The 144,179-nt window shown below is 35.7% G+C and overlaps 7 protein-coding genes and 1 long non-coding RNA gene across 8 annotated transcripts; 4 read left to right on the top strand and 4 right to left on the bottom strand.

The window, feature by feature from the left end:
• Window positions 1-68,634: 68,634 nt before the first annotated feature.
• LOC143183115 (uncharacterized) lies at window positions 68,635-85,162 on the top strand. The gene is given in 9 exon segments (XM_076384542.1): window positions 68,635-68,716; window positions 74,340-74,963; window positions 74,966-76,140; window positions 76,551-76,819; window positions 77,127-77,400; window positions 78,685-79,142; window positions 82,075-82,372; window positions 84,756-84,881; window positions 85,004-85,162. Coding segments are annotated over 9 exon segments (3,465 nt in total).
• Window positions 85,163-86,290: 1,128 nt separating this feature from the next.
• On the bottom strand, window positions 86,291-94,758 carry LOC143183296 (uncharacterized). The gene is made up of 7 exons (XM_076384821.1): window positions 94,722-94,758; window positions 93,744-94,045; window positions 91,939-92,992; window positions 91,396-91,601; window positions 89,651-89,836; window positions 88,883-89,096; window positions 86,291-86,450 (listed from the first exon to the last, which is right to left on the bottom strand). The coding sequence occupies exons 1-7, from the start codon at window positions 94,756-94,758 to the stop codon at window positions 86,311-86,313; spliced, it is 2,139 nt and encodes a 712-aa protein (XP_076240936.1). The 3' UTR covers window positions 86,291-86,310.
• Window positions 94,759-96,737: 1,979 nt separating this feature from the next.
• Ir93a (Ionotropic receptor 93a) lies at window positions 96,738-108,558 on the bottom strand. The gene is made up of 15 exons (XM_076386253.1): window positions 108,540-108,558; window positions 108,209-108,367; window positions 107,993-108,088; window positions 106,162-106,311; window positions 105,857-106,080; window positions 105,133-105,297; window positions 104,824-104,991; window positions 104,526-104,759; window positions 103,560-103,739; window positions 103,238-103,459; window positions 101,435-101,582; window positions 99,167-99,518; window positions 98,943-99,074; window positions 97,171-97,331; window positions 96,738-97,091 (listed from the first exon to the last, which is right to left on the bottom strand). Exons 1-15 carry the CDS (start codon window positions 108,541-108,543, stop codon window positions 96,994-96,996), a joined length of 2,493 nt encoding a protein of 830 aa, XP_076242368.1. The 5' UTR covers window positions 108,544-108,558; the 3' UTR covers window positions 96,738-96,993.
• Window positions 108,559-110,325: 1,767 nt separating this feature from the next.
• Window positions 110,326-113,879, top strand: Dok (docking protein homolog). The gene is made up of 3 exons (XM_076386254.1): window positions 110,326-110,758; window positions 111,476-111,649; window positions 111,726-113,879. The coding sequence occupies exons 1-3, from the start codon at window positions 110,687-110,689 to the stop codon at window positions 113,163-113,165; spliced, it is 1,686 nt and encodes a 561-aa protein (XP_076242369.1). The 5' UTR covers window positions 110,326-110,686; the 3' UTR covers window positions 113,166-113,879.
• Window positions 113,880-113,952: 73 nt separating this feature from the next.
• LOC143184202 (uncharacterized) lies at window positions 113,953-115,627 on the bottom strand. Its single transcript, XM_076386257.1, has one exon. It carries the CDS (start codon window positions 115,497-115,499, stop codon window positions 114,915-114,917), a length of 585 nt encoding a protein of 194 aa, XP_076242372.1. The 5' UTR covers window positions 115,500-115,627; the 3' UTR covers window positions 113,953-114,914.
• A 324-nt stretch (window positions 115,628-115,951) lies between these two features.
• On the bottom strand, window positions 115,952-117,056 carry Eca (transmembrane p24 trafficking protein eclair). Its single transcript, XM_076386256.1, has 4 exons — window positions 116,843-117,056; window positions 116,521-116,741; window positions 116,277-116,420; window positions 115,952-116,207 (listed from the first exon to the last, which is right to left on the bottom strand). Exons 1-4 carry the CDS (start codon window positions 116,973-116,975, stop codon window positions 116,058-116,060), a joined length of 648 nt encoding a protein of 215 aa, XP_076242371.1. The 5' UTR covers window positions 116,976-117,056; the 3' UTR covers window positions 115,952-116,057.
• A 61-nt stretch (window positions 117,057-117,117) lies between these two features.
• On the top strand, window positions 117,118-118,493 carry Ddrgk1 (DDRGK domain containing 1). The gene is made up of 2 exons (XM_076386255.1): window positions 117,118-117,247; window positions 117,482-118,493. The coding sequence occupies exons 1-2, from the start codon at window positions 117,163-117,165 to the stop codon at window positions 118,273-118,275; spliced, it is 879 nt and encodes a 292-aa protein (XP_076242370.1). The 5' UTR covers window positions 117,118-117,162; the 3' UTR covers window positions 118,276-118,493.
• A 1,288-nt stretch (window positions 118,494-119,781) lies between these two features.
• Window positions 119,782-121,262, top strand: LOC143184204 (uncharacterized). The gene is made up of 3 exons (XR_013002736.1): window positions 119,782-119,974; window positions 120,313-120,714; window positions 120,824-121,262. It is a non-coding gene; the product is annotated as an uncharacterized LOC143184204 (long non-coding RNA).
• The last annotated feature ends 22,917 nt before the right edge of the window (window positions 121,263-144,179 follow it).

Here is a 144,179-nt window from a genome sequence, read left to right as displayed (position 1 = left end):
ACTACTGTTAAACGTAAACGAAGGAAATGAAACAGATATTTACCTAAGAAGAATTATAATATTTACTCGATATAAATTCTCGAGTTAGTATAAATAGCGAGTTGATATTCAATAAGAAATATCCTTCCGTGGTAAATTTATGTGTTGATAACTCATTTCTATATTAAAATAAATGTCCGAGTACTCGACCATGTCCCAGCATCTAAAGAAATAAATTCTTATATATCTAATAAAAAACAATACCTATAGAACAAAAAAGATATAAAATAGACTATTCAGCTACTGAAATGCAATTCAAGTATCAGGACATGCATTTTTAGGTTGATTACTTATTAGGACATACAAGGTGTTCGTCTATAAATGTCCAGGCAAATATCTCGTAAACGGTTGAAGTTACAAAAAAGTTGAAGTTATAAAATTTACATGGCTTTAAGACAACTACAAGGTGCATAGAAATTATTTTTTTTTATTTGTAACCTTTGGTCAACTATGAAGGTCAACTTAGATTTTGCCAATGAATTCGAATTATTTTTTTTTTAAATACAGAGTTAGTAGAGGTCATTTACAATCAAAATGATGTTTTATTAAAACTTGCTACTATGAATTGTTTAGAAGATAATCCATGATGCCGATTATCTTCTAAACGATGTATAGTAGCAATTTTTAACAAGACATCGTTTTGGTTGTAAATGATCTCTATTAGGTATGTACGTAAAAAAATTGTACATGTCCATTTGAAAAATCTAAGAAAAGGTTACGAATAAGAAAAAATAATTTTCCTAAACATGTTCATTTGAGAAATCTAAGAAAAGAGTACGAATGGAAAGGAATAGTTTTCGTGAACCTTGTGGCTGACTTAAAACCATGTAAATTTCTCTTATCGAGCTTTTCCGTAACTTTAACTATTTACGAGATATTTGCTTGGACATTCATGGAAGGACACCCTGTATACCTTCAGCGTTTGGGTAGTGGGACATTCACCTTCTTAACATTTATCTGCTTAAGTGCTAGAAGAGAAATGGAAGAGTAATTTCCAGAAATAAGGAGAATCCTTGCGAGCTTATACCGAGGAAATATAACATACTATAGTAATTTCCACAAGTACCTAATACTCTGAACACATACGAATAAATCTGAGCCACTGTAACTAACCTAACTGAAACCACACTACAACCCAATTCCGCCAAGACCACAACCACACTGAACCCATTCCAAGTCCAGACCTATCCTATGACTTCCTCGAACGTGTCGCAATGCCGCAGAAGTGTTACGACCCAGTGGGAAAAGTAGAAAGCAAAATTAAGCCAGTATTTCGTGCGAAGGCACTGAGGCAGGTAATAAAAGGCAATCTCGGCGATAGCATCGCGATCAAGATCCTCAATACCGTCTTCACCTCGGCTGGGATCGTACAAGATGCGAACGAGCATCGCCTATTCTCCTTCTGTGAAAAGAATCACGCGAGATGGGATGGGATCGCGGGTATCGCCGTGGAATCATCGCGTGTGTCACTCTTTATCGGAAGCGTGTCATCTATCGCGCGATGCCCGAGGTGGTGGTTCGGCACGTTGGTTCGTTTAGACGCGCGACCACGAGATCGAGGACGATGGACGGAAAAGTCGACGGATCTCTCTTAAGAAGGTCGGCCGGGTGAACGCGCCATGGGCGTTGGTATCCAAAGGGAGAGAGAGAGAGGGGAAGAGGGAAAAACGAAGCGCAGGGAGAAGGAACGGCGAAAAAGGAAGAAACGGAACGAAACGGAAAGAATCGATCGCGGGAGGGAAGAAGAGGAGTGCCGCCTCGGGGCGCGTGCATCGGCTCGTAGGTGGTTTCCGTGACGAAACAGGGGGAAATGTGGAGCGTGTGTACGCCGCGGAGAGACATTGAGATTTGAATCGATGATTGGCAAGGTTAGATCTCGTAAGTGGCGACCGTTTTGTCCTGGTAGAAATCTCGCGTCGCCATTTAAAGCAGCCTGCTCGTACCGGTAAAATTTATGGCGGGCGGTCTATAACTGTTAGAAAGGGTGTTTCTACGATGGACGATGCATTTTAATGGCGACAGGCCGGTTAGCCGACTGTTACGACACGGAGAGAGATATAACCAGCGCATTTTCTCGCGCGTCGCGGACCACTCGCCTCGACCGATTCGTCAACGCGAGTCTTCCTGTCTGACTTGAATTAATTTCTCCCGATCTTTCTACGCGGCAGGGATCCTCGAATAGAAATTCCGGTTTGTATCAACACCAGTGATATTGTGTACCCTTGCAATGACGTTGACGTGTGTCCTCGCATTTGTCAGAGTAGAATATTGGTAGGATAGACCTACGGTGCGAAGTAACTATCTTTTTATACTATTTAAACTTCATTTTTAAGAAAAACCGTTTTGGAAATTCGATCTTGTCTATTACATGGCACTGTATAGATGAAGCATAGATACCTATATGAGGTATCGGTGAAAAGACAAAAACACAACTATATGCATAGTTATGGAAATATAAATTGGAGGGTAGAAATAAAATTGGAAACAGAAATAGAAGTAGGAAGCTGAGTGGATGTATGGAAGGAGTGTGGATGAGATAGGCGTAGTTTTGAATAGACTTAGAAGGGTAAAGTAAGCAAGAAGAGAGAGTCTGTGAGAGCAAAAGGATAATAGCGATGGCAGGCCTTCGTCTAAGATTGAGTCCCGAGAATTTTGAAACAGAAACAGAATTTGAATATGCAAAGTTAAAAGTATCAATTACTGTGTGCTAACCAACCGATCACTGTGCCCCTTCTTTGTTTTCACATACAATAACACGTATGCAGTACTATTAAACTGGAAATATTTGTTTTTGTTTAAATCAAATATCTTCTGTTTAAAATTGCTACAGCTTGTTAAGGTAAATGTTCCAATATTTAAACGCTTAAGATGTTAGATGTCTCTTAGTAAGTGAACAACCTAAAACTGTATGTCCTGATATTTTAACTATGAAGTTTCAGAAACTGTGGACACCGTTTTATGACACTAGTCTTTATTTTTAATTAGGTTACCTAATACATTAGAATTTAAGCCTAAAATTGGATAAAATTAACGTTAGTGTTCAGGTATTGAGACATGATCAACTACTGAGACATTTACCTTATATCTGGACACAGAAGGAAGGACACAGTAATTCGTCAGCACACAGTAATTAGTGTCCTTACCCTATTCAAAGAAAGAAAAGCGAATAAGGGACGGTTATATTACTTAAAACTAACAATAATATAATATTCCAAAGGCGATCAAACATGAATTCAAAAACGTATCATAAAGATGTTTAAAGAAGAGGAGTATTTGAATTTCTACTAATTTACTTGACATAGAATTTGTCTGTAATAAGAACAATATTATAAACAGTCTTTTAATTGATAAAAAAATACAACATCGAAATTTGTTACATTAGTTTAAATCAGTCTGATATGAAAATATTTGTTAGATTTGCGTCTGGCTTGCGACTTATTCTACTGTCAGCGTGTATTAGCCACGTCAGACGTAGTGATACAGTGGAATGGTCCTCAAGTCAGACATATGTATTTCATATGACTTTAGTATTTTATTCAACTAACAACTTGGAAACGAAGCTCCAAACGCAATTTCAACATTCTAAATTTTCTTCTTATTTTGATCTGCAGAAAATATTTTCTTACAATTTCTTAAAATTTTTTAAATTTCTTAACATTTAAAATTCTTAAAATTTCTAACACTTGTTGTTAAACACTTCGTATACATACAATGGCTCACTGCTTCACTGCTAATTATAAAAGCTTCTTTATTTTTTATATTATTTACTTCAATTTGTTAATTCTTAATCTCCTTAAGTGTTTAATATAAACAGAGAAACATTTTAAACCCGTGAATTTAATAATTCTTTATATACTAATTCATGAATATTTGTACATAATTTCCTAATTACAAGTAAAATACACAATCCAAAACTTAAATTAATTGACACAATATTCTTGACGGATCTTATTTACATTTCTTGCAATCACTGAGAAGTACTTAAATCTGCTTGTATCGTAAAAGGTTGTTGCATAATAAACAATTAATGATAAACCTCCGCAAGTAACTCGACTCTTCGATAGGTCATAGGTGATCGAAGCGTGTCACCTTGGGAGAGGCGGAACAAGAGCAGTGGGTACTAAGAACAGTTCGATCAGTATTTTCTTTTCCCTTATACGCGAGGCGGATCGAGGCTGATCCATATGAGGAAGAAATGCATTTCTCTTCCTCGGTCGGACTTCCGCCTGAAAAGGTTTCACGGAGTCGTTGAAATTTTCATTGGCCGCGACGAGAGAACGGCCCATTTTCTCTGGACGAATTCTTCGCGCCCGAAGCAATTACTTTTTTCTTTTGCACCGTGACGGATTAATACATTATTAATAAACAGAGGAGGCAGTTGAACGAGTCGCCTCCACCGCCACAGATTTATCATGTTTTCTCATCGTATCGCGTTCGAGAGCCGTGCATGCGAAATATCATCGCAAAAATATTTGAGCCAGCACGCGAGCTTTCACGGCGTTAAAATAAAACGAGTAGGAATCGCTTAGCCTCTACGTGTCCGTCAAGTATGCGCGGCATCGTGGAAAAAGAGAAATCTGAACCGCGGATGGTTGTACAATTAAAGTAAGACATATATTGCATTTGCATAATGATCCCGTGTGCAAGCGAGTTGCCTCGATCATCGTTGGTCGACATCGATGAACGACGGTGTTGTGTCATTAAGCAAATTAAATGATCCGACAACCCGCGATCGTCGAACGATGATCGAATGGTGAAACGACGTCACGCGACAGAGTGCGGGTTATGGGAGCCATAAGCATGTCCAGAACGCGAGGAAATGTGTTCGAGGCGAGAGAGTGCTTCAAATTGCCCTTTCTTCACCCTAGAAGAAAAACTAGGTCACTTCTGATCTCTACTTTAATTAGAGCCTTTAAAAAATGGCTGTAGCGTGTAGCAGTAGCGCGCAAGGAAGTCTGATCTATTATATTCTGAAGAAAGTTCTTTTCTTGGGGAATGAGGAGAAAATGTACGGGATGATGCTTCAACTTTGCGTGGAATCGCGATTTCTAACGTTTCAATGTGATAAATGTGGGTTCTTTTACTTTTTCACCTTTCACAGTGGTTGGATTACTGTTTCCCCGCGTGAATACTAAATTTCACATGTTTGAAAAATTACAAAAGAGTAACTCAGAACGTAATTTTGCGAGAGAAACGCCTAACTTGTCCTCACTGGATGTCAGCGTCACAAGAATAGAGTATTATAAAATATATAAGATATAGAGTATACAAGATACAATACTAGATGTTAATATTCAATAAATATTCAATAGGTACTTAACAGATACTCGATAGGTCTTAATAATTTTGGGGATATAGACTGTTAATTTTAAATACGTTAATGATTTAAAGAAAATGTAAGCTAGGGCGCTTTTTGTGCTTCAGTAATAGTTATACAAGTATGAAAGTAATAATTCTACACGAGGAAAAGTCAAAACATGTTTTGACCTACCTCTTTTTGATAGAAAATTAAAATTATAAGTTTCAAACTTTCTACTAAATGTGCATGAATGCAAATAGAGCTTTATGTGGTTGACTACATTACATTTTATAATATTATAAAATAATCTGTATAACTGCATAGAGTATTATTTAGAACAGTTTAGAACACTTGCATTCCATATAAATTTTATTCTAATACTTTAATGTATTCTATGTATTATTAACTAGTTTAGTATTTATTTATGCAGGGTGTTCGACAACAGGTGTCAAAAATTAAGATACGCGTAAAATGTGTCTGACTAGGACTTACTCTACTACCAACATACACGCGTCAGGGTAGACACATTTCACACCTAGTTCATGCATTTTGTCAATAATTAATAATTCGAAAACGAAGTTTGAAACATAATTTCATCTATCTTCATTTTCGTCTTATTGTATCTAAAATCTTGCCTTAAAATTTGTGACACTTGTTGAATATTCTATATAGTATATTCTATATAACTTAAACCTATTAATAGTTTATAACAAAGTCAGTGATTATATTCATACCTCTTTATACTCATATTTTATCAAAATTCAAGCTCAATTTGTTCAAAAACGAAGTGGAATTTATTTCTTCATATAAAGTCGCTGCCATTTGGCTTATCCATTATCAGTTCTCGAACACCCTAAGTACGTATACGATACCATTATTGGTTTCACTTTGACAAGACCTCACAACATCTCCTTACCTCATAAGTCGTATCACAAGCTTAACAGAAGCTTATAAAGCTCCTCGTGCTCCATAAAATAGTAACTGAAAACGATTTCAGTTTCATCCCCGAGCAAATTGGATTTCCTTTTCTTATTGCCACGCTTAGAAAAACGTGATAAATCAGTCTTGTCACGTCGATACTTTCACTGATGGATTCGAACAGCCGAGAGGTTCGTACGGTCGTTGGAGGTGAGCAAGCGTGGGCGGAAGTTACATATTAAAGTTACGTCGAAGCGGGACGGACAGGTGCACCGGTACGCGCATTCTCTTTGCATTGTTCGTTGCGACCCGCTGCATCTCCTCGAGCGGTGCTCCGGCAAACGCTGGAACGGGTATGCCTACGCTTATATGCAAATCGAAGGATCGTGTACCGATCCTGCGGCGTATCGGTTAGCCGTGTGTACACTCTTGCGTGGACACGATGTCCTGCGAAGGGATGTAAAGCGGCCTGGACACATTGTCCGAGGAGGAGGAGGAGACACATTTCTCAAACCGATGTGATGACATTTTTCATCCTCGAATCAATTTTCCTCGTCTCACCTGCATATTAAGTGATTGCTTTTTCTTGAGGCAAGAAGCGTGCCTGGTCGTTAATTTTGAACGTGACAACTGGATCGTTTCTTAATAAGAAATGGTTTCTGTATATTTGAAATTTAATGTCTCGAAGGTCTCAGTATATTTAATATGTTGACGTTTCCTATTATAGTGAGTATTAATTCATTCATATTTTGGCATAAAACTGAGTATTTTTCGAATTGTTTTGAATAAATATCTATGTAAAATAATTGTCCAAATAAATTCCTTTTACTTGAATGCTTTATATCGATAATAATTATTCATTATTTATAACAAATTATTTAAATTTTATTTATAGTGTTTTTCTGGTGATTTATCTACAATATATGTTTAATTTCTTACTATTTTCTTATTTTGTTCGTATAGAGTATAATATAATATAAATAAATTCGTATTTAGATAAATATTTAAGTGATCAAACTACTCTTAATCATATGTGATTTTTAGAAGTTGAACGTGTTCACTTTTATAGATACAGTGGTACAATTTCTCTGTCACTTGCACTTGACAAATGTACAATTTTTACACTATTATTTTCTGCTATTAGGGACACGAGGTTTAATCTGATTCTTTTGATTAAAATATAAAATTTGGACAACAAAATCATAATTTATTGAGTCAGGCATTGTCTAGTATCATGCATTTCAGAGACGTTGTTTATATTGAAATTTGTTAAAGACAAGTTGCCACTGTCAAACTCAAGTGGACTTTAGTAAGGAAAAGGAGAGGCCGAGAAGAAAAGACAAGAAGGCCATTATCAAAACGGAGTTCAGAGCAAACAGATGTGTCATTATTCAAAAGTTCAAGGCTTACTATATGTAGATTTCTAGAGTATAGTTCTATTATAGTTCAGTTTATTACGTTCTCATTTAGTTATAATTTTTCGTTAAAAGTTTTTTGGTTTTTCTCATTATTTCTATCAAGTTCTTCAGTGTTTCTTGATTTTTCTATTATACATATGAACGAGTAGTAACAATACATTGTCTAGAAACATTTTCTATAGCAAAACTCAGAAATGTGTCCCACTCGTGTCATAGTACTTTTCAGGATAACCATTCAAGTGCTTCACAATTGTTGTTCGATGGCATTAAAACTGTACTGCTCAATATAGTACAATTATTAAAATTAATTTTTCTTTTATACCTGAAACACTTAAATCATTTCATACATTGTAATCATTACGTACAGCTGCACGTAGATACATCCTAGTTCTATATTTTCTCGTTCTGTATAGATGCTACCATGCTGCCATTACCATATTGAAATGAATACATTCATTCTATTTGCATGTTTCACGCGGTGAATTAGTCTTTCCCAGTTAACAGGTCAAAGATCAACGATCAGGCATACTTCCATCATCCATTAATTAGATTTAGCTTCTCACGAACAGGATGGGCGCCCCGAAGTATTTGAATTAGCTCACGGTTCTCGCTAATACTTCTTACCTAGCCGAGGCAGCCACGAATCACATAAATAAACGCAAGCCCGATTCACTCTCCAATCAACGCGCTCCAGGAAGGAATCGTCGAGTGTTTGCGAAATGACCAAGGTCGTGGTCGTTATCCCTGTCCGTGTACCGCTCGAGCCGGATTAAAATTATTAATCCTTCGCGTGGCGCCTAATTGTTTGGCCGACGAATTTATCACGGCGCGGCGGCAGCCGAGGCGAATTTAATTGCATCTTCTTTCGAGGACTAATTAAAGAAAGGCAGATGCCTCCAGCGTGTGTACGGAGCCGTGGCGTTCGTGTACGTGCCCGATGGCATCAACTAAACGGAACTAACGAGCGAGTTGCTCCTAATACCCGCTCGAAGGAGCACTGTCTGGCATTTTGGCACTAAATACTGGCTTTTCCGAGCGAGCCCAGTCGTCAGGCACGCGTATGAATCGCGAGTGTCCATTCAGCGCCGATAATCGCTGTTACGCCTCCAACTTTCTCCAAATTAGCGGCAGAAGGCCGAGCACGTCAGCTCGCATTAGATAAGGCTGCTGCCACCGTTTCCCTTTTACTTTCGAGCCTATTGTTGGGTGGGATGATCAGCCTGTGGAAAATGGCAGATCGCGTGTCTACAGAAAGGTGCACGGGAAAATCATCCTGGAAAATCAAGCTGCTTTGTGAATGTAGCGCTTATCGTTGGCTCTGCGGAAATTCCTCGGCTGGAAAGCATAAAACCTTGGAAAATTGTGACTGCTTAGTGGATAGATGATAGCTTGAAATTCTACGCTTCTGAGCATTAGAATGCAATTCGAAAGAATTTCTGGATTGAGAAAATTGCAGTATTATTTTAAAAACACTTGTTAGTGAAAGGAATGAACAGAATATTAGTTCAGAATGAAATCTACAGTGATTCGTAAATTTAGTAATTAGTATTGAAAACTATATAGTATAATATATTGTTTTTAATTTGTTTCATTTCTAGTTATTACATTTAACTCTCGTTTACTTCCTTCAATTTCAATGCAAAGAGCATAATATTTCTTGAGTTTAAGTATGTGAATTTAAAGGCATCTATGAAAATATTGAAAAGTCATTTTATGTAAAGTATTTGTAGAGAATTATATTTTTTATTTTTCGTCCATATTATATCTTAGTTAATGATTGCTTTATAACATAATTTGTTAAAAGTAGTCAAATTGATTTTTACGAAAATAACCTAAATAAACTAAAGTAAACTATATAAATTTAAACTCAACTAAACTAAACTAAATTATGCTACTTCTACTAAATGAAAATAATGATAACGAACAAAATATAATGTATAATATTAGTATAGATAATATAATGTCTGTATTAGTATAGATAATATAATGTAATATAATATATGATAATATAATGAAATAGTCATTTTTTACTATAACAAGACAACAATTCATTCCAAATACTAAAATCGTATACCACAGACTGGAGTTTGTTACACGCGTGTACGACGTGCAGGATAACCGACTAAATATTCAGAAGCAAACACGTTCAACTAAAGAACGTGTTAAATGCATTCTCTATCGTTTCACCCCACAGCAAACCATAAAGCTTCTACTTGATGGCAGCTCCACTATATTATTACACGTAATTTCGTGTCGAATACCTATCAAGTTGAAGTCGGTCATGAACACGGTTTTACGTTGTCCCGTAATCATTTCGTCGACAAAAGTTCTAACTTTTGACCTACGGTTTTCCCTCACCGTATATGGAACGATTTTTGGTCATAAAGCATCGATTTTAAATGACCGTAATTATTCCGGAAATCCTGCTATGTATTTAAGGCGAGATTTTTTGGTCTGGTAATAAAATTTCTCAAAAAGCCATCTGGAGAGATAATTGTAGCAGAACTGCTGTGAGAGTCTTTGGAGAAACTCCTAAGTGAAAATTTCACAAAGAACACTTTCGCAAATGCAATGATTACTCGAAAAATGCAACTCGGTATCGGTGATGAAATTTCACTATAATATGTACTATATCTAATGCTTACTTTGTGTAGATTTTTAATAATTTTTGAAATTTTATTCGATTTGTGAAATTTATTCTGAAATTACTGTAGTAAAATTTCTTTCGATCTATTAAGTTTTCTTTATTCATCATTCGATGGTATTTAAAAATTCTATGTAATAAGTATGCCAGAAATGTATTACAAAAACATACAAGTAATTAAAGTTTGAAGCCTGTTTATTTGTTAATCTGCTACCATATGTTCAACAAACACCATGTGTTTCGTTTATTTGCAACAAATAACGAGGATAACGACGAGAGTCCATCTTAATGCAAGGACTACGTGCTCAACAAGGAGACGTTGTACTTCTCGTTCAATCCGCATTGTTGGGAATTATTTAGACATGAATTGTTAGCTCGAAATCGCGACATTTTCACTTCTGTTTTAATGAATTGTCGAGAGTATATTATAGGAGACGATTCTGAAGTCAAATGATGGCTCTCCAGACTCACTTTCTGACTACTTGTCTACTTACTCAAAAGGGAATGCTAGTTCAGTGCAATTTGCAATTTGCAAATTTGAGCTTTGATCGAATTCCATCTTGTTCTACTTCAAGTCGATGATTTGAATATATGATGAAAAGTTTCTTATAATCTGATAACAATTCTATGATTTTTATACACGTGTTTCTACGGAGGTCAATACAGTAAGATTGTTTGACTATAGACATATTACCACAAAAAGCTTAGAATTAATTTTATAAGTCAATGTATACGCTGATGCTCAAATATAAGAATGACAAGAAACAATAGAACATTATAACAAGAAAAAGAATTCAAGATCGAGTATGAAATAATATTGCACTCTCCAAGCGAGCTAAAATAACACTTCACGTGATCAAGCACATTTACAACAAATTGACTTTCCGAAGAAAGGATTCCTCAGATACCTGCGTTTCAGATTCACTCGTCGAGCCTCCAGAGGGATCAATAGTATCATAAGAGAAGGATAAACCGATTTCATCTCGGTAAGCCAAGATTCGAGTGGTCCACGCTTATTAGTAACTCTAACAGACGTCTGAGGCATACAACAATCTGACAATTTTCAGACAGCGCTATTGAATCAACCGAGCAGGCTAAGTTGAGCAGCGGCAGAGGTTAAAGTGCACAATCAGGGTGCATTAAACAGCGATCGTGCACAGAAGAGAGGAAGCAGGAAATGGCATAGAGGTTACTCAAAAGCAATTATCGAATTTCTATATGCGGCCTGGTTGCGAGCTCGCGGCCGCGCCGCCTCTTAAAACGTGAGTTATTAACTCGATGCCAAAGGACGGGGAACTCCAGTAATTGCCCGCTCGCTTGAGAGTTTATCTACCTATCGTCCGTACGGCGTGGACTTTCGTTGGGGATTAGTAAGAGTAAAACGTAATGCTCGGGGACATCGATTAACGGTAACGGTAAATGACTTACTCCGTTGGTATTCCTACCGTGAACGCGCACGAGCTTTCGAAGGCTGCCTCGAGTATCGATTTTCAGCGACGCGCCCCGACCGAAGCGCGCGTAATTAATTATAGAAACGCGCGCGCTCAACGACCGATTAATTAAAATCGAACACGGAAACGAACGTCTGAGCGAGTCGAGGAAAGTCGAAAATAGGAAACCTCGAGACGGATTTAATTCAGACCTAGCTCAACGTGTGCGTAATAAAAGATAGAAAAATTTGTTTGATTAACAGCCCGCTGAAAGACTGATGCTGAAAGATTATGCGGATAAAACTGGATTTAGTGACAATAAAAATTTATGTTAGAGAAATCGTAGGTCGTGTCTATAAATTGTAGATTTAAAGTACTACAAATTGAATGAAGATCTGTTTAAAATCGAGTTCGAGGGATACTTGATGATATGGTACTTCTAGTATTTTCTCGCTATGAGCTCGTTTCTATTTGAACTACTCTCGGGATGACTGTTATTTATACGTAGTATTTTCAAAGTTTATTTCTAACGAGTACACATGATTCGTTGACCCTGTTCATAATACAAGAAATTGTTCAGAAACTTCTGAATAACTTCTTTCATAAAGTATACATATTTATAATTATCAGTTTTCATCAGCTGGTAATTTGTATACGCTTGCAATAACCTATTTTCGTGTCAGGAAGTGATCGAGGGGTAAGGAGAAATTAGAGAGTTTTATTTGAAGTGTACTTTACATTTAATTATACGAATATAATATCTGTATATAATATAAATAGAAATATATACAGGGTGGGGCACCTAAAACAGGTCATCCGAAGAACTTATATGTTTCTGATAGTAGAAAAAAGTGCATCAGACCAAGATTGTTTGCTTTAGAGAGAGGCGTAATCAATAATTCGTTTTATAGGTGATGGCGTAGAGGAGATATCAAGGTCAACTGCATTTTTTAAACGGAATAATATATTTTTTACTTATCTTTTCATAGTGTTTTAAGACGAATACAATAATTATTTTTGCAGATAATTCAAAGTCATACAAGGTTAACTGCAATGGACAATAAATTATTTCAAGACTCTTCAAATACATTCGGCTACACTATATACTGTCAATACAAACCAGTGACTCTTGTTAGTGAATACAAGGACCACAGATACCAAGAACCAGAAGGGAAACGGAAGTATTCGAACAGTCTTCAAATAATTTGTTGTCCAAGGCAGTTGGCCTTGAGTGACCTTGAATAACCTTCAGTGATAGTGGTTGTATTCGTCTTAAAATACTTTATCAAAAGGTAAGTAAAAGAACATGTTCCGTTTAAAAGAATGAAGACGACCTTGATATCTCCTCTATGCCACCACCTGTAAAAAAACGATTATCAGATTATGCCTCTATCTAAGCCAAATGACTCTGCTCTGAGGCACTTTTTACTACCATCAAAAACAAGCCAGTTATTCAGATGGCCTGTTTTAGGTGCCCCACCCTGTATAATAACCTTAGAAATATCTAATTAGTAGACTACGGATGTTTATGCAAATTCCTATTTTCATGCTCATAATTAGAGAATAGTGCTTAATTAAAGACTTGTTTCAAGCTCAAAATATTATTAAGTGTATTTATCTTCCGATAATTTCTACATGTCCCCATATTATATGAATTCTGTACTTTTTGTAACATTGAAATTTCCCATGCCGTAGATGCATGAAATTCTAATAATTCTAATAAAATTCATTTTATCGAACGAAATAAACCTTGTATTTATTTTTGTTTAATTAAAGCTCATCGTAAATGTTTCCGTAGGTTCGGTTTCCTGTGGTTGACTTCAGAAAAGTGAATCTTGCACGCTAGAAATCTATCGCTACTAATGAATAAGACTATAGCGAGTAAAGATTGTGCGTAACTTTGTATGTATGTACTTTGGATTTATACAACATTAATTCTTCATAAATCCAACCTAAATCTAAGATACCGTAACTAAAATCCTCTTGCTAAATTCTCAGTAAGCTTCAAGCAATTTCCGCTCCTCGATCATTAAGAATTCGCCTTGCACGGGTAGTCGTCGTAAAGTTTATCGCTAACTTCGTCGAAGGAATTTCAATTTTAATACTGTCGATCGCCTCAGGGTGAAATCGTCGTTTCTTCGAAGTCTTGATCACGACTTAAATATAGATCGTAATACGATATATCATAGGAGTAGTGATAAAGGCCATACCACAGCGGCGCCGCGTGTATCACTTCTTCCGTAATTAAAGTTCCTCGCCACCACTTCGATAGAGGTGCTGATAAGGTGACGATAAGCTTTGATACAAATGGAATCTTTCTCAGTGATTGCACGCTCTGCTATAGGAATTTACAAATTGATGCAAATTGTCTCGCGAAGCGCGCGCAAATTCAAATTCTTTTTCTTTTTGCCTGAAGTTGCGCAAGTCTGAAGTCAGCTGCTGCGTTTTTTCTTAAACAAATTCTTTTGTAATTCTGAATGGCTATATGTTATATTAATTGTTTACAAACATGTACTGATTTACATTGATTCTAGTTAAATTATGGACTATATTATAATATAATATAATATTATAAATTAAATTAAATTATGAATATAAATATTATATTATAAACTATATTATATTATAAATTATGTTATAAATTATGTTATAAAGTAATTGTGCTCTTATGAACATAAGCTTTTAATTAGTGTATGCAGGCTGTTCGATAAGAGATGTCAGAAATTTTAGATAATTCTACATGTCAAAACAAAACGAAAATCAGGAATGATAAAATTCTGGACCCCAAAGCCAGAGTAGAATAAGTTCACTTGTTTTCTGTGTAATGTGAAGCTTCCTGTCAGAATTATTAATTGTTGCAAAAACGTCTAAAATTTGCGTGAAATGTGTCTGATTTAGGGTTTATTCTACTAACGGCGTTCATTGATTAAGTCAGACACACTGAAACCAGTAGAATAAGTTCCGAGTCAGACACATATCACACGTATTTTATTCTTAGAAATTTCTCATAATTAGTAACTCGAAAATCAAGCCTGCAACGCAATGTTATCTATTTTCATTTTCATCTTATTTTAGCATGTAAATTCATCCCTTAAAATTTCTGACACCGATCATCGAACATCCTGTCAAGTTTACAGTCAACAATGTCTTAACAGAATTCATATAGGAAGTAATATCACCTCATGTTAACTTCTCCCTTCTCCTTTTCTACGTTTAAACAGTGTGCTATTTTAACATTTCGCTCATTTTAAATTAATCAACGTGTTACATCCTCGTGCTGGTCTTACACGGACACTTCTTCTAATGTTTCTCTATTACAACGACTCTTTCGTAAATAAATAAATAAACTTTTATTTGAAATTCAGTATCAAGTGAAGGAGCAGCAGGAAGAGAGAACGATATTTCGAACGCACGTAAATTGGAAAACGCATGAAACACGAAATCTGGGCTAATAAGAGTACTATTCCTTGATTCCTGATGCAAATGGGCGATATCCAGTACGCGTTTCGAATAGAAGCACGCGTAGAGCAGGCAAGTCGGTTCATTCGGCCCAGCCCCATTTCTGATGGGTTGCATTCCGTCAAATCGAGTCGGGCAGATTTACCAGGGTATCATGTAAATCATCCGTCCCCGTGCTATCATCATTCCAGATGGTATTTTCTCGTGGGGACGGAGACGGTCAGCCAGGAGGGGATCGAAAAGTTTAATCGAGAACTAATTTCGAGCGCATTCTCGTTACTCGGCCACTTTCACTCAATTAGGATGTTCTGCCTTGAAGAAGGTCCCCCTTCGTCGGGTGTATACACTTGGGCCAGGAAAAACAAGCGTTGCTGAAGGGGGCCTGGATCCTCCTTAGGTCGTTCGAGAGTAAGATTTAATTCACGATAGGCCCTGGCTTTCGCTACCAGGACCATAATCACTCGGGTACGCTGATGTATCGTGCGCCTTCGGGCCCAATAGCAAGCACGCTGCTTTAATTACGACTCTTGGTTCGAATGGCCTGTACTGAGTCATTGAAATTTGGGCCGAATACCTTTGTCGAGGTCCCTTGCTCTCGGAAAGTAAAACTGGGACTCGATGTGGTAATGATTAACGGGAGGATATTACTTTAACTACACTATGTACTGTTATAGTAAACCCCATGGATAGCTGTAAATGATCATTTTAATTTGAATCTGCGAATCGAATTGTATGTTATCTATAAATAGTTTCAATGTATTTAAGTTTGTAATTATACGGGGTTTTGATTATTTAATATATTAACAGTATATTATATGAAATTCAATATTTGAATTATGATTGAACAATTCGATGCACTTACTGGTTCGATACAAGCTCATAACTTGGAATCAATTAGAATCTTAAAAAATGTAAGGAACTTGTTTCTAATATCAGTTTATACACAAGTAACTTAAATCAGCTGTTTCAAAGGAGAACTTCAGGTAAAGTGAAACAATATTTCTAAGCAAACATGTATAATTAACCAAGGTTCTATAGAGACAATACTGTAGTAAGTCTATAATTAAAAGTTAACGAACGTAGTATTAGTTAAGGATAACTTTTAGTTTATAATTTTGGGTCTCGCGTTAAACTAGTTATTCAACAGCTTGCTGTATGTGTATAGTAATAATTTTGACTAACTTTTAACTTAACAATTCAAGTTTTAATAGAATTCATACAGTACATCATTAACACATTGAATAATCAACATTTCAGGTAATAGAGATTGTGTATAATTGAAGCTCAACTAACACATCGTCGGTCACCGTCACGTATACGTAATTTCGCTAGCCAGTAGTTTCCGGCTGGCGTCACATAAATGTAACTTCGTTTCACCAGCAACACAACATACGTACATAATGTACAATATATTATTCTAATTCATAAAGTGACTATCCAAACGTCACTGGCGAATTAACTGATTTTATTTATCCCAGTTACAATCTTTCTATATTGTTAGTTTCATAGGCATACGTATAGGGTGTCTATGACATTGCCAAGAATGCCTTAAAACGCAAAGGAATCGTACTGAATTCTATTACTTTCACATAGTGTCTTTATTACTCTAATAAAACGTGTTCTGACATAGACGACGATTTTCACTAACATTAATCAACAATTTATACGTATATACAGCTTGTATGTGGTACTAAATTCTCACGATCAGTAAATTTGGGTTGTTCGATACGGAGAAATTTTCACCCAACAGGTTAACTCGACTCCCTCGGTTAATAAGTTGAGAACGCAAGGTCATTCGATATATTTCATAGCACAATGTAGCTCTTTAGCAATGAAAGGAAACATTATTCGTATCGAATGGTCTGATGGTAAGCGATACGCGCTTTCGGGACGCGGAATGTAAGCCACTCGGTTAACCCAGAATATTTCTTGTTATAGCAACGTAGGCGATAATAGCAATTAGTAGTGAATCTTAACGATGCTCGTTACATCAACCACGCCTAGGTCTCGTGAGCAGATTCTGCCACAGATCGCCGAGCTATTGCCCTGGATACAGATCGACTTTTAATCTTCCCAGGCATACACTCACAATGTTTTCAGATTAAAATCAACGATTGTTGCTGACGTATTCTCCGACAAACAGATATTCTAGATGGGAAGAGAGAAGGAAAAAGGGGAACGTCGTAATCAGTCGGTAGGGGAGCTAACACCTTACTTGCGAGTCAGAGAATATGCTGCAATTTGAGTATAGATGTAGAAAGAAAAGACAAAAATTGTACTTCCACTATACATTAGGATGTTTCAATCGGGAAGTTAAAGATGCTATATGAAGAATTAAGTCGAAAATGTAGTATAAAATTGTTCGATATTGAGCTTTGTTTTGGAAAAAATGTGGTTTGAAATTCTACCCGACTCGAGAGTATCAAACTAAAAATTTAGGAAGTTGGGCGATAATTACTGTATGAGGCTACTTTCGTCTTATGCCCGAAAAAACTCTAAAAAGGTGGAAAAATTTTACGTAACAATGTGCCAAAGAGTGGTGAAACCTTATCCAGCGTTACATGAAGTTTTTGTATGAAGAAATTTTCGCTGAAGAACTGAAATTTTTAAGAGTGCTGCTAAATATTATATTTTGAATGTACTTTATTACATAAAATTAAAAAAACTAAATTTGAAAGATTCATTTGATGCGATACGACTAATGATTAGAATACAAAATTAATACTCATGCATATATTATGTATTATGTTTTTCTAAAAATGGAACCGAAAAGAAGGTATCGTACATGATCTTAAATTTCTTAATTACAATGAGAGCTACTCAATATATTGTATGTAGCAGTGTTTAATTTTTGCAAAGATTATACTTCAATGCAAAAATACTACTTAAAATTCGAATTAATTTTATTTTGTACCTGCAATTAATTTTTTCGCCTATACGATCAATTCTAGGACACCCCATATATATTATAAATACATCAGATTAATATTATAGATACGCCGCTACATTAATATTATAGGTGCAGTGCTAATTCAACAAATTACGTATGGTATCCCTTTAATGGATTATCGTGACCGCTGCAGCACTCCGCAAGTTTAAACTAATAATTGTTTAATATGTGTCAATGTAATTATTGAAAAATTTATATAATATTTCATTAGTTCATCATGTTTCAAATGCTGTAAAAGAAAGTTAATTTCCACTCACCAACTTGGTAAAAATCAACATTCAATAAAATAGTTATTAAAAACCAAGGTTGACAGTACATTTAAGAATTTTAATAATTACTACATAAGGCATCCTAGGAACTGAATATACTATTTAATATTAATATTTCTTGTTTTTTATTAGTATCGCTGATTTTTATTGAAATTGTAAATTTAAAATTAAATAAAATTAGCATTAGTGTCCAGGTATTAGAACATCCCAACTTCAATTCAAAATAGTCTTAAAATATGTATTCTTAAAGATGCTTCAAAGGCTCCACACATTAAAGACTACTATAATTAACCTTTTAACTGTGAAATTTTCTTTTAAAAGTGTGTATCTGCTTGTGAAAGTAAAATCAAGCAATAAAGAGTATATTCGTCAAACACAGAGCAAATACATTTACTACGAATTTTAATTAATTGTAATAAAATAACAAGGCCTACAAACAGTATTTTATTTGTTCATGTGACGAGTATACATTACCGTAAAAGTGATCATTTCCTCGTGATGAGTATGGTCGCCAAACACCGTTAAAGAATTAAAATCACTCAATATTATTAAGTTCAAGAGAAATCTCCGTTCCTTTAACTCCATGAAATGAAACCTTAAGCCTTGTCTATCCACTCAACCTTAATACCCTGGCGCATAGTTGATCCTCATCCATCTGCCCGACTTCTCCAAACTAGACCAACGAATCGTTAATAGGAGGGACGGGCGATCATCGATCGTTAAGGATTTCGAAGACAGCGGAGAGATGATGGCAGAGGGATCTCAAAGGATCGTCGGAAGCTCTGAACAAGTTAACAGTAACGCGAGAAGGCGGAAAGATGGACGCTACCGTGTCATTAAATAGTGCTGGCAACGGTAGAGGAGGGATAACATTCCTTGCTCTGTCGATAGATCAATCATCGTATCGCTCTTGCCTCTGTCCTTCTCTATTTCGTTGGTTTTTCCTTCACTTGACTTATCTCGCGTGTTTCAGGGCCTTCCTCGAGTAACGGCCGCGTCCGTTCACAGCCACTCGTCGCTGTGTTGGATCGGCTTCCTCAGTTCAATCTGCCGAACGATTTCGCATTTGTCGATTGTTCATCGAAGTGTTTCGTGTTGAATTGACAACCAGAACTATCGGCGAGTGTGAGAAACGGGCAAAGGAAATGGCACGTTTTGCGCCGCTTAGTGTCCCTACTCCAAAGTCTTCAGAGATTTTCAAGCTACTGCTGACATTTATTATGGAAAAAAGTAATGTTTTTGTGGTCTTCGACTATTTCCCATGAAGAAACGTCTACAGTAGTTCTCTGTTCGAGTCTTTAGTGTTTGTAGGTTTCTCACTTAATGTGCGTTCACTTTGCATACTTTTAAACCTGTGAGTACGGCAGTTCAAATATTCTTCATGCGCTACGCGCGGGAATTCTATAGATCTACCTATTAATTATATTCGACGATGCCCATAGGTGTTCAGTTTGTATAAAATGGTACCTAGACGTCGATAGGTCCTATTATACAGGGTGTAAAAAGTATACGTTTCAATATTTTAAAGAGTGAGAGGATACCCCAATTTGATCACAAAATGTTCTATGGCATAGTGTCCGATCTACCTTCGTTTTGCAGTGATAATGCTTTAAAATTAACATGTCTATGTGAGCTAAACTGATAGTCGGAAGATTTTATAATTTTGCAGATGCATTACACTTAAATACATAAAAGAAAAGAATCTTAATACATTTTGTTGTATCTTTTACAGTTTCAATTTTTTACAGCTTTAAAGATTGGAACGTAAATAATACACTCGGATGAAGTGCAGACCAAAAGACTGCCAGCAGTCAGTTGTTCATGATGATCCAGAAACCGAGAAATCAGGAACCGTTTGCAGTAGAAGTCCCATTGAAGAACTTGCGTCTATGAGAGTCTTAATACACATCTTCCGAAATAAACATAATCTTCTCAAGCAACCGAAAGGGCTAGATCACCAGCCTCTTTCAATGTGTTTCTCTGGCCTATATGAACGAGCTACTCTTTGTCTTAACACGTAGTGCTAATTTTAAGGCATCCTTGCTGCAAAACGAGAACAGATCGGTCACTATGTTACAGAACATTTTGTGCTTCAATCAGGGTACCTTAGCAATCCTTAAAATATTGAAACGTGCACGTGTTACACTCTGTATATGTATGCTAGGCATGTGTGTCCATCGGTGACTGAATAAAACCATGGTCACCAGGGCGAGAGCCAAGTAACAAACAGATCCTCTTGCTCGCATTTCTTCCCGATCTCTTCGTTTTGATCGTGACGTATCTGCGTCACGCGTCGATGCCCATCGAATTAATTAATACAGCTCCGTCGGGCCTGCAAGCAACGAAATAGCCCCTTTTTTTTGTCGCAAAAAGATGCAGCCGGCCTCCCAAAGCGATCCCACTCGCAATCTCATTATGCGAGTCGTCTTTCCGAACGATAACTTTCTCGATAGCTGCATCTGCTTCGTCCCCTTGCTCCCTTTCCTTTTTCTCTGCTCTTGCCTTCGTTTTTCTCCCCTTTCTTCGCCTGTTGCCTCTTTCCACTGCTCCCGTTGCGAACACTACCACGAGGCGTGCCGAACGAGGAAACTCGCGTGCGAACTGGCCTTTACTTCAATGGGCCACGCTGCGAGAGAGTTACCGCTAATCTGCACTCGCGTTCAGCTGGTGTTACTCTGTGGTCGCTGCTAGGAGCAGACCCCAAGATGCTCGCGCGCTGTCTACGAACGCGAGCTAAGTTCCACGTGGATCTCGAATTTCTTTAGCGAAATTGCAGCTCAGCGGAGAATCTTGATCTGGAAGATGCGCTTCATTTCGTCTTATTGGATCGCTATTTTTGTTGAACAGAAATCGTGGTTAAAGATGGGATGAAGTTGTAGCTTAACGTAGTTTATTGCTCGTTAAAGTAGGGAGATTGATTTACAGCTTTTTTGGATTTAATTCTTTTATGACTCCTGCAAGTCAAATTGTTTAAATGGGATTATTAAGAGTATGAAATCAAATATAAGGCGTAAATAATATATGTAGCATGTTTTACAGGGTGGTAGAGGAGCTCAAATGAAGCGTAAAATGTCCTCTGATATAATCTCTGATTTGTTTCCATTTTGCAATAATAATGCCTTAAAGTTAACATACCTACATTTTCACATTACTTCAAATGCACGAAATACAGTTTTAGTCATAGATAAAGATAGTGTTGTATCGTTTATGGTTTAACTTTTACAAATCTTACAAGAACAAGATGTTCGTAGAAGATGAATCTCCGATTTTTAATATTTTATAAAAGTTAAACCTTAAACGAAGTATCTCTATAATGAATTCTGGTTCACTGACAATTTTTATTACCAACTTTTAGCTTTCCGATTCGACTGGTTAAGCTGCAGATTTGGAAAGCCTGTAAAATAGTCGTATATGTAAGCGGTAGGTCATAAGAAGTCAGTCCTCAACTAATAGAAGTGGACTAGAGGTATTCGAAACTCCACTTTGATGAGAAACGTTTCTCGTAATTTTGTATATAGAAACCGATACTTTTGCACGAACGAGACTTTACTCGTACGCCTACATTATTGTTAATAAATTCAACCACTCCAAAACTTCCGTGAATTATTTCTAGTTACCTTTACATAATAAAATATGTAATGGCTGGGAACGCCTCTTAGATATTCCAGAAAAGAAAAATGAAAAAATAAGTCGAACATATAGAATAAAAGTTTTTGAAATTATGTTTGTTTTTCGAGAAAATTGACTGAATTTTAATCGAGAACAGAAGTACAAAAGTATAGTTTTAGGTATTTAAGAGGTAGATAAGAAGAAGAGAATGTTTCCAGTTTACAGTATAACGACAAAAAATGTTATTGTATATTTTGAACTTATTTTTTCATCTAGAATCACCACTTTTTCATTAGTGCCGCCAGTTCTAGAACACCCTGTATACTTTCGAGTAGACTTGAATCCAGACAGGATAAAATCGAACCTTTCAGAAATATGTACATTAAGGAACGTAAGCGGTGCTTTCAGGTATCATCTGAACCAAGTAGATTCGGATCTGTTTTCATTGCTTTAACCCTTTCGCTGAGTACTAAACCATCAAACAGCGATTCAAAATGTTTTCGACACTTTTTATGCTTGAAATGACTTCTATTTGTGATAGGAACCCTAAAAAGATACATGTCTCTTTGTGTCCCTTAAATACAGAAATAATTCTTCTTGTACCTCTTAAACATAGAAAATACTGAGAATAATTTTGGTTCTGCCTCTATGTCATACAAGCTAAAAGCGAAATGGTTAATCATAAGTTTTCTACTCTGTCCAATTCTATGATTTGTTTCTGGAAAAAGTATAATACAATAAATCCACTTATAAAGATTTAAGCATATTTAATTTTTATGTCAATAACCGGTTACCCAGGTAGGCATCCTTTTTCCTATACTCTTTAAATGGCGACAAGTTTTGTTATTGACATAAGGGTTAATGTGAATGAATATAGAATGACGCATGACAGGTACTGATTATAACTATATCATATAGGTATACACCTACTTATTATAAATAAATTAAGATAGGTGAAATACGAAGCTACCTATGCATTTGGAATTGATCGCTATAATGAATAGTTTATTACAGGTTACCTGTAAAAGTTTTCTGTTTACAATATTGAGTTCAAGCGAAATTACAATGTGCGTTGTACGTAATACCTGCAGTATCTTATTCAGTTACTTGTGTAGAATGTACATATAACTACTCGTTCTAGAATTCGAAATTAGATTATTGCAAGTATTATCAATGAAACATTATTTTTCTCAATATCATCGAAACCCAGTTATTAAAATGCACACGAATTTGTGAGTAGTATATTGAACTTGATTCCATTCCTGATCGTGGACTGTACAATCGTTAAAAAATATTTTACACTATTATTACACATAAATGTACTAGTATCCTAACTGGATTTCTAAATAATAGGACCAATTGGTTTAGTACAACCTGTGATTGGTTTTACATATTTCTAACTTTGCATATGTAGTTAGCCCAATTTGTGGTTTATCTGTGATAACAGTGCAGGATATTTCGTGACCAATTGTGCTATAGTTTCCTATACAGTATCTAAGATTTTAATGGGGTATGGTATAATATCTAATAGTGTGCGTGAAACTGAGTAGGAATTGAGTGAACTTAAGTGTTTTCTTAGGTATGTAGTGTATTCTATAGATTATCGTGTTTCAATCTTCATAACGGGTGAAAATTATTGTTTCCTTTTGCAATAGGTGTAATAATTATTGAAATCATTGATACTAAGAGATTCTGTTTTATGATTCTCTTAACAAATTTATATTTCTCTAGCTAGAACACGTGAAACCACTCAACTCATCCAAGTGGAATAAACATTTCAGTGTATTCTTTTTAATTAAAGGATTTTTACTAACGCACTAACTATCAGTGCTGGAATGACTAAACTTTCTCTTATAAGCTGTAGCATTGATTTTATTTATTATTATAATTTTGTAATTCGTTATCTGCAAAGCACATGTATAATGCAAAACATATCTAATTCTGGGGAACAGTTACAGTGCGTGCGTTATTTATATGTATATGGCACTAGAAAAAAATGAGACTGTAACTCGAGGAAGTAGTAAAAAGAGATGGTAAACTAACCATTGGAATATTTGAAAACGTAAATATTTGAATTTTTGAAGACTTAAGAAATTAATGATTTAGAAGTCCGCTGATTCAAAAATCTGAAAGTTAAACATTTAATTTGTAAAAACATAAAAACAAGAAAGTTTGAAAACTCTAAAGAGACTTTCAAATTGACTTTGTAACATAAATAAGTTTGATTATATTCGATATTCTCTTTATTTATTAACAAAGTACAGATTTGCGTTCAATTAATTATATACATAATCTCTATTATTATTTATGATAGTTTCCCATTTTAAAGGTAATTAGTTGATAGTATCAACTTGATATCACCATAATTACATTGTTAGAATTAAAGCATGTTTTTACATGCAACCGAATTTATTTATGTTACAATTGAATAGTTTGATGATAAAACAGACTGACGGTTCGCAGATGGATGGGATGCAAAATGATCCACCGATGCTATTCCTTCACTAGGATGTTGAAGTAAACTCAAGTACTGTAGTGATCGTGAAATCATTTGGATCATTCTTAAGCTATGCTACACTGTAGCAACAACGAGCAACATTTTGTCACTTCTTGTTGCGGCATGTTCCAAAAGGTTTCCAATCAACTGTAAATTATGGAAACTTTTTGTCCACACTGGAGCAACACAATTCAAGGAACATTTGGAGTTTGAAGACTACATTTATTGCCTACAAGTTGCACACACATGTACGTATGTATAAGTGGCTACAAAATCGAACGACAGAACGTACAGACTGAAGAAATATTTATTTGTGTTGCGAATGGAAATAAGCAACAAGCGGAAACATTATCACCAGTAAAGCCTTCCTCAGATTACTCAAGTTACTTGAATTCAAATGGTTTGATTTGGGACAATTTGACCAATGTGAATGTGTTGTTTTAGGTGACTTGAAATATTCCTTCAAGTTTCTATTTTGTCTAGACACGTTCAGATTAGTCAGTTACTTGAATTCAAGTGGCTTGAATGCAAGTGATTCGAGGCAATATGATCAACGTAAACGTATTATATTACTTGACTTGAAATATCCTTTCAAGCTTCAAGTGAAGTTAACATCTTTTCAGCTTTTCCTTGCCTTGAAATACACATTGATTGACGTGTATGCCATGGTGTATATTGCACCATACAGGGCAAATTCCAAGCAAATCGACGAACATATGAACGCCAAAGAAGCTGATAAAACAGCATGTCTTGTTTGAAAAATGCATCACCAAATAACTAAGATGCACCACTTCCTTCAACATCATTTTCATTATTTTTGTCTGCCAGCTTGAATTCAAGTTACTTTTGAATTCATACCACTTGAATCCAAGTAAGTTGACTTGTGTCAACACAAGCTTAACATCGAGCTACTTGAGTACAAGTGGCTTGAATTCAAGTAACTTGACTAATCTGGACAAGGCTTAACAGAAACGTAAAGAAATTACGGCAACAAGTGGCGACTTCTTAAAGAAACATAGAACAGCAACAAAATGCTGCTCGTTACCTCAATATAGCCGCAACTTTACGTATCTATTAGAATCTTTCAATATCGGAAACCGCAAGAAGCAAACTTGCCGAATGATTAAACGCCCACAACAAGGCTGACCAGTGCCACAGATCCTCGGTGACCGGTTCCGTGACGCTCGAGGCGTTCACATTTTCTGCGTTGATTTATTGTTCCAGTTGATCGACCGTTCCTACCCGACGCTGGATAGAGTTTCCACTGGTATGCCACGTACGCGGCGACACGATCGGCGACGAGGATATCGCGAGCATTGCGCGAAGATCAGCGAGTTCTTCACTGTTTTTTCGGGGCCCGACCTCTCCTCGTCCGCCTCGATCGAATCTGGTTTTCCAGGACGGCGCGTTCCCCGCGAGTTTCAGAATTTAAGCCCTGATGGGGGATCGGTAGCGGTACGGCAAATACGTCGAAGCTCGCAGACGCTGGACGTCGAGTTACGAGGCGGCGCGGCGTCGAAAGAATGGTACAGTGACACGATTTCCCTCCTGCGCTTTTAACACGTTGACTGCCATGTCACCCATATGTGGGTGACAATTTTTACATGATTGTGAATAACGGTAAGTTACATAATCATGAATAATAGTAATATACAGAATTTCAGCGACACTTAGTAAAAGAGACAAAACATTTTAAAATAATCATGAAAATGAATTAAAAACAATTTTCTTTAAAGTTGGAATCACAGCCAAAGTGATAGAATTTTTAATGAAGTTAAAGTGGCAGTTAACGTGTTAACCAACGCTGGTAATCCAATCTTCCCACCTCACTGATCTCGATTTTTGCTTTATGACTCCATCAAGATGGAACGTGTAAAACTTATAATATAAAGCTTGGGATAAAATTCCTTCTGGAGTGAATGAAGGATGTTAACAACAATTAAGAAGCGAGTCATTCATTGGCTGAGTAGATAAAAAATATGGCCGAGGTTGGTTTTTTGTTATCTTCAGCCTCTTGGATGTGTGTGAAAAATATGCTGGTTTAATTGTAGCATTTTGTGAGAGAACAGTTGCTTGTAACAATAAGTAGGGTAGATCGTGAAGAAATTTTGGTAATATTAATAGGATCATTTGGTAGGCTAATCGCAAAATTATAGAAGTTGTTAATAATTAGATAATGACTTTTACAGTTTAGATCAAGTTCTTGATACCTAGAAAAGAGTTAGTGATTTCAATACTTGCGTATGCTACACTGTTGTCTGTAAATATGTACTCTTTTCTGTATAAGATAACCCTCTTTTATCTTCAAAGTGTCAGGGTTAAAAATTACATCCTAGACGATGCATCATTTGTTCTTAAAATTATATATAACGTATATCTGCAACTAACTTTGTTATTTCAGGAAAAACCGCTGTAAAAAGCAGTAACCTCTTCGTGACTACTGGGACACAGATACGTCCCACTTATTTTTTTCTGCCGTCGCACCTAGAATGACGTTGGATCCTAGTTAACGAAAAAAGGATAAAAATAAAAGATACCCTAAAACATTCATTCGGTCACGAGAAGGTTAAAGTAAAAACCAAGTTCACAAAGTGCAAAGTGATTCTCTAACACGCGAAATAAAGTTACAAGATGCCAAGTTTACTTTGTTGCTACGGTATCTTTAGAACCTGGCACACTTCGTCGCGTCCAGATTCCAACAGCAGCAAGGCAAAAAATTTTGCATCGTACGGTTCGCAAAGCTTGCTCTGTGCGTCTCGCATCTGAGCACGAAGGACCACGTTAGTCCATGTGCTCGCGATGCCAGAACCGTACACGCGCGTTCCCTGGCAATTAGTGGAAATAATTTCGTCGTTAATTGCGTCACAGGCTGCCGGTCGCGTGTTTTCTCCATTGCGTACGCGCCGTTTCGTTTCTTTCCCACCATCTCCCTCTTCCGTGTTCTCTTGCGCACCCGCAATCCGCTTTCTTTTTGTCCATGTGAGTAGTAAGTAGGCTTTTGTGGGTAATTGTCGAAAAGTTTTCCACATTACAAAATTCCAAGGTGGGTTAATGCTATTTAATACACTTACAAAGAAATGTTCGCATGTGTTTTGTTCACATTGATCACAGTTCTAGGAATCATATGTGCTTAAAAGAAGTTTGGACGATCATTTCTAGCGCTGTGTTCTTTTCATTAGATTGTTGTTGAAGTTTTGGTAAAAAGAATATGTAGAAATTCTTAGTGATGACATATTGTCACCGCCAGAGTACGGTAATTATAAAAGTTTATTAAAATATTTTGTAATTTCATATTTTTATAAACACAGTGAAAGAAATGGAATCTAAATACAAAGGTTAATTTTTCAAATATTATAATTTGCATTTCATTTTTTGTTTTTCATATATTTCTGAATATTATATGCATTATGTAACTTCTTATACATCTCAAGTTTCCACAAGTGCATATAAATCTGCACTTTAGTCATCACCTTTTTTTGTGCTCAATATCTCTAAAAACTTGATGTTGCATATACACTGCTAGTCAAAAGTTAGGAATTAGTTGCTGCTCCTCATTAAAATCCTCATAAAAGAGATACTTACTATTTCACACAGCTGTTTCAACTGGCAGTTAATAATTTTAGTAATGACTACGTATATTGTATTATATTACTTATCGTAACACTATGCAATAAGGAAATACAATTATTTACAGTTACTTAAATTTTTTTTCTTTATTTTCTTTAATTGAGAGATTGATTCCAATCTTTTAGCTAATGAACTAACTACTGAACTAACAGTTAGATACGTATGTAAGAAGTTAACTGCCGAAATTGACAACGTAAATATTATTTCGCTGCTATATGTTAAATGATTTTCTGTACTAGAATATAATGGAACAGTTAGCTTATCTCCTCTATCATACAGGGTATTTAGCAATAGCTGAGGGAAAATTTAAGGACTGATTCTAGACGTTAAAATAAGACGACAGTAAAGAATATCGAAAATAAGTTTCCGTTTTGTCTTCTGATTTTCGTGTCGCTTTGATGTCTAGAATCACCCCTTAAAGAGTAACTCTAAAAATCACCCGTTTTTGATCTCACGATTTTGGAACTGAATTTTGTAGCAAACGTTAGTTTTTGATGAGACATTAATCACCACAAAATTTTTAAATAATTAAATTAATTAATTTCTGGGATATAAGAGGTCAAAATTGATAAAATTCATTGAGGCATTAGTTCAAACGCTTCCATGTCACATTACTAGTAGCTCTCGTGTCCGTTTGATGGTTTAAAAACTTATTTCCATAGGTTTTTCCAAAAGCTTTCAGTGCATATTTGAATACAGATTTTTATTTCATATTTAGCTATTCCAGACTACTGTCAACTATATTTCGTGCTACTTTTAATTACTTTATTTTTCACTCTATACACTACTCGATATTCTTCTAATACTCAACTTTCAGTATTATCTTATTAATTTTAGCTTTCTCAGATTTTGATTCCGAGATTTCCTGCCCAGGTTTAACACTCGCATTGAAAGTGTCAAAAATGTCCTTAATACTGGTCCCGCTGTTGAATAAGATCGCGTCTTCGTCACGTTCTTTCAGGACGTTATAAAGGAAAGAGAATATAGTTTTACGAGGGCACGAGCGCATCTTGTCCCGGTTATCGTCCCATCTGCGCACCCGTCGAGCGGCTGACACACACTCGGTGATTTTGATGGATCATGACGTTAATAATTCTCGCCACTCGGGAAATGCAAACTCCTCCGTAAGACGCGTGCACATCGGGCACAATGAGAATCGTTCGGCCTAGTTCTGGCCAAACTCTATTCGGCACAGTTGGGATTTCCCGTGATATTAACGAAATTTCGCGTGCCCTGGACAAGCGAGTTTCGTTTTTTGATACGTGCGTAGAATTACGATCGGGACAGCACTTTGGTCCAGTCACGTGGGTTGATTCGACTCCGTCGAGCGTGATAGCAATGAGATTATTCCCAAGGTAACCTCTGAACTTAATGAGGAAACAAAGTCTACAAATTTCGTTACAAATTGTTTGACGGCATTTGTGTTTTATTTTTAATTTATAGGTGATGAGGTAAATGTCTCAATACCCGGACGCTTAAGACGTCAAGTGTCTCAGTACGTGTACAATTTAAAAATGCGTGTCCCGAAATTAGAGTTGCATCCCAGTAGCTGAATATACTACTTTTTGTTTTTGTTCGTTAGGTATATTAGAATTTAAACTTAAAATTAAACAAGATTAACGTTAGGGTTGACGTACCGGGACATGGTTAGCTACTGGGGCATTTACCTTATTTCAGGTACTAGGAAGTTTCGAAAGTCTGAAAGTTTCATTATTACGGATTTAATGTTACAAATTATTTAGTTGTAAAAGTAGACCTACTAGATGTGTAAATTAATTCAGTGCCTCTTTCACGAAAATTTGGATCACGCAAATGCAAATAGTATTTCATTTAAGCTGCCATAAGACGAGGAACTATTTGACTTTAAAATAGTTATTAGAAACGGCTAAATTTACAGACATTGAATTAATTTACACATCTAGTTCAATATTTCGGATTGTCTGGAAAGTTCGCGCAAATTTCTAAAATCACTCCAATACATTTATTACTAAAAAATCTGACACAATGCCTTTAGAAAAAGTGGGATTTTTAAATTACTTTACAAATGGTGAAAGATTTGTAAGAAAATATGATGTATACCTGACTGAACAAAAACAAATACATTAAAATACATGTATAAATATAACATATAAGGCTCCTTATTTTACTCAAAAATAGACACGAACTTTCCGGACAAGCCAATATTTTCCGAAACTTTAGAGCCTTAGTACCATCACCGTCAAATTCAATCTAAAAGATTGTCAGTATGCTACAAAAACGCGGCGTAAAAACTATGAATCCTCCGCTAACGTTATAGTCATATGCAAATATGTTTGCCTACAAGATTCACTTAAAAACGCTCCAATTAGTATCGATTTCTAAACTAATAAGTTATTCAACTTAGGCCACAATAAGGCCTTAGGGTTCATGGGACAGTAAATCCACACTCCTGTATCTTCTCCGCTCCCCAGACTTCAGCTTCAGATGTCAATTCATTTTCCCCATTTTATCTGACCAGATACACTGAAATTAATCCACGTACTCTGCGACACGTCAACGCCAGCATGTTCCCCAGTTCAAAGTATCTCTGCTCGAATTAAAGTGCGTGCTCATTCGGTGTTGACACATTTCTCCTTGGATGACCTTGAATGGCCGAAGGCGGCTGTAGGATCCGCACTGGAAGAAGGACGAGTGACGGTGGCGATAGTAGTTAGCGGTAGAAAAGAAGAGGGTGAAAGAGAAGAGAGGACGAGATGGAGAAGGAGAAAGAGGCGCAGGAGAGCACAGCCAGGCGAGAAGGAACGGAGACGAAGAGGGCCGGTGATGGCAGCGATGGTGATGGTAGCGATGGTGATGGTCAGTGGTTGTATACCGGTTAAGCTGTTCAGTGCCAGGCCGGCGTCCGTCACGGTTAAACCTCGACCACTCGCGGCCATCTGACTCGCAGCCTGTCCGAATCGCCCGTGTCATCAGGGTGTCGTCCTTGCACCTGGATCACGCCTTGTTTCATTAACTGTCCACCAACTCATGAGGTGCTTCCTCAGAGAACGCGCTGCTCCTTTTACCAAGTCGGTGACATTCAATTACGAATCGTGTATCATCGATCAGTTCGATAGTCTGTAATGGATCCTTCCTTGTCGATCGACAAATTTTGACAAGTCTCGTTCTCTTTTACAATCAATGTCTTTTCGAGACTCCGGTGAGAAATTTTTCTGTGATTCGCGATTGCTCTATACTACTCTCTTAATGTGACTATTTTAGACATTTCTAACCACAAGTCTGTGGGTAAAGATCAAAAGAAAGGCGTCAAGGATTTATGGATCTTCATACTATGTACTTGTGAGAACTTTTAACTCTATACCACTGAATCAAATAGCCCTCGACAATAAGGAAGTGCTACTCGTTTATATCAATCGAGAATAGCTTTTATCGATTTACTATTCTTGGAGACTCAGCGTCAATTATCCAGTGATCCATAAAACTATACTCAAGCTCCTAGAAGAAGTCTATGCCATCGAGACCTTGTCTTCAATATGAAAGACTGATCAGTCGCAAAGGGTGCGCAGGAGGAAGTGAGGACTGTAAAATTCAGACGTGTCGCGCTAATCAGAATGGCGACTTGTCCGCGTGACGAGAAACTCGCGGACCTTACGTCGTCGGACATTGGGAATCGAAGTAGCCAGCCAGCAGCAGGGTACCAGGATTCGGAGCGAGCACGGATGAAGTAATTACAAGGACTGACCAGTCACGGACCAGTCTGATCCCACGGGAGATCCAGGTACTCCTTCCGCGTGTCTTTCATTCTTCCGTGCTTTCTTCGGGAAATCGTGTTCGTTCCTCGCGCGCTCTGATCGCTCGATCTCGCAATACCGATCTCCCTTTCTCGCCTCGGTACAACTTCATCCTTGGCATTGGCGACGCTAACCACTCGGAATTCGATGAATCAGCCTCGATATTGTACCGTTTCGCGGTGTTACCTGTTATCGGGGGGATGACGAACGGCTGCGTTTCCGAGATATCTACCTGCATCTCTTGTTCCTGCGAGCATAGAGTTGGGGAATCTTGCTTTCTTATAAACGACTAGAGATTCTGGTTTTTGAGGTAATGTGAAAACTGGGTTTCCTTTTTCGGAATTTTGGGAAACTCTAGACATACTTTCTCAGTGGCATACCCTTCGATTTATTACCTGAACGTTGAATATTTTATTTGAAATACAGCTGTTACTAGTTATCGGACAGCAACTCGTTATTAGCAATGAGTCTATACAGTGCAAAAGATAGATATCCGAAATCATCAGAGGTTACTACTAAACACGAAAATAGACACTCTGTCATTTAAAAATATTATAGTGTTTGAAATATAAAATACTATTATATCAAACCTGTCTAATACGTTGTATATTCATATGATAGTACTTTACATTTTAGAAACTACAATATTCTTCTTTTACTTCGTATTTTTGTGTTGGGTCGAAAACTTTGTGCTAGGGGTTATACATATGTGTCATAATATGGAGAAATTAGAGATGGTAGGAATTGTGATAAGCCTATAGTGAGTAAGAAGAGCTTGTATTTAGAGCTTTTAGGTTTTCTTAATAATAATGGAAGGTATAATTTTTGGGAAGATGTTGATGATTTTAGATTCTTATTTACGGAGCAAAGTGGTTCGAGATTTTCTTTCTAAGACTAAGTGTGCAGCTTGCTCTTTGATGAATTAAAAACTTCATTCGTCTCTTCTTAGAGTATGTTTCCTTCTTTTCATGGAATTAGAGCTTTCACGCTTTCTAAGAAATAAGATGCTCCAAATTTCTTTTAGAAATATGAATAATTCCAAATTTCTTTTCAAAATCTCCGATGACTCTAAAATTTTCCTTAAAGAAATATCGAAAACTTAAGAATTCTTTAAAACTGTTAAAGACGTTAAATTCCCTGCCAAGTAATACAAAATTTTTCGGGGGACCCAAAAATACAATGGTTTCTTCTCGAAAGTTTCGAAAAGTCTAATTTCTAAATCTAAAATTTCCTTTAAAGCAGTCAGAGACATCAGGTTGCCTCCAAATAAATTAAAGATTCCACCTGCCGTTTAGAGAAGTCAAAGATACTGCAGAACAGCCAGTGGAATAAAAACCCGGAAGCTTCCCGATGAAGGCTGCAGGTCACTCCTGCTGCAGCCAATGCCTCGAAGAAAAGTAAAAGCAGAGTGTGACACTACGGAGACCGTAGTACTTTGGGTGAGGTCTCGACGTAATCTTTCCGTTTGATCGTGACAGATGAAAGATGAAAAAGTAAAAGGGGATAGAGATATAATCTGGCGAGGGTACGGGGCGAGGGGGAAGGAGGCAATTGTGCGATAAAGCGCAGCAATTCCGCTACCAGTTACGAGTCCCTGATGGCCTATGCTATAATTTCCACGTTACTCGCGGGCCTGCTTGAATACCGTAACGACGCCGAACGTGACTTCGATTGAAAAGCCGACACGATAAGTCCCGTGCTCGCGCGTCCGTGACGTCGTCACTCGTTTCCAGTTATCTATTACCGTTGTCACACTTCCGTAATACTTCTGCATCGGCCGTTAATCGTGCCACGAGCCTTACGTCTGGTCCACACCAATGGATCTTTCCCTGCGATGATAGCGTATTGTGATGGGAGCTTTCGTCTTCGAGCTTTGTTCTCTATGGAGACGATAAATCGAAAAGTTCAATCACACCGGCAGAGATCAAAGAGTGTAACTATGTTGTTCGCGAGCGCTGTTCGAAATTCCTCTTCCGTCTTCTTGTACCTGACTGGCGACAGAACTTGTATTGTGGTTGTTCAGAAGAGTCTTCGATTCGCGAATGTCAGTGACGATTTCACTGTTTAATTTTTAAGTGTACTCACTGCGCGTTGCTACATGGTCTTTTGTGCTCCGTAAAAATAGGTTACATATCTAGAAGGTGAACAAAATGTGGGTTCATAACTTTTAGGGTAGATAGCATTCGTCGAATGTAGCAGAAAAATCCTAATAAACTTGGGTAGAAAAATTAATATTTACAAGGATGTGTACAATTTTTTGTTTCCGTTTCAGTGAGTGACTTCCTCTACAAGAGGTACTGTACCCGTGAAACTAACAATAAGACGTCTAATTAACAGTTCGTTAATAACACGTCTTATCATAATCCTGTGTTATGATACGTGTATCGAATGGATAAACAGATACTTCATTGTTTGCGCATGGTACGATAGTTCTCGAAGGGAGTAAGTGACTCGCTGAAACGGAAACAAAAATGATTTATAATTTTGAAACTATTAGTTTGTCAATTCTTGTTTATTAAAACTTTTCTGCTCCTTTTGATGAGTACTATTTACCATAAAAGTTGTAAACCCTTTTGTTCAGTTCATATGTATATACAAATCATTATTTTAGCAGTAGAATTGCGGAATGGTTTGTTCTTAACTTTTTTTTATTGGTAATCATTAAGAAAGAACTATAAATGTGGGGATATAATCAACATTAGAATTTTACCATTAGGGGCAAAGAAGAAATATTTCTAATATTAAAATTCTATTATCTGTTAACATGGTAAGAAATTTGCAAAATTTTAAAAATTGATGATAATGAAAGAAAATTTCCGAAGAAGAGTATTTCAATTCTTACAGTTTCTGTACTGAAACTGTTCCCACGAGCAAAGGAGAATCAGCTAATACCAGAATTTACTTTAGTAATGCTTCTACAAAAAGCAGAAAATGTAAAAAGAATGCTATTTCAACTAAATACGATAAAAGCCCATTACAGAAAGCATTGACAAATAACGAGAACTGCGAATACCTAATCGTTTTCACTATGACCGTTCATTACGGTTGGACAAATAGTTCATTAATTTTCCAGCTAATTGTCAATGACGAAGAGCGACAGCGAGCGTTCTGTCAGTGTAAAGGGGACATTAAGTTCAGGACTCACGAAAGGCGAAAGAGACGTGCATGCATGTACGTTCACAGATAACGCAGCTGCACGGTAAATTTGCCACTGTTCTGAGCAAACTATCAGTTTCAATTGCTGTGTCGTGTGTATCGTGACCCAGGATTTCTCCTGATTCGTTCCAGTAGTCGGTTATTATTATTATTATCGACGCGTTCAATGTTCCACACCGTTGTTACAACGATCACAACGCGTGCTATTAGTTTAATCGCGTATATTAAATTGCTGCACCGATGGTTTGCTGCCGTTGTCACATTCAATATTTCTGATATGCTTGGCTATTTTGCGATTGAACGGTAATCGACTTTACCGTAATTTGAAATGGAATGTAGTCGTTTCTTCTACTTTTTCAGAGTTGCGATACATGTTTATGTGTGCAGTTTAATTTTGAAGTAGGTAATAGAGAGTGAAGCATGAGTGATTCATAATTGAATATTCATACTATAAGGGGTCAATCTGCACACCATAATAAGTGAAAGGTCATATGAAGAGGTATATTGTTCGTTTGCTGCATTACTCAGAAAATAACTGTTTTTAAGATAATATAAAAAACCCGGTTTTGACATAAAATTAAATTACTGCCTCGTTCTTTAATAAATTATAATGTCTGAGTAATGTTATTGTTGCAGTAGAACAGCAATATGTTCTGCATACCTTAGCTTTCGAATTGTGAATGATTAAAGAAAATGTTTGAAGTGTCCGCTTCGTGCTTTAACATACATTACTGAAAATAGCAAGTACTCGAATAGTTTCATGTCTATTTTGTATCCTTTGTCACAGATTGTGGATATTGTTCACTTGTGTTGAATACACAATGGACTTTAAGTGTTCTCAATTCATGAAGCTGTCTATGAATGGAAGAAAACATTCTACAATCCGGAAATTTGCGTTGTGGAAAGTATTCTTGATATACATACGTATTTCGTGTTCATTTTTAAAGGTGTTTTAAAATTCATTTCAAGGTATATATTTTTTAAACTGAAACATATTTTTTGTTTTGGAGTCCTATTTTGCGTACAAATAGAAACAATTTTTGTCTGAAATAGATCTTTGTACGTCCTTTATTTTATAAAATATTTAGAGAAACAACTACAAAATTATTGATTTTTCAATCATTCTTAATTTGAATTCTATCCATTTCAAAAAAATGGCATGAGATATAAGTTGTTTATTTTTTCTTCTACTTTCTACCTTCTTCTTTTTTTGCTGCTGCATCTTTAAAAATAAAATAACGAATATTCATTGTAAATTAAGTTCATAAAAAATTATGAAAAAATTCTCAGAGCTTTATAAGAAAAAGATAAATAATTTCTATTTTTTGTCATTTTCTTACAAATTGAGAAAATTCAAGTTCAAGATTACTGAAAAATAAATAATTTTGTAAATGTTTCTCTAAATAGATATTTTGAAAAATAGAGAATGTGCAAAGACCTGTTTCACACAAAAATTATTTGTATTATTACGTAGATAGGATCCCGAAATAAAAAATACATGTTTCTATTTAAAAAGTAAAATTTGACCTTGAGACGACTTTGAAAACACTCACATATTAAAAAACTAATAATGCCATGTCAATGGCTCTTAATATCATAGAAGATGTGTTCCAATTTTTTTTGAGTTAATTGGTTGTTTTGTTCACGAGATATTTCGTTATGTCAACTTAAATGGGACACCTACTATATTATACTATATTATATATATTATGTATATCTAGAACAATACTGAACTCGTGAGAGTGAGACATTGATTGCCTGAAATTCTGTTTAATTTATTCATTCAGGTCAAGATGTATCAAAGCATGAAGTGGACGTCTGTTGCATAAAGCGGACACTCCAAAAATTTGTTTCAATCATCCAGGAAATCACCCTGTATAGCTATAGAGGGTGATATCTCTGTATAGCTACTTATTAAACATCAACATTTTGAAGTGTACTATTACGTATCCATGTTTTCAATATTTCAGACACTATACTACACAAATATCATTGAATTCAATCTTGTTTACTTGGACATAGGTTTTGTGTTGTACATACATATCAAACACATATCATTTATAAACGTATTTGAATGTTTATGTTATGTACGTAAATTAGAAATTTTAATTGAGAAATAAATAGGTAATTTTGCTCCAAGACTTATTAACGTCGAAGTGCTAAAAACGATTTTCAATGATGAGTAGGATACGAAGCACCGGTTGTATAGTCTGAACAAGTTTAATTAGTCACATAAGGCTACTACTCAGAACGTAACTAGAAGCTGGCAAGAATTAAATATATATATGTATCTAAACCTTCTTTTCTAAAACAGAGTGTCAAAATATGAAGCATTTCTACTCGTTTAATGAGTGGTCTGAACCAATTAAGTCTTAACTACTGACAGGGAGTCTGGTAAACTTATAATTATGATACATTTTGTAATTACTATTTCACCACAAACTGTTCTCTGTAGATTGTCACGAAATGCATTTTAATAAGTACTTGTAATGGACTTTTTGTCTTTCTTCTAAAGAGAGTATCCCCTTTTTTCCGTGCAAATTTTGCCGATATGTTTTATAGGCAGAAATAAGAGTACTGTATCACGTAATGAGTTCGTGAACGCTTTAAAGAAGTTGTAACAAAAATATTAAACGGTTTACTCCTGGTAAACCTGGTACCTGTGGTTTTGTTTTGAAGTGTTTTGAAGTGCTTTATCAATGCAAGCTTGATATCGATGCATTGCAGTAATGCACGCTTAAATTCCAATAGAGCTGTTTCACTCAGATTCCAATGACTCAGCCCCGCTACTCATTATCTCGAGGGTCAGTGTAACGCAAACCAATTGAAACCTATTTGAACTCGGGCTTTTTCCTGGAACAAAATCTCGATCTGTTATGTGAGATTTACAACGTGGAGCACCAACTTTATTAGAATTTAAGCGTGCACTATCTTACTATTAAATTTACTGTAGATTAAATTTAGACGCGATTTTTTCTAATTTCTTCACATGCAATGTTGATTTTTGTAGTAAATTCATTTTGAGTAAATATTTTTGTATTATAAAATATACTTTATCTTTTGGAGTGTTTCATAAATATAAAAATTTGAAGGTGTAAAGTTTCGCTCGGTGTAGAAGGTGTAAAATCAATAATACAACATCGATAGATAACATAAATATTATTGCCTCGTTTTGCTCTTTATTGAGCTAGGAGAAGTAGTATTGTCTTATTCTTACGGAAGTTTATACAAAAACTAAAGCAGACTTAATAGACCAATTAAATGTTTAGTAACAGTATGTTTTAATCGGTCTTCACTTACAGAAACTAGATATCAATAATTAAGAGCTAATAACTCGGTACTACTGTTCCCACTAGTCAGAAAGTCAAATCAAAACCCAGGAGCAAATGTAAAACTACTGTACATTTTACGATAGCAACAGATTGTCGTAGTGGTAAGATTATTAGGGATAAAAAAATTGTTACACTAGTTCTGCTGTTTATCACACAAAATTATATTGTAAAGATGGCAATTAAATAAGCAAATTTATAAAAAATAAAACAGATCATCGTAGTGGCACTAACTGAAAAATCGTAAAAAAGAAAAAAAATGTCTAAATAAGATCGCGCGTCGCACAGTAGTCGTGTAGTTGATTCTTTTAAAAAATAGAACAAGAATCACTATTACTTGAAAACTTACTTTATTGATAGATAATAACATGAAGCATACCTTATCGATCTTCGTAGATACACGTATCATTCCTGTAAAATAATGATGTAACGTAATTATAGAATATTAAACTCTTTTTAAATGAAAAACCTGTTATTACAGGACAACACAAGGTTTGATGTCATGCAAATGAAATTTAAATATAGAAGCAGGTCTTCTATATTTAAAACATTTATCCTCCTGGAAAACTTTGTTCTGGCCACCCCAAAATTTCGCAGGTGCTTGAGCTTGTTTACGGCGTTCAGACCGTAGAACTGAAAATCTCCCAAAAACTTGAGGGAAGCTACTTTTAGATTCTGCAATTGCAGTAATGAGGACCACATTAATGTGCCAAAGAAAGAATTCAATCCAAATTCCAAAGAAGATACGTAGCACTATTCAAATCATAGGCTATATTAAAAATTGAACATGTCATCCACTTCTTCCATTATCATAACTGTCTAAAGCCATATTTTAAGTTTTCTAAACAATTTGGGATATGTTCATTTTGGTGATAGAGAAAAATCATTATCAAAACTTAAATAATTTTCAATCATTTCAACTTTTTCATTTATAAATAAAACCACAAAAGAACTTACAAATTTTACCAATTAAGCTATAATAAATCAAATCACATAACAATTTTTAGTGTACAAGACGATTTTGTCTATTTTTCTTTCACTTTTTCATGAAAATCGGTCCCTGTGCGTTAATCCGAAGAACAGCTTCCTCCTATCCGACTGAACGAACAGACACGGACCCCTGTTCACGGGCCATCGTGCTCGATCATTTCTGGCCGGTGGTCGCGGATCGTCATCGATCGCCGCGTTATAGGAAGTCACCGTCGACCGGCCATGTTATCTCGTGGCGTACTCGCGCTGCTTGGTCTCTTCCTTTTTGCCAGGCCCCACGTGCAACGGGACCCCGATGGCTTGATTTCGCGCCTATTGCAGCAAAAACGCTACTCCTGGCCGCGTTATCGAGCATCGCGCATCGCATCCTGCGCGCGGACGCACGCTGCCGCCGCCTGGAGACGATCGGGCGCAGGCCTGCCTTCCTATCGGGCCACGGCGGAATTTATTGGCCAATAAAACGTCCACGCTGCGCTCCGTTAATGAGCGTCACCCAAGGTGAAGGAGCGTCCTGAAATTTCAACGGACGCGACCGCGATCCTCGCCTATTGTCCGCTCGAGACGAGACCGTGCGCTATTCCGAGCCGATCTTTTTGCGCCAGTTTAATAACTGGTTCTGTGTCCCAGGGTAATTATATTAGTCTGCGCGTAACGGGAACGGGTCGAAGATCTCTCTCCTGGAGTCTTTTGATTCTGCATTGCCACCATTCAGTGTGCACACTTTTTCGAACGGGAACAGGACTTTCATTTGAAGTTTATGGATCGTGGTTTAATTGACGAGCTGATATCGGCTGAGAGTACGAGCAGTGCCAAGGGCGATTTTCGTTGGGCGATAGCAATTCTTCTGCAGGCATTAATGGATTTTTATAATTAGGCGCAATAAGCTTGTAAATTGTAAATCGTGAGGGTTGATATTTTGAGGTCAGTGTATCAGGAATTTGTATTTGCCTTGTGAGAAGTGAAACTGAAAGAAAGTAGTGGTGATTTTAAAAAAGGGGAGAGGTATGATAGAAATGCTAGCAAGTTTATAATAAGTAAATATCTATTGTACTCTGTAAAACAGAATACGTGTTATAATTTCAAGAAATTTGAATGTACACGTCAATTGACATTTGGGATATTGAGTTCGCAATTTCGACAGAAAGAAAAGAAGATCTAAAGGGTTTTTTGTTGTAACATTATATTTACGCAAGGTACAAGTCTATAATTTCTATATAGAAATAATTAAATTTTTAAGCATCAGTATTTTAAAAGTAGTAAAAACATTTAACTCGTATCATATTTCTTGAAATAGTAGAACTCTGTAACCTTAGTTTCTTATTAAGGTTTTATGTAATTTATAGTAGTAAAATAAGAAAGGTAGTGAAGATTACTGGCGTTAGAACACATTGACAGAAATAGCAAACATTTACAACTACATATTATTAACCTTTAGAGGGGTGGGATGGTCTACATTTTGACGAACTGCGTCATACTTGGGACAACTCGGCAATCTAAAAGTTGAAGAACCTTTTATTATTAAAATGTCCGAGTATACGCAGGTGTCAGAAATTTTTAGATGTGATTCTACATACCCAAATAAAAAGCAAATCAAGAATTACTAATTGTTTTAAAAATGCCTAAAATATGCTTGAAATGTGTCTGATTTAATTCATTCTACTGACTCATTCTACTGACGTCGCTGCGTCAGACCTGGCTAATGCACGCCGACTATAAAGTTCCCAATCAGACGCATTCATTGTAGCGTATCAGTAACAATATTAATAACTTCGAAACGGTATTTGAAATTTAATTGCATCATTCTTGACATTCATCTAATTATTTTTGCATCCAGAATTACTCTCTCAAATTTCTGACACCTATCATCGTACACTCGATGCAGCATGCAGCTCTCGCGGCTGTAGGTTACTTTTTTCTTGACAAGATTGAAAACTTTACAGCCTTTCTTATTACTGCAATTTAAACTCACATAAACCTGTTAACGAGACGATAGTAACAAAATTCCTATAAAATACAAGTAATTAAAAGTGCTTATACTTCAAATTAAGACTACTGTACATATCTAATAAAGCACGTAGCACATGCGTATAGTGTACCAAACACCTGTCGCGAGACTTATATCAGATAAATTGTAGGTCTTCCAACAAAAAAATCTCCTCGAGTTTCCATCAGAATTCACAGGTACACCCTCCACAGTACGGTACAGTTAGCAAAGCAGAAGGTGAGGGGACAAGGCTCGTCGACTCGTTTCCAACTTATCAGCGAGTGCGCGACAGGCGTCGGCCCCGAATCGGCCTATAAATCGTCGATTATCGTGGAAAACGCAAGACAGCGAGCAGCCGCTAATTCGCTTGCGGTGGACGGCCACGGTTGGTTGCGGGCAACAATTAAAATTCTTGGATCGCAACGATATCAAACATCTCTGCTCGTCATTCACGGTCCTGCAGTCCTCTTTGGCATCGATTAAGCGCGGAATGACCGTCCATTAATTCTATTCATAGCGACACCGCGGCGACCAGTTTCTCGTATACGATCCAACCAGCGCACACGTACGACGTAATGCGCATTAAACTTGACGGCTGAGCATTCGCCTAGCTGATAGGAGATAACACGTGGCTAATAAAAGTATCGGCTAATAAACTGTTTCACGAACTTTTGAGTCTGCCGTTAAGCGACCTTTTGAAACAGACGGCCAAGCGACTATTATTATCGGAAAATGCCCTTCCTGTGTTCGTAAATACGCGAGGAGTTTATTAACAGTCATTAATCGTGCAAAAACCGCCAGATGAGTACGATCCGCTCCAATTCCCGTAATGAAGCATTGACACCCTTGGCAGAGTCGATTAAATAGCCTCGAAACGATCGAGGAGTGTGGGAATCTTGTTGATGATAGGGAATATTCTTTATGATCGAGATACAGTAAATTCAGAGACATTTAGGAGGTACTGATTTGAGGGTTGCGAGAGGTCCTAGTTTTGTTAATATTTCGAAGAGAAATAATTATGGTAAATGTCCCAGTACCTGGACACTTTAAATGTTAAATTTTCCCAGTAAATGGACAACAAAAAATGCACTTATCTTAACATTTGAATTGCGTATAAGTAACTGAACTATTTTATGATAATATTCTTTGTTTTTTTTATTGGCAGTACTTGTTTTATATTAAAATTTAAACTTCAAATGAAATAAAATTAGCGTTAGTGTTCAGGTATCGGGACATGGTCAGCTACTGGGACATTTACCTTAACACGTTCACAATTTAATCCTCGAGTGCAGTACGTGACACGTGTACTGCGCATTGCATATGATTCAAGGATAGTCAACGTGTTAGCTCTGCATTGGTATAGTGTTCTTTTGTTCTTTTATTATGATGAAAAATGATAGTAAACTTGTCGAAAGGGTGCGTCCTCATCGATTTCAATGATTTCAGTGATTGTAGAAGAAAATTATTTATTAAATACATAATATTTACATTAAGAGTAGTTTATACTTAATGAAAGTTATCTTATTTGAAGAAATAGTCTGAAAAATAGTTATGTGTTACTTGTATTAGATGATTTTTTATCTTTATTTTATATCTTGATCTTTGTCTTTATTTCTTTGAATGAACTCTATAATTTTGATGTTCAACTAACAAACTTTTTATAAGGTATAGAGGTGTGTTTATGGTAAACTGATTTATAGCTGTAATTCAAAAATCACGTTTTTTGAGTTATATCACTTTTGAAATACGTGTGCTATATGTATAACTGTCGGTCAGCCTTCATTTCTGAAATATCACCCAAAAACTGTCACTATTGGTCTATTGAAATCTGTCTATACATACGTGTCCACGGCAACGTACATGCCAATACGCAACTGCCACTTGTCTACTGTTTCTATAGACACAAGAAATCAACATTCTGAACAACTTTTCCTTATACATGTAGCCGAGGGTCGCGTTGATGTAGTTTTCGAGATACTCTCAACAAATTTAATTGGTTGGGTGGGTGATACTGAGTGGTGTTTGTGGGTGCTGATTAGGTGGTCAGCAATGGCTAGGTAGTGTGTGATAGGATGTGGAAATGAAATTCCAATGGTAGAAATTGATTGTCTTAATTACCCTAATTCAAAGTGTACTTGGACTATCAAAATGACAAGATATATTAACATCACTCAGTGTTAATCACACACCCCACATTTCCCCACACACCATCCATTGTTAACTATGCACCACTACGATGTGTTTATACGAACAATAGATAAGCAGCGTGACACCCAGTGTGATATTTCAGCGATTTAGCGAGACAAAATTATTAAACTAAAGGAAATCTAATTTTTGATCGGTTGTATGGGTTTTCCTACTAGTAAAAAATATGACACTCAATTTAGTCTTGATAATATTTAATACATTTGATATATTTAATACTACTTGACATTTTTCAATATAATGGAAAAATAAAATCATTAATCAAATCCTCGGGAAAGTAAAGTTATTTTTATTCGGAATTGCTATCAGTTAGATTTGTTAAATCATCTTCAAATATACTTAAATGCATTGGCGATTCTAATTTCTAATGTCAGTACTTGTGGAGTAATATTTTTCCGTATCATCTTTAGAAAAGTACGTAGCTAATAGTTTGTTTAGTAAATCAGTAGTTGTATCTATTCTTGATGTTTCTTCCATATTATGGCATTGTACTTGGGTACTCTTTGCTGCAACATACGGAAACCATTCTATTCCTAAGAGCATGGAATGATTAAGGTAGATGTTATCATTTGTTTGAAATTCTTTTTCACAGTGTAAATAAACTATGATTTAAACTTTAAATAAGAAAAAATCAATATTATATAAAATGGTATAATGTGTTATAAGTACAGATATATTTTAAAGAATGTGTCTAAAATATGTCCATTGTTATGTATTATTAAAAGGCTAATAAAATGACTTTTGGGTAAAAGAATGTTTTTAAACATACGTTGAATAATACAATGTAATGATACATGCACACAAATATGATCAAAGAATATAAGTATAACGTAATTTCAAAGAAAGTTCAAGCAAATAACACGCGTTAATGAATTCGATTGCAGTTAGCTATACTTCTGGACCCTATTATAGTATTGTTATATGCTGTTATTTAAAATAAAATTTACGTTTTCTGCTCAAATGCATATTTTATTGTTGCTTTAGGATTTTTGTACATTTGGGCTGCTATGAAAATTCAATTTTGTCCCGCTAGATTGCTAAAATATCATACTATGCGGCGGCTGTCGCATACTGATGCATACGGGTGCCCAGCTATATGCAGAATTCAATGCAATAGTAGCAACAATTTTTTGCAAATATCTCGGAAATTAAGGCCGAATACCTATTACATATATAGGAATAAGTTGTTCTTTATAATAGATTTATATTTCAAGCCCATCAAAATCCACGAGGACACAGTTTTTCCACAAATTCACTAACATGATTAAAAATTGTGTACAGAAAATTCACAACATTTTACTTTATTAATCTCTGTAGTATATTGAGGCTACTGCATATTGGTACATCATAAGCGTATCGCAGTTTTGCACTTTTCTCCGTTTCCTTACATTCAATGTTCACTTAGTCTTGAAGTTGTTAATCACATTGTTGAAATATTTGAAGACTTGAAGATTGTAAAATGCGATAATATAAGAATTTGTATGTACAGTAGGATGTTGATTATCAGAATTATGTAACACTAACTTCAAAATTTACGGTTAATTATTTTTACTTTAGATAAGCTATTACTAAGTGATAGTTTGAGGTTTACTTAAAGTCCTCATATAGTTTCATCGGTAATCCAGTTCAAATGATTGGCGCTCTACTACATTTACAAATTCGAAGACGTATTTCTAGACCTCACAAATCTGTGAATAAAAATTGATGCAGTCATTATCTCATTAGGACAACAATGATGGATTACCGTGAGAATCGACGATACCTGGTATAATAAGGTGAAATTATTAAACAAACGGTGTTTCCCATGGTAACGTCGGCAGCCAAATTCCAGGTCTGAGGAACTCTTGTTCTCCACACTGCTCCCCTTAATCATAGTCCATTTCCTGCAAGTTCTGGTACGCCCGCTTGTTAAAGCGGCGCAATGTTCCTCGTCGGCGCCTGAACACGCCACGAAAGACATAAATTAAATTACTGTAGGATCAACCAGTAACTTCTAGGAAATAAACCGCGAACTTGAAAACCGATGATTTCGTCGGCATCGCGGAAGAAACAGCTAATAAACTTAGGGAAGTCGAGGAAACAATTTGGATCGATCTTCGTAGAATCGTTGAAAGATAAGGAAATTGAAGTGCCAAGGATCAAAGCAAATAATTCACAAATAGCTTATCAAAATTAATTTTTTGTGCTCATAATAATGCACTCGAACTAACCGGGTGTATTAATTAGCTCATAATTATTTTTTGCCTGAAAACACATTAAAGTGTTCCCTCATTGTAAACTGTAGATTCATGGTTTATCGATAAGCTTCTGGTAAGCTTTAATGACGGTCACGCTTCCCTAATAAACTTATATAGACATTAATAGTCCAGTGTGGTCTCATTAAAGATGTAAGTAACAGTATATATATGTATAACAAGCAGTTTACGCTGAAAATTTCAAGTTATAATAAATATAGCAAGGAACTTATAACAAGAGAATATTCTATAAATAAGTAATGTGAGTTTATATTTATTATTAGTATAAGTAATATCAGTTCGTGGTAAATTTTGAGTTGAAGTTGATCTTTAATCGATTGATTTTAATATGACTTTAATGCAATTTTAATCTATTTTTGGATATATTAGTGCAAAATTAAGTTTCTAATGTCTTCCCCAAGTTAGAGATTTATCAACAAAAATATTAGTTTGCACTTTATAATATAATGTAAGTTACACTGTGTCAACTGTGACTGCAACAGTTTCTTTGTCTGTGAGAGTGTCTTGATCACGACAAGACCACCGTGAAATCGCCTCTCAATCATGGATTAATTAATTTGATGACCGTGTCACGAGACACCTTGCTCGAGTCACTAAACGTCAGGCATCGCTAATTACGGTCTATCATGGATTATTAGCTGTTGAATAATGGGTTTACACAAATACCATGTCACGGGTTACAGCTACCTCGTGAAGGATAATGTGGTTCTTAATCTTCCTGGAGACATGAATCAAAGAACAACGAGCTATGCAAATTAATTTGTTATGTATTGGTGGTTCTATGTTGACATAGAAAGAAGTTTATGAACGTTTGATAGCTAATTAAGCGTATCACAGATAATTTAGCGCATAACGGCGACAAATTGAGGTATCAAATATTTCTATAGAAGAAGCAAAGAACGAATTACTAACGAAGTATTTGTTTTTGAGCAATTTCTTTCAAATGCTTTGTATTCTAAATGCAATCAAAATTAGAAAAATTACACACTCATATTTACACAGTAAAATTTTAGTTTGGGAATAAATATACTTTTTGTGGAACAGAAGTACATATTAATAATTAAATGGAAGTAGATAGAAATGTGTGTTAACTTAACTGTTTTATGGTTGATATGAAAAATGTTTGTAGATAAGTTATAGAAATTAATGAACTGAAATGTTGTGGTTTTCTTGTGTACTAATACAAATTATTTTTCATAATGAAATCACAATAACCACTTACAGTTTAATAATTATAAAATAACACACATTTTTCTGACACAAAAGTTTACATAGTCCTTATATTTAATAGACCTCAATATCCATCTTAAAACATAATTTAAACGTGCTTAAAAATATCTGGTTCAATTTGCAAGACATTAATGCTTCACGTAGCTCAAAAATTTTCAAAATTTATAGTAGTAACTATAGAAATTACGCTACATAAATTTATTTTTATTTTTTATTTACCTTAATGCGTAAAAATCATTAAAATTATTAAGTATTAAAAAGTACATTTTTTAAAAAGCCATGCAATTTTAATTGGTCACTATTGTAGAGAGTTTCCATTATTAATTTCATTTCGAATTACAGAACCTCCTATGTCTAAACTAATGAGGGAATTTTCGGATAATAGAACAATTATTTTACATTCAAGTATAAATCAGTGAAATTGACCATTCTTACAGTATTTAAGGATGCTATATCTTTTTAATCAATCAATTACATAGATTTTTCAATATAAATAGTTCTATAGACTTGCATTCTCAATTTAATTTGTCGAAGAACTACCTCCTTATAGATTTAAACAGAATCTTTTTAATATTTGCGTTATGTACAGGATATTCGATTACGGATGTCAGAAATTTTAAGGGGTTGTTCTGTGTGTCAAAATAAGAAGATCAAGAATGACAAAATTGCATTTGGGGCTACGTTTCAAAATTATTATCTATTACAAAAACACCTAAAATACGTGTAACATATGTCTGACTTGGAATTTATTTGACTGATTTCACTGTTTCTGACCTGACTAATGCACGCTGACAGTAAAGCAAGTCTTAAGTCAGATACATTTCGCGCGAATCATAGATATTTTTACAAAAATTAATAATTCTGAAACGAACTATTAAGAGCAATTTCGTCATTTTATATTTTCGTACTATTTTAACATGTAGAATTACCCCTGCGTGTGTATTGTTCAGAGATCAGGAAATGGTCCCTGGAAGTAATATTAGATCAGCGTTATTTCCAAGAACCATATCCTCAGTTCTAAACATTATGTGACTACGACATAATAATCGTAATATCATTACGACTGTTATGTCGTCGATGAGCTATGCAAATGACATAAATTGACGTTTTCGTCGAATAATGCATCAGTTCTTTTGAACCATTTTTAGTTTTTCTTCCAAAGACATTCACGAAGGAGGTACGATGTTAAGTCTTCCTCTTTATTTCTATACTTGGAAGTATTTTAACGAATGTGGCACCATATTCTTTCAATTGGTCGAGCGTTGGCATCTGTACGAAAACAATTGAGGAATAGGTATGTGTCGTATTCTACGCAAAAATTTGAAAATAATCTAACGAAAATCAATTACTAATATCGAGATGATCTAGGTTGTAGAAACAATTAACTTTAACGTGTTCGTAACTCTCGTTGCTAAGACAGCTGTATATTTCCTGATTGACTTCCAGCAGATTTATAAATGCATTCTATTTCTTTTTTTCGAATATATCGATTTAACGAATTGTGTAGTAACTTTTTCGTTGAATGTATGTCGTCATAAAGTAATTAAAAAAAGTCCCGTTAAAATCCTTAAGAGTAAATTTTTTTCGAGGTCAGTAGAGTCTAACTGATCTTTTTTATTATTCTCGTTATAAATATGTCATAACGAATTGGTTAATAAAAGTCCCGTTTGACTCCATATGGAGACAACTACTCAGCAAAATGCTTTTTGTGCCCGAAGTCACTAAAATCCTTTTCCAAATGCTTCGAATGTCTTGGCATGGAAGGATACGTACACCTTCGCCATCACTATTATTTGCTATTTTAGCTTATGTAAAATGTATGTACATGATATATTCACCGTTAGTATTTTTAAAACAAGAAAATATCTATAAGATACTTATTAATCTATTCAGATAATGGGGGTTCAAGTGTCAACGCTCCTGTAACTAAATTCAAAACAACTACCATAAATAAGAATATTTTAGCACACGTCAGGACATCTCGGTTGCGCGTTGTCAGTTTGCCACGTGGGTGTGACGTGCTCGTAATTTACGAAGGAGCCCACACGATAGCCATGTTGTCGGTGACCCGTCACCTTCGGAAGAAATGTTCCGTGACGGGTAGCGGTTATCATAGCGACTCGTTCCCGTTTCCGCTTAATCGTTCCCATCTAACAGGGAATAATGTACCTCGGTTGATCCTCGAGCGAATCGTAGGATTCGTAGAAGGCGACACGCCGCGAAAGGTTAAATGCGCGTGCCTTTCTATTGTGCTGGACGCACGTATATACGAGGTCAGATTTTGAAGAGCGACCGCAATTTAACCCTCTTTATCCTGCCGGTGACACGGCACTGATTAAGAGAAAAGAACGCGTCAATTGACCCACTAACCGGCCAATTAGCTCTGGTCCCTAGCCTAACGGGGACACTGTTTCGAGGTTCGTGTCGAATTTAATGCAATTACCAGAACTGTATAATTTTCGAGAAATCGGGGAAAGAGTTGTGGCTCACAATTGTTTCGGATCCTTAGCAGTCATGAAGCGTTAAAGGATTTAGGTGACAAATTTCATTAAATTAATTGGTTCTTCGATCCAATGTGGTGTATTTGTATATAGAAGAATCCAATTAGTGTTATAATTTCCACTACTCGTTTTGCTTCTTTAGTATGCGTGATTCCTAGTTTTCAAATATTCAAAATTTCGAATTTCAGTTTTCAAGTTTTTAATTTTCCAAATACTCTAATATTTTAGATTTCGAATTTTCGTAGCTTTCAAAATTTGTAAGTTTTTAATTTCTGAATTTCAATTTCTGAGATAGAATCGTCTGTTTCTTTGCAAATAGTTCTGTTGCGTAGAGACTTGAAGAATGTAACTAGAACCAAGCACTTCTACAATAATAACTCTTCTCAGACGAATGTTTGCAAATAGGCACGTGCCATCATTTGGAATTAAATAATTTCGTAATAATAGTTTCTCTAAGGCTTAAAATATAATTACTTCATAAATTTTTTGTCGGAGTCTCAAGCCTATTTGAAAATCAGAACCTTCCAATTCTTTGTTGCAAAGTTGGTTTTGTTAAATTTTGAACGTTGAATGACACGAGATATATTACGGTGTCTTCTGATTATAATCGTTATTTGAAAATACCATTGTCGACAAATCCAAGAAACCGTAAATAGGAAAATACTTGTTTTCTTGACACAGGTCAGTTGCCCTAGACATTTTTAGAATACCTTTGTTGGCATATTTATTTACGAGTTACCCGAAAATGTGCAAGCGTAAATTTTAATGGCGACACGAGTCCTTTCTGGAGCGATCAGGAAATCCTGTCACGTAGAGATCCCAGCACGTGTTTAGGAAGTCGCAGGAGAACGAAGACCCACGAGCATTATGAAACCTTTTGTTGCGACTGTGAATGTTAATGGAGGCTTACCTGTGCCGACTTGTTTACTGTAGCATAGTCGATGCAGAAAGTATGATGAACAACCAAGTGTTATCAAAGCTTGTTATCTCATCCGTCGTATACTTGCATCAAGAATCCCTCAACATTATTTTTCTTTGGCTCCTTTAATTTCGACCAACAGTTCACTAAATTATAAAGTATTCTTTAGTTGATTATAAAACACTTTCAGTTCTATTGGAAATTTCCTATAAAACGGGTGGTATAACTAACAGGGATGTGATTCTGCACCAAGAGATAATTAAAGGAACCTATGATATTTTTGTGTCCGAAATTTCACTTTCGGAAAAATCGATTTTAAAGCTTCATCACTTACACGAACAACTAAATATCAATACGATTTGACAGATTGTCTATGCCTGAACTAGTATTTATAAATATTGACAATGATATGATGCAAGTAATAGAAAGTGTTTTTATAGATTATTCTTTTTTATTTTTTTATTGTGTTATTGCCTTAAAGAATGAAATATATTATTACTTTTCAATTTGAAAAACTTCTAGAGAATTTTTTGCTTCGGTTGAACAACGTTCTGAATAACCTGTTTGCACATATGCTCCTTAATATGCACTTTCCACGATAATATCATTGTCAGTGTTACGCTAGCTATAAGCACGAACTCAACTGGAGACAACTGATAACAGAATAATACGATAGCTAAATCGTACTCAATCTTTCGTGTATGTAACCGATGTTTAAAATCGATTTTCTCAAAAACAAAGCCTTGGGGGTAGAAATATTTTACTAAATTTTTTGTAATTTTTTCATAAAGAAGCACCCATTATTGGCTTTGTACGTATAATTTGAAAGAATTTTCAAAGAAAGAAGAAAGCTACTTGTTCAGGTAAACTATAACAGAACCTAAAGTTTCTTAGCTCCTTCACATGTGATTAAATGAAAAAAAATTTTCTATATACAAAAACATTACTTACTTTTATTCAAATGTTTATATAAATAACGATAAAGAGGAAAATAATTTCTATTATCTTCAAATTAAGGTATCTTTAAAATCGTTTTAAAATCAAGAGATCTTTGATTACAGTATATTGTTATTATAGTAATTCTAGGTTCCTCCAAAAATGATTCTTCAAGAGGAACTTATGACCAGATATGTCATTTCACATTAAGAAGTCAACAACACTTGTAAACTTATTTAACTGAAATCTGTTATCAGTAGGTCATCGTGTTTGTTTTTGTTTCACCTATTTCTGTGTTGTCCAGTCGTTCAGGAAACACCAGTTAGCGACAGTTTTGTACTATTTGCTTCTTGACCTTGCCCCAGAGAGGCCACCGATCGGAACACTATTCGAAGCATGTAGGGTAGAGCAGTCGTAGTTTCTTTCTCGCCGCTGGACGCTTAACGGTCTCGATCCAGTCAGATCGAACCGACTCGCCGTGTATCCTTGGAGTATCTTCGAGTGACCAGTGCAAGGACGATAGACCTGCTTTATTCCGGCAATCTTGCGTCTCAATAATTTTATTTGATTTACCAATCTCACTGTACCGTACTCAGCCATTATGAAACTTGATATCGTTCTTTCCTATATACAAGATCAAGGAAAACTTATAATTGAAAATCTCTTCAATTTGAAACGTGGAATACTGACTGAATGCTGATGAATCTTGACATCGTGAATATCTTGACTTAGGATTGCAATATACAGATCTTATAATTTTGTTTATGACCTTAAGAAGTCTAAGGAGGTTAACAAACGTCTAGAAATGTTTAAGTACTTTAGTCTTCTTCGTACAATTAGATATTTCTATGTAAATTCCTTTTTTTAATTTTCTAATAGTGGAATTTCCAGAGTTAAAGGCTATCGCTCAAAACACCACAGCACTGGAATGGTACCAGAACAACGTCAACGTATTCATATTATCATATGTAGTTCAAATGTAGATATGTCTACTTATCCATAACAGCACAGTTGAGCATAGCAACAGCACAGCAACAGCACAGCATCAGCACAGCATCGACGCTGTTACGGATAGATGAATATACATTTGAACTACATAATACATATAATGATCTGAATACGTTGAAGTTGTTCATGTGTTATGCTGTTAAGTATGCGACAGCGTTTACTCTTGACGTTTTGATAATGAATAAAGAATGATGGGACATAATGATTCCTAAAAATAAATAACATTCTAGTGAAGTTGGTGACTTTGGACTCATAATTTTATACTTAACGAACCTGAATTTCAACTTCATTGCAAACTTTACTTGGTATAATTTACCAACTCGTTATCAGGAATGAGCTTCCGAAGAATAAGAATGTCTTTTAGAGATCAGTTCATACTGTAATAATTCCAGTTTTTACTTGGTACACATAATTTCACGACTTGTTACTAACAACTAGCTTCTAGAAACTAAAAGTCATTTTTTCGAGTGTAACTCATGCATCTAATCAAGTGTAAAAGTAAAACAAACTGCGACAATAATTTCAAAAAATGACAGAAATATTCAGGAGTCTATAATGAGTAAATACTATAATCTCAAGGAATAAGAAGAAATAGTAATGAATCATTATTGAGAAAATACTACATATGCATGTATGATAAAAACTATTTTTCTCATAAAACTACAGCATAAAACGACAGTCAACTACGATACAAAATTATAATACTTTTTATATTAATTATTTAATGTTGCATCAACTAATTACGCGGATTATTAATGACAGTAACTGTGTATACAGTTTATAATGCAGTTCAATATGTTTTAAGTAGTGTAGTAGTTCTTTATCGATTTACTGTATTTTAACCCTTTGTGGACGGGCCTATTCAGTTTTGAACATCTAAAGGAGTCGTATTTTTCCCTAATAAGACATGATGATGTGTTCGATTGTTTCAATTCACAGAATGTGGATTTTCTTTATTGCAGAGGTATTGATGTGTACATTTTGTATGTTCTATCATAATTCATGGAATTACAACGTAGCCATGTCTTGGTTAATGTGCATGCCTCACTTTTTTGTAAAAGTCGTCTTTAATTTATAGCAATCATGATTTTAACGAGCACTTCCATTCTTCGTTCCAACTTTCTCTCATTTTTTGTCTCGAGTAGCAGATTCGTAATTTATTTTCTTTTCTTCGCTAATCTTCCGTAATGATACCCCAAGGAAAGTGTCTGAGGCAATATCCAAGAGTTACGGAGCCATCCATCGAATATTTTAATAACAAACTTCCTAAAGTAAAAGATTCATAACAGAGAAATCGACCCCATTTGCCCCGATAATCAGAATTTTCAACAGAAATTGATCGCTCGTCGGACATGTCCCGTGTGTTCGTAGTCGGTCGAGTTCTCGTTCCTCGTTGCCCTGAAATATGTGTCACTTTTTGTTGGGTGCTTGTACGCCATGCGGGAGACGAGTAATGCGAGACCACGGCCCAGTTCTTCGACCATGGGGGACTCACGCGTTCTCTGTTCCTCGAGGCTATCGCCTCTGATGGTTTTGCTTCCCCCTTCCCTCGCTCTTCCGTTTCCTTTGCTTCCGTTAAGGGATGAATCGAGCGCGATTACGCGAAAAACGATGTCATTCGATGGAGTTTGATGGAAGAATGGGAAAAAGTCAGAACTTGCTGGTTTCTTATTTTTTCTGTATATATCAATTCATTAATGGTGTAATAATATTTTCAATATTCGAGAAGTAGCATGTTTCACTTAATTAAGTGATATGTAGAATGCTTCTTCGATATAGCATTAGAATTTAATAATTACAAATTCTTTGCATAGGACATATTTCTCAATAATGGCTTACGTACTTGGTGAATCGTTTCTTTTTCGTGATAAATTTAAGTTGGAACTATAAAAGGAGAATTCCTTTGGTTTAAGGTTTCGAATTTTGTCAGTATATCCCATAGGCTATATCAGTATATTCCTATTGACTTGACTCATAAGTGAAGATAAGAAAAAATATTACATGAATATAGGTTTTTCAACGTTTTATTAAAACGTTATATAAAAATACGAAATCCAAAGGCAACAGTAACATGCGTCATTTTTAAATGGAATATCAGTTGCATCTATGAATTCAGATAAAAATTAGTGTCAGTAGCAACCATTATTATTAAATAATCAATTATAATAATTAGTATTCAGCAAAAATTGGTTTTGTTTGTAATTTTTTAATAAAGCGTTAAACAACCTATATTCATATAACATTTTTTTCTTATCGAGACTCAATGAATAAATTGAGAAAGTTTGGCACTTTAAACCTGGTACACCTTGTATAATGGCTATGCCTAACAATGAACTTGTTGTACATGTATAAAAAGGGAAAGTTTTAGGAAATTAATGTCATCTTTAAACAATCTGGTGGATTTTGAATTTTTTAAATTGAGTGCACACTGAACTTAATGTAAACCATTAGTTTCACTAGTTTAGATTAGTTTCATTCTCTGATTATTACATGAATAGTAGATATAAATTTTGTAAAAGTAAGAACAGTGTTGAAAAATGTTTTTGAGAAAGCAGAATAAGGTAACATGGGTCAAGGTCACAGTTACAAGTGATATTTAGTTAATAAAATTCAATTTCTAAGAAAGCTAAAATCTCTTTATTATCAGATGTATAAATTAATAAAATGTCTTTAGATTTACCTAATTATTTCTAATAATTCGATATTGTTGTATCCTATCTAAATAACGATTTACAAAAAATTCCATCTCTATTTATATCATGTTGCATAAGTGTTAAATAGTAAGTGTTCATTAAATGATATTTATTATACAATCCATAAATAAAATTAGAATTACATTTAAAAGAATATGAAATTAATTTATAGAACCGGTTTCATAAAATTTCTATAAAGATTCAATTAAACAAAATGAAAACTTTTAACATCACTTACAGTTCTTCCTTCTTTCTTGAATTTTCAAAACATAGTAAAATTTTCTAACATTCGTAAAATAACAGCTACGAAGGGATACCAGTAAATCTACGCAAAGAAATAAAAAAGTAAATATCCGCCTGAGTCGTCGGGGTCTCGCCTGACATTTCCATAAAAATTCAAATTTCGTTCTATATATCTTATGCATAAGAAGTTCGTTATGTAAGAAGCTTGTTCGGAGCCAGTTCTATGCTCGCGTACTTTCGTTTTCGATTGATAAGTGTCAAGAGGAAAAACAGAAATCGAAATTCCGCAGTGGAAGCGACGGAGGTGGGCGGGCTTCCTACGGAAGAGGCACAGGTGAAAGGAAAGCAAAGGCATGGAGGCTGTTGAAAGGTTAATGCGGTTCTTGGTCGTATCTCAGGAAACAAGAACAATATCCGACGCTCACGAAGGTGTTTCAAGTTACGGGCTTCTTCCCCTTAAAGTCTGCGGATCGTTCTCCTGCTATCGAAACTTTCTATCCGCGGGTAGACCTTGCTCCGTGGCTTACGGCTCGTGGCAAGATAGGATTTTCTTGTTTCTCGAAATCGACCTGGAAAATTTGCTTCTCGAGTGATTTCAACAAGATGGATGTCTGTTCTTCTATTCTTTTATACTGGAAACATTCGAGGTCATAAGAATGTAAGCCACATGTTGTGTAATAAAAACCAAGATATCTGCATAGAAACATGCCACAAACTGATCGCGAATTATATTATTAAAACAGATATTGTTAAAAAATAATGAAGATTAGCGACACTGTGCTTAAAAATACTTGTTGTCCAATTAAAATATTTACGTTATTTTAAGTCAACAACGTCAACTAGACCACATACAATTTAACATAGCAGATAAGTAAGAAGCTGTATACAGAAACCGTATACAAATGCGTCATATAGCATAAATTTAATAAATTTTAACCTGTTTTCTGGATTTGATGAAAATCTTTGAAGCCAATTTTCTCAGTGTAAGCCCAATGTCGCTTACGTGTTTGTTACTTCGATTAGGGAGAAGGGAGTATCAATTAGGATAAGAGACTGAGAATTTTGTTTAACTTAAATTCAAGTTCAAAAGTCTCTATTAAAATATGGGAAGTATAGAAAACTTTATACAGAAAATATGAGATTTAGGATATGGATATGCATATAATATAGAAAATTTGTACTTATTCTTATATAGCTCATTTGCAGGAACAATGACATGACGAAAATGATCATTTGTCAAAAAATGAGACAGTAGCTTCATTTCATGCAAGATACCTTAAAAACAGTTGCTTTTTTAGTTATGTCATTATTGCAGCAAAGGAGCGATATTTGTATGTATTTATCTATATTAGATGTGTATCTACATACAGAACAATCTTAATTAATCAACTTGATATAAGACTTACATTTAATGTACTTTTTTGATGCTTAATTTTATTATTTTAGGTAGACTGTTATTAAATCATAGTTCGAATGTCAGTCGATATTGTAGTCTACTTTTATATACTATAATTGTGAATAACTATAACTGTGAATAAAAGAAGCCTGCAAATAACTGAAATTCGATTCCCTGAGGTTCTACTATACATACATTTGGTCATAAAACTATTCGTCCACTCTAATACAATAGTAGATTTTCATCTGTTTGTTATTCAATAATGTGATAATATGTATTTAAAAATAACATTTCATATTCTCATACATGTTTATTAAACATTTGTTAAAAATATATTTCGAATTATTTTCCTCTTTATGGATATACATATTTTATGTAGCACTTACTAAATAAACTGTTAAATGTGTTCGAATATTTTTGTAACCATTTGTATGTACCTATATTTATATTTAAATTTTCTATATTTCTCATATTTGAATATTCATTTCATATTTGCATCTTTTTGTATATTCTATAATATTTGAATTTTGCATAGTTCATATACTTCAATAAAGAATTTTCTATATTACTTATCTACGTTTTATACGGCTTTTTTATATAATTTACAAGTAATAATATTCTACGAATATAGAATACTTATAAAACATTCAACTATTAATTTTAAGTTATTTGAAACTGAGTTCTAATTCGAAAATGAAATTCCAATTTGAAGATGTTCGAACACCCTTGACCCAGTTTTCAAAAAATTCTTTCATTAAACAATCCCTTCCTTAAATAAACCCTATCTGTGTAACTCATTTCCTTTCGATTCTCGTTCACGAGACGGTTAAATAGAAACCAGTATTCTGACGAATCAGTACTTCCTCTGCCCGCAGCTGTCCCTATCAAAAATCCTGCAAGCAAACAGAAGAGCATCGAGAGAACAGGAAAAAAGGCGACGACGATGACAGTCGTTCGGCCACTCTGTCGAGCAAACCTGACTTCCGGATACGAAATTGATGTTTGCGTACCACTCGGGAGCGCTCGATGATCGAGACTGCGCCCCATCACAGGGCTTCCAGTGGTGCAGCTTCGCTCCTAAGTGGAAGAACGCCTGCTCGAATGCAGCGAGGTGCATTTTCTCCTGCAAACAGGAACACAGATCCTCGAACGGAACCGATATGCTTGGAGTCCGCTCGCTGGCTCGCGTGACCTCGCGTACTTTGAGGCGTTACCGAGTCTACACGGATCGGGCAACGAGATTGCAAGTTTTAGAAGGCGGCAAAGAGCTATCGGCCGACCACCCACAGCCGCGAGCCTGGCCATCACTGGCAATAAATTATTGCGAGGGCCATCGTAACGTGCTGGTTCGTAATTCTTCGCCGATCCGCGCGAACGTTCACGGCTCGGTTGCAAGTGATAATTGAATGATCATCGGCTGTTCGACGGTGCTTCCACTTGAAACAGTCGACCTGATTTTTGGATGATACACAATTTCTCTCGAAGATCCGTGAAATACTTATGGGAACGTGTAATTGAAAGCTGATGTGATTCTTGGATACGGATTCGTTACTTTTTTTTGTTTTGCAGCTGGGCAGTTTCTTTTTCAATGCTCGTGGGAAAAGCAGATTTTGAGCAGAGACGTAAACACAGAGAAATAAGTAGGTTGGTGGATTGATAGTCAGAGAGATAAACGAGGAAATAGATAAATGCGTGAACATATCGATTGATGAAGTAGAGAAATGAGTTCGGTCTGTGTTAGACGAGTCTTTATCTACTGAGGAACTAGAATATACATATGTACATAATACCTCTTCGACGTTTCATAATGCATGAAATAAATGAAAGCAATAATTTTCAAGCAATAATTTTCAAACAATAATGTTCAAGAAAGATTTTGGAAGCTTATAGTATATCTAGTCATATAAAAGAAGAAGAAATGTTAAATCAACGTAGACTCTAAAATTAATTCTTGTAGTTTAAAATGCGCAATCTTGATTTTACATTTATATAAAGTATTGTATGAATATTTTTTAATTTACTATGGATTGTATATCAATCTAGACTACATCAAATATATTTTGCGCTTTAATAAACCTATTATTAATTCGACTATTTAAGAGTTTAAATATAATGTTTGAGGCAAATCTTAAGCTATTTTCTTATTCTTGGAACGCAATAGATATTTCTTAACCAAATTTTCAGTATTTATTTCTATTCTGTATCATATAATCTATTTTTCTTTTTATATCTATTAAGCAAAAACACGTATTAATGTTAGCAAAACACTCGTTAACAAAAGCGTTAACTAAGTACAATTTACTCATCTCAATGAGAACTAGGAATCCTGAAAGTCTTAAGTATAATTTAAGAGCTATATTTATTTACACAAAGTTTGACAAATTTTTAGTCAGATGAGAAAATCTAATATGTCATGATTTTTTACTTTTTCAGTACAGCGATTTTAATGTTAAGTAAAGCTGCATATCATGAACTGTTAGCTTTTTTTTTTTCTCTTAAATTATGCGACATACAGGCTGTTCGACGATGGGTGTCAAAAATGTTAAGAGGTGATCCTGTATGACAAAATAGATCAGAAATAAAAAATGACAAAACTACGTTTAAGGCTTCATTACTAATTGTTGAGGAAACACTTAGAATACGCGAGAAATATGTTTCTGACATGGGACTTATTCTACTATTGTCATACAGTAGTCAACTCAGGCACAGCGAAGTCAGTAGAATAAGTTCCAAGTCTGACACATGTCACGTGAATTTTAAGCATTTTGTCAATAATTAATAACCCTGAACTGAAGCTTCAAATACATTTTTATCATACTTAATTTACATCTTGTTTTAACGTGTAGAATCACTTCTTAGAGTTTCGGACACCTGTTGTCGAACACTCTCTATAGGTATCATGTTTTGCAAACTGATAGATCTCATTTAAATATATATGAAAGAGTACATTCTTCTATTTTGAAAAAGAAAAAGCTTAAATGTGACGTTTTGCAATATAACGACAAGAATATTTCTAACAACTCCATGTATTGCAAATACATAGTATTATACGATATAGCCTACCCTATTAACATGACAAACTATTTCCTTTTCTTTTCTGTAGGTACACTAATAGGACTATCTCCCGTTTATTATAATAACCACATAAAAACGGAAATTGCAATATTGATAAAATTGATGCTCCATTCATTCACTAAACACTTCCTGCATAACTTAATACTCACTGCTTTGTAATCCCCTTTTTTGTCAGCATCCTGTAGGTATCGTTTTACACTCTCCTTTTCAAACTGGACTTCGTCTGCTCCTTTAATCATCTACCGTCGCTAACTGAGCTGACAAGAAGCCTCCTCTTTAACAGCCTCCGAACCGCAAAATCTGTAAACGCACAGATGCGGCAACGGAACGTAATTCAATCAGCGACAGGTGCAGCTCGCCGACAGGAGAAAAACATCAGTGGAACCACCTCATCACCGAGTTCTGGTTTCGCATACCGGGTCATGGAGCAGCCATTCGGCCTTATCTCGGTCGGTTTTTCGGGCAATTTGTCGCGTTGGCACCGATTCTCTGAGCGAGGGAATCCGCGGGCCTTTCGCCTGTGGTTTTTGTTCGTGCAGACCTGTGGCTATCGAGCTCGTATTTCAATGACGAGGGACAGGAGAGAGTGGACGATCGTTCAGGATAAAACGAAGCAAAAATTGACACCCTCTCTTCCTCGGCCAATAAAAACATCGGCGTCGCCACGGGGAACCTTTGAGTTTCTGCAGGAAAGAAAAGTTGAACTTCGAGAGTGTTTCTTAAAACGAGAAATGGATACAAGGGAAGATTGTCGAATTTGAACCACTAAAATAATTTTTACTGCAGGCTGGTAATAAATTTGTTTGATATTTATGAGATAACGGGAGAATGTTAATACTTATGCCTTCAAGATAATGTAATTGACTTTTTCCGAAATTTGATATGAAAAGACAGACAAATAGTTTGTTATGATTATGGTATTAGTCCACTGAAAACATTCGGTTTCTTAGGATGGACCTTCGGTTTTCTAGATTTGACCACCGGATTCAAGTGTAAAAATGATTAAGTTTTCTTAACAACAACTTTACAAAATATATTACAGAAATGTCAGCATAATTAATTTGCAAAATTTCACAGTAAAAGTTAACAATCTAAGCAATAATTTTTTAATTTGGGATTTACTCCTATATACAGTGTATGAACCCAAATACAACATTTTCATATTTTCTTCCTCGATTTCTTCACATAAGGTGCAAAACCACTCAGAATGCTTTGTTTTGTCTTTTGAAATGATATTCCTTTTGTATTATTCTACCATTGCCTATGTTGAACTGGTACAATGTAAGCAATTACTTTTGATCCAATCTAGGCAACTTGATCAAATTGAAAATATTTTACCTAACCTTGATTTTGGGTAAAAGTTAAAAAATGAGTACAATTATTTGTGGCTTAATACATATACTTTCAATATATGTATATGTATATAATTAAAAGTTATTCTACTTACTTTAAAAAACCTGGAGAGCTTACAGTCAGATACTAAAAATATTAGATTCTCTGTTGCCAAAGTATATTGCGTTCGTTTCCTTATACATCAAGGATGGTAGTGATTATTGCATTAACTAACTCAATAACTTAGTCTTGTTTAAACGTTACGCGATACAGTGGTAGACCAACCTAGGCACTGGTCCAAATTTGGCGACCTCTCCCTATATTTCTTTTTAAGTTTTCTAGCTCCTCTTGATCTAGGTGACGCCAAAGAAATCTCTGAAAAAATAGCGATACTACCTTCACCTGGTGGAACAGAATACAATGAGTTAAATTGGTAAAGAGTGGAAGAGACAACCAAAAAATAGTTTTCAATAATCCAGTAAAGAATTAGTAATCCAGCGAAGCCCTAGGCTTAGAAATACGAGTTGAAATTAATGCTTTTAACTACGCTACCTATTTTCTGAACACGCGTTCATCTTAAGACAGCTTCAAGCAATGCACGTGAATATGAACTGCCGGTCTCGATAAAACATTAGGCGATATCTTGTGGTATTACTGCTCTGGTATTTCTTTTATTTGCATAATAATCTCCGATGACCCATCGTAAAGGCTCTGCGCAACGTTTACACGAAGATGTGCGCGAACCTCCTTTCTCCTCCGGCTATTCGGCTTATGTTTCTTCACCCTTATCCTTTCTGTCTTCACTTCCATTTCACTGGGCGTCCATTGATTTCTCTTTTTCTTCATTGATTCAAACTTTTATTAGAAACTTTAGTGCTAAGGTCACACAAGCGTTGAAAAGAACGGACGATTGTACATCTGTTTTCATTATTTTTAACTGAGAAAACAAGAAGAGACATTGTTCAGATTAGTCAGGTTGCTTGAATTCTAGCAATTTGAATGCAAGTGATTTAAAACTATCTGACGAATATGAACGTGCTATATTACTTAACTTGAAATATTCTTTCAAGCTTAAAGGTAAGCTGATGTCCCTGTTAACATTTCCTTGTCTTGAAATATACATTGACTGATGAATATCATAATGCATACTGTACCATACAGGGCCAATTTCAAGCAAATCGTGAATATCAAAGAAACTGTCAAAAGTGTATGTATAGTTATTTTTGTATGACCGCATGAATTCAAGTTATTTCTCAATTCAAACCACTTGAATCCAAGTAACTTGACTTGTGTGAACACAAACTTGACACCAAGCTACTTGAATACAAGAGGCTTGAATTTAAATAACTTGTCTGATCTGAACAAGGCTACATATGTATATGTATACACGATTAACTGTCAAAATGTCGCTTGTACGACCCTAGCCTAATATAAATAGAAACTTTATTACAAATTCTTTTATCTTGTGCGTAATACTTGAAGTTCAACATTTATCACATCTTTGGACTGAAAGCAAAATTAATTACCATGCTATTTATTTATATTTTCCTACAACTTATTAAGAAGTATCGAAACTACTTCTTTAGAATTGTACATATACCATAAGGTAAACAGATGGCAGAAATTGTTACTATTCCTTGGATTATAATTATACCATCATCGATCGTTACACTCGAACGCGTAAGTGGAAATGACAAGTGATAGACAGACGCGTAACCGACTTGCACTTAACTGTACGTGTGTCTGATAAATTCTTTACAGTCCTTTTTCCTCGAAACAAAACTTCACAGCGAAAACAGTTATCCCGTATTTTTGCTTTATTTTCCATTAGCACTCATCAGCTCGATGCTAATTTAATTAGAACTTCGTAGAGTGTCGTAGACAGAAGGAAATGAGAGACTCCAGGGGATCTAAGAATTTTCTTACAAGCGAGATGAAGCAATGAGCCCTCGCAGGCGCAATATTTGCACCGCGTTGAATTCAGGTTAGCACGCCGGGGGACTCATAAGAGGCGGTTGCAAAAATTATGAATCCCGTGGAAGGTTTCTAGTACAAAGGCACGACTGAACGGTCCAGTGCAATCGCACATTTCATTAAACCGTTACAGTGTGACGAGTTCTTTGACTGAGACACAGGGAGCCACGTTTAAACGAACTATCTTGCACTATTCAATTTCATCCAAGAGATCCTATACTTGTATCATAATTGTAATTATTCTTCTTAACTAATTTGCAAAATGAGAGCGATTAGAACTAGTAATAAATTACTGTACAGGGTGTTCGACGACAGGTGTCAGAAATTTTAATGAGTGATTTTATATGGTAAAATAAAACGAAGATGAAAGTAGAGAAACTTGCGCTTCAGACTTCGTTTCCAAGTTATTAATTGTTGAGAAAACACTTAAAGTACGCAGGAAATTTATCTGACTCGAGACTTATTCTGCTGATACCACTGCGTCTGGCTAATGCACGCCAACAGTAGAATAAGTCCCAGGTCAAACATATTTTGCGTGAATTTCAGATGGTTTTGCAATAGTCAGTAACCCTGAAACGAAGCTCCAAACGTAATTTCGTCATTTATGATTTTTATCTTATTTTAAAATATAGAATCACCTCTTTAACATTTCTGACACTTGTTATTGAATACCCCCCTGTTTATACATACGTATCTAACGATTCTATCCTTCCCCTGTATAACGGTGCTTTATGCACGCAGTTTATTAACAATGAACTTATAGCAGAAGCGCTTTTCTAAGATCAACACGAATTCATGTTTGCTTGCAGGAAAAAGGAATGAAAACGTATCGAAGTAAAGCTCATTTATGCAAAGTATCTTCAAAATACAGTGCACCAGTTTTATATGTAGGTAAACTCATAGGAAAGACGCGTTTCTCAGAATTTAAGCAATTTGCTTTCATTTAAGAAAATTCAGGGAAAAATACAAGAACAATTCTAAAAAGTTTATTAACTTATAACAAGAAACTGTGTAATGAATTCAGTAAAAAATTTCTCTTAATAATGAGGAAATACCTAGACTTCTTTTCTGAACTTGTTGAACTCAAATTTCGTATCTATAAAATATTGGTAAGGACCCAATTACTTACCATGTAAAAGTAAGAAGCATGGTCTTCCCGAAGTGTATGTGAAAAAATGATTTTATTTCGTAATGATTGTATTTCAGCTTCAATTCGAGATTGGAAAAAGTACGAACTTAATTGAATTATAATTTAGCTTTTAAAGTAAAACATACAAAGGGAGCAATTGCTGATCACTTAAATCGTATCTCACTACGAGCTATTAAATTTCACGTACAAACATTATAACAGGTAATAATTGTTCATTACCTTATTGGAACAGATTTTTATCAAAATAAATTTAATATATGTAGGTATATAAATATTACATTGATCAGAAATTGGATTCTGCTCGGCAACTGGGTCCTTGACAATAGAGATTTATGTCCCTCGTTCGCGATCAGCTCACACCCAACACATATACATAGGTATGTCACGGACTCTCGCTCTCTCGATATCTACTATTGCATTCCTGAGTTTATAAAGTTTATATCACATTGCAATAATGGCTAATTGTAAGGATTTAAATTGGAACACAGATTAAATCTCTGAAAACATTTTATCTCTCTAGGCTATCGATTTTTAGTCGGAAATGAGTCGATCATTAAGGTACATGTCCACTTGAGAGTAAAACTATTGAGAGTTTCTCTCGAAAGTACTCTTAGATAGTGAATCCATGTCGGACAGTAATTCTCAGTTACTCTCGACGCAGTGTTTAGTAATAAATACACTATCTGAGAGTACATTCAAGAACAACTCACGATAGTTTTACTCTCAAGTCGACACGTGGCCTTATTTGAATATAATTGAAGAAAGTAAGAGTAACCCAGTCACCAAATGCGAATTCAGATCTAAAAAGCCTCTGTAACAATTGAGGCTGTCCATATCCTCTTTCGCGCCGCTTTGAGTTCGCGTTCTTTGATCCGGAAAAAGGTAACGAGAGAGATGTAGGTCGCAACATCGAGATCGACTTATAAAGAGGTTTCGGACCATGCAATAAGTCAACTGCATTCAGGTCTCGTTTCCCTCCTGTCTACGTTTGGCCCGCTTAATATCAGTCTTCCTTCGACGGCTGCCGAAAGGCGGACCATCGTTTCGCAAGCGAAGGGAAATCGATTCGTTGAGTTCGCAGAAATAATTTGGATGCCCGTGCTGCATATAGATAACAAAATAACTCTTCTTTCTTAAAGCACCAGACCATCCAAAAGTTGAGCACTCTGGATTTGCTTTCGAGTTGTTTTATTACAGCTATGTTATACATTGTAAATTGCAGCAAATTAAGGCTTTCAAAAGCCAAACTGATCAACTTTAGTTTCTATACAATTTTTCAGTGTATTATCCAAACATTTGAGTAATGTGATTAATCTTTTAAAACTCGGAATATCTACTTGCATGATTATCTTTATCACCATGAGCTGATACAGTTAGACATGACTGCTAAATAACTTTTAATACACATAGGTACATATTGAGGAATTCTTCATTCGTAGTTGAAAATTGAGAATTACAAAAATCATCATCTATATGTTAAATAATTTACCATAACATATTAATTTACTTCTAAGCTTATAGCTGAATTTTAAAACACATTATTTATTGCATTGTTAGTTTCTTCTGGCATGTTTCATGAAGTGGAGAGTTGGATCTCTAAAGAGCCCAAATCGTATTTCACAATGGAACAAAAACTTCTTCAGCTGTCTTATATCTCATCCTGGTTTAAGGAAACCATTACATAGTCATAGTTTCAATAAACAAATTAAAATCTCATTAATATAGAGAAAAGAAAATAAGATAATTTATGGTCATTTATGGAAATGTTACAAAGTGCATATAATATTAAAAAATACAGAAAAGATGAAGCAAACTTTTATTTAGGTTCCATTTCTTTAACTATATTTATCCAAATGCGAATTTACTATGCACCCGTAACACATAAAATTACTACACATTTTTATCATCTGTTTTTGTAAAGCGCGTAGATTCCAAAGAAGATCAAGTGGCTCATTAAACACGTTCGCAACGTTACAAATGTAATTTATCAGATCTGAACCCATTACCATTATAAAAACAATATTCAAGGTGCACTTCCCCAAGACCAAATCCTACGTAAGCTAAAGAGGAATCTCCTCTACTTCTATAAAGGCAGAAATCGTGCAGAAACAGAGGGAAAAACGTCGCCTGGAAACGGTCTCGCTTCGTTCTTCCGTCGAGAGCGAAAATGTGACCTCTGGTTCGTACTTTGGCGCGCGACCAAGACACGCGTGGAACGTGCAGCATTAGGCATGCTTATTAGCAACAGAAGTCGAGGAGAAAGAGAGAGAGATAAGACGAGCATATCCACGGTGCGTGCAACCTGGTGCATCAGAAATCGTCCGAGACCAGTCGCGTCGGCGCGGAAAGGGCAATAACGCGAACCGTACAGGTGTAACTGCTCGGCGAATAACTGGACGCACACGTGCCTTCACTGATGGGATCACAGGAGTTTTGTTACCACGAGCGGCAGTGGTTGGCCGGTCGCGACGGTTGGTCGACTGGCTGGCTGGCTCTCGCGCAATTTGCATGATTCTCCAAGATTAACCTTGGACACTGGGAATGATTACGATGCCGATGCACGACAGCAAACGAGGATTATATCGTCGCCTCGTATTGACGGACATGTAAATTTGATGTGTACCTAGTGGTTGAAGAAATCGGCGATGATTGCTTGTACTTATCGACCCCTCATTTTGGAATCATTTACGGGGGAAAAGCAGGCATACTGATCTTGGTTTTCTTTTACATGGTTACACTTACTGATCTTCGTTTGAGATGTTTCATTTTATTTTCTTCTTAATTTGGAAAGAGAATGAAAACCTTGGTTAAGGGAAGGACAGGGTTGGGTAATTGGCTTGAACTTTTTCCAGTGCTTAGATCGTCTAACATTAGAACTACAGAAAGTGTTAAAAAGTTAAGTACAATTCTACTTCACGTACATCTTATTCGTTACAAATGTTATTCTTCTCTTAGTTAAGGCTAAGTACAATTAAAAACCATGTAAATAAACGTTATTCCTATAAACTACGTACTTTTCTAAAAACCTGCAGTTTTTGCATACGGTTAAAAATAGGCATAATTTAACCTCTGTAGTTCTAATGTTAATAAAATATAAACGCATAGATTGACTCGGATGTATACAATATTATACATATTATACATATATTTGTTAAAAAATTGAACTGACAAGGATTAACAGGACTTATAAGGATTATATATATTGTATATGTATATATTATATACATACAATTTTCTTCTTTGAATGTTTCCGTTTCAAATCATATGTTAACTCTTGTCCAGTTTCGTTAATGTTAATCCTTGTCAGTTTAATTTTTTATATTTTATATAACAAATATCAGTAAATAAATTACAGAAATTAATAAATAAAGTAAAAAGTTATAAATCGTTTGTAAACATACCACTACTAATTATTTCTTATACCCAATAGAATGGCAGTACAATCGTATTAATACTATATCATTTGAGGAATTTATGCAGAAAGTAAAATGTGTTAAAAATTGGAATATAAATGTATTTAATAGTTCGTAAGTTACCGTATTATTTACACAGAAATCTTAGCTCTTATTTTAAACACAATTTTCTAGGGTATAGAGTTTTTGGATCTAAAAGTAATTATAATCGCTGTAAGCATATGACTGTAACAGCAATCCTTTTCTATCTAATGGATAAAAAGACAATCAGTATAATCTATTTCCAACGATGTATCCCAGTCTACACTAAATCAGGTGTACCATAATGAAACGTGAAAGAGAAATGCAGTTTATTTTCAGTAGACTTCTAAATATCCAGTATATTTTAGATTTTCACATTATAAGCTCGTTACTATACCTACTAAGGCAAACCAAGGTTTATTAGCCATAATTTGTTTGATGATAGTTTTAAGACAGTAAATAAAAAATAAAATATAAACAGCCAAGTAAATATTAATTAAAATAAGCTATTAAAACATAGAGCTGTTTAGTATAGAATTACTGAGCAATTCCGATTAGCCATATCACTTTAAGATTACCGTGTAAATTACCCTGTATTCATGAATTACTTTAGGCAAATGAATTTTGCTTAAAATAAAGAAGAACTATATTACTTTCAGCAGCAAAATAAGACAGTAGAATAGGTTTAATCCTTTCGTGACCGAATAGTTGCGTTTAAGCATTTTTTACCCTTGTCTTCGTTTTGTTAATTAAGCTTCCAACGTAAATCTGGGTACAATAGAAGGGAAAAAAATAAGTAGAACATATACGTTCCACTAATCACAAAAGGGTTAATAGATCAAAGAAAGTGTAAAGCTTGCCTTAAGTAGTCCATTTTCTGATTTCAGGGATCAGGATGCGGTGGATCGGTTACGTGGCCACAATTCTCTGGTGGTCGGGCATCGCCAGGTCCCTCAGCACGCTGAATCGAGGTCACAGTCAGTAATACTCCTTTTGGTGGTTTAAACACGATTATTTCAGTAGCTCTTACGCTTCTCTCCCCGCAGCTCCTCACGTTGCCTGACTTTCTTCACCTCTTTCATCCTTTACAAATGTTGCACGCCTTTAACTGAAGCTAATTGCCGCATAAATACGCATCTTTATTTTGCGCAAGCATAAAATGCAAATACGTAATTAGCCGGCAAGTATCGTTCAGCATTCGAAGATATTCTGTTCTCTATACTCTTGTTCTTCAATAGCTTTCTCCTCCAGTAACAGATATCTAATACTCCCCAGTTACTTTTGGACTCACCTAAGCAATGAAGTTCCTTCGATTCGCTTGGAAAAAGTGAGAAGCGAACACGCCTCGAGCCTCTCTTATTTATACACCACTTATGCGTTATTGCTCCTAAAATCCTGCACATTCACGTGGTTCGATGTATTCAGTATAGTAGGCCATTATCGACGATAATGCTATCGGTCGAGCTTCACCGTTACTTGATCGTCGTAAAAGAAAGAACGAATTATTTAAAATCAGACGGTTAGCTCGCGCGCCGCTTATTTATCGCGTCGAATAACTGTTATTCAAGGCGTTTTACGCTGCTCCGCGGATAATTATTTATTTCTCCTCAACCAAGTAAAAAGCAGCCGGTTCTGATTTCATTACAGCCTCAACGTTCGACCCTTCGCGCTGCCTTTTCCCTCCGCTCCTTTTTTCCTGTCCGCGTTTCGCCTTTCTCCCTTCGCGCCCGTCTGGAGGCTCCCCCTTTTGAATACGCGCGACGGTTAATTGGATGGATGGAACTCGGTCAAGGTGCGTGACGGTCACGCTCGATCGTGGGAAAAGAAAAGCAAACGGCGGGGGCGACTTTCTTCTCGGTTCGAGGAAGCACCGGGAAGGAACGCTACTGGAAAATGCACGCCTCTTTTCTCGATAATCCCTGCAGTCCCTGGAAGAATTTAATTCCCTGTTTGCGATACTAATCGCCACACCACGACACTAATTGAGTTTCGGAACCAGCGAGATCGTGTTTTAGATACTAATTGCGATGGCCTTGCGGTGGTACGTAGTAAATTGGAACTGTTTTTGCGACTGGTTTTGATTTTAATTAGGACTTCTTTTCTATCTAAATTGAGTCTGTGATTAACATTATGAACTGGTGGATGATAAGTACTACGTTGGTAATCATCTCCGGAAGTCAGTCACAAATGTTTATATGTATGCATATGGTTTAAAAATTAGAATGTATTTAGAAAATAAATGTACAATATACAGGATGACGCATTTGAAGTTTCGCATGTAATTATCTCCTAAAATATAGCTCGTTTTAAGAAATGTTTTAAGTAAAACGTCCATCTAGAGAAAATTTATGACTATCAAGATGTCTCCCTCGAAACAGGGTAACTTTTATTTAAAACATTTTCTTGAAACGAGCTACAGGAGATAATTGCATGCGAAACGTCAAATGATTCATCCTGTATATAAAAAAGGAAACATTAAAAAGAGGTACATTTTAAGAATAAGATAATTAGAGGTGATAGTCTGTATTTCAATGAATATTTCGCAAGTATTAAAATACTAGAAAATTTTAAAAATTCGAAAATGTAAAACATAGTCAATTATAGAATACAGAAAAATTCTGCAAAAAAGGAAAAATACGAAGTGTTAAGAACACGTGACTATCTAAGAAATAAGAAAACCATAAATTAAAGTACCACATTACAAAAGATACTGTAGTTTAATGGGTAGGTACTATAGATCTACATAGTGTATATAGACTTTTATAACTAACTGTACGCACATAACTTTGAATTACTGTCTGTAACGCTTTTAACAGCGTACATGAAAAAAGTATCGCTTGGTAAGCTCTTTGTTACTCAATCCCCTACCTCAACCCTTACCCTTATAAACCTAGCAACACTACCATCTTCCAATTACTTCCCCCAAGATAAATGAAGAAGTTTTCCTTTAATTAACGCGAACCGGTCTACAAAACGGTGCAAACATATTTCTAACGGAGAAAGCGAGACCGCGAAGGTAGACACCGTGAATCGCGTTAATTGTCGTAGCCATGCTCTTACGCTGACTCGGTTAACGACCTGGCCCAGGTTCCACGCACTCCTCCGCCGCGATGATTAAGTTTCCTTTTTCCTTCCAGAAGCCTTTTTTCGTTTTTCTCTCATTTCACGCGGCCCGGGTCCACCTCGACCAATCGGGTACACTTTCACCGAGCACTTCGACCAAGGAGATTTAATCTGTGAACGTTAACACTAGATTGCCTAAGCAAGTCATTTTGACTGCTTTTGAATTTCAATTAAGAAAATAATGATTTAAATAATGACACAGCTTCTTATAATTTTGTGACTTTTTCTACAACATATAAATGGGTTAATTAATCATTGTTGTTGCCCCCCCCCCCCCCCCCCCCCCCCCGTCCTTCACTTCCGGAATATATATGTGTTATACCTATATTGCCGAAAAGCAGTCATTTTGACTGCTTGGAAAAGACCAGTTCGATAACATACAAGTTCATGATAAATTGTCGATTTCGACATATTCTTGATAAGTTGCAGTTGTTCAATAACTAAAGTTATTGTTATTGTTATTGTTATTCGTACTTGTTATTCGAATCTTTATGCCAGGCCTGGCCACGCGCTTTGTTCCCTTTGAACGCGCTGTAACGTCATTCAGATGGGAAGGAGGATCTCTGAGTGTGAAATACCTTTTTTTTATTGTTAATACTTATTAATAACTTGTTATATGACTGTAAGTGATATAAAATATATTAAAAATTACTGTTAAACAAATTTCTTTGCGCATTAGTTATTTTTTCACAATGCAGTCATTTTGACTGCTTTCAGGCAATATAGGTATATACTAAGCTCCCGTCTTTCTAGTGTTAATAACGTTCCAATTACAGGCTGGCCCGTTTGACCCGTTGTGCAATCTGTTAATTAGCGATTCTACCAAAATCCACGGACAGGATCGTCGGATAGAAAGTACATATCGACCCCGTGTTAACGCGAAGAACGATTATTCCTCGCCCGTGTCGCGACCTCGCTGGACTCCCGGAACGATTCCGTTAATTACAGAGGGAATTGCATACGTCGAAACCCTTAAACGGCTGCTTATCACGCACCATGCGTTCGCGGATGTGGGTCAACCTTGGAGCCGTCGGACCTCGAGTTGCTTCCCTAGTTGAACAGAAAAGTGAACGATAATTAAATACGCGCGACATGTAGAAATCACTTGTGTTGGATGCCGTGAAGACTGAAGCTAAAGCTATGTCTCTACTGAAGCGACAGCATGCAACATTTTCTCGGCTCTTGCTGCCTATAGAGAAATATTTGGAGTTTGTTCTGATTTCAAGTCGACGTTTGTTGCTGGTGATAGAAACACGAAGAAACCTAGAGAAATATTTGACAATAAGCGGCAAGTTTTTCAGAATACAAAGAACAGTAGCAAAAAGATTCTCGTATTGTTGCTTCAGTGCAGATATATAAGTATAGCTTAAGATTTTCGCAAGTGTCGGAAGGTGTAACTTAGAATTTTTACAAAATCTTATGAAGACTCTTTAGTTCCTGTTATGCTACACGAGGAAACGATCAAGGGTGCGAACGTATTACTATTACGTCATATATAATATAGCAAATTTATTTCGTATTATAGTGGAAGAGATTTAAAATAAAGAAAAAACGTCTGCTCACACTATGAATTTGCTACAACATATAATATGATTTCACGTGTCGTGATAGTTGTGTGTCGCAGCACCCTAAGCCTGGTCGCACATTGAGAAGCAAAGGACGCAGGCAATGCAGTCACAGTAAGGCAGGTTCTTGTAATGAAAGAGAGCGCTCATAACTCGAAGAAAGACTAGCATAATGCAAACAAAATTCTGGGCTGCGCTAGGCTGCTACGTCTCAATATGCGCTCGGTCTAAAGGTTACAAAAGAAACCGTGTTCTCGTCGTGGTGTTTAAAATTTGAAAAGATTGTCAAAGTTTCAACCACATATAATAGTGGTGACCAAACCTTATAGCAAGGACCATATTTTGCCTATTAGAAGTACTCGAAAGCCACATCCTTTATTGGGACAATATTCAATACATATGAATATTAATAATTATAGATGCAATTAAAATATACTAGTGATATCACCATTGTGTTAGAGACATATACGTTTATGTAAATATGAAAAAAAGCCTATTTAAAAACTGTCTTTTTGAGAGAATGATTTTCTTATAAATAAACTAGTTTTAATACTGATAATCAAAACCCAGGAACTACAGTAGGTATCTAAAAAAGCCTAAAATTCTTAGTATATTTTATATTTATTTATGTATAAATACACATAATATTTTAGTACTAATTAATTACTAGGGTAAGCCCTATATATTAAAAACAGTACTAAAAAATTTCTTGAACCTCGTTTCTTTAAAGTAATAAATAGATAACTCTCTTTTTAATCCTTTACGCCATGCTAATTCTTTACGACATTACCATTTACGACTTATATTCAAATGCTACTATAAAATATAAATATTTTATACTAATAATTACTATTAAAGTTGATAAGATTTATTATCATTAATTAATAATAATTATTTTGTATCAAATACTTATGTTTAGTATATGTGCTATTTGAATAGGGTTCAAGTATAAAGCATGAAAATTAACAATATAAGTAATTCAGTGTTTTCACATCTCATGTCTTTTCGGGAGTGCAATGATTCCCTTTTTTAATCTCTTTCATCTCTTGCAATATCATTAAAGTTCCTCTACTATTAGAAAATTCAACAGAAGTTTGTGAACAAAAATTGATTTACACGTAATAGCTGCTTTTGTTCCACCTCACTACTCCCACAAGAATACAAAGAAAACAAGATGAAATTTGACTTGGAATTTCAAGGTTGAAAAACTTATACGTAAAAATTTAAGATCCCTATCGATTCAGATGTCTAGTTCTATCCGTGAAAGCGGCGATGATTACCTTTTCTTGCATTTTATACACGTTTTGTGTTTGTTGGGTTCAAGATCGTAATAGGCGTCGTTAAGAATCGATTCTAATCTAGACATAAATGCTCCCATTAGTCGGTAGGCTTAATTGTATGTTTACTGGTCTACTTTGTCGATATTCTCGAGTTCGCGACGCGTGAAGCACGCGTTCGGAAACGAACGAGATCGAGCACGTGAATCAATCGCGCGGAATCCCCGTTAATTCGGTCGATGATTTGTAAGAACCATAGATCGTTCGATTGGATGGTAGTTAACATCCGACCCTTAATTTGATCACGAAATTAGTTGATAGATCAATAAACGTCTTCTAAAATAATATCTGGTAGCTTCCGCTAAAACCCGCACAGAAATTATGGAATTTAAAGGAAAACCTCAAAGAAAAAATCGAAAACGTTTCTAAATATAAATCAAAAAACACAAATTAGCAAATCCGAAACTATATACTGTCAATAACAGATCCTTGACCTTTTCTACGATCCTTCACACATTCCTTGGAGTCCTTTCAAGATTTTCCATTTTTCTCAATCTAATTTTCCCAATACACCTTGCAATAACAAGCTCACGCGGTCTAATCTAAAACTTAAAACCTCTGTCCACTGCGTGCAGGTTACAAAATCACTCCAAAACCTTGTCGAGTGCCAGGCCCTGACTTGAAGGAGGGCACGTGCATGTTCGTCTGGGAATGCATTAAATCGGAGGGTACGCACGTGGGCGTGTGCGTGGACACCTTCATGTTCGGCAGTTGTTGCGTGCACAACTCGACTACGAACGCGATCGCCGCGTCCCATCAACAACATCAACACCACCATCAGCCCCATTACCATCAGCAACACGTGTCGTCCTCGTCGGAGCCGCTGAGGCCGACTCTAGCCGAGGCTCTGGGTAGCGAGGCGACCAGGCCAACGATCACATCCCTCTCCAGCTTTCTCGTCACAGACGCGAGCACCTCGAGACCGACTCACCATCATCTATCCGAAACGTTCGAGTCTTCCGTAGGGCCTGGCAGACCGCACAAACCGTTGCCTGCTGGCTCTGGTAGGCCGTTGCAAAAAAGACCGCATGCGAAACCCACGTCCGACCACAAGGATAGAGTCCAGACCTCTGTGGTGCCGAACGGGTCGAGCTTCTGGGAGAAGGGGCCCCAAAGCTCGAAGAGACCAGGCGCTACGGATCTTTGGGAGAAGGGCCAGCAGAGCACCAAGAGGCCTGGAAATTCTGAGCTCTGGGAGAAAATACTCCGAGTACTAAGAAACCAGGTTCTTCTGATGCGTGGGAGAAAGGCAGTCAAAGCACTAAGAGACCAGGGTCCTCTGATGCATGGGAAAAAGGCAGTCCAAGCACTAAAAGACCAGGGTCCTCTGATTCGTGGGAGAAAGGTACTCAAAGCACTAAGAGACCAGGGTCCTCTGATGCATGGGAAAAAGGCAGTCCAAGCACTAAGAGACCAGGGTCCTCTGATTCGTGGGAGAAGGGTACTCAAAGCACTAAGAGACCAGGGTCTTCTGATGCATGGGAGAAGGGTACTCAAACCACTAAGAGACCAGGGACCTCTGATGCGTGGGAGAAGGGTACTCAAAGCACTAAGAGACCAGGGACCTCTGATGCATGGGAAAAAGACAGTCCAAGCACTAAGAGACCAGGGACCTCTGATGCGTGGGAGAAGGGTACTCAAAGCACTAAGAGACCAGGGACATCTGATGCATGGGAAAAAGGTAGTCCAAGTACAAAGAGACCAGGGTCCTCTGATGCGTGGGAGAAGGTTACTCAAAGCACTAAGAGACCAGGATCCTCTGATCTGTGGGAGAAAGGTACTCAGAGCACTAAGAGACCAGGATTCACTAATCCTTCGGAGAAGGGTGACCAGAGTACGAAGAGACCAGGGTCTGATGCTTCGGAGAAGAATTCTCAAAGCACCAAGAGGCCAAACACTTCATATGAGAAGAACTCCCAAAGCACGAAGAGACCAGGTTCCGATTCTTGGGAGAAGGACTCTCACAACACAAGGCTACCAGGTTTCCAAAGTACCAAGAGACCTACCATCACAGATTCTGGGTGGAGCACTCAGAATACGAAAAGACCCATTTACGAAGCTCAAAGTCCTCAACAGAAGACTAGACCTGATGACAGTCAACACACGGCTATTAAAGAGCAGGAAACAGTTCAGGATAGCTTCCAGAGTCATCATCAGGGATTCAAAGATAAGGTGGATACAGGCCATAATACATTGGTGATAAGACTGCCTGGGAAGGAACATGCGTCCAATGAGGATCAGGGAATTAGGCCGAGCAGACCTAACAACCAAAGACCTTTTGAGTCGAGACCTGACGACGAGGTGAAAACCGAAGACGCGGACCTTAGTGTGCAGGAATCGGTGCATCGACCTAGCGTTAATTCGGTTGACGAAAATGTAAGCAGACTTTTTAATTGAGTTCTTATTTGAGATATCCATCTTAAAAGGATCAATCTTAAAGTGTAATCTCACTTTGTATCAAATCTATGCCAGTTTGTAAAATTTCAATTATATAGAAATATTTAACAATTTTTCAAGTATTTAAGTATGCAGATATTTAAATTTTCAAATGATTAAGTTTTCAATTATTTCAATTTTTACTGTGCGTTACACTTAAGATATTCTACATAATAGGAGCACCATTTATTGTAGATGATAATGAAAAACCTGTATCTATTAAACTATTAACTTGATAGAAGAATTTCACTTTTAATCTGGTCAAGTATTTTGGAATAAATACTACGAGTAGTATGTATAACGATAAATTACTTAAAGGTTGAAAAATGTTCGGTCTTCTTCTATACCAGGAAACTGCGAAGGAACCTCACTCCAGTCTGAACTTCATTCACACCGAGCGCCCACAATGGGCAACTAAGCCAGTGTCACCGAAACCCACGACGGACTTTTCGAAACCGTATTTTTCAGTGAAGACAACCACTTACCGACCAATCTCGATAAACGACCAAGCAGATTCTAGACCCAATTTCGTCTCGAAACCGAGCAGCTTGAGCACGTCCACCAAGGGCTCATCTACACCATCCACAACAAGTCACTACAATGGCCAGTCTACCACCAGGTATTCGACTATGTCCGTACGTTTCATTCACAGTTTAATCGAAAAAGTTCTATTGTTAAAATTCGGCAATCTTGATTAAAATAAATAGAAGCTCTAGAACTAACTATGATAGCAGAGTTCAATCAAGATCAAGATCAAGAGTTCAATAATCGTTTAGAATTTGGTAAAATTGTATCTACTTCAAAAGAGTGAGAAGCTGCTTTTAGACGAGATCGATGTCGAAGCCATATTTGAGTACTTGGCTCGAAAGAAAAAAGAAAGAAGGCCTTCTACTTAGTGATAGTTTCAAACTTTTCTTTCATTCTAGCGCAGCCGGATCCGTGCCACAGACCTCTCACTGGCAAGTTACCACAGAGCCAGCGTTCGTCACGAAACAGAGACCATCCTCGTCTACTAAACCAATAGGTACCCTTGAAACCGCTAAACCATCGAGCATCAGTTCTCATTTCTGGTCAGAAAACAGCTGGACACCACCCAGACCGTCCTTGAAACCGCATTGGACAGACAATCCTGGTCTCTTGCAGAACGGCCCTGAAGGATTTCCTCCGCGACCGAGTTTCAAACCGACGGAACCGCAAGAAGTATGTTGAAGTCTTCTTTGACGGACGTTAACGATCGCTTCGTGACGGCACTTCTTTCTTATCGTTCTTTTGAATTATTGAGTATTCGTAAAAGAAACTTGACACTACGAGTGGTTCGAGTACGGTATTCTCTCGTGATCACAGGAGAACGTGTCTCTCGCTATAGATTCATCAATCAAAGTTTATCGAGAAATCATTGTTTTAAGTATCTAGATTAGTTTGGTACTTTTAAACAATATCAATTACACATATTCTTATTTTAATTTTATTTTTGCCATCAATTTCCGATTTCTAAATGATAATTTTGAAAATAAATGAAGTAAAATCACTGAAAACAAAGGATAATACTATTTCAATTATTAAAATCATTCTTAATTTTCTGTAGACATAATAGATTCAATTAAAATTGATTTGTATATTTAATAACTGATCTGCTTTCAATGCGTGACTAGTCGAGTAGTTTGAATATTTAGGTATTTCCACGACTTCAAGACTTGAATTTCACTCACTTTATTTTTTCAATTCATTTATTCTGATTTGCCTCCAAGATTAATCGATTCTTAAACCTACTGTTTGAGAACGTAAGTTAACTTCACGCATTAAAAACTAAGGGAGAATGTTCGCTGCTGTAAGGATCTACATTATCCAGATCAATGTCTTAAGACATTCTACTGCGTCATAAATATTTTCAAGCCTAGTATTTACCATGCCAATATCCGCATAATTCAAATACCCCTAAAGCATCGTTACTTTGAATCAGCAATATCGTAGTAGAATACTCGAATTTTCTTTGGTACATTAGAATACCTCCTCGTAAAATGTCCAGCAGCGGACGAGAGCGAGGAATCCACGATTCGCGAACGCCTTCCACGCGTCGTTGATCATATTCGCAAAAACGTCTCGGCCCATTCAGCCGATAAAACGCTCGACAAAATATCAGATCGCAGGATCGGTGCTGCCCCATCGTGGAACAACTTTATCGCGTTACATCCTCGATCGAGGAGCCAGATGCCGTGTTATTAGATTCTATCGGTACAGAAAAGGAACATCGTCCCAGAAAGAAATGCCGGCCGCCTTTTTACCATGGATACTGTTAATCGCGACAGAGAGGCGGCCGAGGCCTCCGACTCGATTACACAGTCCATTGAGCAGCGCGTCACAAAGTAGAGAAAACTACGGACGATTTATAAAATGAATAAACGCGTGCTCGGAAAGGCGCCAGGAATACCGTCGGTTCGATCGATCGATCTCCACGTCGTCCTGATGCGTTCTCCTTTTTGATAGAGCACCGAGTTCCACAAGCCCCTCGGCTCGGCGCACTACATAACTACGTCCCACTTCGAGACGTCCGCAAGGCCGAGACCCACGAAGAAGCCCACAACCTCCACCACGACCACGACCACGACTACCACCACCACCACCACGACCACGACGACGACCACCACGACGACTACTCCCAGGCCCAACACGACTGTATCCAGTGCCGAGGCGACCTCGAAGACGGGCTCCGTGCCGACGGTGTCAGCCGCAGCCGAGAGCAAAGGCATGCAGTGCGGCGTGCCGCCGCTGTTCCCGCGACCGGAAACGAGGATCGTCGGCGGCAAGGACGCGCCGTTCGGTCGATGGCCTTGGCAGGTGTCGGTACGACGCACCTCGTTCTTCGGCTTCTCCAGCACCCATCGATGCGGCGGCGCGGTGCTCAACGAAAACTGGATCGCGACTGCAGGACACTGCGTGGACGAGTGAGTATAGCAGACGGGGATGTTGTTAGGTAACGGGTGACGTAAGGTTCTTCTTGGGTTACTGGCTATGGTAATAGAGTAACTCGATTTGTTGCTCAGAAATCGAAACGATTAACACTAAAACTACCGAGGCTAACGTATGATCGTTTTTATTGGATTATAATAGAAACTTCCGTATCCGAACTAATAGGGAAAAAAGTGGCTGAATGATAGAATTTTCAGATAATAGAGCAATCACTTTCTTTTGTATTAAACTTCATTTATTTAAGTAGAAATGAACAAAAGTGATAGTTTATTTCAATAGCTAGGGATCCCATATCCTTTTAGTTGCTAAATCACATAGGCGTGTAATTTTCAAAGTAACGTTTTTGTATTTAAATATCTGAAATTGTAGATTTCTCGACACTATATATTCTTGCCAATTTCGTTGCACTTTCACCACTTTCGAGGTTTTTAATTATTTTGAATTTCGCTTCAACAGTTACAACTAAGCATTTCGGTTGCATATCATTATTACTGAATTATCATACTTAGAAATTCATCGGCCAATCACAGGAAAATATGTATTACATTCTATGTAAATGTCGCTACAAAAATTAGGAGAGTTCGAATATTAGGATATTTGTATATTAGTGGTTCATAGGAACAATGAGTGATTACATATTTCTTAAGTTTTATTGAACATCAATGAAAACAGAGTACAATATGTTTACAAAATAAAATGTTCATAAGGAGTGTGTATTAGATATTTAACTGCTCTGGTAGTTTCAGTGTTAATTATTTAATCGATTGCTCCCAAGACCTCCCACCACCATATTGGGTTTATTGAATCCTGGAAAACTATACGAGCAAAGGTTCGAAGCTTCAGGATCAATGAAACCATTAAAATTAAAGCCTGGACTAGGCTTTAGCAATCAAAAGTAACAAGTTCCATATTTCTTATCGGATTTTGACACAAACACCGCCAATTGATTCCTTGTGCTCTTTTCAGTTAAAATAATACGAAATGCGATATCATTCGGATTATATTCAGTTGTTATGATCCCATGGAACCGACAATAAGCATAAACGTTCATTGTTGCATATTGAAACTCTACAGCCTATAGTAGATATTAAAAAAATACTGCTGATGAGTATCTCATGCTTTTTCAATGAAAATCATACCATATTACGCAAATTCAGTTATTTTTAGTGAAATTTTTTCGAAATTGTGCAAATACTTTTTTTACACAATTCTATTAAAGGTCATCCCAATTATGTTATGTTTAGCGTTTTCTTCATCAGGAGAGCACATAGAATCAATTGATGGAGGTTCCATTGAAATCTAATAAGAAATACTTTCGATTGCTAAGGTTTAGTGCTATACTTTTTTTTTATCCTTCCACATTAAAACACCTGGTTAGGAGACTGCATACAAAATTAGTGTCTATATCCAATTTATTATTCCGGGCTGAATCCACAATTGAAGAAATTAGGGGGAATTCCCCCAAAGTCGGACAGTACCTAGAAACTGACATTAGCTACATCTTTAAAAAGTAAAACTAGACAAAACAACCAAACTGCAAAAGTAAAGAGGATGTTTTTCTCCATCTCTTTTGCAGTTTGGCCACTTTGTCACGTTTCATTTTTCAAAATTAAAGATATAGCTGATCCAGTTTTCAGTAGGGGAACTCCCTCTAAATGATTCTTATTGCACTTTAGTGATTGGTAAAGAGTATTACAAATTCTGGTATCCAAAATGTTAACCAGAGGTAGTTCCTCGTGGAAGTTATCTTTGTTGCATTTGCAGAGAAAATATGTTGTTCTGTTGTAAAAGACAAGGAAAATATTGACATAGAGGAACCATGAAATTTTTATGAAATAGGATAAGAATAATTTGTATGTTGGAGTAAAATGTCCACTCCAATTGCTTATTTAAAAAAATCTAGTTTAAAGTAAACCTTTGTCCTTGTTTTACTATTGCAATTGTACAGCATTATCTTAAACAGTATGGTATAAAAATGATGAGATATTATAACAGTAATGTGCGAATTCATTAAACACAGGGATTATTTATGATTTTCATACATATGCGGCAAAAATTAATTGATTTTATATTAAAAAAGCGCAAAAATTCATTAATATCAAAGGGGGATACATTTTTTATTAACAAATTAATAGAGTGTGTTATAGTACATTTTTATGTATTATAGTATATTTTTATGACTAATAAAGTACCAATCTTCTATAAAATAATTTGGTTTCAAAGTAATTCACACAACAGCTTAATATATTGAAACTACTAAAATTTTGTGATGAAAAAGTAGTAATCTACAGAAAATTCTCAACTTTTTAGTTTCTTAATCTCTGTATGTTATAAATGCATACCTACTTCTCATACTAAACTAAAAATTCAGTTGATAAATACTCTGTATTTATGGCTTTATCATACTAGCTAACAGCTAAGCTAGATATCTAAAAGTATTTTGTTCGATTTTTCAAAACTATCCATTTGTACGAAAATAACACCCAGTATCAAAAGTCCGCATGCATCATTTTAAGGTTCACAAAGATAATGTACCAAAACATGGTTAACGCCTGAGTACACATAATATAGTGTCGCCATTGGGCAACATATGTACGCGCATGTATATCCTACTTACGTTTCTACGCTTTTTTGCGATATACATGGACAATTTAAAAACATTTTGCTATTTCTGAAAAATCATATTTTTAAAACAAGAAACCTCACTGTTTTAAACATTCCTCGTTGAAAACACTTTTATTAACATACATTCGAAGCTCACAGAGGGTTATTGAAATACAGTTAACTCATTAACTTCGAACGCGCATCTTGCTCCACTTCATCTCTTTCGATTCGCCTTTATATTCAATCCCGAGCAACTAACCACCAATCATAGTAAAAGCAAATCTGCCCTTGATCGTGTTCCAGCCTGCTGACTTCACAGATTCGGATCCGTGTGGGTGAATATGACTTCTCCTCGGTACAGGAGCGGCTACCGTACGTGGAACGTGGCGTAGCGAAGAAAGTGGTGCATCCCAAATACAATTTCTTCACGTACGAGTACGATCTTGCACTGGTCAGACTAGAGAGCTCATTGACGTTTGCTCCTCACATCTCGCCTATTTGCCTACCAGCCACGGACGACCTGCTAGTGGGCGAAAATGCGACTGTCACTGGCTGGGGGAGGCTCAGCGAGGGTGGTACATTACCCTCAGTATTACAAGAGGTAAACTTCAAAATTAAATGAAATCATTAAGCATCGTCCTTGGAATTGAGAATATTAGGAATTAAGTAGTAATTAACAGGAGTATATTCTTCAGATGGGTACTTTGTAGTGAATTATATATAGAAATACTCGATAAAACAGTGTGTTCAACTCCATACAACTCTAGTATTTCCTCACTATAGACTCGTCACTATTCTTTTTAATCTTTTGGAACTATTTAGTCATTGAGTTTCCTTCAAATTACTATTTAACAAAATAAACGCGTTTGAAACGAAGTATTAACATCTAAATTGTCGTCAATTTAGGTCAGAGTATGTTTTCTACTTTATTTTTGAGTCGTTACTTGTATCAAGAGGTGTTTATAGCCAGTAAATACTTTCTTGGATTCTTTTAATGATCTTCAATATTTTTATATTTGATACCGGTGTACAGAAACAAGCCAGTTAGCTACTAGTTTACTAATGACCCATATACAAGGTGTTCAACGACATGTGCCAGACATTTTATAGTGTAATTCTAAATGCTAAGATAAGACGAAATTGCGTTTCAGACTCCGTTTTCAAGTTATTCATTGTTGAGAACGCGCTTAAGATAAGCGTGAAATGTTTCTGACTTAGAATTTATTCTACTGACTTACACTGCCGCTCATAATTGTTGTCCATTTGCATTTAAGTCTGAAAAAGGAAATAGTCTACTTAGAAGAGAATACAAATTTTTTTTTCATTTGATAGCACATGTATAAAGAAAAGAATTATGTTTTCATAGTTTTAAAATTTCACCAAAAAATAAAAAGTTATTATATTTTCTTCTCGTCGAAAAATCCGCCACACTTCTTTATCGCGACAAAATGTTTACATAAATAGTAACCAGCTCAGAAACCATAGCTAAAGCGTGATATGTCTATATATTTGTGTAAATGAAGACTACGAATTATCACTTGTCGAACTTATCAGATTCATCAATAATGGATAGGAATATATTTTTTTATAATTCTTATTACAAAATAACTAATATCATCAGTTTCGTATCGTAGAATTAATATCGAACATACGAAATTACTCATACTATGTGATTACTGTGGTTACAGATTCATAAACAAAACAGATATCAAAATTTGATTAAAAACTACAGGTGTCCTAACACTTATAAACGAGAGTGCAGGTCTGTCTGACCTGGCTAATGCACACTAACAGTAGAATAAGTCTCAAACCAGACACATTTCATGCGAATTTAGAGGCTTCTGCATTAATGAATAACTCTGAAACGAAACTTTAAACGCATTTTCGTCAGTCTTGATTTTCGCTTTATTTTGACATGTAGAATCACCCTTTACATGAATCGCTTCAAATCTGTGCGACTAACAATAAGAATAAGTGGGTTTAAAAGGGTTGAAACGAATTAGAATAGATTGAGGATGGCTCAAATATATTTAAAAGAGTATAAGCAAATCAATATAAATTTAATGCTCCAAACGAGTGAATAAGTTAAAACAGTTATCTGAAAATCAAACTAATTCTTTAAAAACTCTATATTTTTGGACATTAATAGGTTAACGCCGAATAAAACTAAAAAAAATTCATGTATGCATAACTGAACATTATTTTTCTCATATTCGTACAGTTTCAACAATCTGTGAGTCTAACAGTCTGATAAAAATGAAATACTACATGTATAATACGTAGAGAGGCTTTAAAATAATAGAGGTATCACATCATATCAAGAGATTCAGGATCGCATATGACATCCTCCTTTAGAGTCTTTTATCTGTACAGTACGTATGTATTAATTTGATTATATTCAAAGCAATGCATTGCTTCATCATCAAAGTAATCAAAGTTATGCATTGTAATTCAAAATTTCTTGTTTAAAATTTTATATAGTGAACAATTTTGAAAATACACTGTTTAATATAATTCACAGAGAATAAACTTACTAGATTCAGGTATTTGATACAGCACTAAACTATGCTTCGGGACCTTAGCTTAACATATGTCAATTTATTATGATCTATGTTTAACCTCTCGAAACGTGTACAAAGCAGCCACTGACAACTTTTGCTATATTTTTTTAGAGTCTGCCCCGTACTATACCTTAGCCTTAATAGCCTAATGTTAACCCTTTAAGATCCGAATTATGTTAACGTTATTTTTTTATCATATTTTTTATTCCAGTTACTTGAAAACCACTCAAATAATACACATGCTGAATATAAAAATTTTTTGACAAAATAATTTACTAATTAAGAATAACAAGTAATGATATTAATTACTAATGTAAAATGTTAATATCTATACTATACAGTATTACAAAGAAATAGGATTTCTTATACTTTTTTTACAACATTTTAATGTAAGTGTAACACTGTACATTTCGTTTCTCACAGGTTTCCGTGCCTATAGTGAGTAACGATAGATGTAAGTCAATGTTCCTGAAGGCTGGTAGACACGAGTTTATACCAGACATATTTCTATGCGCCGGCTACGAAACTGGAGGTCAAGATTCTTGTCAGGTACGCCATGAAATTGACTTCATCCTGATCTCTAGCCCATTCACAATCCGAGAATTCCCTTGGAATAAGCCGAAATACAATTCAGTCTTGTCTGAAAAGGATCTTTCGTATCTCTACTTTAGGGTGACTCGGGAGGTCCACTTCAAGTCAGAGGGAAGGACGGTCGATACTTTCTCGCTGGCATCATATCCTGGGGAATCGGTTGCGCCGAGGCCAATTTGCCAGGCGTGTGCACGAGAATCTCGAAGTTCGTTCCTTGGATCCTGAAGAACGTGACTTGACCCGGTTTTCTTGCGCCGAAATCTTGTCGAGCAGCTTAGCGAAACGATTTCTCAGAGTCTTTTTACGAATGCCACTCTGCACGTTTCTGTGAACTCTTAGAGGATTTCTTCCGATGGGACACGAAGAGGTTCTATGTAACGATCACTGCCAGACGCCGAGCAAGGCTCGGTGATTGATGATGTTGATTATCGTAGAAGGAAATCGTCGATCAGGCGAGACGAAAGCTATTTCCTCTTATGGGAAACGATGGATCATACGAAACGAGAGCTTCCATCGTGATAGAAGCGGATTTTAAACGCTTTAAATGACGTGTCTGTCGAAGATGGAAAGATAAGTGTCTTCCTTCTCAAGGACGATGAATTTCCGAAGTTTTTAGGAAACTGTTCAGCCCGAAAACTGCCGCTCAGGAAGCGAGGCCACTCGAATGCTATTTACAGAGGCTGCGAGGAGTCTCGTCCGTGAAACGGGTGCACGAGATCATTGCAGTCGGAGTTCCTGCCTCCTTAAATGATGCCCCGTGTTTGTAGTAATAGCTCGCACGCAGAACTGTATTTATATACATATATAAATATAAGTAAGATAATAATATATTTTTCTCGCACGCAAGCGAACAAACAATCGAAGCGGGTTTCTCGCGTTGTGTCACGCTTTTGCCACCTTGTACATGAATATATAAAAGAAGTGAAAAGGCTTGACGTTGAAAAGGCGAACATGTTTAACGATTCGTCTTCGAAAATACTCCGTAATAGCAGTTTCAACAGCAAGCCCCTTGAATGTTTATTTTTCACCACTTGTATAGCAAAGCCTGTAAAATGCTAAATTCTTGCCCGTCGCCTCTAGCAACCACGTTTTTTTAATCGAGAATTAAATTAAATACCCTTCCCCTTCATCTCTTCCTCCCTTTCCCTTTCCCTCTTCCTCCCTTTCCTTTCTCCTTTATTTACAGCATACAGATTTGTACAGAGACCATATAGCATGTACTTGAAAGATAGGTGTGTGCGATTTAGGAATGATTTAATAAATAAATATATATATATATATATAATTGTTTATAGATAATAACAGTATTTATAAGTATGTCAAATAAACGTATGTTTATTATTCCTATTCTGGACACGCTTCTGTCTTTCTCTTCTGCTGCAGGAATTTATAGTATTCGCGAATTGAGCGGATCGTTGATTCTGCCGGCGATCAAAGCCACCGAAGTTTCGACGTCGACGATGAAATAAAGAAACGGGTGCACTGCTGTGAACGGCACTGGTCCAGCTCTCTCGAATAATCCATTACCTGTGAAAACAGATCCTTTGAAAAGGGCGCTTTTAAAGAACCCTAGAAGGTATCCAAATACATACGATTCGAGGTACAAAAAAAATTTGATACAACTTTTTAGCGGTTAAAGATGAGTTGAGAGAGTGAAGAAATAACTGCGTATAAAATAACTAAAATAATTGAAAATTTAGTTTGAAGAAAATGCTCCCCTTTTGAGTGTATCTCGAATTATTAAATGTTCTATACGATATTAGTTTCACTTTTAACACGTCAACTGTTATGTAGAAGCATTTGCGTTAGCTTTAATGCAATATGTAAAATTCTACTTCTTGAATCTTTAATCAGAAAATTAATTAGTTTCATAGTTAAAGAAAACCAAGTAGTTTGTACATAAAATCTTTTCAAGCAGAATAGTGAAAATAATAACATAACCTTGATCGATCATTAAATAGTTATTAAAAATTAATCGCTAAAAAAGATTAAATACAGGCAACGTATTAAACTTTATTATCTAACTATACTATTTGAGTGCAGTCAGATGACAAAGGAAATTTAAGCAAGAAGGACTGAACGTTTCAAGGTATAATCCGCAGTCTAAAGAAAGCAGCAAAAAGCTGGAATGGCTAGTAGGGTGACTAATTTCTGGAATAACGAAGGAGGTTGAAAGAAATCGACTGAAGATTTACGAGGTGCATTCTTCGCAACGATTCAGGGATTCCTAGTAAGCATAACGGAGAGTAACCGCAAGGTCTTTTTATTTATTTTCCTCGGTGAGTCAGGCACAGGATATCAGCGATTAAATCCAGCTAACTTTATAACAATACTGAGAATGTTCTCCCGATCGTGGCCACCCGTGATTACGATAAACCGGAAACTGACGGTTCTTGAACGGTCAAACGACGAATTGAAAGCCACTCGACATTTACTGACCGAACGGTAATGTTTAGCCGATGATTTACGTAACTTCGATCAATTGCAAACACTTGATCCTGTAATTGGGGGATAAAAACAGTTTGAGATTAAATTGTTTTAAGATGGAGATATTGGTAAAAAAGGAAACAATTTCATTTCGATTAAGATTTTTCACCCTATAATTTTTCAAGATCACAGATTAGCGAAAAAAATATTCAGGTATTTCGTTTGAAAAATCATTCAATTTCATTTCAGCTTGCAGTTACTTTGAATTTCGTGAAATTTTCTAACCCAAACCACTGTCTCTAAAGAAGGCAACCTCAGCAACCTCTCTTACTACGCTCGTTCGTGCGTGAAATTTCGACAGGAACCGTCCATGAAAGTGTTTTCGACACCAGAGGAAATTTGCACTGCTGTTAACGACGATAATGATGCATGGAAGGCAAAAACGGACGAGAAAGAAGAAGAAAAAGGGAATAGGCGTCAGTAGTACTGGTCAGGCATCGTCAGACACAGTTCATCGCGCGCCTCGTTAATGGCATTCACGGCGAATTGTAATTTCATACAGCACCCGTGAAGATTGCATCAGTTCGATGGCCGATTATTTCCTTCCTCCACCTTAATCCGAGAAATAACGTTTCGTCTTTTTTCCTTGCAAAGGACTTTGGAGCCCTGTAATCCAAGAATTTTTGGCTATTTCAGGATGCATTGAAATGTATTCAATTTACATTCTTAGTAATGTGGAGAGATTCCCAATTTAGAATTTTTTACAGAATTAAATTTTCAAATGCTCTAATTTCCGACTATTTAGATATTCAAATGGTCAAATCATAAATCATTGAAATTTTCAAATATCTAAATATTGAAATATTCGTATCTTTAAAGAAGTTAAAATGCAGAAAACTTCAGTTATAAATTATTGGCTACATGCCACAAAAAAAAATCATCAATGTGATCGATTTAACGAATTCTACTGATTGGCAAAGACTCGTAACAAAATGAGTCTTGCACTTTGAGAGCACTATAAAACAAGTACAATAGTTGTGTAGATATTTTAACATAAAGTTATACATAATAACAAAATAATAAATTATCTCCCTTTCAAAAACTTCTTTATCGGAAGTTCTATCTTACTTTAGTTAAAACTAAAACTCAAAACAAACTTCATCGTGTTTGATCTCCAATACACCTTTAATATCTACTAGTGGAAACTTAAGTATTCCTTAGGTATAAGGATTCGAATTTCTAGTTGAGAATATTTCCCATGAAGCATCGAATTCAATTAAATGAACCAACAAATTTAATTGAACTTCAGTCAACAAACTTGCTCACATATTTATACCCAGAATGCTTTGAAAGTTCGAACACTGCCAAAGGCGTTCAGACTCACAAAGATTGTACTTCAAGCAAACTTTCCATCCACAAGTTGCTTGAGCATGCTCCGCTAAAGCATGCTTTCCTCCTTGCTTTTAAATGACATCGTCAAGGAAGAGATATAGGAAGGAGTGCATTAGTTTTTACAAAGCACAGAGCAGAACCTGGATGATAATATCGATAATAGTCCCGTCGAAGTGGAACAAGCAGAGGAGGATCGGATTTGAGCGACTCACGAGAGTGGGTTCTGTCAGGTTGCATGTAATGTCTGATGTTCACGCCGATGCTCTGCTGCACGTCCCTCGCATATACTCCTAAATCTGGTGTCATCAGCGATAGATCAGCTGCTCTTGGCTCAAACACGTCCACGATTCCCAGCTGTAAAGTTACAATCAAATATAATATTAAATCGCAACATGTATATAAGACATCACCAAAAAGAATATTCGTCTTATCAAGACTGTCAAGAACAGTGAAATGCTTGGTATCATTATTTTCCACTTGGACAACTCTCAGAGGCCCAAGAACGTTCATTGTCAAGCAGAATCGCCCAACGTAGCCTATAAAACCCATTCAGAATTGTACTTCTGAATTACGTCCATTAGAAGAATTCCATTTTTCACGTTTTCTTCTCCTCTTCTTGAATTATCGTCAATTGTATGTCGTCAAGGAAACTATCTATGGCGATATCTTTGTTCGTGGAAAGTAGCCATGATGAGAAGCGGAAAGCGCTCTCAAGATCGCGGACTAACGCGATTAAGTAATTAGGAGCTTAATGCCCGAGACTAATGGCAAAATATTGAGAGCGGCCTATGCACCATGTAACGCGATTCGATGCTTGCCCCTTGTTGTCCCTTTGAAATTCATACTTAGACGAGCCAGAGAGGCTCTTCTGCTGAGAGATTAAACGACATTTTTCCTGTGTTCCGTACCCTCTGTAGGAAGGATGTTAACGTGACGAAACCGCGTAACATGAACGATGGAATAGTGGCCCTGACCCATGTGGTCTGTAACTGCTTCCTCAACAGTCGCAACGACTTCCCGCCGAGATCCCTAGCCAGCCTATATGTATCCCTTCGATCCGTGGACATTAGAAGGAGAATATTGTACCTGGGATCCTGAAATGTAAAATAAACAAAATTATTTGCTGTAGGTACTGTACAGAGCTGGTAAAGTTGCATTTGGAAAAATGTGGATCCATATGATTACAGTAGATAGAATCGCTTGATTTCATATGCATTTTTGGATGTAGCATATTATTATCTAAAGTCGTCATAACTCCTAACTGAAGCGACGTATTCCCTACACACAGAAAATTACTACTATGTTAAAATGTGTCCTGGATGCAACCTTACCAGTTTTGCACAGTATAGATTTAACTAATGGCATCGTAATTTGTTGGTAAACTCTGAGTTCCGAAAAACTGTTATAAAACAATGATGAATGATGAATGTTTGAAGTGCAGTAAGGGACAAAAGAAATGCAGATGATGTTCACTGTAACTTTAGGAGAATATTTGTAGAGAGTAACTGTAAGGATTTAAAGGTTTGTTATATGTGTACTAACTTGTATGTAGGTTTCATTCTTAATATCTCGAATGAGAACTTGATGATTTTGTATTCGATATTTTTTGTGTTCATATTTTTAAGGAAAAATGGTAGACAAATAGACTCAAAAAGTCGATCCTTAGAATTTTGAATTTTTAAAAAGCCCACTTTTTTCTAAGCAAAATGCTTTGCCTTTTATTTGAATCTAATTACTATAATAATTTAGGTGTTATATTTTTTTTTATGCTTTACGTGAATTGACATTTAACACAATATTGATCGACGAATTTATACAGAAACTGAAATTTGCGACCAACTATTTATTATATGTAATTATGTCTATATGTTAATTTCAAACTGCCCTCGTGATATTAACTGTGTCTTTCTCTAAAAATGTCTGAATACGTCTCGAATCAACAATATCTTAAGTTCACTTTTCTCTAAACTGTGTTTTCTTATTTTCAGGGACTCACTTCAAGCTAACGTACCTAAAAGTTTGAAACTTGAATAACTTATGTGTAAGGTATCAATAAAAAACTACAAGTTGATTGGGAACAATAAGCATAACTTTTAACTAATAATATGACAAAAAAATGAAATTTCAAAGGCAGAGTTATTTAGTTTACATTCCCTGCAGCTTCTTAATTCTTTATATGAGTGTAGGTGAATAAGTGACATAGGAGAAAATTAGGTAATACACCTCTATTGATAACAACGTTTTAATGTACTTCAGTCATCCACAGGTTACGTGACTAAAACAAAAACGCAAACCTCAAAAAACTCATATTATCTAGTTTTGATATTTGATTGTTCTATCTTATATAATTTACAAAAAAGTATTTTAAAAAAATGAAAAAATAGCATTGATTGTTGTCTGTCGTCTTCCGTAACAAAAGAATTGACTCTATCGAATCCTACTTCATTCAAATTTTACAAATTGTGAAATTAACAAATTTGTCCACAAAGGATTCATTAGCCTTAACTAAAAATATGCAGAAAGGATATTACGAAAAAAGTTTGTAAACATCTACGAAATAATATAGAATTGTACGTATCATAGAGTCAAGAATATTGGAGTTTTAATCAGAAATATTAAAAAATTAGTTCTTTCATAGAAAAATTGTTCTTACATCGAGCGGAAATTCAATCGCGACTGCGTGCAACGATGGAAAATAGGCGAAAGGCAGGACAGCGAAGTATCTGGAAGCCGTGACGGAAGAGACGTCGCAACCGTTCACCAGAAACGATATTTCCGTCGAGTCTCGAACGGATGCCTCGCTCAAGCTGCTCGAATAGGGCTTCCAGATTCCCAAATCTTGCATCCAGATTCCTTCGTCTAAAATGGAGGAAATAAAATCATCCAATCCTCAATGTATGTTATATATTAGAAAAAGACCTAATCAAACCGATGAAATAACTATATCTCACCAACTTCTGAAAAGATTTCACATCAAGTGAATCCTAGACCCGAATTCAATATACAAAAATAATGAAAACAGAATTTATTAAAACGCAAGAGTTACGGTAGCTTAAAATTTACTATTACCATATCAAAAAGGATTACCTCAACCTATACACACATTTACACTCTACTACTAACATATCATAGACTATGAAGCAGCATCGATCAACGTCGAGTTCATCAATCACAATTAAGCAATAAAAAGAGGAACCTGGATAACTGGAGAAGAATCCCCTGAAGCCTCTAATACTACGCTTCCTCCGAGTCATTGTATCGTTGGTAGTTGAGGACACAGCGGTGGTTGACTGCCCATTCGACACGGTTTCACCTGTAGCCGAGGTCGTATTCAGCGAATCGGTAGATCCCATCTCGTTCGAAGTTACCTGATTGTTCGAGGCGTCCACTGAAACGGTATTCTCATCGGTAGGTGGTCCATTCGTTGATCCAACGTCCATCTGCTTAGCCTGCGCCGAACTGGGGATCGTTGAACTCGTCAAGGCCTCTGTATCACTTGCTGAAACCGTTGTTACGGACATATCCATAATAGTACTTTCCACTGTCGTTGACATTGTTAACGTAGTCGATGGTTGTGACGCGAAAATCGTCGACTGTGAACCACCATCCATCGACATTGAAGTTTCAGAGGATTCCATAGTTGGACTCCTACTCGTCGAAATAGGGGAAGTACTCGTCACAGTTGCTCCTTCCATATTTGCACTTCGAGTAGTAGAACTGACGACCATCATCGTCGGTGGAACAGACGTCATAGTAGTTGTTAAAGGTTCACCCGAAGGCATGGAAGCTGTTGTTACAGAAGCCACAGATATAGAAGATGCTTCTGGCAAAGTCGTAGGAAGACTAGATGGCGTGACAGAAGTAGTGACGCCCATCGTGACTGGACTATCAGGGGTGGTTTGTGTCAGCCTATTTTGCAAGTTAACTGTGCTCATTGTCGTTTCAAGAAGTTCGATCTGAGGAGTCGTCGAAAGCCCAGCTTCAGTTATATTCTCAGAACCCTGCACTAACTGTGTCACAGGTGTCAGTGTAGTAGCTTCATCTGGACTTGATGTCTGCATTTCTGTGACTGGTTGATCAGTCATCGTCGCAGCTGTTGACTCAGGAGTAGTAACCTCATCAGGCCCCTCAGTAGGTGTCGAAATATCAAATCCATAGAATCTAAGGATGTCTTCGTACTCGGGACGCAAGTTGGTGTTTTCCTGGTTGAGCGTGAGACCACCAAGGAAGCCATTCGCGTTCAAGTACGTCTTCAACACACAAAAACAGTTACTTTACGCCTCGTATCGCAGATGGTCAACCCTTCAGGAATAGGGTATATTCACCTGCAAAAGCACTATTCAAATGAAAATGAAAATTGTATCGTTAACAGACATGTGTTTTCTAAGTTAAATGAGACAAACAAATTTTACAACAATTATTGAATAGCTATTCATAAAACTGTCTTAAATAAAATTATGACATAAGTGCATATTAGATGTATTTAAAGAATTTGTAACAAAAACAGCCTCTGTTAAATTTTATGATTTCTTTAATAAGAATACATTTTAGAGATCAGAAACGAAATTCGCAACATACTGGAATCTATCCATACGTACTATCATGAACACTTTGTTAAAAAGAACATTAATCAATTGAACAAGAATTGAAGATGCTACAGTATTTTTGCTCTCCTAAGAAAAGACAAAAATTGACTAGGTAATTCTCGTTACAAACTCTTCATTCGATGATGACACATAAAACGTGTAGTCCATACAGAGGCGTCTTACAGGGTTAAAATCGAAGTTACGAAAGTGTTTCAAAGTAAGCGATGAACCGAAAGAGAAACCGGCATTTAGGGAAGAGAAATCGTGCATTCAGGCTCCAAATTAGCCTTCAGTAGTCGGACAGCGTCGTGGCAAATTTTCCGTGTCTCCCTTCCCAGCAATTATTTCATTGGTAGACAGCGAAATAGTGCATTGATCGTTACGTAATGGAGCAAGAAGGATCCAAATATTTTACCCTCAATCTGCGATGGATATCTCGAAAACCAATCCGTGTAATGTCCCTGTCCCGTGGTAGACCTAGGACATCCGCGATTTGCTGTCTTCCTCTGCCAGTGGAGCCTTCGTAGAGCGCGGCCAGGACGAAACCAACCCCCGTCGGCGAGAATGCCACGTTCCCGTGGCTCGTGTACTGTTGCAGAATCCGCACGCCCAGGTCGTTAATTACGTCCGAGATGATGTCGACTGGTCGATGGGGAACCGGTTGATACCAGCCGTCGAATCCCACGTTGTCGTAACCGCGGACGAACACCGTAGACACTGTTCAAATATTTAGATGGAAAAACAGTCAAATTCTTCGGGAATTGTACACATTTCGTTATGAGGGAGCCACGTGGAGATAGTGTGTCGAACGTGAAAGTTTTGAACAATATAAAATTTAAAAGAACTTGCAAAATAATGCGGAGGAATTCTAGGAACTAAAACTGAAGAACTAGAGAACTGAAGGAATAAAATTAAAACTAGAACTACAAAATTTTTCCTAATATATCTGTATTAATTTGGAGCAGTATATGGAAGGACCTCAACCATCTGAGTCTCGATTATTCGCCGTATATACAGTCAATCAAATGTTTGACTACTAAAGATAGTGAAGTAAGACTTCCATTAAAATTCGAAGTCTAATTTAATAATAGTCTGAAAAGCTAACAAAAAGTCATCAAGAGGGTTTTACAATTCTGAATCTCATATTCAATCAATTACACAAGACTCTGGGCTGTACGAGCTTCCCTTGTTCAAAAGACACAGACACAAAACACCTTCTCCAACCTACTCATACTGTTTCTCAGAAATCTAAACCCCTAAGAAACTGAAAGATTCTAAATTGTTGTGGAAATCCAAACTTTTGTCTAATCAATCCCGCTCAACTTTCTCATCATAATGAAGTACCTGAAATCATATCATATAGGGTTTACGCAACAGAAACCAGAATACGTACGCTGCAGCAGGATCAGCCAGGACGTCGACGTCCCCATTGCACTAAATTGCTGGATCACTGTCGCGAAGTCGATACGTGTCAAGCGATGCGCATGGAAAACACGATCGCAGGATGGTTCGGACTGGGCTGAAGGATAACGCGACACGGCGGGTGCGGAAGCGGCTGACAGCAGAGAGCTGTATTAGGATTAGTGCTAGTCGTTCGCGCTTCGCGTCGGAACTGGCTCGCGGATGGTGCACGCCGCCTGCTCGAGGCCCTGCCGGCCACTCTTGGATTTTTTAAACGGCAAGGTCGTCAAGTAGATAAACTCGTGTCTATGTACGCCGTCATATCGCGCGCTCGCCCTTCCCTCCCTTCCACCCACGGATCCAAAGCTAGGGTTACAGGTTCCCTTCGAGTGCGGGAAGCGCCGTGAAGAAAAAGCTTGAAGCACCAGGACAAATTAGGAAACTTGACGGTGAGATTAGCGAGAAAATAGAGGAAAATTTCAGAAATTTAGAGCTTGAAATTGTGTGGGAGACAGAAGGCTCGGAAGTTTCTGGATTTAATATGGAGTTTGGAAACTGATTTTGTTAGCGGTTGAGGACTATCTAATCAGATCTTGGAGATTGTAAGCAATTTTCACTTTAAAGCAACTTAATATAGCTAATAGAATTATAAACAATATGCTTGCGTTTTGTTGTATAGTACTTAGATTCTATGAAGTTTAATCATTTATTTTAGTAATTTGTTTTAAATTTCCTGGAATATCTTCTTCTGAAGGACGTATTATTTTATTATGTTTATTTTATTGCGTGCTCGTAATTATACCTATTTAAACGTAGCAAAAGAACTCTTTTTACAGAAATACATATCTGCAGCGATTTCTTTTGTCATAGATATGATGGAAAAAGATAAAATTAAAAAATACTATTGTTGTTGTATCATTACTTTTATTTAAAATTTCATTCATCACATTGAATATAATCATAAAGCAGCTAAAAAATAATTCAGAAATAAAACTTCGCAGGTAGCACTGCACTGTTACTATACCTAAGTTCTGTGACGTTGAAATGCATAAAAGCATTAGAATGGTCATAAAGAAATTAGCAAGAAATTATATCTATGATAAAAATGAGAAGTATTTTCAATAGAAAAAATAGATACTAACGTTAAGAAGGTTCCTGGAACTTTTAATTTTTCTTGCCTGTTCTAACGTTCTATAGGTAAAGGATGAATTCTAAATTTTTAGCCGCCCTGTACATAGCAAGCTTTAATCAATTTCTCGATCGAAGAGATCGTCGAACTTTCGTCAGCATTAACAAGATGGTTAGCTGAAGATGCATCCTACTCAACGTTCACACAGTTGCAATTCCCATTCTTCTACCACTGATCTTAATAAAGTAACTAGTTGTGGCAACTTCCAGCGTAACGTAACGAGAAGCAACTGAATCATACGCGTCATAAGTCTTGCTTAACTTGCGCCGCCACTCTTTTCCTTCCATACAGTGTATCTTACCGCAGCCCATCTTTTAATAAAATTAAACAGAAACGACGACATTATCGTCTAAATAACATCTCATAAACAAACAAAACTATAAGGACTTTCAAGTTACAAATTGAATGCAGAATCGTCAGAAATTCGATTATCCAGGTTAGATTCGAAAACACGACGCTATCAGTCACGTTTAGAGAAGCAACATCCCAGCCATCAGAGATGTTTGTACGCCAAGAGGCATCCGTCACGAGAAGGACCGAACGTTGTGGCTGTCGAACGTTGCGTGGATAGATGTCCATGCAATATCCGGTGCCGTCTGTTACTTGTAAATTAGACGCTCGTGATGGTAATTGTGAATCTTGTATATCCGTAGGCTATCAGTTGCCCTGTGCCCAAGAAAGAACATGTCACACCTGCTTCGTTTCGATCCAAGTTAATTACGGCTGGAGCTAAAGCACAGTACTGAGATTTTACGTTTCATCGCATTGTTCAGTGACTGAGAACGAAAAGGAAAGAGGCAAGGAAGTCACGTGGCTTGATTGAGCAATGATCTTAGGTTTTCCTGTGGTGTCGACCTGTGCCAAGAACGGTCTTTTGTCGATTTTAGCGCAGAAAAAAGAGAAATGGTATTTGCAAGAACTAATAAGCCACGATTAGCGCGAGGAGAGGAGAAACACACGACAAAGTGTGGGATTTGTTCGTTTATTCGAGGAGAAATCGCACGAGGCCTGTAGCGGAAAGCTGGTGAGAAGAGCAAAAACAATTTGCATGACTATACACGCATCCTAGGAGAGCTCACGAGACAAACGGACGAATCAATTTACGCTCCTTGGATATCTTTCGTCTATGCCAGTAAAACTCGCAGAGCAGCAGGAACAAGGACAGCGTCACGCCTGAAACGGAGGACAGCTTCTTAAAGACTAAACCGTACTGTTTTTCTTTTTTACAGAACGAAGGGATGTAAATGGTTACCCATGAAGAGGACAAAAAATATTCCTTGCATATCCGCTACGTTCACTTTTCGCTTGTTCACTGCCTGGTTGTTTCCTGCCACCTCCCAGCATTTGTCTTTCATCGGCATCCTTTCAGAGATCCACTTATGCATTAGTCCAGACTCGTGCATTCGATGCAATCTAGATTGTAAATTATAATGATTTTATATTGATTTCTTTGACATCTCAGAATGTGTTTTTAGAGACAGTTTTACAAAACTTAAGGTATACAGGGTGTGTCAAAAAATATGGGACATTTCTGCAGGGTGGGTTCTACATACGTATACAATGAAAAAAGTTGTACATATATGTCTGGAAACGCCTAGTTTTTTAGTTATACGCTTGTTTGTACTATATAAATTGATTGTCTAAAACGCGTAAAAAGAAACAAAAATGTGGGGTATTTTTGGAGAATAGGTTCTAGACATAAAGAACAATGAAGAAAGTTCAAATACATATCTTTGGCTCTAAGGCAAAACAACCTATATCACATTTTGAAAAAATTCAAATTAAGATCTGTATTGTCGTCTAGAATACAGAATTTATATTTTCAGGAAAAAGAAAAGGTATTAAAAGAACTTTTTCATTTAAAAATAGAGGTTCAAGAAGATACAAGTCCATAAGATAATATTGAAACTGAAAATTTTAAACACTAATATCCCGAAAACGGAAACATGTGACGTAGGTAATTTTACCTTATAGCGACAGATGCCTATATACCCGAAAACGTAACTTTTTTAGTAACATTTTATATTGAGTAAAACACTGATCCGTTTCTTATTTACACAGTGTGTTATCCCTTTTAAGGCCCTACTGGGCCCTAAGATATTTATAAAACCTTTTAAATGAGTGGTGCATAGTCATAGATTTTAAAGAAAGTATCACTCTATACACAATATAAAATAACGCATAACTAAAAAACTAAGCGTTTCCAGACATATGTGCACATGAACCTTTTTCATTGTTTTCGTGTCTAAAATCTATTTTCAAAAATATTCCACATTTTCTAATACACCCTGTATAGAAAGAGACAGATACGTATACGTATATGTATTTAGATAAACATACAAAAAATAGTCTTACTAACATCAATAGACAAGAAAGTACTACACCAGTAATAAGACAAAATGCGATTTGGCTAAAAAAAATCGTCTCGCGTGATCATTCAACCACGAAAATGAGAATATGAATAAAGATAATAATAATATCTTTATTGTGAACTTATATCAGTCTTGTAAAGAAACTGTACTGTAATTACATTTATGTGAGCATGATTAATTCGTAAAGGTAGATATTTAACAATGTAGCTGTTATAAAATCTAACTTTAATCTAGCCCTATTATTATTATTATTATTATTATAATAAAATGAAACATAATTTAGTAAAATGCATCTTAACCTTTATAAAGTACAGTTTAAACTCTTTAGAAAAATTCTATAATTGAACTTCAGTTGCTGCAAAAACATAAGGCTAATGATGCATTGAAGTATCATAATTCAAGCAATTAATTTTAATGTTCAATAAGTTTTCTGCAGATTAAAATCTACGGTTTCTCATCTGCTACCACTTTTCATTATGTTTATTCTCATTTCTAAGTGGCCATGTCTATCACTCTTTATCAAAGTAGACAAGGTCTATTTACAGAACATCGCAATCATCGAAGATCTATGTACTCTAATTACGAGTCAATACTGTTGCAGAACAAGTTGCATCGAGCCGAGTAGCATTCCAGAAGTCAACATGCAACTCACTCAGCGTCAATAACAGTCAAATAGGGGCTTCCTTGCGGGGCAACCATGGCGATGGGTTCGTCCAGGAACTCGTCTACGCTTAAGGAAAAGTGACAGCCTCCGGTTAGCAGCAAATCTTTCCTCATCAAAAACCTATTTTCATAAGTGCGTTAATCTCGTCGTTTTTCTTTCGTTTCATCTTCAAAATAAACAAACATCTTTCTCTCTCCTTTTATCGACAGTACCTGAGGGAGCTTCGCCAATCGATCAAAGCGTGTTTTCCCTCCTTAACACGCTCTATCAGTTGCTCGTCCTCGGTGTCGTTGTGCCTTTCTGCGTGAGCTAGTAGCTGCTGATACTTCGGCTCTTCCGCGTTGCGAAGATACACCTCGAGGAAGCTGCCGTTAGGAAAACCCCAGGTAATCCCGTCCCTTCGCGTCAGAAGATCCTCCACGGTGAGAATGGACGCGTCCATCCTTGGAAATGTTAGAAAAGCAACCAGACTTCCGGAGTACGTGGCTATTAGGACCATTACAGCCAACCACCAGACACCAATCAGCAAGCGCACGCTATCGGCGTGCGGCAAATACATTCCTCCTAGAATTTCGGAATGCTTTGTTCAATGACTGTTTAATGAACTTCGTTAATAACTCTGTTAATACATTCCTCCTAGAATTTCGAAATGCTTTGTTCAATGACTGCTTAATGAACTTCGTTATTAAATCCGTTAATGAGTATGACTGCCACTACTATCAACTTCACAATTCTTTATCCAATTAGCAGTGACTTACTACTCTCGTTATAATGTAGAAGTGTTCGGTTATATGTAATTAATTATCTAATTATTTGTGAGAGAGTAAGCAATTCTGTCCCAAAAAAATTTGTCCAGGAATTGGAGTATACAGGGTGTATCAGAAAATGTGAGACATTTTTGCAGAATAGGTTTTTCATATGAAGATAATAAAAGAAGTTCGTGTGCACCATCTATGCATTAGATTATGTGTATAAGGCATTGGATATACTTCCTATGAGAAGCTAATAAAGCCAACATTAGAATATCGGATATACAGGGTGTTTCATAATATGTGGGATCCATTTCGGGAGTAGATTGTATGCCTAAAAACAATGAAAAAAGTTATATAAACATATGTCCCATCTGTCTTCGTTTATAAGATATAATGAATTTTATAAACAGAACAAATTCTCTGTTCGGCCTGCTTTACCATAGACCGCAATAGTTAAGCAATTTTTAAATCAACAGTTTGCAAATAAATGGATTGGTCATGGAGATCCTATTGCATAGTCTGCTCCTTCTTCGAATTTGAATCCATCAAATTTCCATTTATGGAGACATTTAAAATCTATTGTATACACAAGTCGATTAAAAATGCTGAAATACTACGAAATAGAATACAGCAAGGCTTTCAACAAATTCGAGGAACACCAGAAACGATAGAGAGAGTAACCAGATCGATGACAAGACGAATGTAGGCTTGTCTTCAAATGCAAAGTGGTCATTTTGTGCATCTTCTGTAAATGTAATTAAAACACAAAATTCATTATATCTCATAAACGAAGACAGATATGTGTTTATATGACTCTTTCATTGTTTTTAAACATTCAATCTACTCTCAAAGTGGGTCCCACATATTAAAAAACACCCTGTATATCTCTGTGTCTTTTCGTCACCTTTTTAACGTATACGCATTACGCCTAAGGGGATATAAAAAAGATGGAGCTACATGTATAATGTGTGTACATGTGCTCGAAAACGCCTACTTTTTTAGTTGTAGGCTATTTTGTGTTGCCTAAAACGTTGGCTCAAATCCAGCAAAAAGTGAGAAAAGCGTGGGAGACTTTTGGAATATAGGTTCTAGGCACAAGGGTAATGAAAAAAGTTCGAATGTACACATATCCGAAAACGCATACATTTTTAGTTACATTTTTTAATTATTATAGCTTATAATTAAAGAACTAAGCGTTTTCGGATATGTGTACACATGAACTTTTTTTATTGCTTCGTATCTAGAATGTGTCTTCCAAACATGTCCAACATTTTCTAATAAATCCTGAATACATACACATGTGTAAAGCGATTTTTGAAGATTTAAAAATTTAAAGATTCTTTGAATATTTGAAATATTGAGATCATGGAAGTTTGAGAATCTAAATGTTTAAAGGCTTGAAAACTTAGAATTCTAAGAATTTGAAAATTTGTGGATCTGAGAATTTGAAGATTAAACGACAATCTAAGTTTGAAAATTAAAAATTTTGATACCTTGAAAGTTTCAGAGTTTACACATTTGAGAATTGACAATTTGAATACGAAAGTGTATCAGTGCACTATATAATGTATCACCCCTACTTATCTCCCAAAGCTAACATCCATGAATGTCAACTGCGAAATACTATAGTTGCAATGACTAGCGACAATGAGTAGCACTCAAAGTCCCAATCATATTTATGTTCGCGGAGAAAGAAGCAGAGGCACTCAAGGGACAATAAAATCGTACCTTGTTGGAGAAGTGCCCCGTACACGTACCACACACATTGCCAGGTCGAATTTAGGCCCGAGGTCTTCATGCTATACGGACTATACTTGTGAATCGTGTACAGAATCGGACCCATTATGATAATGGATGCGGCCAAACAGGCCCACGTCTGAAAGCCAAAACGAAAATTGCGCATCAAAGGTATGCGAATGGAAAAAATGCCGAACCGAACGATGATCTTTAACAGTTCCGTGAGTTGTTATGTACATGTCATCATGCGATGAATACTTATAATCTTTTTTTGGACTCCCAGAAAAAGCATTCCTACATTTTTTGTGTAATCATGCCGATTAATTTTTTTTATACGAAAGAAAATTACATACATTCCCTTCCCTTCGATTCAACAATTGTGTATCTGAGAATCCATCGAATCTCAATTTTCGTGGGTTAATTCAGTGAACAGAATTTCAAATTTCTTAGTCCTATAATCTATTATGACATGATATATATAATTATGAACTTTCAACATACCTACGTAGACTAACTATGTATTGTAAAAACAATACAGTGTGTTGGAGAACATAATATCGGAAATATTATCGACAGAAAAGTAATCCTACACGAAAAATTAACTTGAAATTAAAAAATAAAATTATGTAATAGATACTGCACCTCGCTTTTTAGAAAATACCTAGTTGGAATTTTAGTAGAGTATGGGTCTGTAGTTGTCAGTAGATAAAGTCAGTAGACAAACTGCAAGTATTTTCTTATTTCATGTAGCCGTCAAATACATATATTCAATTATCTCGAAAACGAAATGTGAGATTAAAAAATTTTAATCTGATTAACTTATTTTTTACCTTCTTGCTTGTATTATACCGTATAATGTGCCAGAATACTCCGTAAATGAATATAACGTAGCCGTTCATATAGGGGTACAAGAAGTTTAGTAAAAAGTTTTTTAATTTTAAGTTTAAAATTGAAAATAAATGTTCATTATCTTCAATCCGAAGGTTGAAAGTACCTCTATAAGGTACATTTTTTAAGAAGGAACATCACTCTTAGGAATAATAAGTAAGTCTGATATTTTAGAATTTTTCATAAGTAATTTATAAATGAAAAGTCTTTCTTGGGTGGCATGGCTGTAAATTTTAGTTTCACTTTTTTATTTTTTTAAACTTTCAATTGTGGAAAACAAGGAAAGACATACATTGCAACAAATTCACGCAAAGAAACGAAACAGAATCTGCGTTCTTTTAAAAAAACGTAAACGTGTCTTTCGTATGTCTTTCCTTATTTTCTACAATTGAAAATTGATAATTGACCCTGTCTCCAAATGGCCGCGGCGGCAAAAATACGTTTGTCTGCAGCGGGCCTTGATGAAGAAATTGAAAAATATGAAGATCCGACCTCTCTAGTGAACGGAGAAGCAAACAGAAGCGCTCTAGATAGTTGTTTTGGTCTTGAAGTAAGAAGTTCCATAACTTTGTTCAAATTCTTCGAGAACTGTTGCCAGAAAAATTGCAAGCGGTCATCAAGTCAAAAGAGGTAACGCAAAACGTTAATATGTATATATTTAAAGCGTACTACTTAATAAACTTTGTCGTTAAAAATCGTTCTCAAGCCTTTCACTTTCATCAAAAACTCGAAAAATGTTGAAAACAAATTGTGAGTCGACCTATGTAATTAGGTGGTCTAAAATGCAGGCATTTCTTGGAACGACTGCAACTTTGTCAGAAATCATAATTGTTTATAGGTTTTCGCTTATTGTTAAAAAAAAACAGTGGGTCTTAATGAAGAAATTGAAAAATATGAAGATCCGACCTCTTTGGTGAACGGGGAAGCAAACAGAAGCGCCCTAGATAGTTGTTTTGGTCTTGAAGTGAGAAAGCTGTACGTCTGCACGAAAATGGGAACCGTGAAATTGATCGCACCCTTCCCATACTCGTTCACAGTGTACGCGCACGCGGCCAGCAGGACCTTCTTCTCGCGAACCAAGTCGATCACTTCCCGCGGCACTTTCCTCGTGTTCGACATCGTCATTTCCTTAGCCTTCTGCGCACAAAAATAATTACGAATCCTATGTGAATAGAGGGTTAACTGTCGAATCCTAAGTTAGAACACAGAAAAACATGCAAGTCCTTACGTCACCAAGCTTGGCGAATCGAGTGATGTTTGCGGAAGTAATGGCTTTGTTCATTTCCGGTGTAATGACCGTGTACGTGAAATTCAACTTCTTGCCTAGGTACTTAACTACGTCAAACATCAGTCCCTCGTATGTTTTCACGCCTGTCTTGCTCACGGAGATTATTTGCCATGGTGGATTCTGAAGAGAGACGTAAACTTTAATTGTCAATTGAAGAAGAATTTAACCGTTAAGTAGTGACTCTCAATTTTCGGACTTTAATATGAGTTTGAAGTCTAACAGAGTTCGATTGAAATATAATGTTAAATATTTGTAAAATTAGTGTAGTAATACACTAACGATAAGATCCACTAAAGGGAATTGGTATACAGAATGAAACACAACATATCATAATATTATAATAATGTTCTTATTTTCTTGTACAATTTAACTAATATAGTGCCTTTTACTTGTCTCAAGATATTGTCTTGAGGTATTATATACTGTAAAAGTACTAACAATAATTAAAATAAAATATTAAAATAATAGTGAGGAATATATACAGAAATAACGCTCTTTCAGATAAAAGTACTTCACTTTGGAAGTTAGTTTTTATAAATGTCTCAAAATTAACGATGCATTAGTTGTATCACTCCTCTACAAAATGATTCACAGTTAGGTAAAGAAAATAATTTGTAGCGGAAGCAACAGCAAGAGATGTATCATGAAGAGTCTGTGAAACTTCATATCAGTTCAGGGTTAGTGAATAAAAGAAATTCTATTTAGAGACTCAAGAAATTAATTACCTCGTATCAAATTGATTTCTAAACATAGATGTATAGAAAATTTAACTTTCTGCTAACATTCTTTTGATTCTAGTATACGTACAAAAATTCGACTTCCTAGTTATTGTTAGTAGCATGGAAAATTCGCTCAAACTTTATACTATTACTCCATGGTCTTTCTGAAGGAAAAGTGTTTACCCACGTGATATGTTGTAATGGGCAAAGTAATGCCACGGAATCCATGAGCAATGTGAGGAAAAAGGACGTCTGTCAGATTTATCCCAGATCCAGGTGTCCACGTGCCTATATCTAACAAATGAGCTACGTTGCTGTGATGGGCGAAGAAATTTCCCCAAGTTATGGAGGAAGAAAACTTCCATAGCAGACATTCACGGCAAAAAGCTTCGATGGCAAACTCGTTTTGAAAAAGATTTATCTGACAAATAGAATTTCGATTGTACTCTTAATTAAACATTTATAATTGAATACACACTACATACTTTAATACTCTTCAAGATTTCCCATTGTTTCTCGCGCTTCGACAGTTTGATCGTATCGAAGTCCTCGTCTCCGACTTTTTTCAATAATTCGATCTCGTTCATCAGAGAATACTCTAAAGCTCTAGCCAGCGCTTGAATCAGCTCTTTAACGTAGCACGTTAGCCTTGCCTAAAGAAACAGCCTTTCAAAAATTATTTGCTACCTAATTAGAGTATTTGGATTTACAGAGACTGACAGTATCGCAGGTAGAAAACAGTTCCACGTTTTACAACGATACAGAACGTAGTCCGGGAAAATTCAATCAATTACTTCGCAAGAACTATCGAACTCGGTCACGTTGTACATGAAGGCTACGTTCCCTCCTTCAGCAAGCAGATCAACGAAGTTCGTCATGTTGGTCGCGTTCTGCATCGAACTGTCAGTGACGACATATAGCCATTGACTACCAGGATGCATCATCTTCAGAGATCTTGCCTTAAGAGTACAGAAAAAAGAATAAAAATTCAGAAAAATCTGAACTGAAGTTTCTTGTACCGGATGTTCAAGAGTGTAATTTAGTTTATTTCTTATTTCTTTACTTCTTCGTGATGCCTTCCAATCCAATTACACTTTTGAGTAGAGTTAAATTATTAAGATGTAATTTCTGACAGGATACGCTTTCAGGTAACTGATAAGGAATGAAGAAGGAACTTCTAGCTCAGATGCTGAAGAGATTTAAAGCTTTTGAGTAAACTGAGAAGTTTCCAGAATTTTTTGGAATCTTTTAGTCAATTAATTTGACTCAAAAGACTGAAAATAATTTACCATATAGTTTCTTTAATTAAGAAAAAATCTTAAAGAAATCGATTTTTTACTAACAATAAGAGAAAAACAAAATTCCTCCCTATAACTCATTTGCCCTAACGTTACTGCCATATTCATATATGTACAGTTAGCACTACATTCTTTATATTATTTCGTTTAATGTAACGAAATTTTCACACGAGTTGGCACATTTTCAAAAATTAAGCGTTTAACCAAATAAAGATCTCACCACTTCCATGACGTCCGCGATCATATCGAACGTGGCGATTACCAAGAAGCAATGCCCCAACTGTTCCACGTGAAAATCGTTCAGCACGCTCATCAGCGCACCTTTTCTCCTTTTCTCGTCCTCTTCGTGTTTCAATGTGAAGATCGACCTGGAAATCAGATTCAATTTCTTGTTCGGTAGTCTGTCCGATACAGCTTTCATCACCCTGCCGATCGTATTTCTATCTGAAAATTATCATGCATGCAGGTGCTGTCAGTTTAAAAGAATTTGTTATTGTTATCGTGATTAGTAGCTTGTTTTATCACCGAATGTTTCGTCGTGAAAGATGTTGATCATGTTCCATGACATAATGTTGTTCGTCCTCAGGTCGAGGAAAATCTGGGACAGTTCTTCACCTGCTACGACCAGGGGAATGCTGATGCCATCCGAGTCTGGAATTCTAGGACAGTCTGGATCTTGGGGTCAAATAAAGTGCATTAAAAATGTGATTTCTTTTTAAGTAGAAAAAAAGAGTTCAAATTTCAAATGTGATTGAGGAGACAAAATAAAGGCAACTTTCGGTTACTATAACGCCCTTATTTTTTGAAAATTTACAAGTTTTATTAAAAATTGATAATTCTAAATACCGAACTTCTCTTATCTGATAGCCTCTATATACAAGGTGTTTCAAGTGTCACTAAGTGGGTGTCTTCTAATTTTGGTAAGACAATTCGTAGAAGTTACAAGATTATACATTACAAATTTTAATCAATAAAAATATTTTTCAAAATTAGTCTCTTTTCATTAATAATAAAATAGGTATGAAATAATTTTTAGAACTCTAAGTATTTCAAGTTATCAATAAGTACACATACACTATAAGCAAAAAGTTTGGAAACATTTTGATTATTTCAGTGTATCTTTATATAATTTTATAATTAAACCAGATTGTGTTACGTTCGTTTATCATGTGGTATTACATTCAATTTCTAATACCTAGTATTTGAATTCGATTGATATATGTATACTTAAGTCTGAAACGTGATTTTCGTTAATTGTAGATAATACCTGTAAATACTAATTCTTTTTATAATAAAATCCTATCATCAAGCAGTAAAATTAAATTGGAAAACATTCAAGACCCAAATTTCGCCAAAAATTCTCATACTTAGCATTAGAATGAGAATAAATCTATTATCTATTATATATTATTAAATCTTACATAAATAATATTAGAAGTATTAGAATAACGTTTCTACAAATTTTATAAAACTGCATGCATATGAATTATATGTACATAGTTAACAATAGTCCCCCATAATTAACTGTAGTCCCTGGCCACCGAATTAGGACTACTCTAATGCTATTGAAAGAGTGTCCAACTTCAAAGTCCCATAACGTTGTTAAAATTTTTCGACAACAGATACAAAAAATAACGAATTAAAGTTTGTATTCTGTACTTTTACATTTCATTTCCGATTTAATTTTGCTCGGGGCCTAAAGTGTAAAATCCTCCTTTACAGAGAGAATTATTAATTTATAAAAGTTTGTTAAGTCAAACTACAACTTAGAAACGGGAATATTCATAATTTTGTTTTATAGCATCGAAAAGTATAATTATTTTCCTTAAAAGTAAGCGAAGTCCTATAAAAAATCATGATTTTTGACAAATTTGCAGCCGTTCGAAGAAACGCTTGCATTTTAGACCATCTAACTACATAGGACCACTCACAATTCATTTTCAACATTTTTCGAGTTTTTGATAAAAGTAAAAAATTTGAACAATTTTTAACGACAAAGTTTACTAAGTAATATGCATTAAATACATATATATTAACGTTTTGTATTACCTCTTTTGCCCTGATGACAGCTCGCAATTTTTCTCACAACAGTTCTTGAAGAATTTGAACAAAATTATGGAACTTTGAAGTTTCACAATTTTTTACTAGTACTAGAGTGACACTAATTCGATAAGCAGAAGCTGTAGATATATTGATAAAATCAAGAAATCAGGTACTGCGATGATAGTTCGGATAAATAGAGTCCAGATAAATAGAGTCTTATTGTAATTTACTAAAATACACAGCCACAGTTCAAGGGTCCTCTATATCTCAGTCAAAGGCGAACCATCGTCTGACACATTTAGTATCAACGTACCTGTTATCGCAAGATGCGTGAGATCCATCTTCCGTGCAGCCTCGTGTAGCCGCCAAGTTAGGTAGCACGGCGCAACAGACAGGAGGACCGTGTAATCTGGGTGTACATGTCGCAAGTATCGACCAGAAGGTTCAACGACGATTAATTAAACTGGCGATCGTTCGCGTCCGATTCGCGCAGTCTGCCATCGAAATTTTTCCTCGTTCGTTCGCTTACCTTGTTGCAGATTGACATTCATGTCACGAAGAACGCGAACGACGATGCCACCTACATGCATCTCCCTTTTCACGGTGTCCATGATCGTATTGACTATCGCATCCATGGTACTTCGATACTCCTCTTTGCTACCGAAGAAACCCTTGTCGACGATCACCGCTATTACAACAGATTCCTTCCTTCATTCGACTTGTTTAAATTTATTAGAAGAAAAGAGGTTTTTCTTCAGAAGTAATGCTACCAATTATGATCAAATTCTGATTAAAACTGACAGTATTCGTTCTTTTTATTTTTTTTTGTTTTTTTTTTTTAATGATAATATCACTCGTACCCATTGTAGCGTTCGTGTTTATCAACGAAGGAAAATCGTTGAAACTATTCCCATGGGTGACAGTCCATAGAAGAAACAAAACTGATATCATTTCTATCGCCAGACGAAATAACCACACGACTTATCGTCCTGGCCGATATATAACCGAAGACAACAATGAATGATTTATCACTTCATTAGTTTGGCGAATATGTTAGTACAACTTCGTTAGAAGCGAATCACGAGCCAAGTGTGGCCTGGCTAGGGATAATGTAACTCGATGCACCGCGAATCGCAGGAAAGGTCAATTCTTCAATAACTTATTACGGAACGATCGAATCCCCGTGAAATTGAAATAGGACGTTGTTTAATCTAGTTGCGTGTGCTGTCCACCTGACTGCGAATTGGATTTTTAGAGCTTCTAATATTTCAATAGGTACCTATTTAGAGATTTGTCAAAATTATTTTCGAACTTTAAACTTTAGAATTCGTATATTATAGTTCCTAGTTTAAAATAAATATGTTTAATTTAAATTTCAAAAATTTCAAATTTGGAACTTGAAACTTAAAATTTTAATTTCGCAATTTGGAACTTAAATATTTTTATTTTGAACTAGGAACTATGATATACATATTTAAAAAGTATAAAGTTTGAAAATAATTTCGAGTCATCTAAATTTATAGATCTCTTCAATTTGAAATCGCAGTTTCTAAGGCATCTAGAATCCCAGTTGACTCAGTTTCAATAGAAGAATTAAAATTCAAAGCACAAATTCAAAGCTTGAAATATTATTCAATTTTAAAATATTTCCTCATAAATACGATCGATTGCAGTATGCAAAAGATGCTAACGAACAGTATTATTATCGTGTCCGTATGCGCTTGTCAATGTGCAAGACAATCATGTTGTTTCATATCGGTCGGTGGAACGCAATGGCATACCACTTCCGTGTAGCGAAATCAGAGATAAAGCCGGTGGCGTCAGTTGCATTATTACTGCCTACGCATTGACGTCGTTAAATAAGAAAAATCAGACATTGCTCACCGATTTTATTCTATATTATAAAAGCATTTCTTTCCGGCCTACCGTCCTTTGTTCCACCTTTGACTCAATCGTTGCGTATCATATGAATACTTTAATAAATAGTCATATGATAATTCGTTTAGAGAAAAATAGAATTGAGTTTCCGTTTTACTGAAATTCAGTTCCATTTTTCAATAAAAAGAAAACTCAAATCCATCTTTCTTAAATGGACATTTCATTTACAAAAATCTTTATTTCGATACAAAATTTGTCTAAGCTGCTCAAAGATGGTCATTCTCCACTAGATTAAGAAAACAGCCACCTAGTAAAACTTGAATCGCCTCCAATCCTCTTCGAAACTCTGTTTCATTTTCCTAAAACTGAGATTTTATCTATGAAGACATTCATTTTAATACAAAGTTTATTTTCAAATTAAAATACAAGAACAATAATTACTCGCTGGATTAAAAAGACAACAACCGGGTAAAATTCGAATCGTCTCCATTTCTCTTCGATCGCAGACGGAAATCTACGGACGCATAGACCAGACGGAGGACATGAATCAAACGGCGCGTACAATAACAAATTGGAAGCAAACAAAAATTAGAAGTCAACGCGAAGTTGAAATAACACTAAGGAGCCGAGAATAAGTTTATCTCAAGGAATAGTCGCGCTCCTACGTCCGTTCGTGACGATTCGGCCAACATCGTACGAACAGAGGGCATGCATGCCACTCTATTGCTATATACATCGACCAGTTGGCTCCGAATGTGCTCAGAGAGCCATGCAGCAACTGTACGGTTTGTGCACGTATATATCGCACGCAACACGTACACATAGAGCCGCACGATTTTTCTCCCGGAAATCTGGTCGACGTTAACACGTCGGGCAGCAAACCTACTGTGCAATGTCAAGCACCGTGCGTTACGATGATGGGCTAAACGTTTTCCTCGGGAAAATTGTTGCTAGAACTGTGAACGACCGTGCAGAACGCGAAACCATAGGCGAACTAGTGAGAGGAATCGGACGGGCGGAAAAAAGTGGGAGTGAAAGTAGAAAAATTCCGTTTTTCGAAATTGCACGAGTAACTGAGGCGCGCTTCTAATAGAAACGTGAGGAGGCTGCTGATGTTTCCCCAGAGACGATGGAGCCCGAGGAACCTCTGTTACAAGGGATTCTACTGCTACCACCACAGGGAATGCTAGGCCAACTCAAGGTTGGTTAACAGACTCGAACAGACGAATCTGTCCCACGGATTCTCGCGAGCCAACGTCTGAAGAATTCATCGTCTGATCCATTTTCTTTCTCTTGCATTGGCTGACGAGCACGTCTGACGATTTTATTGTTCGTTATCAGTCATTGTCGTCGAGGAATAACCTCCAAAGCTGCACGGGAATTCCAAACATTTCGATTGGGCATAAGTTCCTTAATAGAATAAACCAGCGACTCCACTATGTTTTGAGTTTTCTAGTTCCAGTAGCTTTACTTCTTTAGAACAGGAAATGGAGTATAAAGAGTTAACGTAGTAGCTTTAAAGAAGTTTAGGAACAATGGAAATTATAGAAATGATATCATAATGATCGTTTAATATGTGTAGAACCTAGACCTGGAATCATAAATACCATGATGACAAGCATTAGGTGTTAACGTTAGAACTTGATGCATGCTAGTATTAACTCACATTGTCATTATCTTTATCTTGAAAATCTAGAAAACAAGAAGTTTTGTTATTTCCAAAATATTTAACCAAACTTCTTCCATATCGTTTATCAATTATATTGATGAAAGAATATAGATCGAATGAAGATCTGCAGTGGTATAGTTTTCAACTTAAAAATACCTAATATTGTACATTCCTAAGATTTCAAATCATAAATAAGACGATAACAAAACTTAAATCTTTAAGAGAGACATTATTGTTTTTATTTTATAGAAAACATGGCACAAAAGATTCTGTCAGCTATTCAGAACTAGTAACTATGGAATCAAACGTGTAGAAATTTATGACAATCAAGAAGAAGCTGTATTGCAATTGCATACCCCACGAATCATCACATTAGATACGTGTATCAAAATTGCACCTAGTAATCAGTCACATGTATTTACTGTAAGTAAATCTTTTACATTTAAACAAGCTTTACATGTAAGGTTCTTATATTTCTTTATGCTTTCTGCACATACAGGTAGTGACAAAATCAGCAATCCACTATTTTGGATGTTACTCTGAATCAGATATGAGTCATTGGATTACTGCATTCCAGTTGGTAGCATTTAAAGATAGTGTATCTAACCAAACAATAGAGGAAAATAATGATCTATACTGTACCAGTGGAGAGGGAGTGTTTTCTGTCAAAGTTGTAGAAACAGACGCATCTAAACGATGTGGTTTAGAAAATAGGAACTATACGCTTGTAGTAGCTGCAGTTGATATTAAATTAATGGATGGTGATGTTGTCTTATTCACTTGGCCCTATCGTTATATCAGACGATATGGCTATAAGGATGGGAAATTCATCTTTGAAGCAGGAAGGAAGTGTGAATCTGGAGAAGGCTCTTTTCGTTTAGAACATAGTAGTCAGCAAGAAATTTTCCGGTGTATGTATTCTAAGATGAGATCAATGAAGAAGTTAATGAACGAAGAAAATACCCCAAGTATAGAATGCAATGATGTTCAGTACCATGCAGCCTTGAGCATGGAGGCTGGTTCTAGAGCAGCATTACCGCCTTCCCCGAATAGTTCCGCTAATTTGATTGATATTGATTTTCCAACGACACAGAATTCTCAGAAGCAATCAAGCTCTTCGTCGAATGTAGATACCAGTTTATCAAGCAAACCGTCCATGTCTCTTTTAAAAACTAAACCTGCGAAGCCACCGCGAAAATATGTATTTACGGGTTTGTTGGACAAGAGAAGTATAGATTCTGATTCGTCGGATCCACCTACATGCGGAGAGTACAAATCATTAAACCGAGACAATTCACCAGAATTGTCGCAAAAAACGATAAGTTGTACCATACTTGACGATGAAGAGAAACATTCTTATGACCTTGTAGAGGTAAGGAACGACGCATGGAAAACGCATGGAATTGATAATATACATCACACAGAGCGATCTAATTCAGTGTTACATAGTGATAAAGACAAAGAAAATGAAGACGATTTTCAATATGAAACTATGATGCCTCCACTGTCATCCCAGAATTCGTCAAAGAGTAAGTCTAGTATAACAGATAGTTCGATACCTACAGTCACGATAAATCATGCTTCTTGTAAGTCTAACGATGAATCTGACTACGATAAATTAGAACATTTTGGTTCCGCAAGTAAAATTAGTCAAAAGAGTACATACAAGTTCGGGAATTTTAATTCGTCTCAAAATTCACATTCCAATATTTCCTTAAATAATTCTGCTGTTGACTCGAATACCGCATGGTCCAATTATGATATTGTTGAAGATATGACTGCTGTTAGATTAGCAGATGATAGCCATCTTGGATATGGAGTTATTAGAAAAAAAACGAATCATTCTGATTCTGCTTCTGCTAATAGCACAATAGGTCCAAAGCATAAAGTTTTTAATAATAGCGAATACGCGATTGTATCAAAACCAAAAAGGGTATAAAGATCTGAAATAATTTCAAATATTTTTAATTCAGAGATTCTTAATTCTTCAAAACGATAAGGACAATGCTAGTCTATGTTATGACTAGAATAAGTTCATTCCTATCTTTCTCTGAATAACGAAAATATTAAATACTGATATTTTATAATTTTATTAAAAAAGTGCAGAAACAAAATATTAATTTTCTGCAAAAATTAATTTAAGAAACACTAGTCTTCTTAATCATCAATTGTATAAAAATAATTATTTTAGAAATACTATTTTACATATTCAAGTAGTTTTGAATGTACAATTCAATAAGTATAAAAATAAGGTTATCAATGTGGTAATTATTAAACAAATTGGCATTAGTGTTTTTAGAAGTAAAACCGACTGATTGCAATGAAGATACAGTGCCTTATACCATAGAAAAGAGTTTAACAACAAACTTGGTTATTTTGTGAAATCTTTGCAAAGTTTAGAAATTAAATTTGCATGTTATTTCAATATCTGGTGTACTTAGAGATTTTTAATATTATAATATAAATCAATAGACACTTATTATAACAGTAATATTACAATTTCAGTTGAAATTGTATCTTTGCTAAGATGTTTAAGGTCTACTGCAATATAAATTTTCCAAAATATAAAGTTTATACACGTATATAGATGTGTGAGCATAAGAGTGTGTGTGTGTGTGCGTTATAAGAAAAAACAAGTCATTCCTTCTGTTTCTAGTACTATATATTTTATACACATATGTATTATATATATATATATATATATATTTACACACATTTATAAAGGATCTAAAAATGGTCCACATATTCTATTGTTAACAAAACATATTTTTATGAAAAATGTATTATACATATATACATATGTATAACTTTATAGATATTTACACAAGTATTCAATTCTTTTTTTTTTTTAATTAGAACTTGCCATGCAATAACTTCTGCAACATGTGCCAATATCTGCCATTATTATGAGTTATATTGAATTTCAGTGATATTATATTCACTAATAACATCAAGCTTTTTCTAACAAAAGTGTAAAAATTTTGTTGTACCAAATGGCAAATATTATACAAGTTTTGTAAGATTGAAAAATCTTATTTGAGAATAAACATTTTCTACCAAATTGTACATACTAGAAGTATTATATACATTTAAAGAAGAAATATACATCTTATACATACACAAGATATTCCGCTACAGGTAGAGGAAAATTTAAAGGATAATTCTAGACCAAAGTAAGATGAAAATCAAGAATAATAAAATTGTGATTGAGCTTACATTTATTTATAAGCATTCAAAAATCGGTGAAACGTGACAAGTGGTACTATTGTCAGTACAAAGTTCAAAGACCAAACCATTGAAAGTACTAATTATCGATTACCCAGTTTAAGAATCGTAGAATTATACCATACGTATGAGGTGAATGCCTCCTTTCGTGATAGTGTTGCTTTTTTAAAACATTTATTCTTGATTTTTTATTTATTTTAACAAGAAACATTGCTTAAATTTTCCCTCACCTATACCCGAATACTGTGTACACAAAATGTAAACAATGTTTTAATAACTATAATTTAAAAATCAAGAAAATTGTTAAGTCTTTCGATATCAACCAAACTTTCTATATTATTTTTTACACATTATATTAGTTATAAAAAGTATAAACGAAATACAATAAATTTAAAAGTATTTACATGTGCCTAATTGTCTCTTCCTTATTATTGAAATAAGAAATATCCTTTCATATTATCTCTCAGGTCTCCTCAGAAGTTCCAATCTTTTTTTTAACCTGTATCTCACTATGTTCTTCTATAATGGCATGTTTTTGATCCTTATTATGTTGCAGCAAGTCTAGTTCTGCTTTGGCAACAACTTCAATGTATCCATCAACATTATTCTGTATTCTTCGAACAGACTCTCCTTTTAGAGCCAAAAATTTTTCAATATTTTTTGTATTTTTCATCTCTTCAAACCATCCCAGATTATCAGCAATCAGATGATTGTTTTTGCAGCCATCGCATCGGACTATAATTAATCCTTTTTCGTATGCTAGTTTTGATATAATTTTGCCGTTTCTGTAATTACAGCATTTACATGTAAATATCAACTTAAGCTTTCCTTCAAGTTTCCCAAGTACGTGTTTATTGTTAGTTTCTTCGTCTTGAGATGATTCTTGAGATGATTCGTTAGGATTTGGTTTTGTATGAACGAAACTTCTTTCGAAAACAGTAATATTGGGTTTTTCATTAAAAATTAAAGGAATCTGACGTAAGTTTACCGACTTTCTGGGAACAGTCAGTTGCATTCCAAGCCGAAATATTTGTCTGAATGAGAACATAGCTGAGTTATTTCTTCCTTTTATTAAATACTCAAATATACATTTAACATTGGCTGACAATTAAAAGGTATAATACACGTGACAAGGCAAGGAGTTCTCGACACTGATCATTCTAGACCACATGTCAAGTCTAGAAATACTGTTTCGTGTGACGTAAAATAGGGCGAGTTTACATGTACCAGACTGCAGGCCATTTTGCACTTAACCTTTATGGTGCTATTTTAAAAACATTTAATTGTGTGGCAAAAGTAAATAACTAATTAGTTTTTCAAAATTATACCAAAGATTTATTTTTATTTTTAAGGTTTACCTAGTACATTAATCGTTTTACACTTAAAATTGATTTCGTACAAATACTTCGATTTAAGGAACAATGTGAATGCGCCAAAAATGATTGTGTATGGAAAATATATATGTAATAAGTACAAATGATCTTAAAAATAAGACATGTATCGTTTACATCTTTTTTTAATAAATTATAACGAAAGTTTCACATGATGACAAAGGAAACGGATCTTCTTAAAATGACTAATATACTAGGAATAATTAATTTTGAACTTATACTAGTTTTTTCGCTTCAAAGAAACTCTTCAAATGTCTCATTTGCCATGCACCCATGATTAATAAAACTACAAGTTGTGTGATGGACCACCAAAATACACGACGATATGTGCTTTCTGACGTTTGCCTAAAACGTTCTTCTCGATACTGAAAAAGAACAATATGAAATCATAAATTAAGCTTGTACAAAATAGTTGAATGCTACAGAATACTCACCCTCTGATAGTTTTGTTCTTTGGTTATCTGATCTACCTGATCAAGGAGCTGACGTAATCTTAATTGTAACTCACTGAATTTGTCGTTTTGAGCTATACTGCCAGTGGCCTCATAGCCACCCACATGAATATCCAAATGAACTCGCTGAATAAAAAAGAAATTTTAGATATTATTATTAATTAATATGTTTTCCTTCTACTATAGAAATTGTAAACTAATGTCGTAAAAGACTATGTTCTCGTACCAACTGAGTACCACTGAACCAAGAACTGCTATTGGAGTATAAGCAAATAATATGTTCTCCAGGTGTGTGAGATGTAAAGGAAATTCGTCCCTCTAAACTATACAATCTGGAAAGGATTAACTTGTCATCTGGATCACGAACTTCCACGTGCATTCCCATTCCGGGACTACTAGGCATAAAACCGCCGGTTCTCGGATCATACAATTCAACCTTATAATTTACTGCAATTAAGAAGAAGTAAGGTCATGGAACGTCGGAGAAAAATCTAAACGATCTAAAAACATTAACACTGTTTTCATTGACATGTATACTTAGTATGTACCCAAGACTGTCGTTTCATCTGGCATGTCTTCCATAAAACACTTTCTCTCTGTCTCTCCGATATGAAAATAAAGTCCTGTGCCATACTCGAGGACGCATAAAAGGACGAGAAATATACTACCGTATTTTAACATGATTATTTAATCGCGGTGCTGTTAGTAGCACTGCAAAACAAATTACGAGAAAAAGGCAGAACTCTGCACCGCACACGTCACCTTCGAAAACAATCGGTAAGACTCACGTATGCGGCGCCACTTGGTGTTGTCGATAATCGACCTCTGATAATCGACAATCGAGAAAAATAGCAGAAAGACAAAAAGAATGGACGTCATTTTGTTAAGTTTATTTGCTGGCTTAATTATCCTTTTGATTATTGCCAGTACTGTGTTTCTTGGACGAAGATCCAGTACGTTTTTCAATTGTTTATCATATTCTTGTCAAGTTCTTACTGAAAGATTGTTTTCTTTTGTACCTAACCTCTAAATTTATTATAAAACAGATGTTTTGATAGTTTTTATGAGAATATTAGTGAAATTCTTATATCGTTGACAGAAACATGCATTCAAATTAGATATCTAAGCAGTTTAAGAGTACATGCTAAAATTAATGATAAATATTTATTGTTATAACTGTATTGTAGCTACAAAGAAACAAGAAACCCATGCACCAGGGAGGCCTGTACAAGGTAGACCAGTGAGACGAGCAGCAGGTCAAAGAAATGTCAGACATCGCATGCAAGCAAATGTCAGTCAACATGTTAACGAAGGTGGTAATGAGTCTGGTAATGAAGGCAACGATGAAATGGATGAGAAACCCGGTATATCTGATCAAAAGATAGGTGCTAAGAAAAGAGCAAAATTAGCAGCTAAAGCAGAGAAAAAACTGCAAAGAGAAGCAGCTGAGAAAGAGCTGGAAGAACGTAAGAAGCGAGAACAAATGCTTCAAGAAGAGAGGGACAAACAACATGAAAAGGAACATGAAGAAGAATTGCGACAAGAAGAAGCAGAAAAGAAAGCCAGAGAAGAGAAAGAAAGGAAAGAACATGAGGAATATTTAAAGATGAAGGAAGCATTTAGCGTAGAAGAGGAAGGGTATGATCAAGATGACAAAGAAGATGAAGAGAATTTGTTGGAAGATTTTGTTCAATATATTAAACAACATAAAGTAGTAGTTCTTGAAGATCTAAGTGCAATATTTAGCTTGAAAACAACAAGCATTGTAGAAAGAATTCAGGAATTACAAGCAAATGGAAACTTAACTGGGGTGATTGATGACAGAGGGAAATTTATTTATATCTCCAAAGGAGAACTTGAGTCTGTTGCAAAATTTGTAGAACAACGTGGCAGAGTCAGTATTGCAGAATTGGCAGAGAATTCTAATCATTTGATAAACTTAAGTCCAGAAACTCAATCTGCTATGGTCGAAGCTAGATAGACACATATATCTATATCTATTATAATTGTAAAATAAGTGTATTATAATAAATTTGTATGTCGTTGTTTAACATTGTGATATACTATCCATCCAGTATAATTATATTCAGAGAAACAGAATTATTATACATAGAGAAAATCTTATACTTTATATATTATAAAATCACGTATTTTAATTGACTGTACATATTGAATTTGTATAATATAAAATTTATTTACATGGAACTTTTCTCCTTAAATTATTTATCCGATAATTACAAAATTATAAACAAAACTTTTCGAACATAAATATTTGCAATAATTATATTAACTATCTTTTCCGCAGATCTTACTTATTAGACCGTATTCTAATATTATATGATACAACAAATAAAATAATATTAGACGTTTCGAAAGATTTTTCGGTGTATAAACTTTTCGTATATTAATATTCCTAATTAATAATCTTTGGTAAAATATTTCGGTTGTTATAGAGCAACAACCTGATGCCATCAAGCATAGATGTTGCATCAGATTCTAGTTTACCTTTAGTTGCAAGCTGCACGATTCATTTTTTATTTCCCCCTTGAATGAATAATTTATACTGTTGGGCACGGCACCGGCGACGACTTCATCGCAAAGTTCCATAGTACTTGTGAATCTTCAACAAGAAAAGAAGGTATAATCTTCGAAATTGAAAATTCTAGGACGATTCAACGATGTTACAGAAGATTGATGCGCCTATTGATTTACGTTAAGGTCGAGATGCGACCCTTTACGACCATTAGGTGTCCCATTTTTCACACTAAAGTTAGTTCAGGAGCCCACGAGAATTCCGAAACGCTCCTAACATCCGAAATACAACGCGTAGTTTGTTTTTGAGAGAGTGATAATAATTCTGGGCTGCGAGGAACGCAATCGCTGCAAACAGAAAGAATTGCTTGATGGAAGATGTTTTCTATGTCTATTCCTAATTCATAAATATTTTTGTATGGTGTAAAAGAAGACATGATGGCAAGTATTTCAAGATATACATTGTAATTACTCAATTTGTTCTCGAAAAGTTTAGAAAATTTTAGAACGTACAAAAACTAATTTGAAGTGTATTTCCTAGAAATAACAGAAAATTAAAATAACGAATCACCTTTGGTAATTAATGTGCATTATTAATGAATCTATTAATCGCTTAGGTGCGGTAAACAAGTTACTTAAATTAGATGTTGCATGCAAGTTACAAGTTACTGAGCTAATAACACCGATTTTCCCAAAAGATTTGATTTTCTTTGATCTTCAATGACTCTCTATCATTGTTGTTATTATGTAGTAGAAAGTTAAAAGGTTCGTTGTAGCTTAGAAAAATCGTCTGAAAATTCTATATCTCCATTAGAAATTTGTTAGTGATAGTAGCAATCGGAATAAATCCCCACTCAATATCAGTGATCAAAGCGCGAAGAAGGGGACACCCAGAGACTATGTAAGAGCGAAGAATCGCTGCAAAACCTGTAGTCTTCCCAAAGACTTCGTAGTGACGTTTGTTATAAAATTCATCCTTCCATTTGGTCCTTCGAACAAAATATTCAAATCAAATATCAAATTCTAATTAATTTGAATTTAACAAGAACGCGATAGTGCTTTGTGAGGATCAACAAGACCTATGTGTCGATGAGGTGCAAGGTATTAGACTGTCAAGGCAACTCCCCAACATTCTTACCTAGTGTCAGGTAAGTGTAGAAACTGGTTTCTATTAAGGCATTGGATTTTGACCATTTTATGAAATTGATCTTAATCCATTTTCCAAAGCCGAGTGGAACAAAAAGTGTTGAAAAAGTCTAGATATCTTACATTTCCTTAAGTAATTATGAATGATCATATTATTCTTAGGCCCTCAAATGCAGACTGTTATGGTTTAAATGTTCAATTACAGTGTTTTTTGCAAGTAGTTTCGAAGAACTATTATTTTATTCCAAGATGCATAGTTATTAGGCGCAGTTATTAAATGAAGATCATCGGAGATTTGCAAATTACTCATTAATGATGTTTGATTTTATTTTCTGGACAGACTTGCTAAAAATCTTCGAACTCGTAAGGGGAGTCGACGGGGTAACGCTGGAAACCGTTTAGAATTGTTAGTTCTGGTTCACCTGCACCACGTTCCGTAAACCAAACGCCGCCATCGCAATAACTTCGAGGAAACAAGCTAGCGAAAGTGAATTCGTTAGCGACAAGACCCATTATCGCCCTTAGGCTATAAAGAATAGGACATATATCTACTAAGTTGGAAGCTTAAAGAAAAAAGTGCTCTCGAAGGATTGTTCAACAAGAGTAAAAATCGATTTGAACTAGTTTAAAAGTGATAATCGGAAAGTAGAACAAAAAAGCTAAAAAAAGAACTAGAAACAGTAAAAATGGTGCACGCAAACATCAACGATTCTATGATCAAGGCTCCCTTCACAGAAATAAAGTATGTAACAGATTAAAAATTTCTAATTTTGATCATTTTAAAGTTTCTCGTACGATATTTTCGTTCGAAATGGTAACATGATCATTTTTTTTATTTGTATGATACACAGAAAGGACAAAAGTGGTCGGACATCTTCCGAAAATTATCAGCAAACTCAACAACAATCAGCAAACAAAAATGACAAATATGGTTCCTGGGGTCCAGTTTACAAAAACAAGCAAAATTTCGTCGACATGCACATTTGCTGATGTATCTTCAAAAGGAACACAGCATTCAGCTATGTTACATTTATACTTCCGGAATCATGGTCTTACCTCGAAGTTATGAGAACTAGCGTCTAAATTAATATGGCCTACGTAAAATTTGTTTTTGAAAAAAATTTAGTAACAGGGTTTTAATAATTTAGTTTAACAAATTTTTTTAAGTAAAGTGCTGGAATATTCATATACTCATAGAGCATACATAGTATTACAAAAAACAGTAAAGATTTTTACAATATTCTTATATTGTAAGAAAATTTAGATATTAAAAAAGTAAATATGGTAACATATTCACTACGAATTCATTTAGATCGTTCCTAATTATTTGCTTTGTTTCCTCTTTATTAAATGTACTTTAAAAGAGTGACATTTAGAGAAAGAAAGTGTCTGAAGAAACTGAGAAAACGGATGTTGGGGGCTAGTTCCGGCGGATATATGAAGAGACAAAGAAAGATGTACTCGGAAAAAATAGCTCATGCTATTCCACTGGTCGGAGTGGAATGTTATTTTTAATAAATCGCATATAAAATATCAAAGTTTTAATTTTATATAATATTAACGTTGAATTGATTAATTTCACTAACTAATATTACTTATACAATCCACTTTATGTTCAAATACATAGGTACTTGTGACGAATTCTCGAAGCACAGACAAGTAGATTCGCCTGGTTTAGTCAGACAAGCCGTCTGCTCCACGCCATACCACGAAATAGAAAATCCTAGAAATCGTCAAAGAACTCATTAATCCGCTTTTTATTTATCATAATTTAAACTCGAGAACAATTTCAGATTTATAAAATTTACATTATATCGGCCGAAAAGGAAGGTTTGGAATAACAATGAAATTATTATAGCAGACATACTACATATTTATCTCGAAAAAGATTCATTAGAAATCTTAAAGAAATTTACAACGAGTTTCAAGAAATATTTCAAATTCGGTGACTATTAAAAATCATCACAACATAGTAAAATAATCAATAGCTAGTAAACGATGCACTGAAAAAACAATTTAAATCTTCGTGGGCGACTGGCTCTGAGAAGGCCCATAAAGAATTACATTGAAATCCCATCGTTTTCACCCCGTGCCGAAGAAACGAGTAGGGGAAAGCCCAGAGTTTAGTGGGGAAAGCGGCCAGGAAGAAAAAAGCTTCTGGATAAACGGGAGCTTTGCCTGCGGGGCAGACGAGACCGACGAGTGGTGCAGTCGCTCAAAGCACGTCTCCTGGTTCGGTCTTCCTCTGAATGGAGGGTCGGGGGAGGAACATCGTTGAAGCTCGGATCGACGTTCGACCGCGCCTGTCTAACTAATTTATTTATTTATTTTATTTTATTTAAAACGTCAAGTCGGAGGTCCTTTGCCAGCTGAAGGATAGTTGGAATAAAATTTCTCGTATTTTGTTCTTTTTTCGCGACGCGAAAGTGTACCGCTAGGACGAAGAAGAAGGCTGCGACGAGGAGAAAGAAGGAAAAGTGTCGTTGCTCCGTGGAACGCGAGATACTCCGAGAGTCGACGTCCCGTCGCTGCTATTTCGAGGCTGAAACTCACCGGTAAGCTTTTGTCCGACAGTCTGATATTCTCTTTTCGAGCTAGTCAATCTTAAGATACATAAAATGCGGACTTTCATTTCTTCGATACATTGGCCTGAAATATGTATATGTTGAAGGAAAAGGGGATCGAATGAAAGTTCCTTTTTTGGGACTCCAAATCGACCGCGTTCTCGACATATGTAGCTGCGAAGAAGACGCCTTTCTTGGCGAAAACTAACTGTAGTTAGGATTGCAAAAGCTTCCCTTTTCCGTGAATTCTTGTTTCTTTTTTAACATAATTGCATGAAGTTTGTTTTCTTCTTTTAATTACACTGTTCCTGACGTGTATAGTAAGTTATTAAGAAGGGTTTAAGGAATTGCTGGTCTCAAAACATAACATTCGTGAAGGAATTCAGGTTCCCCATCAGCTGACCGTTTAATGTTGCGTGAACACATGATACCGCCCATAGTTATACGTGTAGTAGAACGATTCTGCGTTGAGATCACGTAGTTCTTTTCCTCATTCTTATGTGAGTGGTGAATCCGTTCAAAGATTAGTATTATTGTACTTTGGAGTTTGAAAAGTTGAAGGATGAAACGGGCAGTAAATTAAGTTTGTAGTAAACCTTTTTTAAACACTTTCGCCGATCTGGATGCATTTAATCTAATTTCTGAAAATAATGATTAGTACTATACAATCTTAGGTTTGCATAACACAAGATTCGTTATAAACATAAATCATTAATATGTAATTCTCTAGTTTTCTTTATATGTATACAACTGTCATTTAACACTAGAATTATAGGAGCAGACAAAATGACTGGTACCATTGTTCCTTACATGCCTTTTATTCTGTTCAAGCTGTTTTCTCAGTTACTAAAACCAAAAGAAATTAAATATATCAATAAATGGCACCCTTTTCAAAAACTTGCAATTTTGGCACATCGTTAAAAATAGACACATGTTAGCTTCTGCAGTTCTCGGGTTAAGTATCCTCCTCCAATGTCATTAAGAAGGACTACAATCGAACCATATAAAAGTGTCTTAAGAAACAGAGATTCACTTCAAAAGTTCCCCGAAGGTTCTAAGACCGAACGACTTCGTTTAAAAATGGTAGTGCACTTTTTGTCACAATTTTTTGATATCGAGTAATCTAACGTAGAGGTCGGGGGCCACAAAGATAGACCGGAAATAGAGCTTCCTCCAGCACTGCGATGATCCCTTCGTTTAACGTGGAACAACGTCCCTCTTGCGTGCCGAAGGGCAGCCGTCACGTCTAAATCCCGATGTGTCTCCCTTCCTTTCTGTCGATGGTAATGCTCGTTGCATAGGTACGACGGCTCCAGGGTGCTATTTTTGTCGGCGGCCAACAGCCACTGTAGGCACCCTCTTGCGAGCAGCCGGAGATGGTTCACGCGTGCCGCGATACCCTCGATCCCTTCGCGCGTGCCCGTACACGCTCGCTAGCTCGTTACGCCACATCCTTCAGGAAAAATGATGAATGGCCCGATAAGAATACTCGAGAAGGCGACGAAAAGTTGGCGTGAAAAATGACAGCCCATTTTGAGTAGCTGAAGCGGATTGTCTTCAGCGATTTTTTGTGTGTCATAGTTCAAGAGAATTGCGAGTCTTTGTTGTGAAGAATATATGGACGTTTTCTATCATTCTCTGTGGTGTAATGAGACCTTGATTAGTTTTGTTATTTGGGATGTCAATAATTCAGCGCGTTAACGATAAAAGCATAGAACAATTTCCATTGAAGTTCGAACTAGAGTATAAGGAAGTACCTACATAATAGGTTGTTGATAATAACTATCAGGGGAATTGCATATATCAGGCTGTTCCGTGAAGTGTGCACATGGTAGTATAAATTGTCAATGTTATATATTCCTTAAAAGGAAAAATGGAAAATTAATAGATAAATGAGACGCTATTGCAAAGATGAATCATACATAGCTCTTCTAAACACGTAATGAAGTTTCTTGATTAACACTATTAAAATTACTTCATACTGAATCTATTTTCCCAGAAAGATATTTTTTTTACATGTAAACAGTGGCGAATTATACATAAAGTGCACGAGACCCGTGCTCGAGGCTCCCTCGAAAAGGAGAAAAGTCAAAGTTGGCAAAAAATGTATTTCTCGCAGACACAGATTATTAACAATATTTTATTTTGCAAAATAAAAATCTAGTTATTTAAAATAAAACCTTTTCCATAATAGCCCTGTTTGTCATAGTATTAAAACTGCATCAGAACATAAAACTTTCTTTATACGTTCAAAAAAACCAGCTCAAGCACACTCACAAAATTACGTTCTTATTTATCACGTGCTAGTCACAGAGCATGCCAGGCGGATGTACCATGCTCCACTATGAGTTTGACAATTTCATGCGCAGCCGCGCACGTGTCAATCATCCTGCGGACGCGCGTGCCCCGCATTAACTTGTTCGAGCCAGGAAGACAGGGAAACATCTACTTGAGGGAGGTATCGAGGGAAAAAAGCTTCGATGAAAAACCTTACTGGGTCGTCTGAAAATAGGGGGATACCTGAACGCGGTCTATATTTGTTCCCTCGAAAACCAAGTAAAGCCGAAATCGATTTACGTCAGAAGACCACCCCCGATACGACTATACCATCGGTTATCGCAGATTTCTGGGATCGTAAGAAACTCGATCTATCTTGGGACCTAAATATATCCAGTAGGTAATGTCTGTGACAATTTACGTATGTTCTTGTCACCTTCTGGGACTGTCACACATAAACCACGTAGTAACAGGGCTAAGCCCCGATGCAGGGGTTCCAACCGCGTTATTGCATTAACTTACAGGCACGTGCGTGCGTGGGTGCAAAGGGCAGAGAATTAGACAGTGGCGTCTGAGGCACGAGGGTGTCGAAATTCGTGCACGGAGCCAGCTAAGTTCGTTCAACTCGAGGGTCGAGGTGCGAGAGAATACCCAGCCCGAAAATTTATTAGAGATGGTAAATCGAAACACGGAAGAACTTGTGGCTTCTAAGTACTTCCGGGTGGGAAAAAGTGGAGTTTCAAGAAACTATTTTCTCCTTGAATAAAATTGTAAAAATCGAATGGCAGGAGAAAAGAAGACAATTGATCAGGAAATTCTCAGTTTGAAATTGCACACCCTTAATATATGAACATAGGTACTAAGCGAGCTTTAATACTTAATACGTAAATACTTTCTAGTACTATCAGTTGGAATTAATATATCGCCTGATTATCATCAGAGACAAAATAAATATGTTTCGTGAGAATTTGTCGACAGGATGTCAACATATCCTGTCGTTAACATCAATTACAACAATCGCACTTATTACTTAGTTCCCCGTCTGGGAATTACATAGCCGCATGTTTACATTTCGCTCCGATCTCATACCTTATCCAGTGGAACTAAATTGTGGTGATTATTTTCACTGTTTTCATTTTAGCGAGAAATTACTTTATAAATTTTTATCCCTGTATATTTATCTGTTGTCTTGGAACAGGGATTCAGGAATTTCCGCGATGCCTTTCCGCGGATATTAAACGTCTCCCATTTTAAAGTGCAATGAAACGTCTCGACACGATCCTGTTTCAACTAGGCGCCGCCGGTATTAACGCAACATAAGGAAAAAGAAAAAGGAAAGAGGAGAGCGAAGGAAGTTGAAGAAAAAGAGGAGAGGAAGGGATCGATTTCCTCTCCCTTCTGTCGCTGAAAACGGAAGGAGACGAAAGACTGTGCCTATGGGTAGGGAAGAGTATCTCCTAAGAATAGAAGAATTCTCTTTTTTCGTGTCCTTCCGCCGCGCAATTGTTGAGGGAGTTTAAAGAAGCTACCTGTGGTAGAAAGCAACCTTGTCTGCTCGAGACGCTGAGGCTTTCTTCCCAGACAGTACGGTGACGTTGGTCCGAGACGGGATCCTCCCAAATGCAACTGTTTAAAAATATCGTTTCCTGGAATGGATCAGCGAGCAGAAATCGAGCAGCGAGATATTTGCTCCTCTTCCTCTTCTTTGTTCCATGTATAACGCAGCCAGACCCCCCGCGAACCCAAAGGCGTGGTTACAACCACTGCTCTGGACGTCATATATACACGTGCATCCGCTGCTCTGTGCACCAACACTGCAAAGAAATTAAATGTTGGAACTGACTACCCGATCAAAAAAATAATGGTATTGACTGTTCTTAATCCCTATGCAGTGTACAAATAATTACATACAAATGGAGCTAAGAAATGCATTAATGAGTAAAACTAAGTCTTGGACCAAATTGGATCGAATAATGTACGAGGGCTAATACAGAGAATTTTGTAATGCTTAGGCTTGTGTTAGCTGGAAATGTCTTCATGAGTGACTAATTGAACAATCAATTTTCTTTGACCATTAATGTCGCAGAATTACCTAGATGAAACCTTAATAAATTACAAGAGATTAGTGGAGGATAAACTCAGATTTCAAAATTAATTCCTCAAAGCAAAGTAAATCAATGGAGTTATAAAACCTCGATTGGTAAAATATTTGCTTTTCCTCATTCATGACGTAGCGCTGTTTGCAATGAGTCCATGTACCGACAGCTGGTAAATTCTCAGACATAACGATGAATCCGTTCGTTGGGTGATCGCATCTCGGAAGAATGACGTCTACCGGTGCGTCGAGACGGCGGCGGCTGTCGTCCTACCCGAAATAGATCCTTAATCTCGAACACGAAGACGCCTCGTGCTCACAGCTAAGGGAAAACTGGTTGCTAGGGGAAAAACGAATCATTATGTTTATTGATTTGTTAATTAAGGAAAACCTACGATTACATCTCACGATGCATCGTGCGTTAGGTGAAAGAGTCTAATAAATTCATAAAAAAATCACAAATCTAGAATGCCTAAACATGTGGTATTAATTTCAAGTAATTCTGTAGTTCGTGTAATTACAAATTTGTTATAGTAGTTATTGTATGACTATATATACAGTGAATTATGTATAGTTTCTCGTTAATAACAGTATCACGTTTTGTAGGTACTGATGTAGTTAAGTTTGATACCTGCATCCAAAGTATGTTCGGTTTAAATATTACATACATCTTAAATATTCCAAGGTAGAATGCCAAAAAATATTTTAGAAGATTGTTATATGGTAGATATTAAGAGAGATATATCGTGATAATTATTTGACCCTGACTGGTTCTTGGAGAGCCCCGTGAAGGTCACATTTAAATTTGTACATGAAATGTTATAGTTTTTACTGCACATATTAGCTATAAGAATATGCAACAAAAATGTCTGTGACTGTAAGACAAAATGACCTACGTTACATTTTCAAAAAATTCGAGTTGAGACCATAACTGAAATTTAAAATATAGACTTTATATTTGCAGAAAGAAGAAAGGGCATTAAACGAATTTTCTTCACTTAAAAGTAAGGGTTCAAGAAGACAATTCGATAAGGTAGTATTGAAGTTGAAAACTTTAAACTCCAATATCTCTTACAACCATAAATAAATGGTTCTATATGAAAATTTAAAGGTGATTAGTCATAACAAGGTCAACATTCATAACAAAGTATCGTACAACATTCATATTTTTTCACATTTTTAATGCTTAGAAGAATATTTGTCTAGGCATATACATTTAAACCGGAAATACGATGTATCGAATCCCCGTTCAAAATCAATCTTCCATAAACGATTTTTTCAACGGATGTTCTAAATACACGGAACGTGAAACAGAAGTAAGATTGTTTGATTTAAATTCGGAAGGGGTTGCCATTTTAGGCATACAAGGACGCACATGTCGGCAGGGGTACACGAATGTGGGACAAGGGGCAAACGTTCAAATAAACTAGATCTTTATTACTCGAAGACATTTCCAAGTATGTAATATGTTCTCTTCCCGATTAATTTGCATAATCGTAAAACCTATTATTATTACCTAGGCGGAAATAACAAACGATTGAATTTAGCGCAAATTTCATAGGATTGGGATATCGCATAAAATAAAGCAGTAGTAGAATATCATTTTTTAATATCATATAACGGTATTAATGAGTTGATGGCATTTCATTTATAGTCTCCATAAAACGTATTTCAGATTTATAGTCGATGGCAGGTGCGATCGATATCAATTTCATTACATGTCGATTTTTTCTCGAATGCGCGCGGCGCATGCGTCGATATCGACATGCGCAAAAGCATCGTTCCAGCAACAGTGACGGGGACCATGCAGAGACAGTTTGGTTGTCAACTCAGTGACAGCTATGTATTACGGTAAAATATTCGAGAAAAATCATTTCTGAACGAATTTAATATTGGATTCAGCAGTTTTATCGAGTAGGATCGATGTATACATAGGCGTACATACGACATGATCCATTTTTCTAAAAAATCATTAGAAATCCCAGTGCTCCCTATATTTGGCGTTCTGAGTCATGCCGTAGTTGTGCAGTCGTCGCGCAAGCTTTGAATTCTACCGCGCTTGGGACCCCGAGTGCCGCTATTTTGTCTCCTGCCCCACCAGATTCCTGGAACGCTCCAACCCTTTTTCTCGTCTGTACGTACTTTTTCACATACTCTTGGAAACTATTTAATACTACTAATCCAAAATGAACGTCTGAGCATTCGGGTTCCTCCGACTATCCATTATATGTATCTATACATTATTTTTCCTGGATGTCAGTGACGCAATGTATCTACTGTAATCTATATGATGATTGAGCAATTATTGCGAGCACTTATGTATCGTTCAATTTTCCAATAGGATTTCATAAATATCAATCAACTATTGTTTCAGTTCGCCCGCGAATGCATTGTAAAAGAAAGACGTGGTCCGTTTAAAAGGCAACAACATGAGGGCGCGTGATTCGATCGTGTATACTCCAGTGTCCCTCGGACCAGACACTGACGATGAGGAAACGCTAGTCAACGCAGAAGTGTACAACAATGGTGAGTGTCTGTTACATTTTTACCACAGACTTTTATATGAGACACTAGACTGCTAACTCCTTATGTACAACTGTTATACTATAATACTTCCATATTCTATATTATATACTTTTACAATATTTAGAAGTCTGTATTCTTTTGTCTCCTTTCGCGGCGCATGCGCTTTAGTCTGTATACCAAATTCGTACATAAAAGTTAGGATGCCTCATAGACAAAAGCTAGTAGTCTAGTGTACTATGTAGAAGTCTGTGATTTTTACTGCACTTTCAAACTCAAATGTTTCAACCTCAAGCGTCGTTCGCATTACTTGAATTTGATTTTGAAAAAGCCTGACTTTGAATCACTTAAGCCTCATTTGGAAATAGTCAAGTTACTTGAATTCAAGCCACTTGTATTTAAGAAGTTTGATGTCAAGTTTATGTTCACACTAGTTAAGTTACTTGAATTTAAGTAGTTTGAATTATAAAGTAACTTAAATTCAAACTGTCATATAGAAATAATGAAAATGGTATCAAAAGAAGTGGTGTGTGCTAGTTATTTGGTTATCTATTTTTTAAGCCAGACATACACTTTTGACAGCTTCCTTGACGTCTATTTGTTTGTTGATTTGCTCGAAATTCGCCTTGCATTGTACAATACACATCATTTAACGTGTATTTTAAAAGTTCAAGGCAAAGAAAGGTTGAAAGGACATCGACTTCATCTGAAGTTTGAAGAGATATGTCACGTCAAGTAACATAACATGTTCACATTGGTCAAATTGCCTCAAATCACTTGCATTTAAGTCGCTTGAATTCAAGTAACTTAACTAATGTGAACAAGGTTTTAAATTCGATTAGTGTTTTACTAATATGAACCTGTTATTTATTTAACACGAAATATCTTTTCGTTTACTTGTCTCGAAATGACTTGAACTACCCTTTTGACTAATGTGAACGTAATTTTTTGTGCCCTGTTACATCAATAACGTGGTTTTAACATCGTCGAAGGATTTCGTAGCTGATTTTAACATATCAAAGTCCTTAGAACTATAGAAACTCTCAGTTATTATAATACAGATAAGGAATATGTACTTCGCTGTTATAAGTTCGATCGTGTGTCGTAGAATAGATGTCGCCCTTGTAGCTAAATGTAGATTTGTACCGACAAACGGTAAGCAACATCTCTTGTTCGTCGGCAGGGTGTTTTGCAAATTGCAAAACACAAAATGGGTACATTGTTATAAATATAAAACTAGTGATCCTTCAACGAGTAATTCGACAAGGTGTTTTACGAATTGCAAGACACAAAATGAGTGCATTGTTATAAATATAAAACTAGTGATCCTCCAAGGAGTAATTAGACAAGGTGGTGATGATTACTGACTGGTTCAAAATTATTTACACCTAATACGGAAAAAAACAGAAAAAAATATGAGAAAAAAATAGAAAAGTACATATAGCGTTCCCATAGACCTAAAATATTCCTGTGTGTTCCATGCGTTTTATTTTCATGTATAGTTCAACTTAACATACCTATGCATTTACTTCCGATTTAAGAGTAATTTGCCGTGGTACTCCGATCACTTCCTTGACGACCATTATGTAAAACATAATGCAAACTGATTATAACATCGTTTATGATAGGATTTGAGATTTAAATGAAAATATAGATATCTTCCTGCAAAATAAAATATTGATAAATCAGGTACCATTCGAAAAAAGAAAGAATAAGGAATTGAAACTCGAAATACTTCAGAAAAATGTGAGGACAGACGAAGACAATGCGAAAATGTTTAAAAATCCATTTATTCTATCATATCTGATCTTAAATCAATCTTATAATTATGATATAAATTATGATATCATATTTTTTTATATCATATAGAAACGTGCCTTGAAACATTATTCAACTATGTGATATACTATGACTGTCATGATTGTGCAAAGTTATGAATGAAAGAAGTAGTTCAAATTACTAGTATATTTTACTAATAAGACACGTTGCATATTCAATGTGACTTGCTTGTGCCTGAATACATTTCTTAGTTGTGTAAATGAAATTTTTAGGACCCAATGCTGTCCGAGATATCGATTCCCACGCTGCTTATAGACGAAAAATAATTCTTTGTAAATCATTTACATCTCTGGATGGTATGTCGAAAACAATATTTTTAACAGTACCCTATAAGAAGAAATCCAATGGAGATAAATCTTAAAATCGTAGAGACCATTTCACAATCCATTTGTTTCTAAATTTGTTATTTACGAAATTACCCGCTGCTCTGCAGCTATAAGATGAAGCTCTATAAGTAGCAGTTTCTTCTAATGCTCTCGGAATTACGTATCCAAAAATCTTAAATATCTATCTATGTTTACTGTTTTGTTTTTAAAAAAAGTATCCTAAAAGCACATTGTCAATTATGCCATAGCACAAATTTGTCCGACACTATATTTGTAGGTTTGTTTTCCTTTTTTTATTTTGACTTTTCAATCTTCTATACAAGAGCCTTATAACAACTGTCTACCACACTATTATAGAAATTTAATTCTTGTGAAACTTACAGTCCTTGTATAGTTCTCACTATATATTGGGCCTTTTAACAGTAAACCCTATTCTTTTGGAAGAATTTTCCCAACATTTCGCTAGCATTGCAGCTTGCTTCGTCAGGAGGTCGTTGACACACTGATACTGGTTATGTCTCAAAATTAGTGATGTTCCACTATTTAAGCGTACCTGATCATCCTCCAGATTGTTACGCACCAATCAGAGGTCTTTTTGATTAATCAGTTGAACAATTAAAAAGCTGGGAGAAGGTTGCTCCAAATTGGGTCTAAGTGGTATTCTGTATCCCTGTTAATAAGTATTATTATTGTGTTTAATTATCTCCAACGTTTCCCTGTATTATCTGAGAAAGGATCCTTTTGTTTTGCAATTACATTAGGTACAGTTTATTTTCCTTCGAGAGGAGCTGTTTTGCTGTAGGGTGTATGTAATATGATTCAGTTCCTGCTGTAGATGTTCTTTGTGGCTGATATTTATACAGGATATCCCAGAACTGGTGTTACAAGCAAAAAGGCAATGATTTTGCTCGAAGTAATAAGTTGAAAATATACAATAAAATTTTCTGATTTAGTACATCGTTTTTGAGAAGATTAAGTTTGAATTACGATCAAGTAGGGGAAACGAGGGACAAACGTAACAATTTGGGTTTTTGACTCTGTAACTTCTAAGTTTCATAAAATTTGTAAAAAGTTTGAACAACGTAATCAAACAAAAAACTTAACAATATATTATTTTTTTTCAATTTTTTTAAATAAACTTTCTTTTAGTATGTCATTTGTTACTTTTGTTCCCCCACCCTCCAGAGACGAAAGTAACATGCGATAATTTGAGGTAGAGACGTTGGTAACATTCAGTTTAGTTTAAAAATGAAATTAAGTAATAGAAAAAAATACTTCATATTAATATCAACATAAACTCAACATAGACTTTTAAGAAGACTACCCACAATCTGTTTTTCTTTTACGAACGTGGGACATTTTATAAACAGTAATCTCGTATCTGAAGATCACGTTTCATTTTTGTACATTTTTTGTTTTTTATTTATGTCATATGATAGTCAAAAGAGAATGCTTTTATTGTATGTCAAAGTTGAAAAGCTGAGAACCTTGACAAGTTCCAAGATATGAATAACTATTTTTATAATGGGTATACAGGGAAATAACTTGATATGCCTATGTGAAACAAGAGAATAATTTGACAAAGTAACAAGAAATTCAAAGTTATTTTTTCTTTTTTTTATGGAGGTTTAGGGTCGCTTCAACTGCTTGGTTATTAGCGATTTACTGATCTTTAAAATTTAGAAAATGTGGCTTAACAAGTTCTTTCCTTAATAAATTTTTTTAAAATAACATATCCATTAAAGCAAAGAGTATAGTGGAAAGTGGAAAGTCTCGTTACAATCGAGACAAAAATAACAACTTGTTACTTTTATCCCTACTAGCAGTATTTCTCATGAACGTGTTCGACATACTAATCTAACTTATAATCATAACAATTTTATACCTACTTATAAGATCAATATCTAATGAATACAACACCAGAAAAGTCAAAGGATTTTATGAAACCAGGACAAAAGAATGCGTAATTGAAACAGACCCTCCAAGTTTACTTGTAATGTACTATGTATTTTAATAAAACGTTAAAATATGAAGAACCGCTTATTATCACGTATTGTCAAAAACTAAGGTAGAGGAGAGATAAAAATGACATGCAAAATTATTGATCGATTGGTATTTGTTTTATAACGTTTGTTACATTCATCCCTGGTCTTCCTTACAAATGTACAGAACTACAATTTTTGGTGCGCTTAAAGGAGAATGCTCGCAGTCTGACCATTGACTTTATCTACTGTCAGCTAGAAACGTTCCTCTCTTCCCATTTGTCCCTCAAATATTTAAAATTATATTTCGGTACTTTCGTCCTTGGCTAAAATTCAAAATAAATTTTCTTAAAAACGAAGCTTGATATTAAGTAATTTTATTCGATATTTTTGATCTATTTCTTTCCATGGAATTACAATCTTTTCACTTATACTACAAGTTCTGCGATACTCTGTAAATAAATAGTAATAACAAATGATAAGCATAATTAAAGGGTCTCACCTGTAAATAAATAAATAAATAAGTAATACATATTATAACCCATTCAGTCGAAATGACGAGCAAAATTTGTAATGCCCGAGTTGGTCCAAAATAGGCAATTACAAGTCAGACTGTAATTCTAAATACCATATTGTGATTATGCAGCAGCGTAGGGACAATTTTAAGTTATATACCGTATCGTCTAAATTAAATATCACATTTTATCCATAAAATTAATGTCGACTGAAAGGGTCAAGATTAAGTGCAACACAGAAAAAATGGTTTCTTCTAAGTTTTCTGAATTTCTTATTTCTTCCAACATCAGATTTTGTTGGGATCATCGCTTAAAATAAATGCAATTTTAATTTTGATGAAGTTTTTATTATTAATTATTAGTACCGTGTTCGCGATGTTTGTTAAAGGTAAGCAACCTATTCGAGTGACTCTTCGCACATCGATTTAAATTTGTGTGCTAGTGGATTGTAAAAATGAAATAATTCAATTGAATAAACTCAACAAAAAAGAATATAGTTTGCCAAATGCAATACAATATAACACACTGGTTTGAAAGCTTGCCTCGATCAGACAACGCAATCCAACTGTAGCAAACCGCTTTTCCCCTAAACTTTGTTGGAGACTAAGAATGGGGAAATACCCGAACAAGAGGCGTACGAAAAGACAGCATAATACATACAAAAGGAGAAAGCTAAAAGCTAAAACAAGCATTTGTGCTAGCTGCTTCGCTCCCTCTCAACCCCGAGAAACCAGGCCCAACCTAATATGTGTATAGGGTGTTCTAGTTGAAACAGGGAAACTTATATACACTGTGTCTCAACAATTAGAAACAAGAAACAATTACATATTTCTTCTGTGCTCCTACTTGCAACAGAATTTTTTATGTATGATGAGAATAGTGTTAATGTGATACCACAGGATATCACTAATCTATACTAATTGTAAGTTTTGAAATCTTTTCCGCTGTAAAGTAGGAATAAGTATGTTTTCGTTCGTTGGGATGAAGTTGATCAGTGTCAGCGATTGAAAGGCAGTGTTTCTTAGAGCCATCGCTTGAAAGATATAGAGATCATTCGAAATCCAATGGTGTTTTAGAATGTAGGTACTTCAATGCACGAGGCACGAAAGTTCATAAGGTATCATATCTATCCTGTTGTAATTCCATCTGTGGTTAGTCTTCACTTGTATGTTTATAGCATAGCATGAAACATTTAGAAATCATCGGACAAAAAGGTTTTTACTATAATATTTTCAGGAAATTGTACATAAAAATACGAGTAGTATAAGAAAAGTTAACTCAATTTTCTAATATGTACATGTGACCTCTAAAATTCTATCGTAACTTTTTTTGGAATGAATTATCATGCAATGTATCCTGTAACATGTGAGCAATATTTCAGGGACTGACCCAGATCTAAAAACAATACAAAAAGTTCATATCGATATCCGCTAAGAAAAATAGCACGTTTCATTTATCTTATAAAAAGTGGTATATTTCGACTATTTACACAAAAAAATATGTTTCATCTCTTCTTATGAATAGCAGCATGTTCTGGCTTTGTCACGAAAAGTAATCTATTTCACTCTTTCGCCACGAAAAAGTCGTACACGTACATTTGATTGCACATAGCATACTTTCTTTTCGTAGTAAATTATACAAATATACACTTTGCGAAGAAAAACGGAACATCATATTTGGAATTACGTTGAAGCAAATGATCTTTTTCATAAGACAAATGAGACATGCTCCTTTTCTTAACGCACATCGATATAAACATACGTTCTATTTGATCTTGTTTACGAGATATATAGGCATACTTGAAATCCCTACGCAACGCCTGTTGAAAGTATTCACATATTTTGATACTGGTAGTGAAAGAGTAATCATGTCGATGACAAAATGTCTTCAAGTATGCGTTGAAATCCAAGATAATCATTTTAAGTATCTCCTGTAAAGGTAATCAGATATGAAATGATAAACACAAAACTTGTTATATCTCATAAATAGAGTCAAGTAGGAAGTATCTTTATATGAACTGTTTTCATTGTTTTCACATTCTGAATTTGTCTCTGAAATATTTCCTATATCTTATGGGACATCCTTTATAAAATACTTATAGGGTGAATACTTTCTTTGTTCATTGTCATTTCTTCACTGCCTATGACATTTATTTAAAAAGTTTTACATCAACCGAACACGGATATTACTGACCCAAGTCAAGCCGGATACGATTGGAAACAGAGGAGTGAAGACAACTGCTCTGAGTCAGAACACACCTACACGACTTCCGAATTCGAGCTTCGCGGTTGTAATGCACGTAGGATAGGGCGGGGGCGTGGTGTGTGTATGCCGTGTGTATGCAATACTCGAAGAACCAGCCGCGTCAGCCTCCGTTTTTGGCAATGATAATACGCTCACCTGGAAGACCATTGTTTAATCGTGAAATCTTATCTTTCTTGAACCTTTTCGAAGAGTGACATTTTGCGGGACGGAAAAAAGATACGAGTCTCGGGGTCAAATATTGATCATCTTTGCGTTTCCTTGGAATCTTAAATTTACTCACATTTTACGCAAGAAATTAGTAGGTATACATTAATAAAGTCATTTAATTCGTTCTTTCAAACACTTTCCTTTTTTGAGAAAATGTATTGAGAACACAAGATGGTACTATTTTACCTACGAAACGTTCTCTCTTTCTTTTATGGAGGAAGTTAATCTCAGAGATGAGAAAGTAACAATTATTCGAAAGAGTATGTAATTAGAGAATAATTTTTTTGTAAGAGAATAATATGGTAGTAATTACTTAATAGAATGGTAGAGTAATAAAGACTAATAGGTACTATATTTCTTTCTAAAACGATACTAAGAGTATAAATACAAGTTTAGTATATGATCTAAGTATCTTGTTTACTTCGATCATCTTTCAGTTTTATAATTATAATATAAAATGTAGTATATAGGTAATTCTGTTGCAGACTAATTTCCTCTGTTTTTCCTATGGTTTAGTGCTTGCTTCTTGTTTAATATCTCTTTCACCGACAGTGAAAGAGAGTCTCCTAAACTAAACTAAAGAAGCCTTCTAAACTTTTACTGGCTACTTCAAACTTACTTAGTATATCCCGCTGTTAAATGCTCCGATATTATATGTATAGATATATTTTTTTAAAGAACTTACACATTTTCTGTACTTTCTCTGAATATTTACTATGTACTTAATGTTTTCAACATGTAAATCTTGCTATGATATAATGATAATTCTTTTCTTTTCCAAAGTATTTTGCCAATCCTACCTCGTAAAATTCTTTGCATCTCGGATAGAATTTCCAGAAGTATTTATTTGAGTTAAATTAAACTTCCTACAAGTACTTATTAAAGAAACATTTTATAACTATTCTCTAAAAATATTTATCCAACTAAAATTCCACTAGAATTTCACGTAAATGATTATTTGAAAAGAATAATTCTTTTAAGTAATCGATTGATAAATTATACATAGAGTTTATAGATAAAATAATCTTCCAAATCAATTATTCCACCCATTTTTTAGCTTTAAAACTGTTCATCTACTCCTTTCTGAAGAATCTCTTTGATCTCTTTTCATCACGCATCTGCACGCATTATCACAGTTTCAACAACCTCAATGTCCTTCTTTCATTACCATGATCGTTTCATCATAATTGATAAGACACTTAAATTTACTGGAAAGTGATCTAGGATACACGCGAAAAACTATCTTGATTCATACCAGCCTATTGTTGCCCCATCGTAGGAGTAAGTACGTATCGTTTCGCTCGCGACCGATAATCGGTATTTGTCCATTCGACATGATAACAAGTTCTAAGGAGGAGGCAAAGACGTGGCACCCTCAGAATTGTCCACGGGTCTTGGACAAGACACGATAAGAGTTATCAATAACTGGCGCCGTCTGACAATTCTATTAATTTTCCAATCGCTCTCTTTCCAAGTTACGGAAAATATCCACCTTTTCCACGCGAAGGAAACATAAATTGAATAGTAGGACAGCGGCGAATAGGTTCCGTGCTCGAGCTTTACGATCGATTTCCTGTGCGCTGGAGAAAGTAAACGCTGCCGTAGAAATCACCGGTTTAACTTAATTACGAATCGTGGCACTTTTGAGAGCGTTGCTCGACACTCGGGCTTTCTCTGCGTCGTCTTCCTTCTTGCAGTTGCTCGTCGTCGCCGCGCGATTATCTCCGCGCGCACGTCACAATGATCTCTTCATTCGCGATGAGTGGCTTGAATCTCCCTGGTATCCGGATGTAGATAACCGGCCAATAAAGGAGTCGGGATGTTCGCGAGCTTTTGTTACGATTGTAATTAGCCCTTTGTACTTTGGAGTCGCTGTTAATGCGAAAACACGTACTAGTTATGCATAGAAATCTTGTTATCCGTGAACTGACAATTATTTGGCCAATCATAATTTTGTTGGAGAATTGCACTGTAATTGAAATTTACACTAGTTTATATAAGAACAACTGTGCTCTTGTACAGACTCCTTCAAACATGATAGTATTAATGATTATTCCCACGTGTTATTCAATGCATGCGGTTGGTTCAGTTCGTGATGTATGTAGGATGATACACTGCACGTAATATTCTTTAGACGAATTAATCTTTAGATGCATTTAGTACCTATTAGTTACGAGTTATGCTAATATTCTTGAATTTATATTGTACGTGGTCGCATAAATCGTTTGTATGGGCCATTATACTACTGTGTAATTTGGTCTATTCATTTTAAATAATATAGATCTTTCATACATTTCTTGAAGTTTAGTTTATCCTTTACGGTGGATTTTATTTTAAATTGTTGTCTAATATACTGTGTTCTACGATTAGTGCAACATTGATATCTTTTAATTGTATGTATTTATTTGAGATATTGGTGAGTGGATCTTGTATATCCTGTCGTAATTCTTGAAATAACACCCTTGCCGTGTCTTCCTATACTAGATAATATTATTTTTATCTTTTTTTTATGAAGAAGTTATCTTGAGTTTTTTTGAACAAATGAAAATTGAGAATTTAAGTAGAATAATATAATGTTAACAATATAATGGAGATATTGATGTCTAATTTTAGATTGATCGAAGGGGAAGTGTTGTGATTTATTCTATTATTACATTTCATGTGTTGTACGTTGAATATTCTTATTCACTTAATTTTCGTAATAATATATCCTGTGATGCAAAGAGGAAGGAACCCTACTTTTTGGACAAGAACCCTACTCTCTAATTTTCGTGAATTTCTAATTATTAATTGAACGTAACTAATTACTATAAAAACCTGACTAATTATTATTGAACGTAAATAATGAACAGTGTCATAGTAAATTAGTAAATATCAGGTGTCATCTTTTTTTTACAATTTCTTAACTCATTTAGCACTCTTTTGTATTGTTTTATTATATCACAAAGTTCAAGCTTCTAGAGAGTGTTCAACTCAGGCAACTCATTGCTAACCGGATGTAATTGAGAATTCACCGACTTCTTCTATCGGCTCTGCATTATCGTCCCAGGGAGACTGTCTTCAAGACGCAATCCTTTGGACGCTTACCACATCGCGCGCGAATCTCGCTTGCGTAATGTCAAGCATAAATCGTATCGCGCGAAACAGGGCCGCGTTACTCAATGAACGGGAGGCAAACGAGCTACAAACGATGGGTATTCTGCGAAAGCGACAAAATTAATATGACTTTTGCACTGTGTTATGAAACTGCACAGAGCTTCTAGGATATTTAGAATGGATATAAGCAGATGTACAGAGTGATTTAGAATTACAGATCGATTAAATAGAAGAGGGTGACGAGTAATAAAAGAATTTGTTTGTAAAAGTATTTACAAACAAATAAAAGTATTTGTTTGTAAAAGTATTTGTTGTGTAATGGACACATGATGTATGTGTTTTATATTGTTAATTAGTATTAAAGTTAGGGCGTATGCATATTGTTGTTCACAACAGAAGCAAGTGTTTTGACAGATGTCAGGTACATATATGGAGGGTCGCTTGTCACATAGCGGCTACATTTATACATACATGTACAATTAATTTATCAAATTATTCTACTGAACTAAAATAGTTTTCGTAATTCATAATTTGGATTCATATTAAATACATTTAATAAAAACTGAAATATATTACTGTTATCTTTGCCTAATAATTATATACAACAAAATTAAATAATCTGAGTAGAGATACATGATATACTTATGTTTGTTTGAAAATAAATCTTTAGGTAAGGGGTTAAAGAATTTTTCTATATCTTTCAGGTTCTACCGCCTATATAAAAAAATGTGTTTAGTTTTAATCTATAAATGCAAATTATTCATAAATTACCTACTTGTACGAAAACAGAGTTCAAACAGAAATTAAATGGTTTCAAGAAAAACTAATCTAAAGTAATTTTTTAATTTTTTCTATAGATGGACACATAGAGGTCTCATTTTTGCATATTGTAAATCCAACGTGTAAAGCACTAGTGATTGCTTTGTGAGGTAATATATTAGACTCAACTTAAAATGAGTAGAGTAGGAAATATATTTATTAAATAGAAGAAAATTTATCTATTTTTTGTATTACTACTCACTGCTTAATTGACTGTAATTTTGGGTCAACTTGTACGAAGCTCAATTAGGTAGATACAGAAAAATTCGCTACTTGCCCTCAATTAGAGATACAATATTTGCTCATTGTTAGTTCATTATTCATTGTGAATCATTTTTTAAGCCTCAATTAATACGTTAACAACACATTTTTCCTCATCAAAGGCGAGAGTGAGAGGAAAAGAGAAAATAACTCTAGAACACAGAGGAAATTCTGACGAGTTTATACCTAATTATAAGATCTATTTCCTATACTCAGACCTAAATTATCAAAGTAACTTTGGTAATTATTAATCAAGGTAAACATTTTCTACTAATGAAAATATTAGTGTCTAACTATATCATTACTATGTAATATTTATTTCGATTATTCATTACCCTCTTGTTTCTCTACCAATTTCTACTACTTCTACTTTTTTCTTGGATCTTGGATCACCCTTATTGGTCTTCTCCTACACAAAACAAATACGAATCAACCTGTTAGTCTTATACTCTGTAAGCTCATTATTGGTAAAAAGTTACGAGACTATGGCAAACAAAACTTGTAATACAAGAAACGTTTTGCAAATACAATTCGTCGACAGATAAATTAAGGCTTCCACAACCAACGTGAGTTTTCCGCGACGGCAGCGAATTCACTGTGAATTTTTCTTGGCATCCTCTTCGCACCAATATCTGTTCGTATGTTATGTCTGTTTTCTCAATTCGAAACCGCTGCGGAAAATTTTCGTTAACCAATAAACTTTTTTCATTCTACAAATTCAGTCTTCAATCGTTTTTTACAACAAACTATAAAACCCAACAATTCATTTATTAAGGACTTTGACCACCATGGTAGATTTAGTAAAAAATTGTGAACATTCAATATTTTGCTTTTCATGTGTGCATTTCATGCAAACATATAAATCAGAATCAACGTGCAACATGTACGGCCTTGCAAAAAGTTGTAGAACGTCAATTTCGGAGCTCCTTATAGCCCTGAAGAAACAAACTAGAACGTTTGCGAAATGTCGGCAATATGCTAATCACTTACGCGGCATTTATCCGGAAGTCATGAATATGAGTTTTAGAATACTTGCTTGATTACAATAAATAACTAAAGAAAACTATAAAACCATTAATGACTTTCAGCAAATATTAAGCATCTTGTTTCTTACTACATTAAATATCTTATCAGACATTAAATAGCTTTTATGTTTTATAACTTTTTGTATGCCCCTGAGTATTTTACCTACCTCTTAATTTTTGTATTTTTTCCAGATATTACATTTTTGCAATATCTCTCTAAAATTTCTTAGTATTTTCAAAAATTGTCTGAAGATTTCAGAACAAAGTACAGTGAAGACACGTCCCACAAACATTCAACTTTCTGGATCGAAATAAATAAATTATTCACATCCATATAGTTAGAGTAGATATATTAAATATACCTACATGTATTCGCATTGGACTTCATAGAAAAAAGTGATGTAATATCCAACATTTACATATGAAACGAAAGTTTATTGAAAACGTAAAGTGTCCCAGTACTTTTGAGCGAGGGTGTATGTGGCACCGATACTCACCGCGTTAGAAAGGGAATACAAGGGAGTACTGTGCCTTTACCTAATACCTTCAATACAGTTCATTTAGCAAGGAAGCCTGGCCTAAGTACCTCGCTATATTCATTCCACCTACGCTACCCCGCTGAGGGCGTCCATCATCGACCAAGGGTTCGCGTCAGTATACTTCTCGCGGGTAGCCTCGCGATATCAACAAAGATCACGCGTATCTTACGATCGTACGCTCTCCGATTCCCGCGTTATGCCGACCACGTAGTGGACGCATGCCACGTACGTATAGTGGCTGCATAAAACGGCAAGGCTGTATCTTTCAGCGCCCTTGTGAGATCCACGATCTCGGGCACGTATAATCCCCCGGCGAAAAAAGCGCCTAGGAGCGGCTACGTGCGCGTACGAGTGGATATATACGTGTAGACACAGGCGGGAGGAGATGGTAATCGAAAGGAACTGGTGGTTGGTCGTCGAGCACCGACGACCACCGATCGTAACGAGCAGATCCCAAGGGTTTTTCTCCTTTCGTGGGAATAAAAGAGCGATACGCCTTCTCGGACTCGTTCCTGCAGCCTTCTTGCGAATGCTCGCGCGCCGAATACAATCGGATGCTCTCTTGGACTCTGGTCACACGAAATCTTTCAGTATGAAACCGATAAATCTGTCGGGCATCTTTAAGCAACGTCGATACTTTGGGCGCTTCCTCGATCGCAGTTATCCAGTCCTCTCGACCAGTCGGGGTTAATCGGTGCGAAGGTTTCTCTTTCTTCGTTAATTGGGTCGTGGCGAGCGCGACGAAAATCGTGAAAGCGAGTCCTACTGTTCCAAGGTGAGCGATATTTTATCTGCGGAATGACTTCGTGCAGACTTTTGGGGTACTTCGTGGAATATTGAAGTAATTTTTTCGGAGACGCGATATGGAGGTTTTTTATGAGAGTATGGAATGTGGGCGGTAGTATTTTTAGGTCGCTTCTGATTGAGTAATGTTAAGGGAAGTCTACAAAATTATAACGAGGTGTACTTCTTATGCAAGTGTACTGAAAAGAAAATTTTTGAAAGAAAAGTAAGTGTTTCGAAGAAGACTATATTTCTAAGGCACTATACTTTTCTTTGCAAATGATACGATACGTGTGCAAATAACAGTTGCATTTTTTTCTAATCATTAATTACTCGTGTACTTTTGTATAAATTTTTTGCATAGTCTTCACTAATGGCTAATTATCTTTATCTATAGAAATTTAGATGATATAAATATTTAATAATATGTACTGTGCTCTGCTAACAAGAAGTCTCTCGGGACTAATTAAACCTGCATTTCTGCTAGAGAACTTCTTGTCAAGGGAGCACTACATGTATATGTACATATGTCATAGAGACGCATGAAATTATGAAAAACTTTGGTGGACTAATCAAATTTCAAAGGTTAAGTAAAGAATCAGTGCCTGTACAACCTTACGTGCGTGTAATTAAACGAAGTAGATGATATTTGAAAAATTTTCATGTCATATAAACGTTTGCACATGAGTATTCTATGCTATTAAATATGTATATCGTTGTACATGTATATTGCTTTTCATAGTTGATGTTTTATTTATCTTCTATAATTACATGTTAGATTAATTTTGTTGCCATGAGATCTTGTAATTAATTTGAGCACTTTTTGTTTTTCACAAACTATTTAATATTTAATTACTTTTGGACAGTTTACTCTAATACTTTTCAAAGTGGAATAGTAACAGAATTTGTGTTGTGTAAAAAAATATATTTTACTTTTATTTTTGAAGAAGTAAAACACATATACCTCCTCAGCTAATTGCACTTACAGAACATATGCATTTGCACGAAAAAATTGTGCAAGTCGAAAGAATAGACAAGAGCAAACTTACTAAATACTAGTAGTATGATACAATTCAATTGGTGAGTTGGAG

Source organism: Calliopsis andreniformis, chromosome 9 (genome assembly GCF_051401765.1).
Source record: "Calliopsis andreniformis isolate RMS-2024a chromosome 9, iyCalAndr_principal, whole genome shotgun sequence".
Lineage (NCBI taxonomy): Eukaryota > Metazoa > Arthropoda > Insecta > Hymenoptera > Andrenidae > Calliopsis > Calliopsis andreniformis.
The sequence above is the reverse complement of the archived record's forward strand: the minus strand, read 5'-3'. Positions and strand labels throughout refer to the sequence as shown.

What these genes read in the sequence shown, in the direction of transcription:
- Eca (XM_076386256.1), bottom strand. Translation starts at nt 116,975, where the DNA reads ATGTTAAAATACGGTAGTATATTTCTCGTCCTTTTATGCGTCCTCGAG. An exon ending in AGATGAAACGACAGTCTTGG is followed by an intron (nt 116,742 to 116,842) that starts GTACATACTAAG and finishes TCTTAATTGCAG; the next exon opens with TAAATTATAAGGTTGAATTG. An exon ending in GGTTCAGTGGTACTCAGTTG is followed by an intron (nt 116,421 to 116,520) that starts GTACGAGAACAT and finishes TTTTTTATTCAG; the next exon opens with CGAGTTCATTTGGATATTCA.
- Dok (XM_076386254.1), top strand. Translation starts at nt 110,687, where the DNA reads ATGGAGCCCGAGGAACCTCTGTTACAAGGGATTCTACTGCTACCACCA. An exon ending in GAATGCTAGGCCAACTCAAG is followed by an intron (nt 110,759 to 111,475) that starts GTTGGTTAACAG and finishes TTTATTTTATAG; the next exon opens with AAAACATGGCACAAAAGATT. An exon ending in ATCAGTCACATGTATTTACT is followed by an intron (nt 111,650 to 111,725) that starts GTAAGTAAATCT and finishes CTGCACATACAG; the next exon opens with GTAGTGACAAAATCAGCAAT.
- LOC143184202 (XM_076386257.1), bottom strand. Translation starts at nt 115,499, where the DNA reads ATGTTCTCATTCAGACAAATATTTCGGCTTGGAATGCAACTGACTGTT.
- Ddrgk1 (XM_076386255.1), top strand. Translation starts at nt 117,163, where the DNA reads ATGGACGTCATTTTGTTAAGTTTATTTGCTGGCTTAATTATCCTTTTG. An exon ending in GTTTCTTGGACGAAGATCCA is followed by an intron (nt 117,248 to 117,481) that starts GTACGTTTTTCA and finishes ACTGTATTGTAG; the next exon opens with CTACAAAGAAACAAGAAACC.
- LOC143183296 (XM_076384821.1), bottom strand. Translation starts at nt 94,758, where the DNA reads ATGGGGACGTCGACGTCCTGGCTGATCCTGCTGCAGC. An exon ending in ATATCCATCGCAGATTGAGG is followed by an intron (nt 92,993 to 93,743) that starts GTAAAATATTTG and finishes TGTGTGTTGAAG; the next exon opens with ACGTACTTGAACGCGAATGG. An exon ending in TAACATCCTTCCTACAGAGG is followed by an intron (nt 89,097 to 89,650) that starts GTACGGAACACA and finishes GTAACTTTACAG; the next exon opens with CTGGGAATCGTGGACGTGTT.
- Ir93a (XM_076386253.1), bottom strand. An exon ending in CTTTCACGACGAAACATTCG is followed by an intron (nt 106,081 to 106,161) that starts GTGATAAAACAA and finishes GATAATTTTCAG; the next exon opens with ATAGAAATACGATCGGCAGG. An exon ending in CGGGGCACTTCTCCAACAAG is followed by an intron (nt 99,519 to 101,434) that starts GTACGATTTTAT and finishes CCGAAATTCTAG; the next exon opens with GAGGAATGTATTTGCCGCAC.